Below are 144,179 nucleotides of genomic sequence, written 5' to 3' on the forward strand. Positions count from 1 at the left end.
CAATCCTCCTTAACGATCGCCAAGAATTCTCCTTTTATTTTGATAACAAATGGTGCTGTTGTTCCTATTTACAGATCCAAGTAATGTATGGATACCAGGAATAAAGGTGGATTTCACAAGTTTTCTTATAACTGACATTTACTGTTGTATAGTTAATCATTTATCTTTTTTCTCCTTGAGATGAATCTCTACCAATGTTCATCATGTAGCATGAACCATCGCCAGATTTGATATCACCATCCTAGACATCTACAGAGCCTGGTGTATAGTAAGAAAATTACTTTTATAATCTAATGAGAATGAGGTTTTGTCCTAAACAAAATGTAAGCTATTGCATAATTGCAACAAGCAACATATTACGTTAATACTTTGCATATTGTATCTCGGGTGAAGATTATTGACTTTGATTCTACTTTGTCAGGGACCTGTGAAGGCCTTTAACCTGAGGGACCTTGAAGCTCTTGGATTTTCTAAGCTGAGGATGTTTTTGCTATGAAATCAGCAACAATTTTCTCTTCCATAATATTGTATCAGGAGGTCCATCATAGCAATTAGGACATCACTGTTGGGTAGGTAGGAAGGAACAGTTCCCTTTTCGTAGAAAGGTCAATAATCAGGGAGCCCAGAATTAAGGTAAGGGGAAAGAGGTTTAGAAGGGATTTAAGGAAGAATGTTTTTCACCTAGAGGGTGTTCAGTATCTGGAACTCACTGCCTAAAGGATAATGGAGGAAGGAACCATTACAACATTCAAGTACGATTTAGATAAATGCTTGAAACACCACAAAGTAATAGGCTACAGAACAGGTGTTGGAAAATTGGATTGGAAGAGAAGGGTGATTTATGGCTGACAAAAACATTATGGGCTGAAGGGCCTCTTGTTATGCTGTAAAACTCTAATTTTTCCAACTTTATTGGCTTTTACAAATGCAAATTTCTCTTTCAATATCTTGTCATACACTAATTGATTCCACTATTTATCACAGAATGCCTCCATTATCTCCGCCTATGTTTTATTCACAAAAACATCTCCTTTAATATTGTCGGCAAATACCAAGATTATAGTCCAATTTCCTTACAATAAGATGAGCAGATAATATGGCCCTTTTATCTCTATTGATCACTCTGCAATATTCTTCAGCATTGTCAGTCCAGAATTTCTGATGTGAAAGAAAAATCTCGCTGTCATCTGTTTAGCATTTTCATGTACTTAGATCAATCCAAAGCTCTTTTTAAAACTAAGGAGGTATTTATGAAATGCAGTGACTGTTGTAATCTATAAAATGACAGTAAGCAATAATGTTCAAGGAAATGTTTGCTGATCTTTGCTAAAGACAAATATTCCACTTAAATTACCAAGAAAACTCCTCTGATTTTTTTCAGTATATTGAAATATTGCCTCAGAGACAGCAGCTGAGACCTCCAGTACAGCACTTTATCTAAGCATCAGCACTTCACACATCACATTGTGCTCTTAGTACAATACCAGAATATCAGCCTAGATTTTGTGCTTAAAGTTCTGGAATAGGACTTGAATCTGTAACCTTCTTAAGGTTGAGGTAACAGTGCTACCACTGAGCTATTGCCAAACCTCCAAACACTATATTATAGGCATGTTAGCTCAGTTTTTATTTCTCTACTTATCAATAGAACTCCATTATTTGATGCTCTTGCTCTTATTTTCTTAAATATTCGCCATCAGTTTGAATATTTCCAGTTTGGCAAACCAGTTTGCTAAAGTTTCTAACAAGTCAATTGTATTTGATCTCTTTATTTTTCAAGACAGCATACTTACCCTGGACTGAAAATGTGTTGCTGGAAAAGCGCAGCAAGGTCAGGCAGCATCCAAGGAACAGGAGAATCGACGTTTCATCGATTCTCCTGCTCCTTGGATGCTGCCTGACCTGCTGCGCTTTTCCAGCAACACATTTTCAGCTCTGATCTCCAGCATCTGCAGTCCTCACTTTCTCCTTACTTATCCTGAATCCTTCTTTGTTCAATTCTAATTATGTCATGGCTACTAATTCTCAATTACTGTCTGAATCTCACAGTTATTTGTCACAGTCCATGTCTCAGAATTAAATCAAACAATTTTTCTTTTCTATATCAATATTAGAGAGTCTTTAATACACTGGAAGTCCAATATAAATTGGATCAATATATTGCAAATTTATTACAGCATGTGGTTCTCATGGCTCCCCAAGAAAGTAAAACCCCTCTGGGTCAGTGCTCTTTCAGCATGTGCATACATGATCAATTATGAAAAGACATGCACATAGATGAGATAACTGAAGTCTCTTTTGCAACTGTAAATTTTAAAAGTTGTTAAATTCAGGTGACATTTAGCTTTGATGCGTAGTGTCGCAGTCATGTGTCGCCAACTGATGAGAGTTAAAGTTGATTTAAATACAATGATTGCCCAAGAGTTTCAGCTGGAATAGTGTCTTGCTAAATTGCAGTTTCGTTATATTGGACTCCAAAACCCACATTACATTGTGTGTCCACTGCACGTTCACAAAACAGCCTTGACAGCGCAGTTCTGTACTTTTAGTATAATATATCTTAAGATAGCTAGAATCATATTATAATACTGTACTTAAATTTTGAACCTCTCTACAAATGTTCTGGTTTAATTTGATTGTTTGTGATCTTGTTATAGCAATACATGCAAAACTTTAGTTTTTATTTCTTAAATTCACATATGAATTTTGCCAATCTAACTCTTCAAGCAGAGTTGACACCTTTTACCTCCTAATACTATGACAGAATCCTCCATGAATGCTGCACTTATTAATGTTGCTAATTTTTAGATGTTTTTTGGAGGTTTTTATATTTTATTGTTCAACTAGTCATCAAATAAAGCATGTTGAAGCAAGTTCAACATTATACAAAAACAGAAATGGCTGGAAAAGCTCAACAGGTCTGGCAGCATCTATGGATAGAAAGCAGAATCAATATTTCAGGTCTGGTGACCCTTCATCATTCACTGAACCTAAATCATTGACCTCTGTTTCACCTAACTGATGCTGCCAGACCTGCTCAGCTTCTCCAGCAATTTCTGCTTTCACTTCAGATTTCCAGCATTCACAGTTTTTGATTTTATTTAAATGTTATACATTTAGAGCAAAATGAACACATTTTTGGTAATGTTTGTTATCCTAATATCATATGAATCTAGGCATTGAGAACATGATATTTTGCATCTAACAGGTGTACTCTATAGCTGGTTATTATATAAAGTTATTTCATACACACAGACATCACTCAAAAATCTTGGCACCATCCAGGATAAAGAAGCCCATTTGATTAACACCAAATCCACAAACGTCTATGACTGGAAGGATGTTGTGAAACTTGAAAAGATTCAGAAAAGATTTACAAGTATGTTGCCAGAGTTGAAGGATTTGAGCTATCGAGAGAGGCTGAATAGGCTGGGGCTCTTTTCCCTGGATTGTTGGAGGCTGAGGGATGACCTTATAGAGGTTTATAAAATCATGAGGGGCATGGATAAATAGAAAAAGTCTTTTCCCTGGGGTGGGGGAGTCCAGAACGAGAGGGAATAGGTTTAAGGTGAGAGGAGAAAAATTCAAAAGGGACTTGAGGGGCAACTTTTTCATGCAGAGAGTGGTGCATGTATGGAATGAACTGCCAGAAGAAGTGGTGGAGAATGGTATAATTACAAATTTACCATGCATCTGGATGGGTGCATGAATAGGAAGGGATTAGGGGGACATGGGCCAAGTGCTAGCAAGTGGGATTAGATTAGTTTAGGATATCTGGTTGGTATGAATGTGTTGGACTGAATGGTCCATTTCCTTGCTATACAGCTGTATGACTCTATGATACATAGTAGCAGCTATGTGTGCCGATTATACTGTGGAAATTCACAAAGACTTTATCTGAGAGCTAACTTCAGATTTTATCTGAACTAGAAGGACACTATCCCTGGTCTCTGATGAAATGAAGAGACTAACTGCATAGCCTGAGATTGAACAAAGCCTTTGACTGAGTCTGGGCTCACTCCTTAACTGGCCACAATTCCCCTTCAATCCACCAAAGACAGTTCCCTCTTGACTGACCGATATGATAATGTGTTTGAAGCACATGAACTATGACTGCAATGTAAGTTGCTGGTGCATGGAGCAGGTGTGACATTGATGTAGCCCAGTGTCATGGAAGAACAGTAACTTCACCACCCATGAACACTTCCATTGAGAAGATCAAGGGCAGCAAACGCCACGACCTGCACGCTCACCTCCAAGCAGCACGGTGGCACAGTGGTTAGCACTGCTGCCTCACAGTGCTGGAGACCTGGGTTCAATTCCCACCTCAGGCAACTGACTGTGTGGAGTTTGCACATTCTCCCCGTGTCTGCGTGGGTTTCCTCCCACAGTCCACAAATGTGCAGGGTAGGTGAATTGGCCATACTATATTGCCCGTAGTGTTAGGTGAAGGGGTAAATGCAGGGGAATGGGTCAGGGTGGTTGGTGGGTCGGTGTGGACTTGTTGGGCCGAAGGGTCTGTTTCCACACTGATAGTAAGCTGATCGAATCTTGCCAGCCTGATTTGGACACTTATCCCCAGTTCCTTCATTGTCTCTGGGCTGAACTCCCTTCCTACTCACATTGTTGGTCTACCTGCAGCACACGGACTGCAGCCGTGCGAGAAGGCAGCTCACCATGAGGGACGGGCAACAAGTGTTAGCCAAGTTAGCAACACCCACATTCTATGAATGACTCAAAAATAACACTAGGTCATTTGAATATGGCAGCAAAGCTTACTTTCATTAACATAGTTAAATATAACATGACACCAGGTTATAGTCCAATAAATTTATTTGGAAGCACTAGCTTTAAGAGTGCTGCTCCTTCATCAGGTATTTGAGGAGATTAAGATCATGTTTACAGAATTTATAGCCAAAGGAGGCCAGTGTCATGGAGATGCGATACAGTAAACAATCTTAGATTAAAACTTTAATCTTTTACAATGGGATATGCTGGTTTCTGTTCTTTGAAATGTAAATTCCAGAGCTTCTTCTAAATTACATTCTCAAATTAGCTCAGGTTTTGAAACAATAGGTGTGAAGTCTGCCCGTGTCCCAATGCTATGTCAGACTGCCAAACCCTCTGTATAGTTTCATAGAGTTTGACATGGATTCTTGCAGTTTTTGAGCAAAATACAATGTAATTTTACAAAAACAAATTCACCCCATAAACTTATATGTGTGCACATGTAGGAGCGACAGATTGAGTGTGCATGTGAGTGTGTACGTGTGGGTGTGAGTGTACGTGCTAGAGTGTGTATGTAAAAATGTGTGTGTGTGTAAGCTTGGTTAACTGTGTGTGCGAGTGTGGTGGGGTATGTGTGAAAGGGTGCATGGGTCAATGTAAATGCAGGGTGTGTATGTGTGTGCATATGACAGAGAGGGTCTGCATGTGAGCGTATGTGTCCGTGTGTATGTTCATGTTTTGTTATCAGTTTCTGCTCAGCCACTTTACATTGTTACTTGTCCTGAAGTCTGCCTTGGAGGATGGTCACCCGAATGTCCGAGGACAAATGCCCTGGACCGCTGAAGTGTTCCCCACCTGGTGTTTGTTGTGCATGTCCATTCATCCGTTGTCATAGTGTCTGTTTGGTTTCGACAATGTACCATAAGCCTGTAGCATATGAGATTGACCACGTTTGCTGAGTCACATGAGTACTCGCTGAGCACATGGTATTACCCGTGTCAATTCTCTGACACACATGACTCCTACATACGCATGCACGCAGACCATCTCTCTTTCTCATATGCACACAAATGCACTCCCTGCACTCACACTGACACATGCACCCTCTCACACATACCTCATCACACTCACAGTTAACCAAGCTTATACACACAGATATATAAACACACACTCTATCACATGCACTCACGCCCACATGCACACACTCACATGCACACTCAATCTGTCACTTTGACATATGCACAGATATAAGATTATGGAGTGAATTTGTTTTTACAGAATTACATTGTATTTTGATCAAAAACTGCATGAATCTGTATAAAACTCTGTAAAACTATACAGAGGATTTGTCAGTCTGACATAGCATTGAGACATAGTCAAACTTCACACCTATTTAAAAACCTGAGCTACCTTGAGAATGTTAAAAATCACACAATACCAGATTATAGTCCAATAGGTTTAATTGGAAGCACACTAGTTTTCGGAGCGTTGATCCTTCATCAGGTGATAGTGGAGGGCTCAATCCTAACACACAGAATTTATAGCTAAAATTTACAGTGTGATGTAACTGAAATTATGCATTGAAAAATTGATTGTCTGTTGAGTCTTTCATCTGTTTGAATACCGTGATAGTTTCATTTGTGTAAATCACAAAACCTTTTTTTAAAAGTTGCATTCTCAGGTTAGCTGTTAACAATGGGAGATAGCTAGACAATATGTTGAAGGTGTTAGTCCCCTGTGTTCTCTGTCTATGCCAAGATGTTTAGATTGATTCTAATCTAAAAAGTGAGATAACAGAGTTTTACATAAATTCATGCAGTTTTTGAGCGAAGTACAATGTAACTCTGCAAATACAAATTCACCCCCCAAAATATATGTGTGCATGGGGGTCTTTGTCTGTCTGTGTGTGTCTGTCTGTCTGGGTTGGGGATTGTGAGTGTGAGAAAGTGTATGTGTGTGTGTAGTGAGTGTAGAGTGTCTTAAGTCTGTGAGGGGGTGCATGTGTGTTTGAGAGAGTGAGTGTGTGTGTAGGAGTGCCTGTGTGTGTATATAGTGCAATGCTGGTCACCTGTAATGTGACATGAACCCAAGGTCCCGGTTGAGGCCCTCCCTATGGGTACCGAACTTAGCTATCAGCCTCTGCTCGACCATTTTTCGCTGCTGCCTATCCCGAAATCCACCTTGGAGGACGGTCACCCGAAGTTCCGAGATCAAATGTCCTGGACCACTGAAGTGTTCCCCAAATGTGAGGGAAATCTCCTGTCTGTTGATTGTTGTGCAGTGCCCATTCTTCCGTTGTCGTAGCCTTTGCTCGGTTTCCCCAATGTACCATGCCTTAGGGCATCCTTGCCTGCAATGTATCAGATAGACAACGTTGGCTGAGTCACATGAGTACCTGCCATGTACAAGGTGGGAGGTGTTCCCACGCGTAATAGTGGTATCTATGTCCACACTCTGACACATCTTGCAACGTCCACCGTGACAGGGTTGTATGGAGTTGTCCTGAGAGCTGGGCAGCTTGCTATGAACAATGATCTGCTTGAGGTTTAGTGGTTGTTTAAAGGCAAGTAGTGGAGGTGTGGGGAAGGTCTTGGTGAGGTGCTCATCCTCATTGATAATGTGTTGTAGGTCACAAAGTACATGGCATACTTTTTCACTCCTGGGAAATACTGAACCACGAAGGGTACCCTGTCGTTTGCAGCACGTGTCTGTCTCCTGAGGAGGTCATTACGGTTCATTGTTGTGACAAGTCGGAACTGGTGGTCGATGAGTTGGGCATCATACCCTGTTCATGTGAGGGCATCCCTGAGTACTTCCAGGTGTGATGGACTGCAAAGTATAATTTCTTTCTTTCCATGACTCTTTACCAAACATATGTGTGATTGATACTCTAGCCAGCATTATAATCAAGAGTTTTGGTCCAACCTGCAAACACCTTATCCAAGATTATGGGTGTAGACAATGTAAGAAAGTTGAGAAAACATTGTAAGGATAAAAGAAAAATTCTTAACATCAAGAGAAAGATTTCAATTTTCTTTCTTTTTAAGATTTATGCAGTGAGCTCTGAATCTCACTAATGAGTAACGACAACTTTATTTCCATGCACTGGTATTTTATTAATAGTTAATCTGAGTTATTTCAAAGCAGATCCAAGATTCCTCTCACCTTCCCCCAAAAACTACATATTGTCAATTCCTAACTCTCAGTTACAGCAGTTTTATGGCACCACAGCTCACCACTTGTGTCTTCACGCCTTCATTGAGCTCCTCTGTCACCACCATCTTGCTACATGCTCTGTCGACATTGTCCTCTTCTATGCTTCATCCACGCAACTGGGTAGCACCAAGCTACCAGCCTTACCACACCACTATGCCTGCTTTTGGAACAACTCATGCAACTTCAGCCCTTCAGTAATTCACTTTGGAGTTCAGAGACTCTTTCCCTTATATTCTTCTGCCAGATTTCTTTGTGCACATGGACACACATGCATCTCTTGCATCTACACAAGATGAATTTTATGGCTTTTGGTCTGTTTTCCTAGAACTCATATGGAAGCAACTATGCTCTCTGGCTTGCACTGCTTTATTGCACGGAGGGAGAGGCAGGCAGTTTTTTTACTATTTAGAGCACTGGACAGTGAATGGGGCTGGATATATTCTTCTATGGCACTGGGCTGCACCAATGTCACACCTGCACCATGCACCAGCAGGCATACATTGCAGTCATAGTGCATGTGCTTCAACCAAACTATCATGTCTGTAAGTCAAAAGGAAACTGTCCTTGGTGGATTGAAGGGGAACTATGATCAGTTAAAGAGTGCACCCAGATTCAGTCAAAAGTTTGTTCAATCTCAGGTCATGCAGCTGGCAATAATTAGTCAGTCTCTACATCCAATCAAAGACAGGGGATCAGTGCCCTTCCAGTTCAGAGAATGGGTTGAAGTTAACTCTCAGATAAAGTGCAGTGTGGGAGTGGTAGTTAGGTCAATTTGTGTGTTAAGGAGATATTCATTCCATGTTGAGCCATGATCAGTTAGATCTATCTTTTCAAGTCAGTTTGTAATGGTCAGTCTTGGGAGATTGCGAATTAACTATTATGTAGATAGTCTGAATAGTCTTAGGATAAGTCAGGAGCTCATACTGGGGTTGGAGTTCATTGGACTGGGTCACTAAGGCAATGATTACAGTGAAAGAGAGCAATTCTACACAGAATGTTGGGAGTTCATAGAGAAAAAGGAAACAGGGAGCTGTAAGGTGGGCTTCTTAATTCACAATTGCTCTGTCCTCAGTATGAGGAGAGTGAAAAGTCAACAAGTGTATGGCAATTCACAAAACAGTGATGTTTGATGCTGTGGTAAAGTGGGAATGGAAATGGGGGAGGAAGATGAAATCTTATCAGTGATGCAGAGATGCAATAATGTAGCATAAAAAAAGGTCATGAAGGATGGTCAAAAGGCATTAGTCTCTGGTAGAGTCAGTAATAATAGGGAATGATATTCAAGCCTTGCCATTTTCATAGCAATGTAAATGTGCAATATTGGGACAATATGGCTGTCACCATATACAACTTGAATACATTAAGTTGTGACTTTTCTCTTCAGGGATGGAGTAAAACGGTTTGCATATGGGATTCTATGAGGTCAATTGTTTTTTCATGCATCCACTGATTGTGTAATTCCATCCATCTTCAATCAAATTGACTTTCAAATTAACTTTTAGCAATCAGGAATGAGAGATACTTTGCATCAATTGGCTACAAACTTAAAAGTCTCAAGTGGCTTTGCCATTTCTGCAAAACTTTTCACAACTGGCACTGGAGTACAATACTTTAGAGCTGCTACATTCTCAGATCAAAATGTAAGTATGCAATGACATGGTCTATGATGTTGTTTGGAAATGGGGTACTGAAATGGTGAATTGCCTGAATTTAACTCTCCCAATGAAGCATTACCATTTTGGATCTGCAACATACATCTGCTTAAACTTACTCAGGACCTCAATATCACAAAGGCAAAGGCTTCCTCTCAGTCTTTCAGCTCATAAATTGCTGCTTCATTAAAAACTGAGGAATAAGGAGTACAGTTGTAAAACACTACTCTATTTCTAAAATTCCCCACTGATTCTTGGCTCACACATTTGAGATGGAACGTTGGCAGATTCTTTTTGGCCTTGGTGAAAATTTGACAACAGCATCACAGAAGACATCGATTATAATGTTGTAAGGAAGCCCAGTCAGAAAACCAGCCTCCAGTGACAACCACATAGCCTCCAGCAGGGCCAACTCCACTCTCTCCAAAAGTGTGGAAGAGAGTGTACAGACTCCAACCTTGCTATCATCGTCTATCACTGTATACTACAGTGTCCATGAGCTACCAACAGCAAACTTTCATCTGCTGGATAAAGAATTGCAGTGAGAAAGACTGGGTGGCTATTCATCCCAGAGCCCATTATCATGACATTTGCCCTAAAGTTATTTGCCAGGAGCTCACTTGAAAAGAGCAACTGGAGATTTGAGACATTTTCCAAAATCTAGCTTAAAAGTACCTGATCACGACCTGCAGAGTCCGTCCACTGAAATGTTTCCACTCCATCAATGTCTGACATATCTGTGACCACCAATGTCAAATCCCAGAAGAGATATCCTGGGAGCTGCTGTGATGCAATCATCCTGGAGACCATATAGTTCCTGTGTCCTTCCAAGATGCTCTGGACAAACAAGGTGGTGATGAATTTTCCTTCTAATTGCTATTCTGACACTTTTTGAAACCTTTAGACTGATATAGAACAGACATACAAATTTGTTCAAGTTTCCTCTAAGGCCATAATAGAAAGAAATATAGACGTCCTTAGGATGTGGTTTTGATGGCTGGTCTGCCTTGTGGGGAGATAAAGCCCAGAAAAGGATTAAGCAAGAACCTCATCTCCAGCAGTCTTCTGAGTGCTAGAGAACTTGGTTGTTTCTTCCTAGGTCAACTATGGAGCAGAGTAAGTGCTCTGCTTAGCAGATTGTGTTCCTGAATCTAAACTAGATAGAGTAGCCCTGTCTGACAGTCCCACAGCACCTGCATAAGAGAGGAGAGGGAATTATAAGAACCTCTTCAGGATAAGAATTAGTGAAATGGTGGTAATGAGAAGGCAACATCGAATAATAAAACTCCCTTGATTGCTGGACACCTCACAACTGAAGTTGACAAAATGGGGTTGGTCTCAATGCAAAACAAAATGGTTGACTAATGGCAAACCTAGGGATGAAGATTACAATGAGAATTAAGATCAGAGGGGACATCCAAGAGACCCAGACAGACCTATGCACCGAATGTGAAAAGACATACAAAACCTCATTGAAATCTGTTTCCAACATAAAGGAGCTAGGTTTTAACTTCTTTTTGCTATTATTTTCTTTTGATTATAAGGTAAATAGCCCTGAGTCAGTCCAATAACAGGTTGATTTAGTTATATCTATATTCCTTCAACTTGGTTTTTATAAATAGATGTTCACTTATCCAGATGATTGGATGTGTGGTGTTTTTGGCTGTCCAACCTAAAAAGAGATGCACTTCACATGTTTTCCTTACTATTCTGGAGAAAGCAGTGGTTAGAGAGATAAAGCAGTAAAGTGGTTGACAGTAAGGTTAGCTGGCTTTTAAAGCTTCGGTCATCTTACTGTTGTATGGTCCAGTGCCTCATGAGAGGCAGCAGACTGTGGGCAATCCTGGGCCACCTTTTTCTCACCATTCTATCATCAGTTAGACTTGAATGTTTGAGAATTAATGCACACTGCTAAATTGCCCTGAAATGATTGAGCATCTTGTAGGGCAGTATTTAACCAGAGGGAGAGAGCACTTTGTACAGCTTTTTTCCAGCAAGTTACTGAGCTATGAGAGACAGGGGGAATGCAAACCTCCCATTATATACCTCCCAACATTGAACTGCAGTGTACTCCCTTGAAAAAGTGAGAGATAGATTGAAACAGTTTCTACAGAGATATGATGAATCATCACTGATACCATGCCCACACTCTCATTGCCAATGTAAGTGAGGATGATTTGTGCAGTCTTGGCCTTACCACAACTTTTACACATTGCTTGTAGCCTCACTGTTGTTGTCATTAAAATACAATGCATTTTCTATAGTTATTAACGTGACAGTTGAAGGAGCCATGATATTTTATGTTATCTGCAGTAAAGAAGTTGGTTATTTGTGATAGGTGAGTAATGCTTAGTCATTACAACTACTTTTAACTTTGAGATATCCAAAGAGGCTCTCAGTCCTCACGTGAGGTGACTTCACCAGGTTGGACAGGTACAAAGAGACAAGAGCATAATTGAAAATAATACCACACTTCTGTAAATATGTTTAAAATTATGGGTCACACTTCCACTTATGTGCCATTAGTAAGTTGGTTTCTTCAATCCCTCCCATTGTACCAATATCTAAGTGCAGCCCCAATGTCTGCAGCTGGAGTAACAGAGCTCTGAAGTTGGATCTGATGGTTGGGAAGACTTGTCTGGTCATCTCTGGTGTATTTGGGTCAAGAGGGCTCATGCTTGATGAACGTGTCAAGCATTGATTCAGGCTCGCCCTCCTGACCTGGGCATCTGCAGGCATTGGCATCACAGACAAAGGGAGAGGTCAAGAACCTCATGTGAATTATTAGAAAGTTCTGGAGGGGATCTGGTATGTGGCTTCTACTCCCAATGGATGATTATAAGCACAACATTGTCTCCCTGAAAGGTAGTGGCACTTGGAGAGAGTTCCAGGTCATTGCTCTCTTCTTGCCATTGATGCTGTTATCTCAGCAATGAAATGCAGACCTATACACATATCAGGGAAACACACTATGTCAGACATAGGTCTGCAGGCAGTTGCCAACCTGTGCATGAATGCAGCCAGATATACCAGAGCTAGAATGATACTAACTATGTTGGGAGACTGCTCCATCATGTGTACTGTTGCTGTACTCTGTATGTTTTGACAAGTTATTAATGGTCAAGATAATGGATTACCTTCTGCTGTGGACAGAGCAGACATTCAGTCTTCATTGTTCCCCATAATGCCAGAGGGCTATTGTGTTTCTTCCTCAGCTAACTACAGAGGTGAGTCAGAGACATGCTTATTAGATTGTTCTCCTGAAACTCATCTAAATGCAGAACTCAACAAGGTGGAAGACTTTGAGCTGCCAGGTGCACATGAAAGGCTTGTTTCTGCGTCTCTGAGGGTCGACAGGTTTCCTCTTCAGAGTGGATGTTGAGTATGTATGTGGTGCCGACCCCTTTCTGACAATCCCCTAGTATGTGTATAAGAGAGGAGAGGGAATTTTGAGAACATATTAAAAGCCTCTTCAGGATAAGAATGAATGAAATGGTGGTGATGATAAGGCAACAGAGAGTAACAAAACTCCCTTGATTGGTTAGCCATGAGAGTCTCATTTTCCCCAATGAATAAACACCTTCTCTCTCTTTTAATATCATCTGGTGAGATGCTTCATTTGCAGCTTCATTTTCATCAGCACCTTTGTGCTCTCAGAGACGACATGTTTGACCAGCTCCCTAGGAGGCAGCAGCTGGACTGTGGTCTGGATCTCTCAGAAGTAGTTGGTCTACTGCTTGCTGTAGAAGGTGATGTACTTGAAGCTGTCATTAATGAATGAGTTGATGATACTCATAGCGGAGGAGGAGATGTCTGTCTCTGTGTGGACTGCTCCACCACCTTGAAGATGTCAATGCTGTAGCCCTCCTCCCAGCTCTTCTTGTATTTCTTGCTGTCAATGCACTTATTGGTTGCAGTTTTCTTGGGATGCCTTTTGGACGCCATGTCCTTGGTGGCTGCTTCAGGTATATTGTAAATTAAGTTTTGGAGTATTGTATATTGTAAATATTGTAAATGGAGTTTTGTGGTTCTCTTCTCAAACCAGCGCCAACATTTTGTCCTCATCCGAGATGAGAATTTAATGTTTGCGACCCTCAATCGGTCTTGGCTGTCTGGATCCAGTTGTTAGAGATTGTTTCATTTGCAGGAGGAAAAGGAGGGATGAAATATGATGGAATGGAATGGAACAGCCATTAATGGTGTCAGAGGTCCAGGAGACATGAAAGTGTGCCCCCACTGAGTGAGTTAGAATGCTAGTGCTTTGGATCATTCATACTTTTTTGGCACTGCTGGCTGTTTCTTTCAATATAGAGGTACAATGACCAAGGCCAATATTTTCATCCAGACTGGAAATGTGATCATTTTGGCAGTCAAGTGGGAAAGCACTGCCCTGTGTTTGGCTATGTTGTCAACCAGAAATTCCTGGTTTATGTCAGTAAAGTGAGGAAAACCTGGAATTGAACCCAAGGACCTGGGTTCAATTCCAGTTTTGGGTGACTGTGTGGAGTTTACACACTCTCCCTGTATCTGTGTGGGTTTGCCTCTGGGTGCTCCTGTTTCCTCCCACTGTCCAAAGATGTGCAGGCTAAGTGGATTGGCCATGCTAACTTGTCTATAGTGTCCAGGGATGAGGAGTTATAGGGATAAGGTCAGGTATTCTTCTGAGGATCTTTGCAGACTCAATAGGTTGAATGGGCCTCTTTTCTCACTCTAAGGATTCTATGATTCAGGCTCCGTCATTCAGGATCAAAGGGCAGGACAACAGTGAAAGGGCTGTTTCTGACTGGCAGCAGCTGAATTGCCTAAGAGCTATCATTAAGTATAGTGCCATCATCATGAATGTGACAAGTGCTCCCAGCTCTCCTGCTGCACAATGGCCTGAGCGAGGTATCTTTGGGCCCAGTGGCATATTTATTGAAGGGAAGAGCAGATAATTACATGAGAAATGGACATGGGACATGCATTTCCCTGAAAATAAACTGCTTTGTCAAAAATTAGGAAGTCAGCTCAGATAAACTGCCCGAATCTATCTGAATTTTTACAACTTAAACACATTTGCTTCAATTCATATTTCCAGCGAGGAATCCATCCTTGTTGGATATCACTGAAAGTGATAATTTAGTTAAATATTTCAAAATTGTTCCATCTTCCTAATAAACTATTACTTGTGAAAAGCATTTGTCTACTGCAAACAAAACAGTGCACTTGACACTTTCTTCTGATAAAGAATATACCTTTTCTGGCCTTGTCAGCTATCTGTCCTTGTCATTCTATGCATGTTTCAAGCAATTTGTGTCTATTTCAATGCAATAACTAATTTTAAATTCACTAAGATATTTAAATTGCTTAACTTTTTGATTATTGCGTTTTAGAGAAATCAAGTTCTGTGAATCTCGACACAGTTGCTAGCAATGTCTGCCAAACAGCTTCAACACTACTTCTGCTGGTTCACTGGATTTTCTATTAAAGTGCACAGCCAGACAGAAAAGGTTCCTACTCCTGATTGTTATCCAGTGACCCCTTCGACTCCAAGCACACGCGTGGAGATATCAATAGGTACAAGATCAGGCTTTTCCATAGTACCATAAGATTTGATTGACCTAAAATCTTCCCACGATCACTGGGGGGCATTAATAAAAGGCCTGACGCTGCATAGTTGTCCTGCATCAAGTGAACTGAATGGCAAGAGGAAATAAGAAAGTGCACATTTTACAGAATATGAACAATAGTCAGTCCAAAGCAGCATGATGATTATTACTCTTACCAAATATGAGAATTCTAAAGTCATCAGTCTTTGATCACCGAGTTCAAAACAGTAATTGGTTTTGTTGAGAATGAAATATGAAGCCAGTGCTGATTTCTAAAATTCACACATTAGTACATCTCTTAGAATGTGACAATTGAACAGATTTAAGATTAGGTTTATAATTGAACAGATTTAAGCTTAGGAATAGTGAAAAGATACATTTGCAAATCCTTGTTGCATTTTGAGGATTTAAGAATGGATTTAACATCGACCCTCAAATACTTAAACCTTTTCCTTTTGGGACATCATGAACACCATCATGATTTTCACTCTCCGGAATAAGTAGCTAAGTTTCCCAATTCTATCATTGTTAACAGGTTCACAAATGTTAATTTGCAGTTATAGAGTCATAGAGTCATACAACACGGAAACAGATGTTTTGGTCCAACTGCTCCGTGTCGACCATAATCCCAAACTAAATAGTCCTGTCTGCCTGCATTTGGCCTATATCCCTCCAAACATTTCCAATTCATGTACTTATCTAAATGTCTTTTAAATGTTGTAACTGTAGCCATTTCCACCACTTCCTCTGGAAGTTCATTCCACACATGAACCATTCTCTGTGTAAAAAACTTTACCTCTCATGTCTTTTTTAATTCTTTTCCTCTCACCTGAAAGTTATGTCCCATCTTGAAATCCCCCACTTTAGGGAAAAGACACCTGCCATTCACCTTATCCATGACATTCATTATTTTATTAACTTCTGTAAGGTCACTCTCAATCTCCTACATTCCAGTGAGAAAACGCCCAGCTAATCCAGCCTCTCCTTATAATTCAAATTCTCCACTATTGGCCACATCCTGGTAAATCTCTTCTGAACCCTCTCCAGCTTAATAATATCCTTCTTATAACACTGACCAGAACTGGACAAACTACTCCAGAAGAGGCCTCACTAATGTACTGTACAACCTCAACATAACAACCCAAGTCCTATGTTCAAAGATCTGAGCAATGAAGGCAAGCATGCTACATGCTAAGTTTACCGAGTGGAGACTCAAAGCATTTCAATTGTAACAATGCAAAACTGTTGATTGGCAGAACATTGAACCTTCAATAGTTTCTTCACATCAAATAGTTATACTAACCCATTTTTAGTTGATTCCTTTCTTATCTTGTGGATCTAATACACAAGATAGGAAAGTTTGGATGACATTGACAATGATGTGGCACAGAGGAAAAGGAACAATTTCTGGTGGACAGTAATAATGGAAATATCAAAGAGAGTGATGATGTTGAGAAAGACAATGATAAATTCCTAAAATACAAGAGCAGCTAGAAAAACACATGACTCAATGTACCTTTGCTCTAAACCCTTTGTAACATCGTTGGTAACACCTATTTGCTGGACTTCACCTGGAGTAAGTAAATATTATACATAATGGCACAACATTAGATGTGGATAACAATATACCACAAGCAACCAGATGTATTTGAGGCTATGTCAAAATCTTCAATTGCTTTTATTTCTGCAGAGACCACTAACTGGACTAACTGGATTTTTCTTTCAGCTGAAAAGAAATAATTCAACAAAACTTCATATTTTAAGACATTTTCAACAATGATAACATCAAAACAACATCGACTAAGAACTGTTTGTGTTCAGGAACCCTTCCAGTGCAGCACAAGACTAGTGTTGGTGGCCAAACTGTGTCCCTTTTTACAGCAGTAATTCTAGCATTCCAGGACATAAAGGTCCAAAATGCATTTTGCTAAGACTGCTGAGAGGAGGTATATAAGTGTGGGAGTAAAGGAGCAGGTGAGTGGATGAGTATCTAGAGGGATAAGGGGTAGGGCACTTGATGGGTGAAGGGAAAGTGTGCCAGGTAAGTGGCTTAGATGATAAAGTGGATCTTAAGCCGATCAGTTGTTAACATGACGGGGACAGTGTGCGGGGGGGGGGGGGGGGGGAAGGAAGTAGATTGCAAGATGGGTGAAAGGGGTAGGATGAGAAGCATGCACCACAGAGGTTAGGATGGCAGGTGAGTAAAGGGATAAGGTCGTAACTAGATGAGGGGGTAAACATGGCACCAAAGTGAGTGGGAAAGTTGCATTAGTCAGATTCAAGAGTATGGTGCTAGAAAAGCACAACAGGTCAGGTAGCATTTGAGAAGCAGGAGAATGGACGTTTCAGGCATAAGCCCATCATCAGATGCTGCCTGACCTGCTGTGCATTTCCAGCACCACACTCTTGACTCTGATCTCCAGTATCTGCAGTCCTCACTTTCTATTAGCATTGGTCAGATGTCTGAGAGGGTTTCCAGTGTTAGAAGTGAGGGTGCGGATGTTAGAAGGGGTAATTTTCAAATATTTTCAAAGTTTGAGGGTTACAGCGCCAGCAGACAGACTGTGTATCCAAGACAGCGGGGTACGAATTAGCATGGGTCGCTTTTGTAATTTACCATGAATTAGAGCAGGTCTTAGACTTCTAATGTTCCAGGCTATATATTTAACTTAATGAGTCAGAATCTTACAGAGTCTTCAACTCTTAACTCAAATCAAGAGTAAATGCCAATCAGACGTTTAAACCTCCAAGGCAATTGCAATACACTCAAGTCTTCCAAGAGATCATGTTGTGCATTTATCAAAGTACCCCTAGTCTCCAAATATCTGGAAATCACAGAACTTGGGACAACGTATTGCACATTTCTTAAAATTCATTCATGGGATGTGGGCATTGTTGGCTGAGCCTGCCTTTATTGCCCATCAGTTTTGCAATATAGGCATTAGATAAGGATAAGAAAGCTCAATTACACTTATTATAAGGGTAATGGAAAGGGATATTTCTGCTGAACTCATTTGCAAACACATGCAATCATATGAAAAATCTAACTTAATTCTTGCGTTGCACAAACAGTTCTGTCAATGTTGCCCCAATGTATCAGCTCCAAATGAGCATCCTGCTTTTTTTTAAGATGGAATTCTGATATTTTCCCATGGTCCCAGTCTGTGTAGAATGTGCCTTTTATATTTTAACTACTCTGCTTCCTGAGTATTAAGGCAGTATCCATTACATTTTTATTGTGGAATGAATGAAGCAGACAGGGTGACTGAGAGAAAATGGAACAGTGGGATGTGCTTTTGATTGCTCTAGCAGAAAGTCAGCTTAAACACTTGGTGTTTTCTGTGCTGTTCAGATAAGTTGAGTCTTTACAAAGCACTTCATTAGCATTCAACACTTCTGCATTCCAGTTCATCTTTTATCCAATTACATCCGCAGATTGCACCAGATGTTCCCTGTTATGATGTGCTGGTACAAGTGTTTCTTTCACATGACAAGGTAAAAAACAAACATCCTCAATCCCTGGAAAGGATATAATTGTAAGAGGCATCCAGTAATGGGGATGCAAAGAAACACTTCTTCAAATTGTGTTGAATTTACCTCCATAATGGAAGCAACAAAGGGTGCCTAAAGAATTTAGTATAGAAACAAATGCACACTTTTTAAACTCTCTTTAACAGAAGGTATGGACATTATGTCGTACCGTGAACCAACAAAAGCTGTGTAATGAGCATAGGTATAGGCATACCTTAAGATATGATATCAAAGTTGCAAGATATCGTGTGCAGATTAAAGTGAACCAACAAGGGTCTGAATGCTAGTTGCATAAGATTCAGCTACTCCAACTTAGACTTCCTAGACTCAAGTGTAGTTAATTCAGACCCACTACAATTCGATAAGCCATTTCCTACTAACACCACGTGAGCCATAAATTCTAATACCAGGTGCAAATTTCAACTGGCTGTACATGTAAGATCAGTAGTACCGACAATCCAAATGTAATCTTAATTATAATGTACTGTTGTGGTTAAAGAGTATCATTAAGACTGTAAGAGTTTGTTAGTGCTGAATGGCATTGTATATTTGATCTAACATAAGGAAGGAAGAGTAAAAATTGTAAACAGAAATTCTATTCCCATTTGAAAGTTTTATCCTTGGATGAAAGAGAATCAAAATCTATACAGAATCTCTTGCAAACTCATCAATAAACTTAATGCACAAAATAAGGGAGAAGATGTATTGTCAAAAGAATCACTTATTTTGCTGAAACAGTCTTCCTCATGGTTCATTTCTGGGTCCTGGCTAATACTACCTTCTAAGCAACAGTCTAGCAACAGGAATCAGTAAATCAAAAGATCCACAACAGGAAGGTAACACAGGAGTGCATCATTAGTGACAGACCAACATTACCTGAAAATTGTTTGAAGAAAGATACTTTCAGTTCACAGCTGGACAATTGTTGTGTTCACGAGTGCAATCTCTGATCACTGAGGGTACACTTTTTTGAAGTCAGTGACTCTTTTTGATGTTAAGCTACAGGGTTTCCTGGATTTGTAAGAAGAATTACTCTAAGGGAAGTAACACCTCTGCTATGAGCACAGAAGATTGTGGTAAAATGTATTGTTTTATTTCTTAAATATGTATTCATAGATACCGATTAATTAGTGAATACCAGATCCAATCCTCCAACTCAACACCACCTTCTTGATGTTTCCTATTTTCTTCCCACCTATCCGCCCCACTCTCCCCACTGATCCATCACCCCCACGTGCATCTATCTATCACCTTCCCAGTTACCTTCACCTCAGCCCACCTCCACCTTCCTATTTATCTCTCAGCCCTCTCCCCTCCTCCCACCCACCCCACATTCCTGGTGAAGGGTTTATGCCTGAAACGTGGACTCTCCAGCTCCTTGGATGCTGCCTGACCTGCTGTACTTTTCCAGCACCATATTTTTTGATTCTGACTCTCCTGTCAGAATCTGCATCTGCAATCCTCACTTTATCTCAGATATTAATACTCATAGCTAAAAATTGGAAGAATCATTTTATGAGTGCATTTGTGATAAAATTGGGTCTTTTTTTTGGTTCCAAACTGAGACTTTTGCCCTTATATTTCTGAGAGGAAATTTATTTTTTTGACAACACGTTTGATAATTTAAACACTGCAGGACATCTCATGTTATATTGGCTCAACTCCACAGCAACTAGATCAGTCCTGTTCATCCTAACTTTATCCTATTTTATCTTCTCAGCTAAAAGGTCATTACATTGTACATCCTCTCATCACATTCAAACTTCCTTTGTAGCAAAATATATCCACTCAGTATTCCAAAGAGTGGACAATCATTTCACATTGGGCCTCAAGGCATTATAAAATTGAGTATTATTTATTTACATGTGCAGAAAATGTAAACATATAGCCATCAAATAGATACATTTGTTCAGCAAAAGGTCAATGCCAGATGGAGAACAAAACAGCTGTTTTTCTAAATCGTCTGTAAGCATGAGGAGGTGTTCAATGTCTGAGTTTGTTCTTTCAACTCTTCCAGAATGCTATTGCCAGCACATTGAGGGAAAGTTGTCTCTTATGAATACGGCTTAAATATAGAAAAGATTATTTAGTCTGTGTTTCTAATAGCTCTTTCTCTACAGCAATCTAAGCGATCCAAGGTTTTAACATCTGTTCATAGTGTATAAACAATTTTCAAATACAGTACAAATGATTTTCCAATTTCCCACATTAGTACTTGAATTGTCCAAACTCAGGCACAATCAAAAATTATTTTTAGTTTTGATCATCAAGTTTTGCAGTTATCCTTCTTACTCCTGCATGTGGCAAACTCCATCTAAGTCCTCAATGTACTTTTTGAAACAGTATTGATAGAGAAGAAGGAATTTACTGAAATCCAGTTAGGTAGCAGAAAAGTCTAAACAGGGAAAATAAAATCAGAAAACAAACAAATCCAGCATGTTTGGAGAAACCAGTGTTCTCTTAATTTTGCATGATGTAAATGTTCACTTAAATTGAAAGGAACATTTTTGGGTGGGGGTTTGCAATTTCCTTTGAAATTGTTCCAATTTTCCCTGAAAGAAACTTTAAGAATTTTTTTTGTCTTTGGGAATTCTGTGGACCTTCCATTGTAATTATGGAAAATCAGAGATCCATGTGAAAATGTTAGCACAAAATAGTCAATTTGTTGGAGAAAGGCAATGACCTACACACACCATGAATTACACATGCGCTCGTCAGTTTAATTCGGATAATATCTTGTTGTTATTAAGTTGCTAAAAGTGGAAGATAATATTGTCAAAGGAAGCAAAATCAGGTACTTGGGACCTGAAAGAAGATGATGTCTCCTTAATCAATCAGATTGATAGATTGTGAAATTAGTGGCATAGCATCTGAGAAATAAAATTAGTTAAAATGAGGATATACAATGATTTAATGGTTAGGAGAAACCAAAAGAAGAAAGGATGATTTGATAGAAGCTTTTTTTAAAACAAGAGTCAAAAAGAAAGGAAAGCAATTACATTGCAAATTTTGAATATCTCCAGGATTAAATAAGACCTGAATAAATAAGACCAAGCATTTTCAACACCAAAGTGTTTACTTGACAGAAATTAACCCTTACTGATTCAGAATATTAATGCTGATAAAAACAATTTCTAATTTTGGGGGGAAACATATTTATACTTATCATGAAAATACAGCAGGTTTATGCACCTCAATATATTTCCTTCTGAAGTAGGCAATGAAATTATGATATTTGAAAATTGATGCTGAAATTTGAGTCAGACAGCAACACTTGGATTTTTACATGTAATCACTCATCTATATTTGTCTGAAGTTGATGGAGCAATTATGCATAAATATTCAGAAACAGAACTATTTTCATCAATACATTGGAAGAAAATCATAGAGCATCTGTACATGTATTGTACAGTGTTAGTCTCCTTATTTATTGGAAGAATGTAAATGCATTTGAGTCAGTTTAGATAATGTTTACTTGACTAATATCTAGAATGGGAGTGGTTGTCTTGTGAGGACAGGTTGGATAGGCCAGGCTTGTATCCATTGACATTTAAAAGATTATGAGGCAACTTGATTGAAATATATAAGGCACGGAGAAACATCGACATGATAAATGTGAAAGAGATGTTTTCCCTGAATGGAAAGCCAAGGACTGGGGGCCACTGTTTTAAAATCAAGACTTGCCCATTTAAAAGAAAGATGAGGTGAAACTTTTTCTTCTCTCACAGGAGGTTGTAAATCTCTACACCTCACTTTCTGAAAAGATGGTGGACTTAAAGGGTTTGAATATTTTTAAGGCAGAGTTAGATAGGTTCTTGCTAAGTGAGGAAGTGAAAGATTTGGTCAGGTAGGTGGGAATATGGATCTGTATTTACATCAGATCAGCCTTGAGCTTATTAACTTTTGGAGGACGGGAAAAAGCCCCAACCTATTCAGCCTCGCTCTATAGCTCAAACCACCCAATCCCAACAATATCCTTGTCAATCTTTTCTGTGCCTTTCGAGTTTAACAAAATCTTTCCTATTGAAGGGTGATCAGAATCGAACACAATATTCGAGAAATGGCCTCACCAATGACCTGTACAACTGCAACATGACATCTTGACTCCAATATTCAATATTCTGACCAATGAAGGCAAGCAAGCCAAAGACCTTTTTCACCATCTTGTTTACCTGCGACTCTCAAGAAGTCTGAATGTCCTGCTCATGATCCACATTTGTATTCACTAATTGTTAAATGTAGATCCATATTTTGATATCTTTAGGAAACATGTTCTGAATTGTTTGCACATCCGTAGTGACAGAGAATACTAAAATGTCAACATTTAGCACTAAATTCAATGTATTACTGATAAGGAAGGGCCAGGGGATCTAGATTTGACATCTCTATGTGTTTTAGATATTTAGATTTTGCTGAAGTGGGACAGTTAGGTGTTACAATTGATCTCAATTATCTGGGCTGTTTGGGAGAATTTCTGATTTCAATGGGGAAGTGGTAGACTTTCAGCTGTAATATAATTGAACACTTGAGTAGTCTTGAGAAGAAGCTGATTAAGTTCTTACTCCCTACTCTTCTGTTTCTTATATTCCTGTAAAATTGCTACTCATTGACGTATTAGTGGAAAATGTGTATGAGGATCAGATGCAATGAGAAGAATCAGTTCTGGAATCAAACAGTCACCCAATATTAGATTTAATTAAGAAGATGGTATTTGAATAATTTGAGAAATGGGAAAAGGGGAACTTGAACCTCTGGTTCCAAAAGCTTGATCTTCTATGTAAGAATGTGATGAATTGCATTAATAAAGGACTCTCCAAAGTTTTCACAGCTAATGGTTATCACCATACAAAAACCCTCTCAGCTACTACACTCATTAATACAAAGATATTTTCTTGTATGAACTGGCAGTAAGAAACTTTATTCATTGTCATACTTACCTGAATATTATGAACGTGCATGTTGTTTTCTGAAGTGTGCAATTGAGGATTAAGTTTAATCATTTTCATTAAAAAACAAGGCTTCCATCATCTCATAAGGTTGTTGTCTCATTAGAGGGAAGTAACTAGTGGTGGCTTAATCTAAGATTTATCATGCCTCAGATAAGGGGAGCGGTTAGAAGAAGAATCCTTGATGGTAACCTCAACTGGTTCAGGAATTGAACCCACATTGGCGGTATTATTCCATATTGTACACCATCTACCGAGCCAATTGAGCTAATTAATTTCCATTGTACCCTTACAAAATATCACCTCGAGTGCATAGTTCCTTAAAAGTGGGATTGCAGGTAGACAGAGTGGTGAAGAAGACATTTGACATGCTTGCCGTCATTCAGAACATAGAGTATAGGAGTTGGGATGTCATGTCACGGTTGTGACATTGGTGAGGCCAATTCTGTGTACAATTCTGGTTGATCTTCTGTTAGAAATGACGTTGTTAAACTTGAGAGGTGTATTAAAAAAAGCGCAGGAATGTTGCCAGGACTATTTTTTTCGACAGCAGTTGAAGTGGGAGGAGCAACAGCGAGAACCAGAGGCCCAACGGGAAGGTAAATTTAAAGTATATAAATGTACCTCATGTATAGGCGGAGGGCACGCTCAGCAGGAGCGAACATGGGACTGCTGGGTAAGTGTGGCTTTATATTTGGGCGGTTGTTTTAGCTGAGACTCAACTCGAGTAGCGTCTCCACCCATCCTCCTCCCCTAGACAAGGAAAATGGTTCTGTGTGCTGGATTGATAAGTAGAGTAGTTTTTTTTTATTTTTAATAGGCTCCTTGGGAATTTAGATTAGTGGGAATGGAGGTTAAGGCAGTTGAATGTTCCTCCTGCAGAATGTGGGAGGTAAGGGTCACCACCAGTGTCCCTGCTGATTTCATCTGCGGGAAGTGCACCCAACTCCAGCTCCTCAAAACCACGTTTGGGAACTGGAGCTGTACCTGAATGGATTTTGGATCATTCAGGAGGCAGAGGAGGTTATTGAATGGAGTTACAGGGACGTTGTCACACCTCAGGTACAAGGAGAAAGTAGATGGGTTACTGTCAGGGGATGGAAAGAGAACTGGCAGGTAGTGCAGGGATTCCCTGTGGCTGTTCTCCTCAACAACAAGTATATTGTTTTAGATACTGTTGAGGGGGATGACTTACCAGGGGTAAGCAATGGGGCACAGGTTTCTGGCACAGAGCCTGGCCCTGTTGCTGAGAAGGGAAGGGTGGAGGGTTGTTTTTCAGACTGGAGGCCTGTGACCAGTGGAGTGCCACAAGGGTCGGTGCTGGGTCCTCTACTTTTTGTCATTTACATAAATGATTTGAATGCGTGCATAAGATGTAGTTAGTAAGTGTGCAGATGACACCAATTTGTAACTTCTCTCCATCCTTTGCTGTTTTCTTTCTTTCTTGAACGTGTGTGTGTATTCTCAACCATTACCCCAGATTTTGGAAACTGATTGCTGTCAGTCTTTTTCAGATTCTACTTCAAAGACAAACTTTTGGAAACTACATAATGCCTATTTTTTTTATAAAAAGGAAAATGTAAAAATAAGAAAAGAACACCAAAATTGGAGGTGTAGTGGACAGGGAAGAGGGTTACCTTAGATTACAACAGGATCTTGACCAGATGGGCCAATGGGCAGAGAAGTTGTAGATGGAGTTTAATTCAGATAAATGTGAGGTGCTGCATTTTGGGAAAGCAAATCTTAGCAGGACTTATACGCTTAATGGTCAGGTCCTAGGGAGTGTTGCTGAGCAAAGAGACCTTTGAGTGCAGGTTCATAGCTCCTTGAAAGTGGAGTCGCAGGTAGATAGGGTAGTGAAGAAGGCATTTGGTATGCTTTCCTTTATTGGTCATAGTATTGAGTAGGAGAAAGTGAGGACTGCAAATGCTGGAGATCAGAGTATTAAGTACAGGGGTTGGGAGGTCATGTTGCAGCTGTACAGGACATTGGTTAGGCCACTGTTGGAATATTGCATGCAATTCTGGTTGCCTTCTTATCAGAAAGATGTTGCGAAACTTGAAAGGGTGCAGAAAAGATTTACAAGGATGTTGCCAGGGTTGGAGGATTTGAGCTATAGGAAGAGGCTAAACAGGTTGGGATTGTTATCCCTGATGCATCGGAGGCTGAGGGGTGACATTATAGAGGCTTACAAACTTATGAGGGGAATGGATAGGATAAATAGACAATGTCTTTTCCCTGGCGTCGGGGAGTCCAGAACTAGAGAGCATAGGTTTAGTGTGAGAGGGGAAAGATATAAAAGAAACCTACAGGGCAACTTTTTCACACAGAGGGTGGTACGTGTATGGAATGAACTGCCAGAGGAAGTGGTGGAAGCTGGTACAATTGCAACATTTAAGAGGCATTTGGATGGGTATATGAATAGGAAGGGTTTGGAGGGATATGGGGCGGGTGCTAGCAGGTGGGATTAGATTAGGTTGGGATATATGGTCAGCATGGACAGGTTGGACTTAAGTGTCTGTTTCCATGCTGTACATCTCTATGACTCTATGACTCTATGGTGTACTGCAAAAATCTGTTTTGGGCCCACTGCTGTTTGTCATTTTTATAAACGACCTGGATGAGGGCATAGAAGGTTGGGTTAGTAAATTTGCAATGACACTGAGGTCAGTGGAGTTGTGAATAGTGCCGAAGAATTTTGAAGTTCACACACAGACATACATAAGCTGCAGAGTTGGGCTAAGAGGTGGCAAGGGAATTTAACGTGGAAAAGTGTGAGGTGATTCACTTTGGAAGGAGTAACAGGAATAAAGAGTACTGGGCTAATGGTAAAATTCTTGGTAGGGTAGATGAGCAGAGAGATCTTGGTGTCCATGTACATAGATCCCTGAAAGTTGACACCCAGGTTGATAGGGCTTTTAAGAATGCATACGGTTTGTTAGCTTATTTTAGTCAAGGGATTGAGTTTTGGAACCATGAGGTCATGCTGCAGCTGTACAGAACTCTGGTGAGGCTGCACTTGGAGTATTGCATACAGTTCTGGTCACCACATTATAGGAAGGATGTGGAAGCTTTGGAAAAGGTTCAGAGGAGATTTACTAGGATGTTGCCTGGTATGGAGGGAAGGTTTACAAAGAAAGGCTAAGGGACTTAGGCTGTTTTCATTAGAGAGAATGAGGTTGAGAGGTGACTTAACTGAGACATATAAGATAATCAGAGGATTAGATAGGGTGGACAGAGAGAGCTTTTTTCCTCAGATGTTGATGGCTACCATGAGGGGGCATAGCTTTAAATTGAGGGGTGAAAGATATACAACAGATATCAGAGGTAGTTTCTTTACTCAGAGAGTAGGAAGAGTGTGAAACACGCTGCCTGTAATAGTAGTAGACTCGTCAACTTTAAGGGCATTTAAATGGTCATTGGATAGACATATGGACATTAGATGGTCTTTAGATTGATTTCACAGGTCGGCGCAACACCAAGGGCCAAAGCGCCTGTACTGCACTTAATGTTCTGTGTTCTATGTTCTATGACTGAAGGGTTTGATTTATCAGGAGAAGCTGAATTAGCTGGGCATTTTGCTTTGGAATGTCGGAGGCTGAATGGTGTCTTTTAATATCATGAGGCGCGTGATAAAGGGTGAACAGTCCAGGTCTTTTTCCTGGGGTGGGGGAATCCAAAACTAGCAGGCATAGATTTAAGGTGAGAGGGAAAGATTTAGAAAGGTTCTGGTGTGTAACATTTTCATGTGTATAGTGCATAAATGGAACAAATTCCCAGAGGAAGTGGTGGAGGTGAATACATTTAAAAGGCATCTGGATGGGTATATGAATAGAAAGGGTTTAGAGGAATATGGACCAAATGGTAGCAAAAGGGACTGGGTTAAATTGTGGCATCTGGTTGATGTGAATGAGTTGGACTGAAGGGTTTATTTTTCTGAATGACTCTATGGCTCTACCTTGCATTACATGGACAGCTTTACTTTTAAAGGTTGACTGGAGGTTGAAATCTTATAGCACAATGATTGCATTCATGCCTTTGAACCTAAAGTTCCAAGTTCAAGTTCCAACTTTGAGGGGGATAGACAAGGGAGATGTCTTTACAACATGGCTAAGCAAGTTGATTATTAATTGTATATCTTTCCAGAGTACATTAAATGTGGGAGAGATTCCTGGCCTCATGTGATGGAAAGGAACTTGGTTCCTCTAATGTTGCCATCTATAACTTCAGACTGCAACATACATGTGAAAGCATATGTTTACACAGCAATGTTGACTCCCTGAGTGAACTGTAAAACACCACCAACCATATTGGAACTGCACATTAGTTATGATGGGTGAAGCATCAGAATGCAATTTGCAGATGAAATTTTTTTTTAGATTACCTACAGTGTGGAAACAGGCCCTTTGGCCCAACAAGTCCGCACCTACCTGCTGAAGCGCAACCTACCCATACCCCTTCACCTAACACTAGGGCCAATTTAGCATGGGCCAATTCACCTGACCTGCACATCTTTGGACTGTGGGAGGAAACCGGAGCACCCGGAGGAAACCCACACAGACACGGGGAGAATGTGCAAACTCCACACAGTCAGTCACCTGAGGCAGGAATTGAACCCGGGTCTCCGACGCTGTGAGGCAGCAGTGCTAACCACTGTGCCACCGTGCCACCCACTGTCTTTAGTTCAGTGGATGCAAAATTAGGTCTTACAGTCCAAACTTTCATGAACTGCTTTACTCGATAGTGCTCCTCACTTAACTTAGTAGTGAATAGGTGAAGGCCCCAGGAGATTAAATAGAAGCAATGATAGAATAGCTTGGGCAGAATCTCCAGCAGATTTGGATTGATATTCCAAATTATCTTTATTTTTAGATATTTGATTTTTTTTTCATTAAATTCTATCTTATCAAATTTCTTAGGACCGGATTAGCAGCTTCCTTATTCTGTTTACAAATCGATTTTACTGTTATCTAAATCAGAAATTGAGAAAGCTTCCTTTAAGTACTTCAAGTTAAGTCAATATGCATGGCCATAATTTAAGTGGTATTATTGGCTGAGTGGTATTATTGCTGGGCAATTAACCTAGAGACCTGTGATATTAGGTTCAAATCCTACAATGCAAGATTGTGGAGTTTAAATTCAATTATAAAAGAAAAATCTGGAATTAGTAGTCTAATGATGACCAAGCATCCATTGTCAATTATCAGGAAAAGCCCATCTTGTTTAGTCAGGAAGGAAACTACCATATTTACCTGATCTGGCCAACACGTGATAACAGACCAACAGCAATGACTGTTTATTGCCCCTTTGGGCAATTTGGGATGGGCAACAAATGCTGGCCTAGTCAGTGATGCCCACACCTTATGAATAAATGAATAAATAATGACACTTATCATTAAAAAAACTGACAACCTGCAGTGGAATATTATGCTCCTGGAGGTGATGAATTCAAAGGTGAGAAGGCCATTTTGCCATAGCAAAATCCTAACACCTTCCATCCTTTATCAGAATAATTTTCAGCATGGGAAAGTTCATGATTGAACTCCAACCTACCACTAAATGAAGCCATTGGCTTATAATTTAAGGACCAGTTAAGGGCCTCAGATCTCCATCTCTGGAATTAACCCAACTGCATGTGAATGTGCCAATGTTGTACCCAATGGGTCTACTCATGCGGGTAACTTATCAATTAGTACAGCTCATGGCAGATTGGAAGGCTACACACCAGGCAGGGGGTTGCTCTGTGAGAGCCATATCTCTGCAATTTTTCTTCCTGTGCCCCAATCTTCCAACCCCAAACCTATTCCCCCAATGCACATTGGAATCATTCTGAAAGGATTATTTTTGGATGCAAATTCAAGTCCATCTAATCTGATAATATCACACAGTCTTGAGTGGGCAGAGCAGGACTATTGTAGAGCTCCCAATGGAGACAAAAGTGACATCAGTGTATCCTGGTCATCTTAGTTGTTATGTCTAACTCATCAATGTAATGTGTATCTGTTGATATTACATAATAATCTACATTTTGAAAATCTATGTCTTCTCATTAAGGTTTATCAGTTTTACATGCTTACCTTGGTTAGCCAATTCGGCCCTTTGAAAGGAAGAGAAAGGAAATTAAGATTGTTCACAGTATTCAATCTCAACATAAGCAGGTAATGGTAGGCTCTGCATATATCCGACACAACTCATTCCTTAATCCATCATGATCCTGAGTATTCTTTCAGCAACAGCCACAATCTCTGATTGTGACATTATCTAGTATAAGGGCTGCAAGCCTCTGCTCTGGGGTCTTAATTCCAACTGAAGGTTTGCTGATGGCATTGTCAATGTGTGAGTGGCATGATAATTTTGCATACCTTATCTTAAGGCATCTGTGTGAGTCATCTCACCATCTCTCTCGCTGGTTGACAAGACCTCTACTGTCTCAACAATATGCCATTCTAAGTGAGAATTACTGAATTATGAAAGTTCATTTCAAGGAGTCATGGTCAGTTCTCCATGAAAACTTGGATTTCATTGACTGAAATTGAACTCAAATGCATTTAAACATGGATAGATTAATTCAACATTACCAGTAGAAATTGACATTGTATAACCGGTTCAATTTATTTATTTATTTATTTTAATTGACGCTAATCTAATGACCAGAAAATTAGATGAGCTTCGCAATGTGTGACAAATACTCCCCAGGAAGCTATTGGGGCAGTTCATTAGATATATGCAAGAGAAAGCTTAAGGGATCAAGGGGTATGGAGTGAAACTGAGAATGGGATACTGAGATTGCATGATCAGTCAAGATCATATTGAATGCTGGTGCAGGCTTGAAGGGCTGACTGGCCGACTCCTGCCCCTATTTCCTGTGTTTCTATGTAACATTCTTAAGCAGCCTCAGTTTCTATGTGCATAGGTAACTACAGATCGTAAACTGGACATTAACAACAAGAAAACAGTTACTTTTATTTGGATATAAGTTCTTTCAAGGTAAAATAAACTTATATAATTGCCTCATTTAAAATGAAAAGGCTAAAGTGCCCTGTTGAGCTGCAATATAAGGTCAAGGTAAAATAAACTTATATAATTTCCTCATTTAAAATGAAAAGGCTAAAGTGCCCTGTTGAGCTCAAAGTACAATATAGAAAGCTATAAAGCTGTAAAAATGCTCGATTCCTAAAAATTGATACATAGTTATGAACCTGACTGATTTGTAATACTAGACAAGTCAAACCCTAGAATGTAACACAGCTTGATAGATCATATGGTTAGATTTTGCAGTTGGTTACTGAGGTGGTTAATCATTGAAATATTTTTCCACAAGTTTGCAGATTAATGTCAGTTTAATATTTTTTCTGGAATAAATTGACGAACTTCAGATGTTGTGTAATTTGGTCGCTCACGGTCAGACTATGCAACAGTTTCTTCCCCCAAGCAATCAGGCTACTTAACACTGTATGATCGGACTCTTTTCCACCTGAAATTCTTTGCACAACTGCAAACTGCTGCTAGAATAATTTCTATTAATTATCATTCTTTTATTATACAGTAATTTGGGTGTTTTGCACTTCTTATGCACTTCATGCTGTCCTTTGTATGACGGTGTAATTTGAGGTAACAAACACCTCAAAGGGGAACTAATGGATATAATACAATGGATTTCCAAAATGCATTTTGATAAGGTATTTCCCATAAGGCTGCTTAATAAGATAAGGCCCCATGGTGTTGGGGTAGTAGATGAACATAGATAGAGGATTGACTAATGATAGAAGACAGAGTTTGGGGATAAGGGGGGCATTTTCAGGGGGAAACCTGTATCCAGAGGAGTGCCACATGGATTAGTGTTGTGACCGCAGGTATTTAAAATTTATAATAATGAATTGAATAATGAAAATGAATGAACTATCGCTAAGTTTGCAGATGACTTAAAGCAGGTGGGAAGGCAAATAGTGAGGAATACAAAAAGAGTCTACATAGGGATATAGACAGATTAAGTGAGAAGGCAAAAGCCCTGAGTTTGATTTCAAAATTAAAGTGAGCTCATGAAGAAAGCAATTCCAATACTCTATGGCTGACTCACTCTCAGTTACTTCTCCCAGCAATCATTTTGTTCTCTATTCTCTCCACTTCTGTAAACCTTCAACAAAAATGTGCATCACCTACAATTTGGCACGGCATTTTAACTGAGGCCATGCAAATCCCGGGCCTCCACCACTGCTAAATCCTAACCACCTGATGCATAGAGAAAGAATGCCTCATTTTCTGTCTTTGGACCCTCCAAGCACACAACATCAACAATGATTTCACCAGTTTCCTCCCCTCCCCTCCCCATACCTTATCCCAAATACAACCCTCTGACTCAGCTCCACCCTCTTGAACTTCTCCCACCTGTCCATCTTCCTTCCTGCCCATCTGCTCCACCCTCCGTTCCAAGCTATCACCATCATCACCCCCCCCCCCCCGCAACCTGCATTCAACTATCGCCTTCCAAACCCTTGATACTGGTACTAAATGAGTCCCAATCATGAGAGAGGAAACAATTATGCTGTTGGTTTTACATTTTTCCATAATGTTTTCACATATCTGTTCCTTTATTGGCCATAGGTAGTTGAGAGGCCTGTAGTACAATCCCATAAAAGTGATTGCCACCCTTCCTGTTTCTGAGCTCTGCCTAAATGGTCTTGCTGTATAGCTTCCAAGGTGTCATCCCTCAGTACAGACGTGATATTGCCCCTTATCAATAACACAAGTCTCCTACCTCTTTTCCATTCCTCCTTATCTCACCTGAATATCTAAATCCCAGAATGTTAAATAGTCAGACTTGTCCCTCTCTCAACCAAGTCTCTGTAATAGCTGCAACAGCATACTAAAAGTATTAATCTAAGCTCCATGTTCATCGGTCTTACATCTCGCATTTAACCAAATATGCCTTCGACCACCAGTCCAGATATGTTTTGTAACCTCTCCCGGTCTTTTCTTCCTCTAGTGTTACTGGCCTTTGTCTCTGACTCTTCCTTGGTCATTTTATTTGCTAACCTACTGCCCTGGTTCCCATCCCACTTCTATGCTAGATTAAATTGTCACAAGTGGCACTAGCAAAATTCCTTGCCAGGATATTGGTGCCCCTCCAGCGTGGGTGCAATCCATCCTTCTTGTATCGTTCTTTCCTGGATAAAGATAAGGATAGTCTTCAGGTGAAAACACTAAACTGGGGGAAAACTAACTACAATAATATTATGCAAGTGTAGAAAAACTTTCAGGCAGACAATAGTACGCTTGTTACATAAACAACAACTTTATTACTTGCAATGTAAGGAACTCAACCTTAAAGAGACATCTCAATGATCCATATAACTGAAGCCCTCGCCTCTACACCAACAATACTCTTTTCCTATTCCTAGCCTCAGTGACATGTGGCACAGGCAGTAATCACAAAATTACAACTCTAGTGTAGTCATTATTTTTTAATTAGGTACTTCAGAGCTTTCTGGACTCAGTGTCAGGCTTAACAACTTCAGACCATAAAGCTGGCCTACATTTTAATGTAGTTATTCCCATTGCCAGCAGCTTGTTTTCATTATTTCTCTTTCAGTCAAAGCTGACCTTTATTCTGCTATTTACACTTATTATGGCACTATACTTTGTTGCTTGTCAACAGCATTACTACTCCTTTTTACTTTTGTTCTACGTTATCTTTGATCTCTAAAAACATTCAACTTCTAACATTTTCCTGACATTCCATTTTGCTCTACTTATCTTCCACCACCTTTTAAACAGTATAAAACCTATCACAATCCATAACTCCTATTTTGCAAAGAAGAGTCAAAAAGGACTCAAAAAACACAAACACTGTTTTTCTCTCTCCACAGATGTCACCAGACCCGCTCAGGTTCTTCAGCACTTTATTTTCTGCAAGTTGATCGTCACCACAATCGAGCATTATAAAAAACATAGTGTGACAATATGATGATATAAGTTGAACTATCATTCCTTCCACATGTCTGTTCAATCCTGGACATTATCACAAGTCTTAATGCAATAATACGGTCATCAATTCCGGTCTATAGAGTACGGTGAAAGAGGAAGCATTTATTTCTGTTTCACAGCAAAAAAATATAGTGATGAAATATCTATATTTCTGTCACTGGATTAGTAGAGCTGACTAGTTTTATGATTTACTAGTTGGGAATGAGAAGTGAGTTGCTGATATTACTAGCCTGTATGCTTGGAATTACCCAAGAGAATCACAATCACCAGCAAAAGTGCACATCAGAAATGTTGCCACGTCTGTGCCCATCTAGTTTTAATTATACAATCAAGTTCAGTACAGCATCCAGTTTATTATAAATGCTACCAAAGGCAAGATTCCCAGCAGGAAATATTGGCAAGGAAAGTGAATCATCTGATCTCATTTTTCTTTAAAGAGTTACTTAAGGGGATGGGGTTGGAGCAGCACATTTTACACAGCAGAGTCAATATTAAAGCAACTATTTTTGCAATGACTTGATCAACACATTGGTTAATAGGTGCTATAAATTTGGCATTTCATTTTCTGTACCATCTACTTTTAATTGCTCAATTCAAATTATCTGCTAATTCAAAGTGATTCACCCAGAAATTACCACCTGCAATGTTTGATTTTAAATTGCTTAATTTCAGCTCTTGAATATTTCAATGTTCTTCAAGTTAAAAAAAGATTTAATACTGTTCTGCAAATCTTTAAGAGATCTAAAAGCACAGTATGTACCCTCATGGTACATTCCCCCAGACAGAGGATGAATATATGCTAGAATTGCCTCTTTTGTGTTACTAAAAAAAAATGATACCACAAATTCAAATTGAACAAATTGCATCAACAATCAACTTCAAGTCAGGTGGTTAGCTTTATTTCCTTGACCTTGTCACAATTTGTGATTGTGTTAACGTAAAGATATTGATGATCAAAAAGCAGGATTATTGTCAGTCTAATTACCTCAAAACCTTCTGCTCCCACCAGTGATATAGCTGAGCCATTTGAATATCTATTTTCATTTAAAAAATGTATGAAAACTGTGGTTATTGACTTGTCAGAACAAAAATGGCCTTGCTCAAAGGAAAAATGTATTAGAATAAACAGGCAGCTGTTCAAAGACAGGAATTAAAAAAAAAACAACAAAAGGGTTTGGATTATTTAATTGTGTTGAATAGAGGAAGTCTAATTATGGTCCGTACACCAAAAGCATTTTAGTTCTCATTCATATAGGATATGATGACCTGACCTGAACAGACTGCTGCCAGACTGACTCTGACTTTTGATTTTTGGCCATCACTCCTAACACATTGCTGGTTGAACTACTTACTCCATCTTATAAATACTGTAGTTTTATCTGCAGGGAGTCGACACTAAAGATTTCACAACTAAATTTGAAAGTATAAGACTTTCACTCAGACAGAGATCAAGTTTCTCAATAAAAGCTAATAACACTATGATGTTTTTGAGTCAGAAGAATGGCTGCTATTGATTTCATGTTCAGCAAATGTTGACAACACAATTTTAAATTTCAAAGATAAAAGATCAAATTCAAACAGGTGTAGAATGACAAAAGGTAAAGTGAAAATCAAAACTTAACATAGACAAAATTCCTGGAGCAGAAGCCTGCCATTCAAGGAACAGAGACTTTGTAGTAGTTTCTGGCCCCAGCTCAAAAAATTCTAGCGATTCGGATATCTATGGCCATGTGACTAAACTTTCTGCCGAAGTGAGAGTACTGGAGGGAGTTAACAGCTTTCTCTGTTCTCTATTCCTTCCGCATGGCTCAGAAGAACTCATGCCTGCTGGAAGACAGTGTGAATCCACTTGAAGTCTGCGAAAAATCCAAACATTAATTAAGGCAGCATCATTACTTTACTCAAAAAGGCCTAATTCTGAAAGCTCTGAAGAAAATGGATTTCTTTAGGGACTCTGAAGGTTTCTGAAATTGTAATGGCACAGTTTTATTCTGGCTTTTGAGATGGTGTTGAAGTACAGCCAGAGTAGATGTGAAGTGCTTATTTCAGCAATGAAGATGACCTATGGCAAGAAGTAAGATTAGCACCCAAATCAAGGGACCATTAACTCAATGACCTCAATCTTCTTTTTGAATAATTATTTATTCGTTAACAGCATGCATGATAGAGCAAATTTAGCAATTTGATGTTTATAATAAGCTTTTTCAAAGCAGTAGGATTAAGAATTTTAATTCTTATTCAACATTTTTCAGAGCAATACAGACTCGAAGTAAAATTAGGGGCTCAATAGTGAGCACTGCTGCCTCTCAGCGGCAGGGACCTGGATGCTGAGCTGTCTGCTCACAGTTAACAAAATAAACAGCTTGTGAGCTGTGTAGGTGATTCCAGCCTGACTAAGTGGGGTCAAGCTCCCACAGACCGTAGGAGTTTTACTTTTATATTTCTGCAGATTCTATGAAATTATCTGGTTGTTAACATGGGATCTGAACTTGTCTGCTATTCTGTTATTAGTACCTATTAAATAGATTTAATGCTACCTGCAATCAGAGAATAATTGTGATAAATCCAATTGATAATATCTACACAGGTTTAACATTATTGAAGTTTACCAAATGATTTTTAAAAGCACTGCTAGATTTGAACAGCACGGTGGCACAGTGGTTAGCACTGCTGCCTCATAGCACCAGTGACCAAGGTTCAATTCCCACCTCAGGTCACTGTCTGTGTGGAGTTTGCACATTCTCTCCGTGTCTGTGTGGGTTTCCTCTGGGTGCTCTGGTCTCCTCCCACAGTCCAAAGATGCACAAGTTAGGTGAATTGGCCATGTGTTAGGGGAATGGATCTGGGTGGGTTGCACTTTGGAGGGTCAGTGTGGACTTGTTGGGCTGAAGGGCCTGATTCCACACTGTAAGTCTTTTCATTATTGGGATTAGAATAGTTAGGTAGTTATTTTGACTTCAGCAGCACTGCAGGGCTTATGGGAGAAATAACTGATCTTCCTGGTTCCTATCAAGGCTTATTGCTAGATATATAACAATAGAAAAAGATAGATTTGGATAATGCACCAGGTGGCATTTAGTGCTATATATCACAGGATGAGTGACTATAGGAGGGAAGAAAAACAGCTGTAACCAAGTGTAGGCTGGACCTAACAGATCCTGCCAGAAACACAATAGTGAGAAAAAAGAACAGAGAATGGATTTGACAAAGTCACATCTTCTCCCTTTCCTCTGCTGGCTTTACCCATTAGCCATGCAGGTACAGGACAACCAAGGATGGGCAGCAAATGCTGGTTCATTCATCGATTCCAACATTCTGCAAAAGACTAAATTTTTAAAAACCTCACACTACATAGTTATGAGTGTATTTCTAAGCATAGAAGGATTACAGGACCTTCAGAAACTCTCTCCTCTCTGTACGGAGGAGTAGGTTAACTAAAATCAGTCTATCCTCCCAGGTGGATGGAAAAGATGCCATGATGTTACTCAAGAAATATGGTATCCTGTCCAAAGTTTATCTCAAATGTGACTTCCCTGACACAGATCATTACCTTTTTTTTAAGTTCATCATGGGATGTAGGGATTTCAGGCTGGGCCAGCATTTATTGCTGATCCCTAGTTGCCCACAAGAAGTTGATGTCTTCTTAAACTGCTAAAGTCCACTTGGTTTGGTAGACCCACCATGCTATTAGGGGAGAGTGACAGAACTTTGACCCAGTGGCACTGAAGAAATGGTGATATATTTTGTGATGATACTATGGCGTTAAGAGGTGTATTTTATCCTGGTTTTTCTGTGAAGAAAGGCTGAGACCAAGATGCTGAGCTGTCTGCTCACATTCAACAAAATAAACAGCTTGTGAGGCAGTGTTTTATTTTTTAAGTTGGAACAATAGAAGCCACCTGAGTAGGTAGGGTCAAGCTCCCACAGACGGTAGGATTTTTAGTTTTATGTTTCTGCAGTTGTTGAGGTCTTGATGCTGGATGTGGAAGCTCTTATTCCTCTCATTGTTAAAGCTAAAGGTAGGGTTCTCTTCCTGCTGCAAGAGTTTCATGTGAGACTATCTATATACTGAATTTGACTTTGCCATAAGTATATTTATGGGGTGCTACTAAATTAGAAAAATTAATTAGTAGTAATAATATGTCAATTATTTTGCTAAGGGTTTTGATATAATGACAGCTAAGCCAATTTTTAAAATTTCCTTTTTTATTTTAATTGTATTTTAACTGTAGTGTAAAAATAAAGTATGCTTTCATCATGTCGAGTAATTTGTCCAATTGGATTGCATCTGGAACACAATGCCTTACACTTACATCTACAATCTTTAAAAGTTAGGATCTAAACTATCTTCTTAATACATTTTGAGAGGGTTTGGTCTGGTCAATAACAATTTCCAAGTCAAGACGGTGAATGGCTTGGTAAAGAACTTGTAAATGATGATGTTTCCACATATCTATTGCCTAAGCTGCTATCCAAAGAGCCTTGGAGAATTACTGTTGTGCATCTCATAGATAGTACAAACTGCAACCATGAACTTCAGTGGTGTGGACAGTGAATAGAGAAATAGAGTCATAGAGATGTACAGCACAGAAATAGACCCTTCAGTCCAACTCATCCATGTCGACCAGAGATCCTGATGTAATCTAATCCCATTTGCAGCACTTGGCCCATATCCTTCTGAACATCTTCCTATTTATATACTCATCGAGATATATTTTAAATGTTGTAATTGTACCAGCCTCCAACACTTCCTCTGGCAGCTCATTCCACACATGCACCACCCTCTGTGTGAAAAAGTTGCCCCTGAGGACTCTTTTATATCTTTCCCCTTTCACCCTAAACCTATGCCCTCTAGTTCTGGACTCCCCGACCCCAGGGAAAAGACTCTGTCTATTTATGCTATCCATGCCCCTCATGATTTTATAAACCTCCATAAGGTCACCCCTCAGCCTCTCGCCCTCCAGGGAAAACACCCCCAGCGTATTCAGCCTCTCCTTATAGCTTAAATGCTCAACCCTGGCAACATCCTTGTAAATCTTTTCTGAACCCTTTCAAGTTTCACAACATCCTTCTGATAGGAAGGAGACCAGAATTGCATGCAATATTCCAAAAGAGGCCTAACTAGTGTTACAGCTGCAACATGACCTCCTGACTCCTATATTCAATGCTCTAACTCATAAAGGAAAGCATACCAAACACCTTCTTCATTATCCTATCTATGTGTGACTCTAATTTCAAGGAACTATGAACATCCACTGCAAGGTCTACTTGTTCAGCAACACTTCCTAGGACCTTACCATTAAGTGTATAAGTTTTGCTCAGATTTGCATTTCCAAAATTCAGGACTTCACATTTATCTAAATTAAACGCCATCTGCCACTCCACAGCCCATTGACTCATCTGATCAAGGTGATTAAGATCCTGTTGTATTCTGAGGTAATCTTCTTCATTGTCCACTATACCTACAATTTTGCTGTCATCTGCAAACTTACCAACTATACCTCCTATGTTCACATCAAAATAATTTATATGAATGGCGAAAAGTAGTGGACCCTGCACCAAATCTTGTGGCACAGCACTGGTTACAGGCCCCCAGGCTCAAAAGCAACCCTCCACCACCCTCCTTTGTCTTCTACCTTCAAACCCATTCTGTATCCAAGTGTCTAGTTCTCCCTATATTCCATGCGATCTAACCTTGCTAACCAGTCTCCCATGAGGAACCTTGTCGAACGCCTCACTGAAGTCCACATAGATCACGTCCACCGCTCTGTCCTCATCAGTCCTCTTTATTACTTTTGTTTGTGGATGTGATGCCAGCCAAGCAGGCTTTGTCCTGGATGGTGTCAAGCTTCCTCAGTGTTATTGGAGCTGCTCAATAGGAAGTATTCCAATACACTTCTGTTTGTACCCTGTAGATAACAGACAGTCCTTGAGAAGTAACAATCTAAATTAACTACTGCACAATTTTCAGCCTCTGACCTGCAGTTAAGTTCAGTTGTTCATTCAGTTAAGTTCAGTTTCTGGTCAATGGTAACTCCCAAAACAATGGCGTTGGTGGATTAATTTAAGGTAATGTTATTGAATGCCAAGTGGTGATAGTTATTGCCTGCCAAATGTGTGGCATAAATGTTCTTTGTCATTAGTCAGCTTAAACTTAGATATTGTCAAGGTCTTGCTGCATTTAGACAAGGCTTGCTTCAGTAGTTAAGAATGAAGCTAAACATTGTGCAAACATCAGTGAACAACCCCACTTCTATGTTAATTCAGATTCATAGATTCATACAGAACAGAAAGAGCTCTTCAGCCTGTCAAGTCTGCACTGATTAAGTCCCACCAAAAGTGTACTACTCCCAATTTCCTGCACTTGTTTCAAATCCTTCAATATTATGGTATTTGAAGTACCCATCCAAATATGTTTTAAATGTTGTAAGATTTCCAGGGTCCATTACAGGCTGTACATTCCAGATTCCCATCACCCGCTGAGTGAAAAAGGATTTTTGTCTCAAATAGCCTCTGAATCTCCTGCCCCTTACTCTAAAATGATGCCCTCTTGTGATTGACCCCTCAACAAAGGGGAACAGCTGTTTTCTATTCATCCTGTCCATACCCTTCATAATCTAATACAACTCAAATCATGCATCCATCATCCTATCTTCTCTGCTCTAAAATAAAAAAATCCAAGCCTATCTATTCTCTCATTATAGCTCAATTTTTTTATCCTCGGCCACATCCTGGCAAAACCCCTCTGTACCCCTCTAGAACATTGAACATAGAGCTGTAAAACACAGTACAGGTATTTTGTCCCTCAATGTTATGCCGATCTTTTACCTTATTCTAAGATCAGACTAACCTACATACCCTTCATTGTATTATCATCCATGTGTCTATCCAAGAGTCACTTAAATATCCCTAATGTATCTGACTCTACTACCACTGCTGGCAGTGCATTCCACGCACCCACCACTCTCTGTGCAAAGAGACTACCTCTGAATTTCCCCTAAACCTTCCTCCAGTTACCTTAAAATTATGTCCCCTCATGATAGCCATTTCTGCCCTAGGAAAAGGTCTCTGGCTATCCACTCTATCTATGCCTTATCATCCTGTACACCTCTATCAAGTCACGGCTCATCCTTCTTTGCTCCTGTGAGAAAAGCCCTAGCTCCCTCAACCTTTCTTCATAAAACAACCCTCAAGTCCAAGCAGCATCCTGGTAAATCTCCTCCGCACCTTCTCTGAAGCTTCCATATCCTTCCTATAATGAGGCGACCAAAACTCTTCACAATATTCCAATTGTGGTCTAACCAGGGCTCTATAGAGTTGCAGCATAACTTTGCGGCTCTTAAACTCAATCCTTTTGCTAATGAAAGCCAACATGCCATATGCCCTCTTAACAACTCTATCAACTTGGGTAGCAACTTTGAGGGATCTATGGACATCGAGCCCAAGATCCCTCTGTTCCTCCACACTGACAAGAATCCTGCCTTAACCCTGTATTCTACATTCAAATTCGACCTTCCAAAGTGAATCATTTCATACTTTTACAGGTTGAATTTCATTTGCCACTTATCAGTCTAGTTCTGTATCCTGTCAATGTCCAGTTGCAACCTACATAGGCCCTGCAACTATCTACGACTCCTAACCACGGTGGCACAGTGGTTAGCACTGCTGCCTCACAGCGCCAGAGACCCGGGTTCAGTTCCCGCCTCAGGCGACTGACTGTGTGGAATTTGCACGTTCTCCCCGTGTCTGCGTGGGTTTCCTCCAGGTGCTCCAGTTTCCTCCCACAGTCACAAAGATGTGCAGGTCAGGTGAATTGGCCATGCTAAATTGCCCGTAGTGTTAGGTAAGGGGTAAATGTAGGGGTATGGGTGGTTTGCGCTTCGGCGGGGCGGTGTGGACTTGTTGGGCTGAAGGGCCTGTTTCCACACTGTAAAGTAATCTAATCTAATCTAACCTTCATGTCATTGGCAAACTGACTAACCCACCTTTCCACTTACTCATCCAAGTTTCTTTAAAAAAAAATCACAAAGATCCTGTGGAAAACCACTGATCACCGAGCTCCAGGCTGAATACTTTCTATCTACCATCACCCTCTGTCTTCTATGGGCCAGTCAATTTGTATCCAGATAGCCAGATTTCCCGGTATCCCATGTCTCCTTACTTTCTGATTGAGCCAACCATGGGGCATCTTATCAAATGCCTTTCTAAAACCCATGTACACCACATCCACTACTCTACCTTCATCAATGTGTTTTGTCACATCCTCAAATGATTAAATAATGTTTGTGAGTTATGCCCTACCCCCCACAAAGCCACTCTGACTGTTTCTAATTATTCAATGGTTTTCCAAGTAATCATAAATCCTGTCTCTCAAAATCCTCTCCAATACTTTACCCAGCATAGACATGAGACTGACTAGTCTGTAATTCCCAGATTATCCCTATTCACTTTCTTAAACAAGTGAATAACATTTGCAATCCCCCAATCATCTGGTACTACTCCAGTGAACAGTGAGGATGCAAAGATCATCGCCAAAGGCACAGCAATCTCTTCCCTTGCTTCATGTATTAACTTTGGATATATCTCATCTGGTCAAGAGATTTATCTACCTTCAGGATTTTTAAAATTTTCAGCACATCCTCCTTCTTAATATCAACCTGTTCAAGGATATCAAGGAAACACGAAGAAATGATAAGAACATAATCATACTACCAGCAGATAAAGGCAAAGACAACACTACTATTATAGGACAAGCCAAACAGAGAACAGCCAGGGAATTCCTAGAGGCATGGCACTCATCCACAGATTCTATCAACAAACACATCGACCTGGACCCAAAATACTGCAGCGGACAGCTGGAATTGACAACCGGAAGCGGCAGAGACAAACCACTAAAAATGCCGGAGGAAACAACACAGAAGCGCTTCACAGGAGGCTCCCAAGCACTGAGGATGTCACCTAGACAGGGGACGAAACGTCTGCAACACAAATTCCCAGCTCGGCGAACAGAACAGTGGGTGGCACGGTGGCACAGTGGTTAGCACTGCTGCCTCACAGCGCCAGAGACCCGGGTTCAATTCCCGACTCAGGCGACTGACTGTGTGGAGTTTGCACGTTCTCCCCGTGCCTGCGTGGGTTTCCTCCGGGTGCTCCGGTTTCCTCCCACAGTCCAAAGATGTGCAGGGTCAGGTGAATTGGCCAGACTAAATTGCCCGTAGTGTTAGATAAGGGGTAAATGTAGGGGAATGGGTGGGTTTCGCTTCGGCGGGTCGGTGTGGACTTGTTGGGCCGAAGGGCCTGTTTCCACACTGTAATATAATCTAATCTAATCTAACCACAACAACGAGCACCTGAGCTACAAATCTTCTCACAAATTTGAACACCTACGGGCGAGAGACACTAAGACAAGCCAGGAAATGGGAATCCTGTGCCAACCGCCTAAGCGCCACATACAAACAACTCCGGTTCCTGCACGAATGCCGAAAGAATCTAATCCTTCCACCATGTGTCAGGTACAGACCACCAGTCAACAACCCACAAGCCAGAGACACAGCCAGACAGAACGGATTCAGGATGATCCAGGTAATGATTACAGACACACACAACTGACTACACAAATACAGACAAGAAATTGCGCACCAAAAATCGCTAATTTCAAAAACCACCAATCAGGAATGGACCTGGACCGTAGAACAGGCCGTCACCATAGGACAGAACAGGACCACACACCACAAAAAAAATGGCACTAAAAGAAAAAATGGCCAAACTAACACACAACAGAGAGGACACCACAACACATACCTGGGTTAGAAACCTCTCCCACAGATAGCTCACAGACACGGAAGGAACAATACTGGCCAAGGGACTCAACTATAACCACAGGGACGCAAGACAGCAGACTTTCTAGCAGCACTAGAATGCACACTCAGAAACAATGGACTGAGAGAAGAGATACAACAAACAGTGAGACAAAGTATCATACCCCTGATAACAAGGAAAAGACAAACACACAACCTCAACATCAAGGAGAGGGAAGCACAAAAAACATTAAGAAATGATAAGAACATAATCATACTACCAGCAGACAAAGGCAGAATGACGGTCATCCTGGACAAAACAGAGTACATCCAGAAAGCGCAACAACTACTTGCAGATACCAACACCCACCAAAAGAGGGAGTTTGACCCCACCCCACAGCTCACAAATAGGATAAACAGCACACTGAGGAACCTACAAAAAAATGGACAGATAACCAGGTTTGACTTACAGAGAATGAAACCTGAAAGCAACACCAACCCCAGATTCTTTGGACTACCTAAAGTGCACAAACCAGACATCCCACTCAGACCCATCGTATCGCTACCAGGGAAACCATCATACAAACTGGCTAAAGAACTACAACAGAAACGGAAACACCTGATCAGTGGATCCAGAAACTCTATACAGTCAACACAGGAATTCTTGGATATCATCAGAAATATACAAAAAGACAAGGAAGAAACAATGGTCTCATTCGATGTAGCAGCACTGTTCACCTCTATCGACAAAACCCTAGCCAGAGAAACAATAGCCAACCTGTTGGACATACAGAACAGACAACAAGACGGGGAACCTCTCAACAAAGGCTGCATACTCAAACTACTGGACCTGTGCCTCACAACACACTTCACATTCAACAACCAAATATATGAACAAATCAACGGCACACCCATGGGCTCACCCATCTCTGGACTCATAGCAAAGATTAGAACAAACAATCTTACTGCAAATTCAACCCAAACTCTGGGTCAGATATGTGGATGACACCTTTGTAATCATTAAAAACACAGAAATAGAAAACACACACTGGATCATCACGCCACACTCACAGGAATCAGATTCACTAGAGAGGAAGAAAAGGACAACCAACTCCTATTCCTAGACGTGATGGTACAGAGGACACCGAACGGAGAATTCACCACAAAGGTATACAGGAAAGCCACACACACAGACCAAGTCCTGAACTGCGAAAGTAACCACTCCAACACACACAAAAGAAGTTGCATCAAGACACTGTTCAAAAGGGCCACAATACACTGCAGCACATCTGAACTGCAAAAAGAGGAAGAAGATCACCTCTACAATGTATTCGCCAAAAACGGATAGCCCCACAATTTCATCAACAGATGCCTAAGAGAAAGACAATGGATGGCATGGTGGCACAGTGGTTAGCACTGCTGCCTCACAGCGTCTGAGACCCGGGTTCAATTCCCGCCTCAGGCGACTGACTGTGTGGAGTTTGCACGTTCTCCCTGTGTCTGCGTGGGTTTCCTCCGGGTGCTCCGGTTTCCTCCCACAGTCCAAAGATGTGCAGGTCAGGTGAATTGGCCATGCTAAATTGCCCGTAGTGTTAGGTAAGGGGTAAATGTAGGGGTATGGGTGGGTTGTACTTCGGCGGGTCGGTGTGGACTTGTTGGGCCGAAGGGCCTGTTTCCACACTGTAATGTAATCTAATCTAATGGAATGAGGACATGCCACAACCCAAAAGACTAGCCACGTTACCATGCATCAAGAACATTTCTGAACTGACAGCCAAACTACTACAACCACTAGGACTCATAACAACACACAAACCAGCAGCCACTCAGACAACAACTCACCAGGACAAAGGACCCGATACCCAGCATGAACAAAACCAACGTAGTGTACAAACTCCCATGCAAGGACTGCACAAAACACTACATAGGACAAACAGGAAGACAGCTAACGATTCGTATCCATGAACACCAACTCGCCACAAAACGACATGACCAGCTATCCTTAGTAGCCACACATGCAGATGACAAGCAACATGAGTTCGACTCGGACAACACTATTATTATAGGACAAGCCAAACAGAGAACAGCCAGGGAATTCCTAGAGACATGGCACTTATCCACAGATTCTATCAACAAACACATCGACCTGGATCCAATATACCGGCCACTGAAGCGGACAGCTGAAACGGACAACTGGAAGTGGCAGAGACAAACCACTATAAATGCCGAAGGAAACAACACAGAAACACTTCACAGGAGGCTCCCAAGCACTGAGGATGTCACCTAGACAGGGGACGAAACATCTGCAACACAAATTCCCAGATCAGGAGCAGAGCCACAACATATCAGCCTGTTTCACTCTGTCCTCACAAACATCAAGGTTCCTCTCAAGAGTGGACACTGACACAAAATATTCATTAAGGACCTCCCCTACTTCCTCCCTTTCCAGGCGCAAGTTCTCTCCACTATCCCTGATCGGCCCTACTGTCACTCTGGCCATCTTCTTATTCCCCACATAAGTGTAGAATGTCTTGGGGTTTCCCTTAATCCTACCTGCTAAAGAATCTTAATACCCACTTCTAGCTCTCCTAATTCCATTCTTCAGTTCCTTCCTGGCTACCTTGTAACCCTCTGAAGCCCTTGTTGATCATTGCCTACTCATCCTTAAGTAAGCTTCCTTATTCCTCTTGACTAGATGTTCTACATCTCTTGTCACCCAAGGTTCTTTCAACCTCCTACCTTTCCTTTCCTCAGTGGGATAAACCTGTCCAGAACTATCACCAAGGGGTCCCGAAACAACTTCCACATTTCTGTTGTGCATTTCCCTGAGAACATCTGTTCCCAATTTAAGGAACAGATGTTCTCTAATGCTATCACATCCTGCCTGTAGTGAGGTGACCAAAACTGCAAGCAGTACTCCAGCTGTGGCCTGACTGACACTCTGTACAAATCCAACATTACTACTTTGCTCTTATTCTCTAAGCCGCGAACTGATGAAAGGAAGTCTATCATATGCCTTTTTCACTATCCTAATCACGTGCTCTTCCGACTTCAGGGATCTGTGAATAATTGTCCCAAGATCTCTTTTCAGCCAAGCTACCCAGTCCTGCCATTCATGAAAGATTCCCTCATCTTATTTCTTCTTCCTAACTGCATCGCCTCACACTTATTAGAGTTGAGTACCATCTGCCACCAGTTTGCCCATCAGTCCACCCCATCTATATCTTCTTGTAACCTACATCATTTTTCACTATTAACCACTCTACCAATCTTGATGTTACCTTCAAATTTGCTTAATAATATCCCACATTTTCATTGATATCATTTATGTATACAATAAACAACAAAGGTACCAGTATTGATCATTGTGGAACACCACTGGCCTCAAGTCACTCAACAGCCTTATACTACTATCCTGTGTGTCCTATAAAAGTTTCTGAGTCATCTCACCAAGTTTCCCTCAATTCCATGTTCTCTGATCTTCTCAATTAGTTTCCCCTGAGTGACCTTGTTAAAAGTGTGGCTAAAATCCAAATAAACTACATCAATTATATTTCCCTCATTCACATATTGATCACATTTTCAAAAATATTTAACAGATTTGTTCGGCATTACCTCCCTCTGACAAAGCCATGCTGGCTATCCTGAATTAACCCAGGCCTTCTCAAGTGAGTATTAATTTGCTCTTCCAGAATTATCTCCATTAGTTTCCCTACCATTGATGTGAGACTTGTGGGTCTGTAATTTCCTGATTCATCTGTGAATCACAGTAGGTCTTTCTTGTATTATTATAAGCACATACATGTTAATGACTTTATGTTGTATAAGAAGATTTAAGACTGATATCAACAATCATTTGCTGTCAAGGCTCTGAAAAGACAGGATAGAATAAGCTGTATTAGACAGCTTTATAACAAAGATTAGTATTATATGTAATAGTGTGTAAATCGTCATTTATATAAATGATTTGGATATGAACGAAAGAGGTATAGTTTGTAAGTTTGCAGATGACACCAAAATTGGAGGTGTATTGGATAGCAAAGAAGGTTACCTCAGATTACAACAGGATCTTGATCAGATGGGCCAATGGGCTGAGGTGTGGCAGATAGAGTTTAATTTAGGTAAATGCGAGATGCTGGATTTTGGGAAAGCAAATCTTAGCAGGACTTATACACTTAATGTTAAGGTCCTAGGGAATGTTGCCAAACAAAGAGACCTTGGAGAGCAGGTTTATAGTTCCTTGAAAGTAGAGTTGCAGGAAGATAGGGTAGTGAAGAAGGTGTTTGGTATGCTTTCCTTTATTGGTCAGAGTATTGAGTAGAGGAGTTGGGAGGTCATGTTGCAGCTGTACAGGACATTAGTTAGGCCAATTTTGGAATATTGCATGCAATTCTGGTCTCCTTCCTATCAGAAGGATATTGTGAAACTTGAAAGAATTCAGAAAAGATTTACAAGGATGTTGCCAGGATTGGAGAATTTGAGTTATAGGGAGAGGTTAAATAGGCTGGGGCTTTTTTTCCTGGAGCATTGAAGGCTGAGGGGTAACCTCATACAGGTTTATAAAATCATGAAGGGCATGGATCAGGTAAATAGTCAAGGTCTTTTCCCTGGGTTGAGGGAGTCCAGAACTAGACAGCACAGGTTTAGGGTGAGAGGGGAAAGATATAAAATGGACCGAAGGGGCAACTTTTTCACACAGAAGGTGGTGCGTTTATGAAATGAGCTGTCAGAGGAAGTGGTGGAGGCTGGTACAATTGCAGCATTTAAAAGGCATCTGGATGGGTATATAATAGGAAGAGTTTAGATGGAAATGGGCCAAGTGCTGGCAAATGGAACTAGATTAGGTTGGGATATCTGATCGGCATGAACGTGTTAGAACGAAAGGTCTTTTTCCGTGCTGTACATCTCTATCACTCTTTGACTCTAAATCAACTTGTTGAAACTTCTGAGCGACACACAATAGTCACACTTAGACATGGTACAGACTGAAATGTAACAGATTCAAATTGGAAACAGTGGACACTAAGGGAGCAGGATCTCATCAGTACAGGTTAGAAAGCTGAGCCCCAAACAACATGGCGGCCATGAGAATTGATGTACTAAGAGTTCTATCAATGGAGACAGTCCAGGTAATGAGTGACCAGACCCTGACTGATCTCCATGCAGCGTCCTATTTGAGCTACTTCAAATACTCAGATTGTTTGTCCAAGAGATTCCGGAATGATTGTTGACCATTCTCTGGACTGTGGTGATATGGAAGTCCTGACCTCATCACCAAATGGCCTTTTCCTGACTGACTGTTCACAAGTTTCTGGACTGATATTGGATACTAGCCTTGATAAACTGTGGTAGGAGCCCCTGACTCATAATAGTCTCCTTTAATTGATTAAGTAACAATCCCTCTGTACTTTGAGATATAGCCTTTTGGTTGAAGCATATTCACTGTCTTTATCATCCAAGATTAGATTAGATTCTCTACAGTGTGGAAACAGGCCCTTTGGTCCAACAACTCCACACCAACCCTCCAAAGAGTAACCCACCCAGACCCATTTCCCTCTGACTAATGTACCTAGCACTGGGCAATTTAGCATGGCCAATTCACCTGACCTGCACATCTTTGGAATGTGGGAGGAAACCAGAGCACCTGGAGGAAACCCACGCAGACACGGGGAGAATGTGCAAACTCCACACAGACAGTCACCTGAGGCTAGAATTGAACTTGTGTCCCTGGTGCTGTGAGGCTGCAGTGCTAACCACTGAGCCACCCCTAAGCTGCTAACACTTGCTGTAGGTTTGATATTAATGCAGAATGGTGCTGTACAGCAATATGTTGATGCCCCTTGACTGACCATTATTGGCAACTGTGACAAGGTCATGGCTTTCTCTGCTTTAAAAGGCAAGGCAAGAGAGATGTACTGTTGGTCTGTAAGTCCTGAGTTGGCCAATGGCCAGCTGGAAAAGAAGCAAAGCAAGGCAAGGCAAAGATTATGTGAATATTGAAATAGCCACAAAATGAGTAACCATGAACAAAGTAACTGAGGAGCCCTGTATTGCATCTTGCTGTGTTGCATGAGATGGGTGCCTATCTTGAAGTGCAAAATGACCTCAGAGCAATATTTTGGACACAAGGTGTTTGTGAGTTCCAACATGCAATATTGAAGTAGTGAACTGTATTCTATATGAATTGGAGATGTACTTTGATGACGTGGTGAGGTTGGTGCATGTCCAATGCCAATGTGTGTGAATGGGTTTGTTACAGTCACTACCCATTCAATTGAGATGCTCCCTGAAATATTGGAGGCTACTGGCCAAGGTGGAGGTCTGGAGATCAAGCAGCAAGCGGGAGCTGCCACGTAGATGCTCTGAATATCATGTCAGAAATTTTCAACACAAGTTTCTTTCCCACTGTTTAAAAGAATAGAAATCTGCATATAAAAGAGGCAAGAATTGATTTAAGTAAGATGGATTTAAATCAACCTGTTACTCTCAACATGAAGATTCTCACTTCACCAATCAATTCTGGTATTGAAAATCACATTTTTTCTCTTGACATCAAAACTCTTAATTTTCCATTCTTGCAGTATTTTACCAACTGATGCATCATTGCCCATTTTGTTTGCAAATTGAAAAAAATTAATACATAGTCGAGAGTGTGGTGCTGGAAAAGCACAGCAGGTCAGGCAGCATCTCAGACCTAGGAGGCTCGATGTTTTGGGCATAAGCATTTCATCAGGATGAAGTCCTGATGAAGAGCTTGTACCCCAAATGTTGATTCTCCTGCTCATCGGATGCTGCCTGACCTGCTGTGCTTTTCCAGCACCACACTCTCAACTCTGATCTCCAGCATCTGCAGTCCTCACTTTCTCCTACTAAATTTAATACATAACCTAGATCTATAATGGTTCGTACCAAAGCAGAAGGTTTACTTGCTGGAAGTGTACTAAGTCCTGAACAGTTTTGAAAATGTTTACATGGAAAGGATGCTTCCTCTGTGGGTTAGTCCAAAACAGAAGTGCACTATTTTAAAATTAGGTGTTACCCTTTGGGAACAAATATGAAAAAAAAATTCTCGTATTGTTTTCTGTGACTTTGGAACCCTGCCTCAGATGACAGTGTTGTCAGGATTGTTGAATATTTCTAAGGCAAAGATGGATAGTTTCTTGTTGTCAAGGGTTATCTGGGTAGGCTTGAAAATGCAATTCAAAACACAAACAGATCATCATAGTCTTATTGAATGAAGAGAAAGGCTGAAATGGTTGAATGGCCTTCTTCTGTCCTATTTCGTATGTTCCCATGTTTGTATTTTGTTCTTACAAAGGAAGTAGAAACATTTTCATTGGTCACAACAAATTTTGTATCAACTTTTGAGAAGTTACAGGAAATTCAAAAGAACTCGCAGGCAAAAGAAGACACTCTGATGTTCTGCAAGGAATCTCAGTGAAAATACAATCTGTTGACAAGCACATGTTAACGGCATGGTAATGTGTAAGATGTTGTACACTGACATCATAAGCTATTAAGACTCTAAGATGAGAAAATGGAATAACCTACATTGGGAGTTGTATTCCAGGGATCAGTAACATATATAAAAGTGCATTAGGAGAAAATGAGAAAGAAATAAACTGTTTTTCTCTTTGCTGTGGAATGCCCTGATTTTACCAGACTTGCAGATTTTACAAGTTCTTATTTTCAGTGAATTATGCAAACTTTATCCATGGTTGGGAGACATCTTCCATAACTTGACAATGAAGGAGGAGGGAATATTTTGAGTTATATTTGGGTTTACCACATCCACAAGAAAGTCTGTTCAAAAGGACCATTAGTCACTATCTGCTTCTGATTTTGAGCTCTACATGCTGAAAGGATGAAAGTTCATTTCAATTTGTTTAATTGTCCATGAAGGAATGACAAGCCTGTACATCTTCCTTTGTTCATAGATGTTTCAGTTGTTGTGATGAGGTTGGGCCGTCAGAATACCTTGTTAACAGAGAGAAAACATCCAGCATCCAGATGGCTCTGAAAATACTTTCCTGCTACTTGCATGATTGATGCTGCTTACAATGCTTTGGTTAGTTTATGGAACTGAAAGTCTAATCTAAAATTGTAAAGATAAATGAGTATTTGGGGCCTGATCATTGCTTCACATATCTGTGATTAAGTGTCTCAGAATAGATACAACCATAGGTTAACTGAATGGAAATTTGTCCCAATTTCTGTCAGGAGATTTCTTTCTCCCCTTTGCAATAGATGCATGGAGTGATACAGATTACAATGAACTTTGATTTCTGTTTGTCCTGCAATGATAAATGTTTATGTATGAACAAAACAGCAACACCTTAAGACTTTCATTTGCACAGTTCTAACAACTGCTCTGTTAGTATAGATTACCTTATATAATCATATAAAGCAGCACAGCACAGTTTGATTTCTAATCTCTATTCAGGTATTTTAAATATGCTGGTGCGGCAATGACAACGATATTTCAGTCATGTATTAATTCTTGTAGCTTGCAGGCAGTTTTGTTAAGTCAGTGGGCACTTTTTTGTATGCAGTAGCAAAAGTGAAGTAACTTAAAAGAGAGTTAGATGGGAATATTTAGATTGTTGGGTGGCCGATGCAACTGAGCATACCGTTATGACAGTTCCTGTGATTTGTGCTGAAACATGCATGTGTGTAAGTCAGGCATGAATTCAACAGAAAAAATTTTTGTTGAAAAATTAGTCTGTTTATTTACCCATGATACACACAAAGAAAATCACTAATTAAGTGAAGAATTGAAGGTGACTAATATTCCTAGAATGGCAAGAGGCACCTGAATATATTTACAAACAGATCTTTAAAAATAAATGAGTAGGGGCTCTCTTTTTGCATAGTAGGCTTGCTACCTCTGGACCAGCAGGGCCAGGTTCAAGTCAAGCCTGCACCAGAGGTGTGAAATAATGTATCTGAACAGGTAGATTAGAGAAATAGTTTACATTAAAAAATAATTAAAATAAATGAGTAAGCATCCTCGTAACAAATGCAATGGAGTAGTTTATGCATTCTACTTATAAAGACGGCCAAGATAGTTCACTGAGGTTTCAAATTAATCGAATTCATCCACCGAGTTCATCCATCGAATTCAGCACCACCTTCCTAACCTGCAATCTTCTTCCCGACCTCTCCGCCCCCACCCCAGTCTGACCTATCACCCTCACCTTGACCTCTTTCCACCTATCACATTTCCGATGCCCCTCCCCCAAGTCCCTCCTCCCTACCTTTTATCTTAGCCTGCTGGACAAACTTTCCTCATTCCTGAAGAAGGGCTTGTGCCCGAAACGTCGATTCTCCTGTTCCCTGGATGCTGCCTGACCTGCTGCGCTTTTCCAGCAACACATTTCCAGCTCGTTTCAAATTAAAAGACTTGTTAACAAAAGTGAGATAGGAACGTGAAGTTTTTTTCTCTCTCTCAAATGATCTTAAGTCACTTGAATTATCTTGAAACACTGCATTCCTTTCCCCAGGCAGAAAATAATCAGACAGAAAACAGGATGGGAGACTTCCTCATCCAGAGTCTGTGCACCATCTTTTTTTGACGTAGCTCATCTGAGATAATGGAGGCATGAGTGTCCAGGTCATGATCTCTGCTGTGCTCCATGAGATGTGATGAATTTCAGAGGGGAAGGCAATGTCTTTGTGATATTACCGCTAAACAATTTAATCCAGAGACACAGATAATATTCTGGGAACCTCGATTTGAATCCTGCCATGGCAGATGGTGGAATTTGAATTCAATAATAAAAAAAAATCTGGAATTAAGAAACTACTGTTGATAATGAAATCATTGTTGATTGTCGGAAAAATCCATTTGGTTCACTAATGTTCTTTGGAGAATGAAATCTGTCATCCTGACCTGGTCTGGCCTACATGTGACTTCAGACCCAAAGCAATGTGGTTGATTCTCAATTGCCCTCTGAAGTGACCTAGCAAGGCATTTAGTTGTACCAATTGCCACAAAGTCTCAAATAAATGAAAGTGGATGTATCATCTGGCATCAACCGAGGCACCAGAAAAGACAACATCAGAAACAGCCCTGTTGACCCTATAAAGTCCTCCTCCCAGACACCACTGTCACCATCCCTGGATATGTCCTGTCCCACTGGCAGGATTGCCCCAGCAGAGCTGGCAGCACTGTGGAATACAGTCAAGACGGAGTTGCCCTGGGAGTCCTCAACATTGACTCCGGACCACATTAGGTCTCATGGCTTCAGATTTAACATGGGTAAGGAAACCTTCTGCTGATTACCACGTATTGTTCTCCCACAGCTGATGAATCAGTACTTTTCCACGCTGAAGAACATTTGGAGAAAGTGCTGAGGATGGCAAAGGCTCAAAATATACTCTGGCTGAGGGACTTTAAGACTGATTGAGCTGCCTAAGTCCTAAAGGACATAGCTACTAGACTGGGTCTGCAGCAGGTGATGAGGGAACCAACAAGAGGGAAAAACAGACTTAATTGCATCCTTAATAATCCAGCAACTGCAGATGCATCTGTCCATATTAGTATCAGTAAGAGCGATCACCACACTGTCACTGGTGGAGATGAATTTCTGCCTTCACATTGAGAACAATGTCTATCGTGTTGTATGGCCCTATTGCCATATTAAATGGGACAGTTTTCTAATTGATCAAGCAACTCAAGACTGGGCACCCATGAGGCGCTGTGGGCCATCAACACAGTAGAATTGTACTCCAACATAATCAATAACCTTACGGCTATCATATCCCCCACTCAACCACTACCATCAAGCCAGGGCATCAACCCTAGTTCAATGGAGAATACGGGAGGGCATGCCAGGGGCAGTACCAGGCATACCTGATAATGTGAAAAATTGCCCAAGTATGTCCCATACTTAAAAAGCAGAAGAAATCCAACCCAGCTAATTACTGCCCCATCAGTCTACTTTCGATCATCAGTAAAGTGATGGAAGGTGTCATCAACAGTCTATCAAGCAGCATCTGCTCAGCACTAACCTGCTCAGTGATGGCCAGTTTGGGTTCCACCAGTGTCACTCAGCTCATGGCCTCATTACAGCCTTAGTTCAAACATGGATAAAAGAGTTGAATTTCAGAGGTGATGTGAGAGTGACAGCCGTAGACACCAAGACTGCATTTAACCGAGTGTGGCATCAAGAAGCCCTGGTAAAACTGGAATCAATGGGAATCTGGAAACAAACCTTCCACTGGTTGGAGTCATGCCTGACACAAAGAAAGGTGTTTTGTTTTGGAGGAAATTTAATAAGGCAGCTCACCACCACCTTCTCAAGGGCAAGTAGGGACATGCAATAATTGATGGCCAGCCAGCAATGCCCACATCCCACAAAAATGAATAAATAAAAAAAAGTACAGAACAGATTCTCGGAGAAGGGAAGAATTGGTGTCTGGACTTTCAGCACCAAGGCTGAAAACATCCAAGAGCAGTTTGTCAGAACAGAGCAGATGAGCTACAGCCTGAAGCTGGCCCATCTGGTAGGAAAGCTCATAAAGATTGAAAGTCACCTTGCATTCTGGATCCTGACAATGACGCACAGCTGCATCCTCTACCACATATCTGCCTTAGGAGAACTGTTTGGATAAAACAACAGGGGAATTAACAATGCCCAAATCACAGCTACTATTAGCTGAGGAAAGCATTGTGGTTGAAAGAATGGGTGACAGTTGCAATTAGACATCTGCAAAAAATATGTTGGCTGCAATTCATGCAAAAACCCCATACTAGTATGCCAAGCTTTCCTTCTTGTGGAAGGAAAAAAAGTTGTGGATTGATTCAGTATTTTTTTTTTCTGGAGTACCCTTTTTGTAAAGTTATACATAGAGCCAGGAATTAAATATAATTGAAACAAACACAGAGAATTTGGAGAAAGTTTGTTTCTCTCTCCACAGATATTGCCAGTCCTGCTGAGATTTTCCAGCATTCTTTCTCTGTTTGTTTCAGATTTCCTGCATCTGTATTATTTTGCCTTTGATGTAATATATGTGCTGTTAGAAGAACAAATCATGGATCAGAACTTTCTGGATTCTTTGGCTAATAGAAATCTGATTGTCCATGCTGAATATCTTGAACCTTGACTTCTTTATTGTTGGAATGTTGTTACTCATTCTCCATCTATGCCACTTCTAGCTGCTGCAGGTCATTGATTTTTTTCAATAGGTAAGGCAAGAAGAATTTTAAAATAAACTATAAATGAAGCATTTGAGTTTCATAAATATGTAGATGAGACTGTGAAGCATGCTTCAATGTAACTCACCAAGACTCCATCAACAACACATTCCAAATTCAGAAGCACATCCATCCTATGACAGGCTAAACAGAGACACACAAGGGAATTCCTTGAGGCCTAGTATTCAACTCAGAACTCCATTGATAAAAACATCGATTTCGACCCCATTTACAGAGGAACCTCGATTATCCGAATATCAATTGATATCAATTTTCCGAATTTTGGATTATCCGAAAAAGGTCTCAAGGTCCCAATAGAAACATTACATCAAAGACGTGTTTCCAACACTAATCGCGTCTTTTGTTTACAATGATTAAAAATGATCTCGGCTTACTGAAATGCTGGTGAGAACAGTCCTGGACATTGTTGGGAACCCAGGCACCGTCTCCAAATGATCTACCACCCGTCCTCTCTTTCTCTCCTCATACTTTCCCTAGAGTTCTACACAGGGGTGTACCCTAAACCCCTCTTCCCCAGATAATCTTTCCAACATTGAACTGAATTGAATTAAATTTATTGTCATGTGTACTGAGGCACAGTGAAAGGCTTTGTCTTGTGAGCAATACAGGCAGATCGCATACTTAAGTAGCATAGATAAATAAATACTAGGTAAACAGTGGCAAAAACAAAAACACAGGTACAGGTGAATGTTCGGAATTTGTGAGTCTATTCAGTATTCTAACAACAGTAGGGTATAAACTGTTACAAAATTGGCTGGTGCATGTATTCAGACTTCTATACATTCTCCCCAATCTTAGAGACTGTAGAAAAGCATTGCCAGTGTGGGATGGATCTTTGAGAATGCTGGCGGCCTTTTCTTGACAGGAGGCCTGGTAGATGGATTCTATAGATGAGAGGTTGGCCTTTGTGATTGTCCGGGCCGAGTTCACTACTCTCTGTAACCGTCTCCGATCTTGCATAGTACAGTTGCCATACCAGGTAGTGATACATCCAGATAGAATGCTCTCGATGGCACACCTATAAATGTTGGCAAGGGTATTCGTCGTCATCCCAAATTTTCTCAGCTGCCTGAGGAAGAAGAGACGTTGTTGGGCCTTTGTAACCAGTGCGTCCACATGAAGAGTCCAAGAAAGCTTGTTGTGGATGACCACTCCCAGGAGCTTGATACTCTCCACTCGTTCCACCTCTATGCTGTTAATTTGTAGGGGAGCATGAGTAACATCATGCCGAAAGTCAATAATGAGTTCCTTGGTTTTGCTGGCATTGAGAGCTAGGTTGTTCTCTGTGCACCATTTTTCCACCTCCTGTCTTCAGTCTGTTTTGTAGCCATCTGAGATTCAACCGACTCTGGTGGTGTCATCAGCGAACCTGTAAATGGCATTAGTCTGCTATTTGGCAATGCAGTCATGGGTATACAGTGAGTACAGTAGGGGGCTGAGTATGCACCCCTGAAAGGCTCCAGTGTTGAGTGTTAGTGAAGACAAAATATTGTCCTCAATCTTCACTGATTTGGCCTGTGGGTCAGGAATCTAAGGATCCAGTTGCAGAGAATGGGACTGAGTCCGAGATCACTAAGTTTGCTAATCAGTCTCGAGGGGATAATAGTGTTGAAAGCTGAACTGTAATCAAAGTGTAGGATACTTACAGAAATGTTCTTGGTGTTGAAATATTCTAGGGAGGTGTGAAAGGCATCTGACATGGATCTGTTGGTCCGATAGGCAAATTGGAATGGGTCAAGAGTAGTGGGGAGACTGGTATTGATTAATGCCATGACAAGCCTTTCAAAACACTTCATGACCAATGACGTTCAGGCCATTAAGCGGTAGTCATTGAGACATGCTGCAATGAGCCTTCTTAGGCAGAGGGCTAATGTTGGTCCTTTTAAAACAGGCGGGGACAGTAGCCTGCTGCTGGGAGTGGTTGAAGATGTCCAAGAAGACCTCTGCCAGTTGATCTGCGCATGCTCTGAGTGCACAGCCTGGTATTCTGTCTGGTCGCATCGTTTTCCTTGAATTCACACAAAGGAAAACTGATCTGAATTCTGATGCAGTGGCTGTTAAAATAGGTTCATCAGGACTTGTTGGAATAGGTATTAGGTCTCTGCCAAAATTCTGCTCAAAGCGAGCATAGAAGGCATTGAGATGATCTGGGAGGGATATGTCATCCTCTGTGATCTTGCACTGTCTCCTTTTACAACCTGTGATGTCATTCAGTCATTGCCATAGTCGCCAGTGTCTGTGTGGGTCTCTGGTTTGGATCGGTATTGGCCCTTGGCTGTCTTAATAGCTCTGTGAAGGTCATACTTGGATTCCTTATATTTGAGTGGGTTGCCTGATCTGAAAGTCTCATGCCTGGTTTTTAGCCTTTTCTGTATGTTCTGCTTCATCCAGGGTTTCCAGTTGGGAACACTCAGATTGACTTCCTCAGTATATAGTACTCCACACATTTGCTAATAACGTCTGTGACGGTGGTGGCATACTCGTCCAACGTACCTGCGGACTGTTTGAACATGGCCCAATCAGCCGATTCCAGACAGCACCAGAGTTAATCCTCTGACCAGCATTAAACCCGAATCCATGAGGGGGTCTCCTGCTTGAGCCTTTGCCTATAAGCCGGGAGAAAAAACACGGCATTGTGGTTGGAGTTCCCGAAATGAGGGTGGGGGATGGAGCGGTAAGCATCCTTCACAGTGGTGTAGCAGTGGTCTAAAATGTTTGGGCCCTGGGTGGGGCAGGTGATGTTCTGGTGGTACATGGGCAACACCCAATCCTTAGATTGGCTTGATTGAATTTGCCAGTTACATTAAACAGGGCCTCGGGATGTTCTGTCTCCAGGGTGTTAGTAGTGGAGTATAGCACATCCTGAGCTTCCTCAATCTTTGCTTGTGGCGTATGTACACAGCAGTTAGTACAGCAACAGTAAATTCCTGTGGTAGATAAAAAGGGGGGCATTTGATGGTGAGGAATTCAAGGTTTGGGGAGCAATGGCTGTCCAGGGTTGCAATGTCTGTACACCACAAGTTGTTGATTAAAAAGCAACCCTTCCACCCTTTGTGTTACCCGAGGACACTGTATGGTCCATATGATGGATGAAAAGCCATCAGCCTGAAGTGTACAGTCGGGAATGGATGGGTTGAGCCAGGTTTCTGTGAAGCAGAGTGTGCAGCAAGTGCCCTGTACATTGTCCTATATAGGGCAAAGGTGGAACTTGTCAAAAAGTTGCAGGAAAACAGTGTGTGTGTGTGTGTGTGTGTGTGTGTGTGTGTGTGTGTGTGTGTGTGTGTGTGTGTGTGTGTGTGTGTGTGTGTGTGTGTGTGTGTGTGTGTGTGTGTGTGTGTGTGTGTGTGTGTGTGTGTGTGTGTCATGTGTCATTTTTGGGACACTCACCCCCAAAGGCAGCAGCAGTCTTACTGTTGGTCTCCACTCTGGCTGTGCGGGTTGGGGCGTGTGCAGACAGTGGGGTGTGGATGGTGTGTAGACGTACATGGGGGGGCAGAGGTGGACATGAGTAGTGGCACAGGGGGGGCTGGGTTTGGACAGGGTTAGGGGCGGACGGGGGCAGGGCACAGGCGGGGGCAGGGCATGGATGGGGGAGTGCGGACGGTCAGTGGAGGCGCATGGAGGCGTGGACGATGAGTGAGGGTGGATGGGAGCGGCGTTGGACAAGGTTAGGGGGGTGGCTGTGGTGCAGGGGCATGAATAGTGTTTAGATGGGTGCGGGGTTGGTCAGGGTTGGGGGTGTGGACGGGGGAGGCGTGGGGCCAGACGGGATGGGAGGGTGAGGATGGGGGGGTTGGGGTCAGGGGCTCACACACGATATGCTGCTGCCTAGTCTCCTGAACGGGGAGCGGACTTAGTAAGTGCTCACTGTGTCAATCCCATTGAACTGATTGGGGGGTGGTGCGGTGGGGTGGAGGCTTCAGCAATGCTGCAGGTCCTTTACACATAAGTCTTTGTCTGCTCAGAAACAAACTCTGAGACAGAGAGAGGGATGAAGGCAAGCAGAGTGGGTAAAAAGGAAACTTCAGAGAACTCTGAGCCCCAAAGGAGGGGCATTAGTTCAATTAACTGAGTAATCATGAAAGAGTGCCCACCCACCTCGTTTGGATAATCGAGGCTCCTCTGTACCAACCTCTGAGGAAAAGAACCCACCTTAACAGAAATAGAAAGTAGGGCAGAACACCAGAACTTCAATGGAGGCTCACTGATGTTGTTACCTAGCATGGTGACAAAACATCTGAGAATTAACCTACCAGCTCAGCGAGCAAACGTACAACCGCAGTCATAGAGTTATACAACATGGAAACAGACCTTTTGGTCCAACCAGTCCATGCTGACCCAAGCTAAATGAATCTCACTTGAGTGCACTAGGCCCATAGCCCTCTAAACATTTCTTATTCATGTACTTATCCAAACATCTTAAAATGTTGTAACTATCTGCATCCATCACTTCACCTGAAAGTTCATTACACACACGAACCACTCTCTGTGTAAAAATGTTACACCTCATGTCTTTTTAAAATCTTTCTCCTTAAAAATATACCTCTTTGTCTTGAAATGCCCCACCCTAGGGAAAAGACATCGACCATTCACCTTATCTATACTCATCATTATTTTATAAACCTCTATAAGGTCACTTCTCAGCATTCTACACTCCAGTGGAATGAGTCCCAGTCTATTCACTCTCTCATAACTCAAACTTTCTATTCTTGGCAACATCCTGGTAATGGAGAAAATGAGGACTGCAGATGCTGGAGATCAGAGTCAAAAAGTGTGGCACTGGAAAAGCACAACAGTCAGGCAGCATCTGTGGAGCAGGAGACCCAAAATTTCGGGCATCAGCCCTTCATCAGGAAAGTAGGGGGAGGGGCAAAGGATTGAGAGATAATTGGGAGTGGGTTGGGGCTGGGGGGAAGGTAGCTTGGGAAGATGATAGGTAGTTTAAGGTGGGGGCTGATGATGATAGCTCAGAGCAGAAGGTGGAGTGGATAGGTGGGAAGGAAGATGGATAGGTCGGACCGTTCAAGAGGGCTGTGCCAAGTTGGAGGGTTAGATCTGGGATAAGGTGAGCGGAGGGGAGATGAAGAAACTGGTGAAATCAATATTGATACCATGTGGTTGGAGAATCTCAATGCGGAATATGAGGCATTCCTCCTCCAGGGAGCTGGTGGTTTGGATTTGGCGGTGGAGAAGGCCCAGGTCTTGCACATCCTTTGCAGGGTGTGAGGGAGAACTGAAGTGATCAGGCTTGCTGGGTGTCCCGGAGATGTTCCCTGAACTGCTCTGCAAGTTTCTCCAGCATAAGGGAAGCCACATCGGGAGCAATGGACTCAGTAGATGAAATGCTTGGATGTGCAGGAAAATCACTGCCAGATGTGGAAAGATCCTTTGGGGCCTTAGGTGGAGGTCCGGGAGAGGTGTGGGTGCAGGTTTAACACCTTTTGTGGTGGCAGGAAGGGAATGTACTGGGAGTGGTGGGTGGATTGGTTGGGGAGTGGACCTGATGAGGGAATCACAGAGGGAATGGTCTCTGTGGAATGCAGATAGAGGTGGGGAGGGAAACATATCTCTGGTGATGTGGTCTGAATGTAGATGGTGGAAATGGCAGAGGATGATGTGTTGTATCCGGAGATTGGTGGGATGGAAAGTGAGGATGGGGGGGAACCAAAATAGAACCAGGATAGAGTATTTGCCTTCACCACCCTCTCAAGCAGCATATACCATTTATCTACCACCATCTGATTGATTATTGATCATTGATCACTCCACCAATGACACCTATAATTTTATACATGTCAAACATGTTCCTTGCAGTTTGCTCCACTCCAAGGAAAACAACTCCATTCCATCCAAACTCTTATTTAAACTAAAATTGTCCAGCTTACGCACCAACCTGGTAAATCTCATTTGCACACAGACCAGTGCAATCACATCTTGTGGATTCCAGAACTGTACATGATACTCTAGCAGTAGTTTAGCCAACAATTTCTATAGTTCCAGCATTACTCCTGCTCTTCGCTATATGCCTTGGCTGATAAATGTAAGTAGCCCACAGTAGTAGTCTTCTTAACTCAGAGGATCAGTGAGGATCCAATGGACTTACCTTTTTTGTTGCCACAAGAGACTGGTGGACATAGGTACCAAGGACCCTCTGATCCTCAGTACTTTCCAGGGGACTACCATTCATCATGTAGTTCCTTGCCTTGTTTATCCTGCCAAAATGCATCACAGCATACTTAGATAGATCAAATTCAATTTGCCAGTGATTAACCCTTCTGACCAGCCAGTGTATGTCCTCCTGTAATCAAGGCTATCCTCACTATTTACCACATCACCAATTTTCATATAATCCAAGAACGTACTGATCAACCTTCCTATTGTCAACTCCAAATCATTTATCTATACCAAAAATGGCAAGGACCCTAACATTGATCACTGGGTGGCACAGTAGCTCAATGGTTAGCACTGCTACTTCATGACATGAACGACCTGGATTCAATTCCACTGACGGGCAACTGCCTATGTGGAGTTTGAATATTCTTCCCATGTTTGTATGAGTTTCCGCCAGGTGCTCTGGTTTCCTCCCACAGTCGACAGTTGTGCAGGTTAAATGGATTGTCCATAGTGTGTAGGGATGTGTAGCTGAGGTGAATCAGTCAGAGGAAATGCAGGATTACAGGGAATTAAGTTAGGGCTTGGGTCCGGGTGGGATGCTCTTCAGAGGGTCGGAGAGGATCCAATGGGCCAAATGGCCTGTTCTGTACTGTAGGGACTCCAGTGAACACAAGTTTCCAGTCACAAAAGCATCCCTCAACTGTCACCCTCTGCATCCTGCCTTTCAGCCAATTCTGGATCTAAGTTGCCAAATTTCTTCAGTTCAAGGTTGCTACTTCTGCTATAAGTTTCACATGTTGGATCTTATCAAAAACCTCCAAGAATTCCAAGTAGACCACGTCAAATGCATTGTCTTAGTCTATACACATGGTCACCTCTTCTAAAAAAACACAATCAAATTGGTCAAACTTGACCTTCCCTTAACAAAACCAGGCTGATAGTTCTTTATTAATCCCTGCCTTTCCAAGTGGAGCTTAATTCCGTCAGATTGACTGACCTGTAGTATTTTTGTTTATCTTTTACTCCCTCCTTGAATAACCATCCCATCCTCCAGTCCTCTAGCACCTCTCCTCTGGCCAGAGAGAAACTGAAAATAATTGATTCTTAATTAAAATTATTGTCAGCGCACCAATTTCCTCCCTTGCCTCACTTAACAGCCTTGGATACATTTCATTCAGCCGTGGAGATTTATTTAGTGCTAAGCCTGCAAGACCAATCAGAACCTCCTCTTCATTTATATAAGTTTCTTTAAGTATCTCAAGTCCACCTTGCTATCGCAGGAGAGGTGATGACCTTGTAGTATTATCACTAGAGTATTAAACCAGAAACTTAGTTAATATTTTGGGGACGTACATTCAAATCACACCACAGCAAATGATCAAATTTGAATTTTTTTAAAAATCTAGAATTCAGGATTAAATGATGGCCAGGAAACTATTGTCAGGTAAAAAAAAAATATCTTTCTCCAAGCGATTAAGAATCGGACATCTCAGTCTGTTGATATCACATCCTTCTGAGGAGATGACTACAATAAGCCTACGTCCTACTTGTTTTCCTAGACTGTTAAGAACACAGTTGGAGACCAATAGCTTTGACTATGGAGGTAGGCTGCAGTGAGATTGGATCAATGGTGCTGGAAGAGCACAGCAGTTCAGGCAGCATCCGAGGAGCTTCAGCAAAATCGACGTTTCGGGCAAAAGCCCCCGAAACGTCGATTTTGCTGAAGCTCCTCGGATGCTGCCTGAACTGCTGTGCTCTTCCAGCACCATTGATCCAGAATCTGGTTTCCAGCATCTGCAGTCATTGTTTTTACCCTTCAGTGAGATTGGTATAAAACTAGTGTAATGGTCTAGGCCAGGCCACTCAGAATATTCTTAAGCAGGCAGCCCTGAACATAACTTTACAATTTGTTTTGGTAAGTGTACAGTGAAAATTATCCAGAGTGAGGTAGCCAGGTTGACTACCAGGTTTTAAAACAGACAAAAATGTATTCACAAGATTACAGAATGAAACACAAAAAACAGAATAAAGAACCCTTACAGAACTCAGTCTATCCAAACTAGACTTAATTATGCCGTTCTGAATATACACAACAGTCCAAAGAATCAAACACTCTTGAAACACAGTTCAAAACAGGTTGAAGTTAGAAGGGCAGAAAGAGAGAGAGCCTGTTCACACAGTCCACTGCTGTACTGCTCAGCTAGAGAGCTGACCACTCCCCTTTCATTTCACAGGTAACTTCTAAAACATGACCGCTTTGGTCTGAAGTCTCATCTGTTTCCATGTAAACAAAAAGGCCTCTCAATACCCATTAATCTCTATACTAAACCAGTCTAATTGGCACCAAGAGTGGTTTATTATCCCTCTGAAAAAAACAAGGACATGGTATCCTTGAGAAAAGGAACAGCTTGTAGAAAAAAGAAACCAGCTTTGTGACACGAGTTTCTGCACAAAAAGAAAAAAAGGGGGAATGTGTAGTATAAGGGGTTAATAGCTAATGCTTAAAGTTAAAGTGCTTCATCAGTGATGTAAGTCATATATAACTGGAATCTGAAAGAGAAAGATTTTGGGGAAGCCTTGCAATAGTTCACATTGTGATTCACATAAGTAGCCAATAAATGTTTATTAGTTTATAACAGCATGCCTGACAGCTCTCTTCTATCAAGACACATAGACCCCAGTCATGGTATTATTGCACCAAATTCTTGTAGAATCAAAGCAACAGCCAGAAGAAATCAATCAGCAAATGACCCTGCAAGTAATTGATGACCTTTCTTTAAAATAATGCTGGTGGAACTGTTCTCATTGCTTCTGAATGCATGTTCAGCCTAGCTAGGTTAATAGAGGGCATGAGCTGGAGTACTGAACATCAAAATGACAGTGCTCACATGATGTCATGATTAGTCTATTCTGCATACTTTCAGCTGGCAGTCTCTGTCTATTCTAATGCCCTCAGTAGTTTGGCATCCAGTCCTAAAAGCAGCCCAAACATGTATGTACCAGCTGCAGATACCAGATCTAAGGGCATTTTAAGTGCGGAGAAATTGATGTTAAATTCATTCAATTTTTTTCTCCCTCATAAGAAAATATATATTGCTTTAATCCATCAGCCTTTACAGCTAATTCATATGCTGTAATACATCTCAACTTTCTCACTGTAGCCACAGGATAGCTTGTTACAAAACGTTCAAGACATTTCATCAGATGTAGGAGTTGTTTGTTCTGAAGCAAAGTCTGAGCTATAGAAGAATTGTTAATGGCCTCTCTGTCAGTTCACATGAAAGAACAATTGTACATTCTAGAATGGTTGGTGAGAGGAGTTTATAGATTTTTCTGCCCCTTTTGAACACGAAAGGTGAAGTGTCAATCATTTCTGATTTTTTTTTATCTCAGAAGATGAAATGGGAAGCAATGTGGTACTTATAGAATCTTGTCAGAATTTTGAAGAAGTCTGTCTAAGTGAAGTTCCAGATACTTGAAGTGCTGAAAATGGGATTTTTTTACTAAACTTTACTGTGTACGTAATGAGAATTCAAGAACCATCAACATTGAGAAACCAAATCATATGTTCTCAGCACATGTAACCATTGTGGTGGGTGCACTGAAGATGAAATTTTATCCTTGCCAGCTTTGTAACATCGGCGAGATTTTGCCCGAATCGTTGATTTTCCTGCTCCTCAGATGCTGCCTGACCTGCTGTGCTTTTCCAGCACCACTCTAATCTTGACTCCAAGCTTTGTAACATCCTGAACAACATACAAATCTTCTCCATTTATAACAATTCATTGGAATGTCAGATTTTCCAGTAAAATAGCAACTCACAAAATCTTAAAGACATTTGAAACAATAACCAAACACAAATGTCTGAGAGAAAAGAATTTCATCACTTCTCATCTTATAATGTGTCTCCTCAATTTAGAACAGTGCTCCCAGTTCTAGAATCATCCACAAACGGAAACATCCTTTTCATATTCACCTTTTTAAAACCATTCAGGTTCTCATACACTTGATTGATTATCTTTTGATTGCTGTTATTATGGAGACAAATACAGCAAGCAGTTCCACAGGGTGTGCCAAATATTAGATGAGTTGAAGAAGCAGTTAAAAGAAGCTTTTTTTTAATATTGTTAGTTCAAAGTAAATGTTGAGCAGAGTATCTGGAGACCACACATTAATCAGCTAAGCATTTCAGACAGTGCAAAAGTTGGGTTTTCCCGAGACCCACTTAAAAATCTGGTCTTTGCCTTTAACAGTAGACTCAAGCTCTACCAGGCAGACTTGAAATACATAATGAAGTGTTGGAGGATTACAGCAATGTGAGGAACAATGTACACTGGTAAGCAGATGTTCCTTGTGCCCTGTTAGCTGGATATAACAGTTGGAAGGAAAGTGTAAATGCATTAGAAGTAATTCAGAGAATGTTTAGTGAATTGATACCAGGAATGAGCTGGTTGCCTTATGAGGGAAAGTTGGATAGCTTGAGTAGGTTCCCACTGGAGTTTAGTAGAGTGAGGGATGACTTGGTTCAAGTGTATGAGAACCTGAATGGTTTTAACAAGGTGAATATGAAAGGGATGTTTCCGTTTGTGGATGATTCTCAAACTGGGAGCACTGTTCTAAATTGAGGAGACACCTTATAAGATGAGAAGAGATGAAATTCCTTTCTCCCAGACATGTGTAAGACTTTGTAACTCTTTGTCTTGGGGGGGGGAGGGGCAAGGTCATTGAATATTTAAGGTAAAAAGATAGACTCTTGTTAGACAAGGTAACTAAAGTTTATTGGGATTGATAGAAATGTGAAATTCACATATAAGCACATCAGCTATGATTTTATTGAATGCTGGATCAGGCTGAAATGCTGAAACGGCCTACATCTGTTTCTAACTCATATGTTCACATGCTTACTTTGTCATAACGCAATTGGAAAAGGCATGCCATTTTTGGCCCCAAACCACATAAAGAATTCATAGCTATTCCATGGTCAGATCAGAAACCCCTCACATGTATACTCATGACAAAATAGATCCATGGAACTTTTAAGCAAAGCAATAATAATTAAGTTAGTTATATCAGAACAAACTTCTTTACAAATAAGATACCCCTGACAGCAGGCATCAATGTAGCCATAGCATATGCACATGCAGCTTCTAGGGGTGTATCCTAATCTAGCCTTGTACAGGTTGTTCTTCTATAATGTGATGGTTGATTTCTTCTACAACCCCTCATTTTAAAAAAATTGCACTTTTGAAACAGCACTTAATGTGTCAGTGATATAATCGCATTACAGCCAACACATGTTTTAAAAGTTCACTCTTTAGAAAGTGTCCCCAATTCAACAATTGCATTTTAGTGAATTAACAAACACGCGTTATAGCAGAAAGACCTGTAATAGCGGAAAAGAAATAATGAGAAGCTTGACACTGAAAGCTGGAAATCCTGCCATAAACAACAGGACGGTCATGCATAGATGTTAATTGGAAGTTGCATATATGTTAAACATCACAATAATAACTGCTGCCACCATATTCTGCCCCATCAGTTTCTCCTGCCATAGCTATGAATGGTGACGAATGATGAAAGACAACCAAAATGACGGCACTTAACGTTAAAGGGATTATTGGCTGCTATCAAGGGAAGCTGGGAGCAGGTTTGCACTCATTTTGCTGTATTCACTTGTGGATTTTCGGCCACTTAATACTGAATCCACTCCTGCTTTACATTGTACAAGTATTTTGATAATTTTTATAAACTGTTTATTTTTACATCAAATACTTTCATCCCAACTCTGTGATATGCAGGCTTTTCAGCTCAGCTATCCTCTTGCTTTGCCTAGTCTGAAATCAATGGTGGTGCTTTAAAATCTGATGTGCTTATACATCATAGAAAACATGAGATTGGAAGGTACTGTCAAAGCAACCTTGCTGATTTACTGCAATACACCTTGTAGATGGTACTCACTGATGCTACTGTATGTAGTGGTGAATATAGCACACGTGATAAATTATGGATTTGATGCAATCAAATGTACATCATTGTCCTGGAATTGTCAAGCATATTGAATGTTGTTGGAATTGACCTCTTCGAAGCAAGTGGAGAGTATTTCTTCAGCTCTCCATCTTGTGCTTTGTAGTTAGTGGACAGGCTTTGGGGAAACAGGAGGTGAGTTATTCGCTGCAGGTTTCTTTGCATGCTCTTAGAGCCACATTTATATGTTCAGTGTGGTTCAGTTTCTAACCAATAATAATCCCTTCGCAGTGGGATAATTCAGCAATAGCAATATAAATGAATATGGATGATTCTCTCATGATAGAGATGGTCATTGTTTGGCATATGTGGTATATATGTTCTTGGTTATTTGTGAGACCAAGCCTAGAAACTGTCCAGCTCTTATTGTATTTAGATATGAACTGCTTCATTATCTAAGGAATCACATATGGTGCTGAACATTGTGCAATCAAAAGTGAGCATTCTCACTTCTGACTTTACAATGGAAGGGAGATAATAGGATCTACAACAGTTGTGAAGAACTCCTGAGAGGTTATTGTTGAGCAAGCACTACATGGTAGCACTATCAACAATTCTTTCGATGATGGTATTAGCTATCGAGTGTAGACAGATTGAATAGTGATTAGTAAGTTTGGATTAGCCCTGCTATTTGCATAGATTTCATAGATGAGCAATTTTCCAAATTGATGGGGAGATGGCAATGTTGCATCTGTACTGGAACATCCTGGCTCAGGGCAAAGCTATTGCTGGAGCATGAGTACTATTGTTGGATTATTGTCAGAACCTGCAGTCTTTACAGGATCTAGTACATTCAACCATTTCTTGATATCAAATGGAGTGAATTGAAGAATCAAGAGGAGTGTTTATTATGCTAAAGATACATTGCAATAACTCCAGCAGCAGCTTCCAAACCCACCACCTTTACCACCTAAAAAGGATCAGGACCAGAGAAGTCAATACTTATGAACCTCACTACTTAAGTGTTAATGTCCAAACCATTCACCATCCTGTCCAGGAAAAATATTACTACTCCCTTTGGATAGCTGGAAATAAATCCTGGGAATCATTTCCATCATCATTATCACCTACGTTGTGATGACTGCAGCAGTTCAAGAAGTTAGCACTGCAGTACTTTCTCAAGGCAAGTTAGGAATGGGCAACAAATGCTGGCCTTGCCAGCAACGCCCATGACCTATGAAAGAATTGGAAAATGATATTGGGAACTGAACAACAAACAAATTAGAAGAGATTCATTTCAACAATAGTTTCTCATGTTAACTTTGCAAATAAACTCGATTTATATTGAAATGTTGTCAGCCCTTCAGACATCGGTGCACCAAATTGATTTTAACGCTATGGGGAATTTTCTGATTTTGAGTGGACTGGTGTATAATAACTCGCTGCCAAATGTTAATGTGCTAACCTTGTCTGCATTATCATTCAGCTAAATTTACAAGGTTTCACTCTAAGCAGGGCAATTTCAATGAAGAGAAAATTATGTGTAAGTAGTTATCAAAGGAAATTTAAAGCAATGTAGAAGGCTTAAACTATTCATTCTTCGGGATGCACAAGTTGGTATGTTTTAATAGTTGCTTATATTTTTAATGGAAACTTCAATCGTTGTGAAGGTTTACTTTGGGTACCACAATTGCCTTAATGAAAGCCCAATGGCTGACCCCGAGATATGTAATATGCCGTCCAAAAATAATTAATTCGCTTGAACTTTCTGTCATTTTTAAATCCTTTTAGAATGACTGACTCCCTGGACAACTAAGAAAGATCTTCCCTGTCTAATATATCAAAATCCTCTCTAATCTTTTAAAGGAATATCATGTTTTTGAACTCTTTGTTCTCTTACATAAATAACCTAATCATTAATCATAGTTAAAGAACATAATTTCTATGTGACATAATTGTGTTAAATCTTTCTAAAGTTACAGTGCTCAAAGCTGCTCTTAATAGTTTAGCTGTATCCTAACCATTAATTTGTATTGATTTTACATTAACTGTTTGTCTTCATTGTCTAATGTTCCCATTTATGAAACTAGACATCCTTGCCTATTTATTTAACAGCATAAAGATTTGCATTTTTGAATTCTCGTGGAAATTTTTTACTCTGCATTTCTTAAAGTTTTAAAAGTTAGTGAAATAATTCCACAGAGGCCAATATCCCATCACCAATTCAACCTTTATTTATACTTTTCATAGTACCTGACAGTGGTCGGTCTTCCTCAGAGCCAGTGAACAGAATCTCTGACACTCCTGTTTATGTTTATTAGCCAGGGCTCCTTGATTGGAACAGGCTAATGACCCTAAATCAGGGAACTCATATTCTGTGAGGTTCAACTTGCTGACCTTGTCATTATCAAAACTGTTCATCCAAATGTTCTTAAATGTCTGGTGGGTTCAAACCTCTAGCACACGTTTAGGTAATGATTTACAGATACCCATCAATTCCCTCTAACCCTCCTGCTCCTTACCTTAAACTATCCTTTCTGTCTATTGGGCACTCTACTAAAAAGAAAGTATAGAATTACCCTATCAACCCTATATATCCCTGAGAACTTTGCACAGATACCGCCCCCCCTCACCACCACCTCCACCACCAATATTTCCCCATCCACCACAATTTACACAATTTTATTCCATTTTGCTTTTCCTACCAAAGTGGAGAATTTCACATTCATCCACACCATGATGACTCTGCCATGCGTTTTCACACACACTTTGTTTCAATTGCCTGGAGTGGTCTTTATATCTTCCTTAGCACTCACAATCCAACCTACCTTTGTGTCATCAGCAGGCTTGGAAAAAATATGATCACAGCAGCTCTTGAACCTACAATATTCTTATACCATCACAATCCACATCAAAGTCAGATGTAGTATCCATTAAGACATGTGAACATCACATAGAACACAATTGGCAAATCGGAAAATGAGTGACACAGCTTAAGTGCATCTGGGATTTTAAATACTGTGTTCGCATTTACTATGTACCCCAAAGCAGGTATCATACTCTTAAACCAAAGGAATAATAATAAAAAAAAAACTCCATGAACACTTGTCTGAAGCTCCTCTAAGTTACAAATAACTGGTTACTGCACTTTCCCTTCAATATCAGCCCAGTATCACCAAATTGGATTTTGGAGGAAGAAAAATTTCATTTTGCTTGTTGATATTGCACAGGTAATCAACAAATGCACTCCCCCTCCCACCCCCTTCTTTTAATGCACGTTTGAAAGTAGAATTTCAGTTATACACAGTGGTGTGAATGAGTGGCCACCCATGCGTCAACTCCTCAAAGTCAGAAATTACATGGCAGCAGGCTATAGTCCAACAGGTTTATTTGAAATCACAAGCTTTCGGAGTACTGCTTCTTCATCTAACCAAAGTAACAAACAATCCAAAACTGTAAAAACTAATTAAGACAGAGAGATCATAACAAGTTATCAAGGTGATGTTGTCAAAACAGAACAGTAAGGAAGAATTTACAAATACAGAACTGGGTGGCGGGGTTACATGTTACTTTTTATAATTATTTCTTTGCCTCAATTAATCAGGTCATAGGTAATCCCTTCCCTTGCTATTCAGATGCTGACACTTTACTCACACTGTCTGACACTATTGATCACCTGCAAAGACTTGTTATTCAGCCTGTCGATACCCTACTCGCACAGTTTGTGTGATTTTTTTTATCTCTCTGCCTATAAATTCTGTTCCTGTGTGTTTCTCTTCACTTTACCTGATGAAGGAGTAGTGCTCCAAAAGCTTATGATTTCAAATAAACGTGTTGGACGATAACCTGCTGTCGTATGATTCTGATTTGGTCCACCCCAGTCCAACACTGGCACTTCCACATCAAACATCGGGCAATACATAGAATAACCAACAGATGTGATAACTCCTGTTAGCTGCAATCACCTAAGATAAATCTTTGTATCTCATAGGCTAATGATTGACCATATGTTTAGCACAATTTAAAAGTCACTGCAGATTCAAAGGAAATTCCAACAGAGAACAGTGAAACTACCTGTTTCAGTTAAAGATGACCTGATTTATTTTTGAAAATGATCTATGTTCAAAAAATGTGGGAAGTTTAAAGTTGTGATGGTTTTATATCATCACAAAATATGCATCTGAGCACTTTTAATTAAAATGTTATTAAAAGCAGACAAGAAGTCAAGCAACAAAACAGAAGTTGCTGGTAAAACTCAACAGGTCTGGCAGCATCCATGAAGAGAAATCTAAGTTAACTTTTCAGGTCAGTTCTAAGGAAGGGTTGCCAGAGCTGAAATGTTAACTTTGATTTCTCTTCACAGATGCTGGCTAAGCTGCTGAGCGTTTCCAGCAACTTCTGTTTTTGTTTCTGATTTACAGCATCTGTAGGTCTTTCGGTTTTGAAAAAGTCAAGGCATTTCATTTTGCACTCTTCAGGACGAGGATGTAAGAAACAAACTTTACGAAAGGGACACCTATGTGTTCAACATGAGAAGACGCTAGAAATGTCAGTAGCACAACCCAATGACTAGCAGACCATATCAAGTAATATGTCCAACTGACTATTCTCAATGGTCAGTGTATCAGTCATGCTATACCAGCCCATGTTTGCAAGTTTCAGTACTCTATGCCCAACATTAGATGTGATTCTGTTATCAGACAACATTTATTATACAATCTAGAAGTGCTGACAATTACACCAAAAATCAATGTAGGATTGTTAGTCATGCTTGTAGTATAATCTATTTGTTAGAAGTGACATAAAGTTAACACACACAGTCCTGTTGTATGTGTGCGGGATGAATATTTTGCCTATTTTGCATCTTTCTCATTGGGAGAGGAGGAATCATGGAGACTGTCAAACTTTGTTGCAATCCCACGTCAATACCGTGAATAATCAGAGGTTAGCTGTCTGGTCTGAGACCTAAGATTGACAGTTAACTGTTCCTGCCACATCTCCACACCAATTAGCACTCTCTTCTAAAATTGCAACATTTAGTGTCTCTTTCTCAAGTCTGTTTCTTTAAATCTCGGTCTGATGAATGCAAGACAAAAAATATTGAATTTATGTCATCTTTTAAGAATGTTTAAGTTCGATATTACTAAATAAGTGCTACCAAGTTAAATCCCAGTATTTACTTTTGATTCATCATTACAATTTCCTTTATTATGGATGCACTAAGTTCACTTCTCAATAAAACTCAAGAGCTCACATGTATCAGTGACTCAACTCCAGTTTGTATTGATTAACATAAAATCCAATCCAAATTAAGTATTGAAATATATATTTAACTGTGGGAAAAGATGTAGAAGTTCAAGTGAAAAAATGTGGAAATCCTGTTTTAACCCATCAATATTTGATTATAATAAAGGGTGACTCATTTGGTAGTCTAAAATAGTCCCAAGTGGCAGATTAATACTTAAGTGTGATGAAACAATGTGCCTGATTGATATGCATCACTTTATATTTCACAACTTTTTATATTTCCTGAGCCACGGGAAGCCTAGCAATTACAGGGATGCCAAAGTCTGTCAACTGGACACAATGTTCTGGTGTCAGGGGTCAGACCATCCCAATTAACATAGAACACATGTAATCCTGGGTCAGATCTCAAAGATACCTGGTCCACTGGTATCTGTAGCATTCCTTACTTGACTATAAGGTAAACTATTAGTGAAGTCACACTTACAATGTGAGGTTTAAATTATTCAGAGAATGTCAATTTCTACGTTTAGTGTATGGCCCCTTCAATCCCAATGGTTTTGAAAGTGAAAATTTCTCCTGAAGCTCATGGCTATTATATTATTCTTAGGCAAACCTAAGAATCTAATCTAGCAAAGGTTTCATTTCTTCAACTAATAGCAAACATCATCAGCTTTTTCAAAATAAAGTCACAAGTCTGTGATTTGGGTAAGTACTTAAACTAGAAAACTATTTTGTTGGAAGCCTTAGGATGCTAAAAAATGAGTTTTACATTGTTATAATGGCATCCTCGTGAAAAGAAACAGTTCAATGAATGGATGCAAGAAAGAACAATGTGAATGTTTCTTCTGTAACCTCTTCTGGAAAAAGTAATGCCTAGGGCCTCTAGTGCTTGACCAAGATTATAAGTCACTGCTATGAATACTGTAAATATCAAAGCCAGGGGCAGTATTTACTCATCTCTGTCTCCACATGATTTCAGGTCATTATTTGTCATCATCACTATAATGCAGACATAGAATGAACCATCTGCAGATGGTGTCACTTTCATTTCTTTTTTGTTTTGCCAAATGACCTTTTCAGTACGTTGCTGATACCTGGGAAAAAATATATTCAGTTCATTATGAAGCCAATTCCTAAGAGAACAAGAAGACATACTGCAGGAACATTGTTCAGATTTCCTAAGAGCTTATGAGCTAGAGGGCTAAACACAGGGTTAGTACAAACTGTTAACTCAATGCTTATAAATATTCTCAGAAACATGGCTGTACAGGGCTTCACCAGGTTTTTCTTCATTCTAAGATTCAAGTCCCATGTGATCAGACATAATCAAGATATAACTCCTAACAAACATGCCCAGTCACTATGATCAGAGTATTGGTATAGTTAACCTTTTTTTCAGTATTTCAAACTAAGTTTTTACTGCAATTTACTCTTTACGTAATGTCCTACAGTTAGAAAGCCAGTGAAATAAATAGCATGTGATGCCTTGCAGTTTTTTTTTAAATTGGAACAATAGAAGCAGCCTCAGTGTTTGGGGTTGAGCAGAACTAGGATTTTTACTTTTAGCATTCAGCAGTTATTGCTAAGGTCTCAGCAGTGTTGGAAGACAATGGATCTCTCCCAGCTGCTACACTCTCTCTCTAAGTTTTCTCTGAATGTTTTTCCTCCTGGGCTGCTGGAGTCACATATGGGACAATTCTGATAACTGAATTTGCCTTTTGTTAAAGGTGTGTTTATGGAATGTTCATATATTGGAACAGTTAGTGTTTAGTAATAAAATAATGTGCAGCATGGTGAGTCAGTGGTTAGCACTGTTGCCTCACAGCACCAGGGACTCAGGTTTGATTCGAGCCTTGAATTACTGTCTGTGTGGAGGTTGAACATTCTCCCTGTTTCTGCGTGGGTTTCCTTTGGGTGCTCTGGTTTCTTCCCACTGTCCAAAGATGTGTAGATCAGGTGGATTGGCCATGCTGAATTGTCCATAATGTTGGTGCCTTCGTCAGAGGGAAATGGGTTTGGGTGGGTTAATCTTTGGAGGGTCGGTGTGGACTTGCTGGGCCGAAAGACCTGTTTCCTATTTCCCACTTGACTGCAGTGGGAAAAAATATATTCAGTTCATTATGAAGCCAATTCCTCAGGGAACAAGAAAACATACTGCAGTACCATACATTTACATCTAAAATAAGAAAACGTTAGGGTCTAGGCTACCTTCTTAATTTATTTTGAGGGAGTCTGGTCTGGTCCATAACAGTGGTTCTGCTTGTTTGAAGCTCTACCTCTGTAGGTCATCAGATCTTGTCTCAGTAGTTAGTGGTTGCTTCATCATAGTTTCCTCCGGAGGATCAGGGTAATCATGCTATAAGTCTATTGACTTCTTTATGAATAACATCAAGGCAAATCTGTTTCTTTTGGTGATGTGATTTCCAGTTTTTTGTCAATGTATGTATGGGATTCACACCTCTTCACTTGCCAATTTGGTCAAGTTATGAACTTTATACCTTTGGTTGAAAGTGTGCTCTTGGCCTTCTTTTTTAACCTTCTTCTTTCTGCTATGTTTCTTCATTGTCCTGCACCATAATGTTTCATGCTAATATATGGGAAAGGAATAGAAGTTGTGTTTGTTCATGTGGAATAAAGTTGTGGAATAAAGAGATAGATCAGTTAAGCTAAATTAAATCTTCATTCTGTCAGAAGAGTTTTTTCTTTAATAGAATGTAACCTTCATTTTGTTTAACTAGTGATTTCAGAATATTTCAATGAACTTGAAAAAGGACAAATCTGTTTAAGTGAATAAGTCTGAAGGGGGTTCACATTCATAATATATTACTTTCACCCATTCTACTGTTTTCACACGAAATCTGTAGATGGAGATCAGCAAGAGTAGAACACTTTTTAAGGTATTTGTACTGGTAATTATGCTTGACCAATTATTATTGTGCTTATTGCTATCATGCAATAAGTATTCTTATCATCTTTGAACTTCCTCTATAGATTCTCTGATGTAACCTCAACCATTAATCACAAGACAGACCCAAGACAAAGCAAAGGGAAGGGATTGGTGACCTTAATGAACCTTTACCCAGTGCCAGATCGTGGGAGAAATAACAAATATCACAAAGTACCAGAAGTAGTCAACTTGGAAAAAACACATTGTTGCAACAATGCAGATCTGACTTGCAGCATAGAAAGAAGAAATTCAGAAAATCCAGAATAAAATATTTTTTAAAAATTGAAGCAAGTGATTCACCATTTGAAAGACATTATCCATGTAAGAATAGCCAGACAGAAAGCAGCTGAAATGTGATTACTGACACAGAGAAATGAAAGCCACTGTGGAACCTGCAAAAAAGCAAAGTCAGTAGTCCAAAGTTAAAAGTTCTTTCAGAACCAGTAGGATGGGCTGGAGCAGGAGAGATCCATCTTGGCTGCAGAAAGGGAGAAAAGGCAGACAGCTGCCATTTTGATTATATGAAAAAAAATGTGAAAAAGTTTAAATACAGTTTTACAATGAAACAGATCTTTTAAAAAAGGTACAAGAAGTAAATTATTACAGAAAGCCAATCATACAATTTAAAGCTTTATTGAAAAATTTGATGTCTGTTTCCTGCTTACTATAGTAAACTATTTGTAATTACAATTAAAACAGCCTTCATGAATAAAAATCTTAAACAACAGAATAATTAAATCCATATTAGAATGATCCAAATTTAAAATAAATTTACAGTTATAATATTTATTAGAACACGGAAAAGAAATTGTAAAATATATATTCCTTAAGGTTATAGAAGGTCTATAGAGAACAAGAGATCAGAATGCATTAGATATGACAGTTCTTAAGATGTAACATTGCCTCAAAGCTCAGGAGAAATGTTAGGAAGCACTTTTACTTACAAAGGGTAGTAAATATTTGAAATGTTCATCCAAAAATGTTGGTGGATGCTGAATCTGTTCTTAATTTTGAATCTGATATAGTTTTTTTTATAAAGCAAAGTTATTAATACATATGGAACAAATATATGGAGGTAGGTCACAGATTAGCTGTGATCTTATTGAATGGTAAGAATAAGCTTAAGGGGATGAATTGTCCACCACTGTTCCTATGTTCCTGAAACTAAACACTGAAGCTGAAGCTGAACAAATTAATACACTATTATATTCAAAAGTATGCAAGATTGTCAACACACAAGCATCAGAGAATGCAGACACATTTGAAGATGCCCTGAAATCTTTTAAATATTGCTTCAAATTCAAAATAAATAGAGTTCTTGAATAAGAAATATTTAACAAGATTTCAGCTTCCAGAAGCATCTGTAGAGTATTTCACTAATGGCCTATACCAATTAATGGAAAAGAGTAAATAAGGACTTTTGAGAGCAGAATTCATAAAGGATTTAATTATTGTTGAAACTTTGGACGATTTATTACTGTCTAAAGAAGATTTAACTTTGAAGTCAATTTCAGAAAGAAGCTCAACACTATCTCAAGAAGGCAACAGAATAGTAGAAATACTGTGCTTATAATTTAAAAGAGATCCACATAAGAAAGCTTCCATGTCCATTTGATAAGACACCTACATCAGACAATATATTCTCTACTTGGAGAAGATACCCAAGGTATTCCTTGATAAACTAGTTAATGCAGATGATCCAGAGAAGACAGAATCTGTCTATGACAATGGACATATATTGATTTTGTGCTTAATAGAGAAACAAGTGTTGTTATCCCATCAGACTAGTTACAATGACTGAAGAATCAGAAGATGCAACTGGCCAAGATGAAATGAAACAGTATATGAAGAATTATTCTCAGGATCATACAAATGCTACAAGTGACACAGCAAAGCAATGCACATAAGAGGGTTGAAAATACGTGTAATGTTTGCAATTGATAACCTTCACATTTGAGATGGCATAAATGTCTCAAACTGAACATCATCAAAAATGTTGGAGGACATCAACAACTTGATTTGGGCCCACTGTATTCCAGAAAGTTCTTGGTTGGGAATGCGTAGAATTCCTTAATTAATAGAGCTAAAGTCTGATGTTGTTTGGGCTCATCTCTCTGCTGTTCTGGGTCTTGGGGCTGACCTCAAACTCCTTTACCCATTCCTTACTGGTGTTACTGGGTTTGTCTTTTAGCTTTTCCTTACTGTTTATCAGAATCTTTCTGGGTATGGTTGCTGTTAGCCACTCTGTCAGGAGCTTCTAGGAGCTTGAACAAAAGAGAACTGAACACAAGACTAGTGAAAACCATGAAAGTTTCTTGCTTATCAATTATATCAAAAAGCATTTTACAGCAGAGCTTCACCAGATTCTTCTTGCATAAGGGCTCAGTCCAACGTGATCTGTCATCATTATCGCGGAACTTCTTATACACATACTCAGTAGCTGTTGTCACATTGCTTGTGTAGTTAACCCTTAACTCCATATTTGGATTACTAAAGTGACGGATTTAGTGGTCTTCAGGAAACTTGTGATTCGTAGAAAGATATTTTCCTACCCAAACCTTATCCACAATATGCCTAAATGTGTCCTCCTTTTTCAGGTCTGACAAGAAATGAAGGGATAGTGCGAAGTTAAACTAGTATGAAATTTGGGCCTTAAATATTTCAGCCAAAATTTGTTGCTACTCCAAGGACTTTTCATCACTCTCATAAACATGCAGCAACATTTGAATGTGAAAATAAATGTTAAGCAATGGAAACAATTCATTCCCTGGCTTTAGTGGCAACTCTTCCTGTGAAAAACATAGAGCCAACAGAGGCTATTTTTTTAATAAAGCTGAGCAATTTGCAAATTTCCCCTTATATGATCCATACTCAACTCAAGTGATGACAGAGACTTTAAGCATAATATCGGTAGACTGTAGCAGGTTAATTGAGTGATTGTGATTGAAGGTTTTTCCTGAGGCAGGAAAGAATACCGAGGGCACTCTTTTTTTTTTAACTTGCCTACAGTAGTGGGGAAATACTGTTTATGAACAACAATAACATGCCCTTGCTACAGCAGTGTGACATCTAACTCAGCAGATCATCCTACAGTCCTCAGGCTGAGGATTCCTCATTTCCACTCAGATTCCTCGTTGACCCTCAGTATGTAGATGGGCAATTTGGGGTTTAGTTAGTTTGGTTGATTGGTTTGTAATATGGAGTGGCTCCAGTAGGGCCAAGGTCCCCGTGAAGACTTTGCTTTCTCAAATTCTTTGGAGATAGATTAAACCCACCAGCAGTTGTCTCTCTAATGAGAGAGCTGCCTGTAGTTCCTCTGGCACACAGGAGACTTTCACTTCATCCTCCTCAGGCTGAGAATTTTTAATATGTCCTGCTCATGAAGTGTATGAGCTAAACTACATTAAGCTACAGCAGCCAGTTCTACATCAAATGTTCTCCTTCGAAACAACATGGAGATGAATGTCATCACTGGTGTTGGGGCCTCAATGTCAGGATGAAAAGTGAACACATGAAAGTGGATACATGAAAGTGGTAATTGCCAGCAGTAGATCTGGCTCAGTGACTTTACATTCGGAATTTGTTGTCCATCCCTAATTTCCCTTGAAGTGAGTGTTTTGTCAGCCATTTCAGAGGCTGATTAATAGTCAATTATATTGCTGTGGGTCTGGAATTACACATAGTCCAGACCAGGTAAGGACAACATACATCTTTTCAATGGAAGTCGAGTCAAATGAAGGAAAAAAAATGTAATATGGTAGTTATAGTTTGCTATAACAACCAATGGAATAGAGGCTGTGTTCTGAGTTACAGACAGATTGGGTATCCTACTGCATGAATAGAAAATCATAAGTAATTAGGAAAGAATGTTATTGAAACTGAAAAGAAAAATAAAGAGGTTATGTTTCAGCCAGAAATCAAAAATGCGAGAAATCACAGTGGGTCAATGGAGCATCCATGGAGGAAGAGCAAGCTAATGTTTCAAGTCTAGATGACTCTTCATCAGAGCCAACCAGCTGTAATTTCCAGCCTATTTTTGTTTCCTGTACAGATTCCAGCAACTGCAGCAATTTGCTCTTACATTATCTTTCAGTCATATAGGGGCACTAGTGAAATCACGTCTGGAATACCACACTCAGAATGAAAGAATGAAATATAAACACATTGGAAACATTTCTGAGAAGGTTTACCAGGCTAATCCCTGACAGAATTGTATGGAGATGAAAGTTGGACAAGATAAGCTTGTCACTGCTGGAGTTAAAAGTCGAAGAGAGGACCTGATTGTGAGGGATCTTGAAAAGGTTTTTGTGACAAGGATGTTTCCTCTTATGGAAGAATCTATAAGTAGGGGTTACTATTTAAAAATGAAGTGTTTTGCATTGACGATGGAAGTGACAACTTTTTCTCTTAGAAAGTCATAAGCTTTTGGAATTTTCTTTCTTGAAAGGTAATGAAAGCAGAGTCTTTGATTATTTTTCAAACAGCAGTGGATAGCTTTTTGATAAGCAAGAGAGATTCAGGTAATTGAGGATAGATGATAATATGGAATTAAGGTCGTAATCAGGCATGTCTTTACTGAATGATAAACATGCACTTCCTTATCATATGCTTGTATAACCAGCAACATCAAAGGTTGTGATGCTTACACATGACTAGGGCTATAGGACAATACCTCACAGTTGAAGATGAACATGAAGTGGGAGTGGAAGAATCTAATTGCCTGATCCATGTAGGATCAAATAGCACAAGTAGGCCTAGGAATGGTATTTAATAGAGAGTGATTGATGTATTAGGATCCAAATTAAAACTCACAGTCTCAAGGGTGATAAATTATTGATTGCTACCTGTGCTCTATATCAATTGGCATGCAGTCAAGAAGACTAGACAATTAAACATGCAACTTAAAGTGATGTAAGAAGAGGAATATTTGTTTCATGGACTGACACCAGTGCTCAGGATAGAGTTAGAAATACTTCATGGATGGATTCCACTTAAGCCAGATTAGTACCAATAAGCTGTGGATACAGCTTTAAAATAACAGTGGTGTGGTGACCATTCACATAAAGGAAGAATTAGAAATTTGAAAGAAAAAAAAGAAAGGAAATACAACATGGATTTACAAAGTGAGGATTGAGACCCTGAACATTGAGGATTGTGAACTGTAAGGCAAAATAGTCACTGTAGTCCTCTGACTAAAATATAACAGCTGTCCAACTGTGCAGCACTGATAGTTGTAACTGAATGGCCTTGGCAATTTTCAAGTCTCAGGATGCAGTCATAGAGGGAAATTATTTGGGAAGCAGTGAAATAAAGCAGATAAAGGTGAGCAAAGTGGAGCAGGAGGACACAATAGATCTAATAATAATTACTTACCTGAAAGCAAGATCCATGGAGGGAATAGTGATAAAAAGAATTAAAGTAAAGGCTTTTTGTCTTCACGTAGGCAAAAGTGAGGACTGCAGATGCTCGAGATTAGAGTCGAGAGTGTGGTGCTGGAAAAGCACTGCAGGTCAGGCAGCATCCGAAGAGCAGGAGAATCAAAGATTGGGGCAAAAACCATTGATGACTGCATCGGTGCCACCTCGTGCTCAATGAGGTTGAGCAGTTCATCAACTTCACCAACACATTCCACCCCGACCTTAAATTCACCTGGACCATCTCAGACACCTCCCTTCCCCTTCCTGGACCTCTCCATCTCCATCAACAGTGACCGACTCAACACTGGCATTTTCTACAAACCCACCAACTCCCACAGCTACCTAGATTGCACTTTCTCCCACCCTGACTCCTATAAAAATGCTATCCCTTATTCCCAATACCTCCACCTCTCTTGCATCTGCTCCCAGGGGGACCAGTACCTCTACAGAACACACCAGATGGCCTACTTCTTTGAAGACTGCAATTTCTCCTCCCATGTAGTTGATGATGCCCTCCAGTGCAGCTCATCCACTTCCTGCACCTCTGCCTTCAAACCCCACCCCTCCAACTGCAACAAGGACAGAAACCCCCTGATCCTCAACTTCCACACCACCAACCTCTGTATACAATGCATCAACCTCTGCCATTTCTGCCACCTACAAACAGACCCCGCCACCAGGGATATATTTCCCTCCACTCTGACCTATCACCATTGCCCCACCTCCATCCACCTATCACACTCTCAGATACCTTCCACCCAGCCCCACCCACTCCCATTTATCTCTCCATCCCTGAGGTTCCCAGCCGCATTCTTGATGGAGGGCTTTTGCCCAAAACATCGATTTTTTTTGCTGCTCGGATGCTGCCTGACCTGCTTTTTATCTTCATATGCCAAGCATCCACAATAAGGTTGTTGAATTAATGATGTAAATATAAATCAGTGATTTCAATCTAATTACAGTCTCAAAATACATGGCAACAAGATGACCAAGAAGGGAAAGCAAACATTTCAATGCACATAGTATTTTGACAGTACAGTCAGAATCAAAAATGAGTGCAGGTAGCACTGATAGGAAAATATGACAGAATAATATCAATAAGAAAGAAATTTGGTTCAGAAGATCAGGAAGGAGAATCAGTATGCATGAAGATCAGGAATAGCAAGAGTCAAAAAATACCGGCGAGAGTAGTTTAGAATGAGAAAAATAGAAACTAGGAGCAGGAGTAGGCCCTTCATCCCTTCACGATCACTTCTCCACTCCTACTTTCTTGCGTATCACTTGATGATTTTAAAATCTAAAACTTCATCTTTTCATCTCTCAGAGAATCTTCAATATATTTGGTGATTGACCCCCACAGTCTTCTATGATGGAGAATTCCATTAATTCACTATCCTTAAAGTGAAGAATTATTTCTCATCTCAGTCCCTGCATCTAGTCTGTCTCACCATCTTAGACGTTTAAACATTTCAGTTAGATCCCCTTTATCCTTCTAAACTCTAGTGATCACAGTCCCAGTCGAACAAAACTCATCACTCCTGCCAATATCACCAATATCAGCCTCGTGAACCTCCGTTGTGCTTATTCCATGGTAAGTATATCCTTTCTTAGATAGGGGGATGAAAACTACATATAGTGCTCCAAGTGTGGTCTTATCAAGGTCTTGTATAACTGCAGTAAGGCATTCCTATTTCTGGACTCAAATACTCTTGTAATAAAGGCTGATATACCATTTGACTTCCTCATTGGTGCATCTGTCTTTCAACTTTCAATGACTAATGTGCTAGCGCACCCAGATACCTTTGTACGTTGACATTTCACAGTATGTAACCACTTAACAAATGGTCTGCCTGGAGGACACCCATCCCCTTTCATCCAGTGTTTACTAGTTGTGTGACCACCTCACTGAATCCACTGACCATAACAATCGCAGCATCGTGGATATTCCATTGTCAGTGCACTCGCTGATCCAGTTCTGTGTTTAGCCAGTAGCTACATCTGGACCTACTTAGCACACATGTGGTCATCAGGAGTCCATCCCACAAAGCGCAGGAGGAGCATATATGGGTGAAAACTGTGCTGCCATGACATCTTTTTTAGATTCAGCTTGTTAATTGCTCCCTATGAAGATTACCAATTATGCTCAGGACTATATTTCAATCCATGGAAAGTCTTTGTCTTAAGCCTTTGGAGACTTTATTTTAAGTCTTACTCGTACTTTTCTGACATTATTTCTGTTAACTTTTAAGATTAGCCCTAACTTTCTCAGCAGAACCCAAGAATAGCTTTTTTAAAAATATGCGCTTTTCGAATTTACTGTCATTTTTAGACCATCCATCTTACCAACCAATTAATTTATTTTTTCCCTGCATTGACACCCTTTTTGTTCACTCTGTTTCAAATCAAGCATGAGCTGTTCCCTCACAGGTCCTGGTTCTCTCTGACTTCCAAGGTAAATGATGTAGGGCTTCCGCCTCAACCAAGATGTATATCTTTGACTCTATGCTGCTCACTCAGGATATTTTTTGTATTCGTTCACAAGATGTTGGTGTCGCTACCTTGGTCAACATTCATTACCCATCCCTAATTTACCAGAGAGAAATTGAGAGTTAACAATATTGCTGAATATCTGGAGTCACATATAGGCCAGACCAGGTGAGGATGCCAGATTTCCTTCCCTGAAGCACATTTGGGAGCAGATGAGTTCCATATGGGTTTCTATTAATTAGCAATGGTTTCCAGGTCATCCATAGATCCTTTGACTCCCAGGTAAGTGGTGTAGACCTCAAGCCTTAGCAAGATTTATACTTTCCCACTCCATGCTGCTCCCTCATGGCTCGATGCTTCCCCAATTCCCTGGTTTATAGGCATCCCAGCAGTACACATAATTGAGTACAGAGCATTAAACACAAACTTATTGGAGCTTGCAGCAAAGGCACCGCAATAATTGTGGGTTCCCAAATCTTCACGCAGATTGGACCAATCAAATTGGCAAGGTCATTTGGAAGATTAGTTTTAGAAAGATTTTACAACAGTCTCCAAGAGCAATACATTGTGGAATCAATTAGGGATAACATTATTTTAAATCAATTTATTGTGCAATGAGCCAGAAATAATTAGTAATCTTTTCGTAAATGATCTGCTGGAAAATTGTGATCACAATAACATTGAATTCCACATGAAGTCTGAAAGTGACCTCCTGCAATCACAAACAAGTAACTTCAGTTTAAACAGTGCCAATTATAGAGGTGCAATTTGAGAGCTGGCTGAGGTTGATTGGGTAAATCAAATCAAAGATGTGGTGATAAGTTCATAGTGTGGAACACTTGCGGAAATAATTCAAAATGTTAACAAAAATACATTCAAATGAAACACAAAAAGTCAGCAAGAATGATCCAACTGTGGTTTACTAAGGAATTTAAGGGCAGCATTAAATTAAAAGGTTTATAATAATGTAAAGGATGCAAATATATCTGATGCTTGGAAATGTTTTAGAAAGCAGCAAACTGTCACTAAAGAGTTGATTACAAAGGGGAAAATAGAATAAATGCAGTAGATGAAAAGTGGGAAAAAAAAGTATAAGATTTCAAAAGCATACTGAGATGAAGAGAATAACTGGAGGAAACATTTTTTCATGGAAACAGAGACAGGATAAATTATTATGGGGAATGAGGAAATAGAAAACATTGAACATTTATTTTGTGTCGCCAGTCCTCACAGTGAAAGACACACGTTACATCCCAGAAACAAAGGGTAGCCTAAGGTCTTAAAATGATGTAGAAACATCATCAAAACAAAAGAGATGGTAATTGAATTTAGGAGACAGAGTGGAGGCCATGCTCTGTCTGCAAGAAATGGTGCTGACGTGGAGAGCATCAAGCTCCTGGGAGTGACATGTCAACATAGCAAGAAAGCACAACAATGCCTTTACTTCTTGAGGAAGCAAACGAAATTTGGCATGTCCACAAAGACATTTTATAGATGTACCAAAGAAAGCATTTTATCTGGATGCATCACAGTGGGATATGGCAACTGCTCACCCCAAGACCACGAGAAACAATAGAGTTGTGAACATAGACCTGTCCATCATGCATAATAACCTTCCATCATTGACTCTATCTATACTCCCTGCTGCCTCAAGAAAGCAACCAACTTAAACAACCCTCTCATTCCAGTTATACGCTCTTCCACCCTCTTCTGTTAAAAGAGATGTGTGAGACAAAGGGTGGAGAGGGTTTGGAACAGGCTGCCAGAGGAGGTTGTGGAAGCAGACACAATAGCAGCATTGAAGAAGCACCTGGACAGATGCATGAATAGGAAGGGAGTAGAGGGATACAGATCCTGTAAGTGAAGACAGTCTTATTATGGAAGGGTACAATGTGTCAATGTAGTTTGGAGGGCCAAAGGGCCTGTTCCTGTGCTGTATTGTTCTTTGTTCTGTAAGGAGGGAAAGAGAAAATATAGAACTCCAGGAGAGGTAGCCTGACATCAGTCACTAGGAATATGTTGGACTTATGATTAACGGGGTCTTAACAAAGTACTTAGAAGTCATAGCATGATGAGACAAAGTCAACATCATTTTCTGAAAAGGAAATTGTGCTTGAAAAACTTATAGTTTTTTGAAGATGTAATTAGTATAGTAGAACCAGTGAATTTAATATAGCCAGATTTTTAAAAGACATTTGACAGAATTTTACTCAAAAAGTAGAAGTCAGAGCTTAACATCCTTATTTAAGAGTTAATGGCCAGGAAACAAGGGGGAGGGATAAATGGGGCATTTTTAATCTGAAAGGCTGTGATGAGTCAAGAGTCACAGGGATTGGTTTAAAGGTCTTAACTGTCTATTTATGTCATGTCCACAGGATGTGGAAAGTATTACAAATGGTTACTTGCTTTTAATTTTAAAAGCAATGACTTTGCTAGATTCTTTAAGATGACTGTCACAAATCACATGATGCGGAGGTTGGTCACAGTTTGGAAGTTTTGATCCATAGTTTGCACTGGATAATCCACCCAGTGCCACAGGATATAATCTCCTTTGAAACTCTCTGCAGATTTTTAAACACACGTTTTGGATTTCTGAACTATCTGTCTATTCATACCAGCCAAGAGAAGCACCATTGAAGTCCAGGCTGACAGACACATCCGTTTAAGGTTACAAACTTTCTCAAAACCTGTTTTTTTTTAAAGTTTAAATTTGTCTCCATTTACCCTGTCTGGACCATACCGGGGTGGGGGTGGGGGGATGGGGGGGTTGGGGGGGCTGGGGGAGGGGATTCCCCAAGACCAGTCCAGTTGCTTCAACGACTCTATCATTTGCTCCACCACGGCTCTGTTGACATGAGTGATAATGTATTTGCACTCTTTATCAGTCGGTGGGTGTAGTATGGTATCATAAGCCATGGTTGCAGCGGGTAGTCTTTGTCGTCCTTCACTAGCCTCGTAAGGCACCTCGACCTTCAAATGCTCCAGGCAAATTTGAGTGCTCCTGAATTCAGGAGTAATGGCAGCCGCAAGGGTAGTGGGCACACACCTCCAGAAAGTGGCAACAATGATGACAGATCACCTGACCATAAATGGAATGGAATCCCTTCCATTGATGAATTCTACATCATTGTGATACAGCCCTCTCAGTACTATGTGTAGGCAGTTGATGTTACCCTGTACATGTGGAAATGCAGCTATGTCCCTGAATCCTATTGCACGGGCTGCAACATTGATCTTGTCGTGGGGAAGTGAACTGAACTGCTGAATAACCAAGAGTTGGCACACAGGTCACCAGTCACTCCTTAGAAGGAATCAGTCACATAGTTCAAAGCAGCTGTCACCCCACAATGCTTGGGAGGGGATGTCCCCCAATTTCTGTAGCCCTAGTATCTCGCAGAGTTGTGTCAGTGTCCCAGGACGTTCAGAGCTTGTATCAAAACCATGTCGCTAGGAAACAAAGTTTGAATTAGATAAATGTGGTCATCTAGTGAACCCAATATATCTTGCGTGGTCCTGCATCTGTCCCTGATCAGGGTGCTCCTTATTGTCCACAGCAGCTTGCTACTGCTCCTGGACTTACCTTCAACCTGATTCTCTTACATCACTTTCACCTTCCTAGAAAGGCAACTATTGAGACCATTCAGTGTCTGGGTGCATGAGTTTTGATGCCCATGAGCCATGTTGGGAACATAAAGGATAAGACAGGGCTGCACACAGTATCATCCACACAGTGAGACATTCTAAACCCTGATAATGAAGTCAATGTCTCTACCATTGATACATCCTCAGAGTTAACTGTTGGACCAATTTAAGGGAAGCAGCACGCCAGCTGAATGACCAACACATTGCATCAAAAAGGAGAGCTTGCATTGCTCTGAGCCCTTTCCTATCCCAGACCTACATCAAATCATGAAACTTACAATTGCAATCTGTAAAGTCAATCATAATGCTTATAGAGTGATCTTCTCCACTTCCCACAGCACCCTTGGAAGCTTTGCAACTTATGGGTCACTTTTGGACAGCATTCCCCTCTTTGTAAATTACTGCTAGTAACTTCAGCATCATTGAGTTGCCAATGTTCAATTTACAATGACTAATGACATGCTTGAATTTGACCAGCATTCAAGCACTTAATATGTTCTCTCGACATTATAAATGATGATGAAATGGTTGCAAGTATAATGTAGCTGCAGTTTGCAAACCCACACTTCAGATATTTACTCCATCACATTGTTCTTTGCCTCCAGTTGTCCTCCCTGCCCTCGAACCCTGACATCGGACCCTAATGATGCCTGCTCTCTTCCTTTACACTTCCTGTGTGGAGACGATAGTGGTAATCACTGCCAATAACTCTCCCTTCTCTAGCCTACTTTTCTCTTTGATGTAGTCTGAATTATAGATTGGCATTTCTCCTATCGCCAACCTTTCTCCACCTCAACACATGCTTCTGCTTTCTCCACCCAAAGTTGTCTGCATAACCTCCTTTTAGCAATGTGTTACTTTCCATTTAATGATCAACTGTACATGCCCCAGTCCTCTGACCAACCTCAACTCGCAGGCCCTAGAGATGCTGCTCCATGACTAGTGGTAGGTAATTCCCCTGACAGGTTGCATTTGCCATACAAACTGAACCCTGGTCACTCTGGATTGTAATTGGACAAATCCCCTGACTGTGACTGGCCTGAGCTGACACTTGACGATCTTTATGAATTTTACACTCTGGCTGATGCACCAACATGATAAAATAAATGGTCAGGCAATGCTTTGCAGGAATATTACAAGCATCTAGGTAGGTGCTAAGTCAGTGAGAGTTGATAGACACAGTGAGTAGTCCGACATGCAGCCTGGTCCAAAACATGAGCTTCTTGCCTATCCTGCATGTGTTGTCCTTGCACTGCCTTACAATGTTAGTTGTCAGTATGCCCTACAATGCTGGTCTTCCTAAGCATACTGCAAATGGATGGCAGGGTGTCATGAGGATGATGTGGTATTGACAAGTACTGGATGCCAATATCCCTGAATGAGGGATGCATGCCTCAGGTACCCAAAGATTGGTGATGCTGCTTGGTGCCAAGCAACATGGCTTTTGGCAGCCAGCAGCAAGATGAAGTCATTAGGTACATGTGTTGCTTTCTATGTTGAGAATTCTTGATGTTTACTTTGCTCACACTGGATGATAGAATGGGAAGCTACATTCAAATGAAGTGCAGTTTGGCATTAATAAGGTCATTACCAAGCATCCTGAAGAAGGGCTTATGCCCGAAACGTCGATTCTCCTGTTCCCTGGATGCTGCCTGACCTGCTGCGCTTTTCCAGCAACACATTTTCAGCATTACCAAGCATCTGGCCACTCCCTCATAAGAATCTCACTTTGACACCTGGAATTTGGTTAAAAGATGCAGTGAGTTACTCCCAACTTCGAACTAAGTGTCTTAGAGTCAGAGAGTCATAGAGTAATACAACCTGGAAATGGGTTCTTCGGACCAACTCATTCATGCCAAAATGTTTGCAAACTTAAACTAGTCCCATTTGCCTGCATTTGTCTCATATCCCCCTAATCATGTACCTGTCCAAATATCTTTTCAATGTTGTAACTGTACCTGCATCTACCATTTCCTCCAGCAGTTCATTCCACATATAAACCATTTTATTTCTTGTGTACTTCTGCCACATTTCTTACCATAGCCTGCACTGGTCAGGTCCCCTAAGGTTCCTCTCTACATAATACTCCGACCTTAAGATAATGTTGACTAGATGTCACTTTAACAATTGATCTCCAGAATATAGGAATTTGGCAAATATAGATCGATCTTCAAAAAATTAGAATCCCTGTAATGAGAACATACTCCGTAGAAGCCTTCATTTATACATAGAATGTTCTTGTCTCTGGTCCAGCTCCCTCAGAGTCAGCTCACAGAGTGTCAGAATTTTATCAGTCAGCCAGGGCTCCCTGATTGAACCAGATTAACAACCCCAATCAGGGAACTCATATTTTATGATGTCCATCTGCCTGATCTCATTGCAATCATTGCATCCTTCCCCCTCTGAGCCAGAGGACATAGGCCAGTCCTTGGGGTTCTCTTATGAAACCTCCTGGGTGATTTAGTAGCGGGTCAGGTTTCTCCAACTCTGTGTCAGATACAGGTGGCATGTAGCACAAAGGCTCTTGTGTCTTGCATCCGATGCCTCAGGAAAAATTCACTCACATCTTCCAGTGGCAAAGGCATCATTGCAGCGAGATTCACAGTGACTATAATTGGCTCTGCTACAACACCTGTTTCTTCAACGTGAATCGTCTTTAACATGATGAAGAATTTAGACCATGATTTGCAGAAGACAAACATTCCTTAACTGTATTGACTATGACATGAATCTGGCTCCATTTATTTAAATGACAAGATCGCATGAGAACAGAACTCTCGCATTATATCAGAACCGACTGTATCTCACATTCAGTGGTCTCTTCAACACTTGACAGACAGGGAGAAGCTATGGGTTCCAGCAGTCTTTCTGACTGTTCCAACAAGCAAAGTACATTTTGCTCCCACACCAGTTGCAAATTTGCAGCTTTCATGTGGCCCATCTGCTTGCTCAGGACCATTGCTCCTACCTGAATTTTAGATGTCACCTTTCCTGACCTTGAGTTGACCAAACCTTTTACCCATGTAAAGCCATTTCCCTACACTCTTAAGAAAGCTGTGTCTCTTACTTGGCAGAATTTGGTGGCTAGAACTGGCATTCCTGATGCTATTTCATTTGGGCAGCCTTGCAGAATCATGGAATTGCTTCCCGGTCAACATGCAAGTTGGAGAAAGTGAGGAGAATGTCATTCCTGATGAAAGGCTGATGCCCAAAATGTCAATTTTCCTGCTTGTCAGATGCTGCCTGACCTGCTGTGCTTTTCCAGTGCCGTACTCAACATGTAAGATGACCTTTATAGTCCCGATATCTTCCTAAAAAAACTTTCAGGTAGTTAATTAGGACTTCACGAAGGAAGCCATCTTCTAATCAAAAAATGTTAAGCCTATCTAGGTGTATCTTTCAACCAATTTTTCCCACTAAGTTTAGGCCCAAGCCTTTTACTACAATCACTGGTAACTGGACCAGCTGCTTCGCCTAAGAGACTGGAACCGTAGTTGCACTCTTAATGTGTAAAAGTTCCCTGGTATAGCTTTTTGGTGTAGTCAAGGTCCTGCTGTAACTTAAGGGCTGTGGTCTAGAGCGAATTTTGTTCTGTGATCACTGATACAGCTGTGCCAGTATTGACCTTCCTTAGAACCAAGTGATCATTTGACCAGACATTTATTTTGGTTGGTTATGATTTGAATGTTGTTAAGCAATTTTAATGTTCCAAACCAGATGTAGGTAGAATTTCCAGGGTGTGCACTCTCCTGGATACCAGCCTACAAGTTCTCTTACACAATTTAGATCTAGTAGGACTCCTTTGCTGTCTTGAGTCTGCATACTGGAAGCAACTAGAATGGCTTGCCAGCTTGGATCCTGACGAAAATTTTAACCATTTGGCCAAGGCTTGGCTGCATTTCGGGGACTTGTTGTCGGCTAACCTAGAGTCAGTCTGTTCAGGATATGTCCTGAATAAGGCTATGCAATTGCCTTCACTCAAGTGGTGTTCCACAAGTTCAATCCTGACTGGCACGGGCGACTGCTTGCATCAGAATACCCTGACACTCATCTACTCGACTTGGCGCATTCTCAAATGATAAAGCCAGTTGTGATACCTTTAATGAACACTAGTTGGGCTTTAGTTAGCAAATGCTTTTGCATTATTACATCATTAATCTCACATACCAATTGATCTTTCAACATCTCATTAAGGGTTAAGGCAAAGTCACATGCCTCTACCAATCATTGTAACTTAGTCAAAAATCCTGATACAGATTCCCCTGGTCCTCAAATTGCTGAGTAAAAATGATGGTATCTCAGAATTAAAGGAGATTTGGGTTCCTAATATTCCTTAACTAAATCCATCAACTCTTGAGAAGTTTTACTATCTGGTACCTCAGGAAAAGTTAGGCTCTCAATAACTGAAAAGGTTTTGGGATCCACAAGCTGTCGGGAGAATTACTCATTGCTTTCATCTGCCCTAATGTCATTTGCCTGGAAAGAAATTATGCATTCTTTCAACATATTGAACCATCTACAATGGCAGGGTTTAATGATTCAAACTTCTCAAATAACAGCATGAAGCCAGAAACATTTATCCCAACTCAAAAGACAACCTTTGCATGCGGATTTCTTTAGATACATGCTTTTCTCTCATCACCACTGAAGTAACTGGTATCCAACCAGCAAATCACCCTTTATTTATATGTGGAAAATCTTTGACATTGACTGAATTATTAGGGTCACTTAGTTCAGTTCACTGGATGGTTGTTTTACAATGTAGGGTGAGCCAGTATTGTGGGTTCAATTCCCATACCAGTTGAGGTTATCATGAAGGATTCTCCTTCTCCACCTGTCTTCTTGTCTGGGGTGTATTGACTTTCATGATAAACCACCAACATTTATCCATCCATTAGGAGGGCAGCCTTTGACCTGGCAAGAGTTTGGTGGCTTTATCTTTGGGGGAGTTGGGTTCACTTAGTTTCAAAGCAGAGTGATTGCAACAGCATGGGTTCAATTCCTGCACTAGCTAAGGTTCCCATGAAGGACTGTTCTCAACCTCTCTTCTTGCTTGGATGGTGACCCTCAGGTTAAACCACCACCAATTGTCTCTCTCTGAAGAGAGTAACCCTATGGTTATTTTACCTTTTACTGAATTATCCTTGTCTGTTCTCTCTATTCCCTCTTCAAAGAATTTTAAGAGGTTGTTCACATTTCCATCAAATGGGGGGTAGAGGGAGGATTGCTTTATCCTCCTATTTGAAGATTTTATATCATTTTTTAATTATCTGTCTAAACACCAGAAAGATTTTTTAGTATCCTTGAGTTAAAACTTTGCAACTACAATGTTCAATTGTACATCAGTAATTGTTGACATGGTCTTAACTTCAAACTCATATTATGCAGTCTTTTAATGGCGAAAAATGGAGCAATAACCTATTCTTGCATGCTTAAAGGAGTTACACAGCTAATAGATGTTGAACACTTCAAAAATGATGTTATAGATTATTGTGCATCTGTATCAAGTGCTGTGCAGACACGTGCCCTCAGCAAGTGAAACAAAGCTGGCCATGCAGTTCTCAGTTTTCCATAACTAATCAAATAGGGGTCAGGTCAAATAAAGTGTACTTTTGATTTAATTATAGACAACATTGTACAAGATGCCTATACCTTCACTCTTTTGAGTTATTGCATTCCATTGATAGGAGTAAAGAATGTGTAGCTTCTGTGCTTTAAGAGTCAAGAGGTTCCAACTATTATTGAGAAATAAATCAAATGACTCTGGTCTGTCCTACTTAGCATGATAAAGAATCAGCAGTTTCCCATAAAGATCAGTGTTTTAACATACATTTTAATAATTTTAATATTGGCCTTTCTTGTTGGTACACTTGCTTACTCAGTACACGCCATATGTAATGTAACTTTATCACGCTGTACAATATTTTTGAAATACATGTTATCTGCATTATGACCTGTCATGAATACAAGTTATTCTCCTCTCAATCCTCAGAAGGACTGCTTTAGGACAAATTCTCGCCCCATGTATACCACACAGAGTAAATACCACCGTCCCTTGATCTTGAGTAGGAGAAGGTGGATTTAACATAAACACAACATAGATGTAATAAAAGCATATAGGATATTAGCATTCTGTGCACACTCTATACGAAAAGAAAGTGCATTATAAGATCCATATATAAAACCTCAGCTAGGTTGCATCTAGAATACTGTGTGCAGTTTCAATTCTTTCATATCATGAGTGACATCGAGACCCTGGCCGTGACTGACAAAAATGCATGCAGTTTAAAAGTGTTCATTAGGGTTAGAGAATTTGCCTCTTTCATCAAGAATGATCTACTCTTTGGGGAAGTTCAATTGAGTATTTTATGATAATGAAGGGGTCTAGTATGGTCAGGCAGAATTAGGTGATGCAAGTTAATTACGTGAGTATAGATTCAAATTTGATGTCAAGGGTGGTTAGGTGGTTCAGTGGTTAGCACTGTTGCCTCATAACGCCAGGGACTCAGGTTTGATTCCAGTCTTGAGTGGAGTTTGCATGTTCTCACCATGTCTGCATGGATTTCCTCAGGTGATCCCATTTTCTTCTACAGTCTAAAGATGTGTGGGTTAGGTGGATTGGCCATGCTAAATTGCCCCATAGTGACCAGGCTAGGTAAATATGGGGAATAAGGTTGGATTCAGAGTCAAAAAGTGTGGCACTGGAAAAACACAGCCGGTCAGGCAGCACCTGAGGAACAGGAGAGTTGACATTTAGAGCATAAGCTCTTCATCAGGAATGGATGCTGTTTGGTGTTGCAATGCAGTCTTGTTGGGCTGAATGGCTTCTTTCTCCACTGTCGGGAATCTATACAGGTTTTCCTTTTTGAAGCAAGTCAATGGTTTTGAAATAGGTTGCCAACAGATGCAGTGTGCAGCTTCATCACAACCACTGAAAATCAAGATGGACACATTTCTGTGTAGCTGCCACAAATTGTAGGGTACCACGCTATCTGCCAAATCCTCTGTTCTCCAGGTTACCATACCCCAGACATAGGTGCACATCCAGACCCTGTAGAGGTACTGTTATGAAGATCTCTATGAGCATTTCCTGGCAGCTTCAACTTCCAAGGGACAATTCCTCTATTCTTTGGAACTCTCCCTGAAGTTGAGCAAAATGGTTCGAAGTAGGGTGGCATGTTGGCTCAGTGGTTAGCACTGCAGCCTCACAGCACCAGGGATCCAGGTTCAATTCCAACCTCGGGCGACTGTCTGTGTGGAGTTTGCACATTCTCCCCGTGTCTGCGTGGGTTTCTTCTTGGTGCTGTGGTTTCCTCATACAATCCAAAGAAGTGCAGGTCAAGTGGATTGGCCTGCTAAATTGTCAATAGTGTTAGGTGCATTAGTCAGAGGGAGATGGGTTTGGGTGGGTTGCTCTTCAGAGGGTCGGTGTGGACTTGTTGGGCCGAAGGGTCTGTTTCCACACTGTAGGGATTCTAACTTCTCCAATCTTAAACTGGGGTTGAAAGCACAAATCTGGTATACTTAACCATAGGAAATGTTAGGCAGATTAAAACCTAGGAGAAAGTGAGGACTGCAGATGCTGGAGATCAGAGCTGAAAATGTGTTGCTGGAAAAGCGCAGCAGGTCAGGCAGCATCCAAGGAGCAGGAGAATCGACGTTTCGGGCATGAGCCCTTCTTCAGGAATCACATCCCCTCATGCCTCATGCCCTCATGCCTGGGCTCATGCCCGAAACGTTGATTCTCCTGCTCCTTGGATGCTGCCTGACCTGCTGCGCTTTTCCAGCAACACATTTTCAGATTAAAACCTAGTCTAGTTCCAAAGTAATTAACTTTTGGGGTCAGTCAAACCCCCTCCTGCCTAATATCTTATTCCCTAGCTTGTCTCTCAAATGATCTCTCTGCAATTCTCCTAAAACCCCACACTACAAAAACCTTCTGACCACCCAACTGTATCATGACCTGATTATCCCAGACGTCATAGCACATAATGCATAAACCCAGACACATTTATTTACCCATCTCATCTATTTATTCACTCTGTCCCATGTACTCAGCTCATCCATCTACTTCCCTTTTGCTTATTAACATATCCACCTTATCCACCTACTCATTCGTTCTAACCACTGACATAAACTTAAAACTTAAGCTTACAATAAGGCAGCTTTAAGAAATGTTATTTACCTTAATTTCCCCACTATGATTCAATAAAATTCCTTGATGTGTTCTGTTATGAAGCAGGCCAAATCCCCTCAAAACATATCAAGGAGATAACCTAGACCCAAACGTTTTCTTATTTCAAGTGCCAGATGTTACATTCTGGATCCAATTACATTGGTCAAACTATCCCAGTTGAAGCAAAAGACACTTTATTTATAATACCATTGTTATTGACCAGTCCTGACCCCTCAAAACATTTTTAAGCAGGTAGCCCAGACAGTTACTTTGCTATTTGTTTTTGATAAGTGTATAGTGGATATTCCTGGAGCGAATCAGCTAATCCGACTGCCAAGTTTTAAACAAACAAAATTTATTTGCCAAATTAGGGAATGAAACACAAAGAAGAGAAAATAAAATATCAGATAATGTACCTTATCCAAAAAAAACCTGTCAGACTATCCAAACTCAATAATGATGTTCCAAAATCACTTGCAACTGTCCTAATAAATACATCCCTTAGCACAAAGAGCAAAAATGAAACAAACTAGGGCTTACAGGCTTGAAGTTAGAGAGAGAGAGTACCCGGTTGGACATGCCCCAGCAGCCTTTCTTCACACATACTGCTGCTGAATTGAATCAAAAGCTCTAACCTAAACAAAGGCTAGCTGCACAGCTAGCTGGCCATTCCCCTTTGATTATACCATTTTTTTGTAAGACATGAAAGACTTAGGCCAGAGGCATTATCTGTTGGGGTAAACAAAAAGGGCTCCAATAAACCTTTCAAACCCAGCCTCATTGGAGCTGGCCAATTACCCCCTCTCTGAAAAAAAACTCAAGGGCAGAGCAACCTTGTAAAAGGACTAACTTTGTGACTCTATAGCTAAAACACAAACAAAAGAAATTAGGATTGGAATAACTGAACACTATTGGAAAACTTAACAGAATGATAGATTATTTTTCTTCTAAACAGCAATTGTTTCAATATAGTAACATCTCATAAATACACCTATAACAAAGGCAAATTCAGTAAATTATTTTTCTCACATGCAATTCTCCAGTTCAGGAGGAAGAAACTCTGACATGAAAAGTGAACTCAAGTTCTTTATTACAGTAGGGAGAGATGTGTTATAGCTTCCAAACTCCAAGAACTACTGAAAGCTAAACTAAAATCCTTGTTCGGTGGGAGCTTGTCCCCAACCATTCAGGCTGCTTCTATTGTTCCAACTTTTGAAAAAATACCCAAGGCCTCACAAGCTGTTTACTTTATTAATTTTGAGCAGACTATACCTTTGTCTTAACCTTCCTTCATAAAAATAAACAGGATAAAATGCAACTTTTCAAGCCATAATATTGTCACAATTCTGTGCTCCAAATCCTTGCGGTGTTGGCTCAGTTAACTTCCGCAGAAATAAAAAGCAGAGTCAGATCATGAAATATCCAGAGATGGTAACAATTCAATGATGGGCATCACTGTTCAGAGTTTGTGGCCAAGCTGTCTTCTGCTCATTGAGGACTTCCAGAACTTGATTCAGTGGCCCTTCAGAATTCATAAGAAATTCTCCAGATAATATTTCCTGAAACTAACTTTCAGTTTCTTTTTTTAGCTTGTTTTATAGCTCCCTCAGTGATTATTTGGATGATGTTGGGATTGTCACTGTTGTCCATTTCGGACATCTAAAATTGAATATTACTGATTATGTATGATTCGGAGATGCCAGTGTTGGACTGGGGTGTACAAAGTTAAAAATCACACAACACCAGGTTATAGTCCAACAGGTTTAATTGGAAGCACACTAGCTTTCGGAGCGACGCTCCTTCATCAGGTGATTGCGGAGGACTCGATCGTAACACAGAATTCTCAGATCGTAACACAGAGCCCTCCACAATCACCTGATGAAGGAGCGTCGCTCCGAAAGCTAGTGTGCTTCCAATTAAACCTGTTGGACTATAACCTGGTGTTGTGTGATTTTTAACTGATTATGTAGTTTGTCATCCAGTTTATCAAACACCAATGAATGAACGTTTTTCACTTTAAAGGCAACTGTTGGACAACAGGCTGGACATAAAATGCTATTCTTTCACTATCATGTACTAAATTTATGGGCGGTATGGTGGCTCAGTGGTTAGCACAGCTGCCTCACAGCATCAGGGTCCCAGGTTCAATTTCAGCCTCGCGTGACTGTCTGTGTGGAGTTTGCACATTCTCCCCGTGTCTGCGTGGGTTTCCTCCAGGTGCTCAGGTTTCCTCCCACAGTCAAAAGATGTGTAGGTCAAGTGAATTGGCCATGGTAATATTGCCCATAGTGTTAGGTGCATTAGTCAGAGGGAGATGGGTCTGGGTGGGTTACTCTTCGGAGGGTCAGTGTGGACTGGTTGGGCCAAAGGGCCTGTTTCCACACTGTAGGGAAAATTTGTTTCTTTTTCAAAGTATTCAAGGGACCTGCGAGGCAAGGATTGCATTCTACAAGGCATTGGTAGACAGGTAATAATGTGTTTGCTGTCATGAAATGCACTTGAACAACTTCTGATACGACAGTTTGCAACGTTTCCCTTATTTATTGCTTGAAAACTTGCATCCCTATACATTTCAGGATTATACTTCTAACTATTTTCAAAGAAAAACCTGGGATCCATTTGCTGATTTCTAATATTTTGGTGTTTTGCCTGCATTTAATGAGCTGTGAAAATTTCAGGCATAACTAACCTTGCTTCTGCCCTCATTTACTTAAGTACTCTTCCATTCCATCTGTTCCTGCTGATTTATGAATATTCAGAACAAGATTTTCTTTAATGACTATTTCATTACCGATCTGTACTCCATGATCTTGGCTATATTTCTATCCCTGGAAAGGGCATACCATGTATTTCTGCCATGAAAGCATGAAGAAATGTTGTAATAGATCCACAATTTCTTAAGTACAACAGGTCCAATTATCCTTTAATGTCCTACCTTTTCAAAGTTTTGAAAAAAAAATCTATGCATTAACTATTGATTTTTAACATTTTATCTCACCCCTTTGCTCCATAATATATTTTCAGTGTGCATATATATGCACACTAAAGGGGTTTTGCAGTATTCCAGATAGTAATATGTATTACAGAACAACGTCAATAATCCAAATGAGATGGATGGGGAGTATTTTGTTCAGATAACTGATTGTTCGGATAACTGATCTGATTGTAAACAAAGGAAGCCATACTCAACATAATTACACAGAAAAACATGTTTACAGAGTTTTTATTTCATTCAATTGATAAAATGTGTACAAACACTGGATATTGCTTAAAAATTCATGATATTTTACAAATAAAATCACTTTTTCATTGGAGTTTGAATGAAGTCTGTGAAATTTTTCTCTGACATTTTCCCCGGTTTTATCCCTATCCTTGATAGCAGCCCGTATCATTCTGTTCGATGTCGTCCTGCCGTCCAGACTAACCACATGTTGTCCCTCCCTCCTTAGTGATCACTGAGCCATTAGAGAGATAGAGAGAGGTGCAAAATACAGGAGGATCAAGAGAGAGGGGGAAGATTTTTTCACTGTCTTCAGTTTCTGTCCTTTCATTTTTTTAATAGGGGGATAATGTTTTCCTTGTGCATCCTCCCATCAAACTTCCCTCCTGTTTATTTTCACGTGTGCCAACTTATTATGATTTGCTCTCCCCATCAAAAAAATAGTTACATTAAATTTTCTTGTCAGCTGAAAGATATTGGGCTACTTTTTGTTTGGAAAAAGAAAAGTTTTCATGGGATAACAGGAGGAAAAAGCAACAGAAAAGAAAAGTGCGAACACATTTCTTGACTTAACTCTCGGAGAATGAACTGAGGAAAAACATTGTTGGGTTTGCAAAACAGAGCGAGTCAATGTTGAGAGGGAATCTTGCTGTTAGAGTGCTTGGGCTTGCACATGTGTTGTTCCTGTGTATTCATAGTCACAAACCTTTGTCCTCGGAGAGAATACGTACCAGAGAGTCTTTTTATAAGAAGTATAAGACTTAACTCTAATGTCACCTCTTGAGTATATATTTGAAATTAATTGTGTATTTAAGCATACTTGGGTCTACATTCCTGTTCGAATTTACAAAATGATGCATTAGATGGATGAGGAGTAGAATTTTCCTACTTCAATTGAATTCCATGCGCAGGGACCTTGAGATCTTAAACCAAAAGAGAAAATGCTGGAAAATCTCAGCAGGTCTGGCAGCATCTGTAAGGAGAGAAATGAGCTGATGTTTCGAGTCTAACTGACCCTTTGTCAAAGCTTCCGCCTAGGAATCCTCAAACCACAAGGAATGAATGCAGATTTCTCCAGCTTCCTCATTTCCCCTCCTCCCACCTTATCTCAGTCCCAACCCTCAGACTCAGCACCGCCTTCTTGACCTGCAATCTTCTTCCCAACCTCTCCGCCCCCACTCCCTCTCCGGCCTATCACCCTCACCTTAACCTCCTTCCACCTATCGCATTCCTAACGCCCCTCCCCCAAGTCCCTCCTCCCTACATTTTTTCTTAGCCTGCTTGGCACACCTTCCTCTTTCCTGAAGAAGGGCTTATGCTCGAAACGTCGATTTTCTTGCTCCCTGGATGCTGCCTGTCCTGCTGCGCTTTTCCAGCAACACATTTTTCAGCTCTGATCTCCAGCATCTGCAGTCCTCACTTTCTCCTGACAAGTTTCTCAATCCAATTCTCCTGCTTTCTCCCCATAACACTTGATCCCCTTTACAATCTCTGTCTTAAATATACTCAATGACTTGGCCTCCACAGCCTTCTGTGGCAGTGAAATCTGTAGATTCAGTAATCTCTGGCTGGAGAAGTTTCTCTTTATCCCCATTCTAAAAGGTCCTCCCTTTACTCTAAGGCTGTGCCCTCAGGTTCAAGTCTCTCCTACCAATGGAAACATGTTCCCAACATCCACTCTCTCCAGACCATTCAGCAATATGTAAGTTTCAATTAGATCTCACCCACCACACTCCCCTTCCCCCCCCCGCCCCCCCCCCCCCCCCCCCCCATCCTTTTAAACTCCGAGTATAGACCCAGAGTCCTCAAACATTCCTCCTGTGTTAAGCTGTTCATTCCTGGGATGATTCTCATGAATTTCCTCTAAATACACTCCAGGCCCAGTACCTCCTTCCTGGGATATGAGGCCCAAAACTGCGCACAATACTCCAAATGTGGCCTAACCAGATTCTTATAGAGCCTCAGAAGTACATCCTTGATTTTGAATATAAAAGTCTTTCAAAATAAATGCTATCATTAAATTTGCCTTCCTAACTACTTACTCAACCTGCAAGTTTACATTGAGGGAATCCTAGACTAGAACTCTCAAGTTTCTCCTGAATTTCCTCCCCATTTAGAAAATAGTCCATGCCTTAATTCTTCCTATTAAAATGCATGACCTCACACTTTCCCACATTGTACTCCATCTGCCACTTCTTTGCCCACTCTCCTAACCTGTCCACATTCTTTTGTAGCCTCTTTGCTTCCTCAATGCTTCCTGTCCTTCTTTTTATACTTATTTTTGTACTATCTGCAAACTTAGCCAGAATGCCCTAAGCTCCTTCATCTAGATAGTTAATGCATAACACAAAAAGTTGTGCTCTGATCACTGAGCCTTACAGAATACCACTTGTCACAGGCTGCTACCCTGAGAAGGACCCTTTTATCCCCATTCTCTGCTTTCTGCAATATAGCCAGGCTTCTCTCCATGCTAGTGCCGTGCCTCTAACACCATGTGCCCTTACTTTAATCTAGAGGATCTTGTGCAGCACCTTGTCAAAGGCCTTCTTGAAGTCTAGGTAGATAATGTTTATTGGTTCTCTTTGGTCTAACCTGCTCATTACTTCCTCAAAGAATTCCAGCAGATTTGTCAGGCATGACCTCCTCTTGATGAAACCATGCTGGCTCGGCCCTATTTTACCATACAATTCCAAGAATTCAGAAATCCCATCCTTCACAATGGATTCCAGGATCTTACCCACAACAGAGGTTGGCTAATTGGTCTGTAATTTTGTCTCTTTTGCCTTACTCCCTTTTTAAACAGGTGTGTCATATTAGCAATTTTCCAGTCCTCTGGGACCCTCCCTGATTCTAGCGATTCCTGAAGAATCACCACTAATGTCTCCACTATCTCTTCAGCTATCTCCCTTAGAACTCTAGGGTGTAGTCCATCAGGTCCAGGTGGTTAATCCACCTTCAGGCCATTCGATTTATCTAGCATCTTCTCCTTGGGGTGATGGCCACCATACTCAGCTCTGTCCCCTCACTCTCTTGAATTTTTGGGATATTACTCGTGTCTTCCACTGTGAACACTGATGCAAAGTAATTATTCAGTTCCTCAGCCTTTCTTTGTTCCCTATTACTATCCCTCCTGAGTTATCTTCCAGTGGCTCAATGTCCAATTCTGCCTCTTTTTTGTCCTTTACATATCTAAAGAAACTCTTATAGCCTTCCTTTATATTATTGGCTAGATTACTCTCTTACTTAATCTTCTTCCTCCTTATTTCTTTTTTGTTGCCCTTTGTGATGTTTATAATCTTTGTAATGTTATTGTTGCGTGCATGTGAGTCCTTAACATTTAAGCTCCTCAGATGGGTTTAAGTGTTATTGCTTTTGTATATTTCTCCTTATTATTCTTTCTCCCATAGACATCACCTCACATTTCTCCATGTATATTCTCAACTTATGTCATCTGTCCAAATAACTAATCTGTACATGTTCTCCAAAAATTATTACGAGTCTTCTTCAAGAAGTACATACTGAGGCAAAGGGCTACTGAGATTTGAAGTTCTCTTTGCCAGAAGGGTTGTTGTTTCTTTTCAAATTCATCCTATTAATTGCTGAGAAACAACATTATGTGAGCTGAGCTGCACTTCACATTTTGCAAACCCACTAAAAGTCTTCCAGACTGCACAAGGCTCATACCTTGAACTTCCAAATTTTCACACATTTATTTTATATGCAATTGTGTGGGTGTGTGAAAGCGAGATAATCTTCTACTGCATGTGCACTACATAACTTGTGCATCAAGAATCTGAATGAGGTCCTCCACGAAGATGCTGATAAAATATTATTTGATTGTTCTGACTGCTGCATTACCACACCACTGTTAATCTACTCTGTTTCTGATATTCTTCACATGGGTTCCTTGAGAATCATCACCAGCCTTTCTCACGGGTATTACTTCATGTTATTGCTTCCCAGTCGGAAGGATGCCAGCACAGCATCTTAGAAGATAGACTGAGTCTTGAATAAACTGAATATGATTATCATATTTTACTTAATAGCTAGTTACTAGACATTTGAGATAGATGAGAGTCTTTTGTGGGAAGTCAGGTTTGACTCAGTAAGTAATTATAACTGTGCCTCCATCAAAGCTGTTAACACAAGTCCTGAGAGGGTCATGCGAGCTTACATGGCAGTCCAACAGTTTTTGAAGATTGTGGAGGCATTGCCCGGTGGGACTGGCAGTCACATCAAGAAGCACAAATTTGACATTGACTCATGCCCTTCCCGCTAACTGCAGTAGAGTTAGATTGGGGCAGAAAGTTTAGTCAATGACATTCAGCACCAGAGAGAGATCATGCTCCATTAAAGAAACAATGTGCTCTTTCCTTCTGTTCACCCCTACTCAGGGAAAAGACAAGCCACTTTTCTCTTATGGAGTAGCTGGCCTCTGTGACACCTAGGAGAATCCAGTCAATTGGAATATATTGGAATGTCTCTCACTCTTACCTCGAACAATTCAGATGCTTTCAAACTCATTATCAATGTGATTACTTTGGTTTCTGGCTGCACAACATTTGCTGTGGTGTGAAGCTGCAGGTAAAGTTGCAGAGGATGCATCTAGTTCATTCTTTAGTTCCTTGCTGTTTCTGAGCTCGCTCGGTCATTACTCTTGCAAGTTGAGTTATTGGAAGTGACCTTAAAAAGCTACCAGTGTGTACAGGCCCCACCTCTGGCCCTCTTTGCAGAACTTCCTTGCTTTGCAGCCTTTGCTCCATTTCGTGGCCTGGGCAGAGACCCAAAACAAACAGCACAACAATCCAGGCACCTCATTCATCAAATTCTGTCTTCTCCCTGATTTTATGTAGTGGTTCCAATTTACCTAAGAAGCTGAAGAAGGCATTCAAACACACTTCAGCTGAACATAGTGCCTGATACTTTCAGTGGTTGTGGTAGCCCTATGCTCTGAACACCTGACAAGTTTAGAATGATCTGCACAGAGATTGTTTATCTACATGGACATGGTTAGCCTGCAAGTAAAGTTGAGTCAGCCATAGTGGAAGTAAGATTGGAAATAAGATTGCATCAATCTTGCTGCTTCTGGTGGATGCAAGGCACATCAAGACAAGTGCCTTGTACGTCTAGGGCAATGCCTTGCATTTGCCTGAAGTGGGTGTGTGCTTGAGTGATACCAATTTCTTGCTTAGGTCTTCCTTGGTGCACTACATCAGTGCCACTACAAAATCCAGTGGAGGAGCCCAGAGCCAGGACCCCAAAGCTGATGTTTGGCGACAGTGTCTGGACAGGAAGCAGGAATTATGAGACTAGCTTAGACGCAGCTGTTGTGGGAGGCAGGTAAGGGAACATCTGACAGAGGTGCCAGAGTCTATTTGAAAACTATCTCCATCTATGGCTTGAATTTTGTAATGTTTCCAGCCTGTGAGGGTGTGGTTTCCTCCAGAAGAAGACTGGCATTGGCCAGGAGAGCCAGATCTACCAGGCACGCAGCAAAGCTTCTTTGAAAAGGTTAAGGCAGTGGGAGCACATTGTCGGTAATGGCAGAGGTGCGCTCATAACCGAAACCTTGCAGCCCGTTAGAGCAAACAGAAGAGTAGTAGAGGGTAACAAGAAGAAGAGGGAAAGATGAACCATATTACGTTATATTCAGTGCTACAGGATAGCACCAGAGCATGGCAACGCTTTGCATTTTGCATGTACTAAAGCACTTTTCATTGTATTTTTTCTACATGTGACAATAAATCTAAATCTAATCTAATCTAATTTAAATCTAATCACTCTTAAAACAAGACTATCAGCCTGTGGCTTTGGAGAAAAAACTACTTTGGTCACCCTCCTGCAACTGTAGATATAAATTTCTATGCAAATGGAACGTTCACTGAGGAGATGTGACATTTCTCAGGCTGTAGATGTTTTGGTGCATATGGAAGGTAATATGGACCCTACCCAGAATGGCCAACAAATTTGTCAGATTTTCAACTGATGCTGTTAGATCGGCCATGAAAGCAGTTGGCTTGGTGTCATCACAGGGTTGTCATAGTATATGTTGCTATCAGAACTTGCTGGGAAACAGCCAACTGTATTTGATCAGAAGTAGCTTCATTTCCTCAGTGTTCAACAAGTCTGTGAGCATTGGAGAAAATCACACAGGTATGTGATTGCCAGTGGGGAGGTCTTCAGACTCATATTTTAATCCACTCTCAGCTGGAGCAATTTGAGCCTCCTGCCCTAGTATAATATTGAACTATGGGTTACAAAATGTATTTTCTTAGGGCGTTGCTCATGTTACTAGTTCATCATTCCCTCAAGGCCTGCAGAAATACATTACAATTTAACGCATGGATTGACCAAGGCGATCATTAAGCAGACCACTGCTTTTTGACAATGTGCTTCCACTGGTTTGGCTTTTTCAGAGGAGTTTTACAATATGTGTGAAATACCTGGCTTTCCATGTCCATTGCCAGCCTTTCCATAGAAGAAACCACATACTCACAGGTTGGAGACATTACAGAAGTCAAGCCATAGATGGAGCTAGTTTCCATATTGACTCTTGCACCTCTGCCAGATATTTTCTTACACCTGTGCAAACCCAGCAGTCTTATCTGAGACCTTTCATCAGCCTGGATGGAGCTCAGCATGAACCTGCACCCCAACAGTCCTTCCACATTTTGGGATCTTGACTGACACTACATTCCTCAGCTGCTGGGATGTCTCTATGAAGTGATCACCAGTAGGTGCCCCTGATCATCACACACATTTCTTCAGAGAAATGTGAATGGAACGGCAATGGTGAAGGATGAAAAAGAGAGAGAAAAGTGACCATGCAACCCACAGATATTTTTGATCTTTATTGTCAGAGATGGAATCATCACTCTCATGGGCCATTGCAGTTTATGATGGCACACTGTAGTGGAACAAAAACAGAACAAAATCTGAAGCAGACACTCAGTCGATCAGAAAACTGTGGTTGCAATCACATTTGTGGTGTGCCCATGACATCATGCCAGATTGAAAGATTTCCCACTGCGCTGGCTGGCTGATGTGTGACCCTTTGCATGAAAATATGTTTAAAGTTTGTTTATATGGTGCATCTCTGTAAGTACAGCAGAAAATGAATTTATCATAAAGACCAGCATTTCCAATAAGGCCATTGAATCATCTGCTCATGACAAATTTGATTTTAAACAACTGAAACAATTTTAAAAATATACAGAACATTTCATTTGTTTTATGAGTGCACATGAGATCATACCATAATAAATTAATTATATTTTCACATTTAAAAGCTTTTGAAAATTGTTAACTTGTGTCTTTGTACCTAAAATTGAAAGCTTTAATTAACAAACTTCTTTAAAGGCACAGTTAGATAGAATTTGTCAGGGTGATTCATTTAATTGGCAGAATACTGAATGCAGTGGACAATTTCCAGCACAATTTTTTAAAAAATAGTGAAAGATAGCAACATTTCAATTTACACTAAACGTCTCCAAAAATTGAGCCCAGTTGAGGAGAAATATACTTTAGGATTCTCCTGTAAGTTCACAGTCAGCTGGTAAAAAATAACACTTTGAAACCCCTAATCCAATTGGGATGAAACCCCAACTGGATGCCTCGCGGTTAGAAAATGTGTTCTGTGAGGTTGAGGTTAATGACAATGTTGAGTATGAATCTGACTATTGTTGATGCTCAAGCTGAGCTTCATTGGAAGCATTAGAGAAAACCAGGGACGGTATATCAAGGCAGGAATGGAAGAAGAGTATTTGATTCTGATCCACAATTTTCTGGGTCTGTGCGATTTTTTGGGTCTGTAGATTGTACAAGAATGGCCTTTCATAGAGTGATGTGTTGGATGCGAGAGATTAGGGAGAGTTTCCATGGTATTGATGATTAATTCTGTAGAAAGCGTATTTGGTTGCGAATCCTATTGGATCGTGTGAATAGGTTAGAGCGGCAATTAGAGGCAATGAGAAGCTAGGGTATATGATGGATGGCAGTTGCAGGGAAGGAGATAAACTGAAGAGACAGTCAGGTAGATGGGTGAGCTCTAGGAAAGGTAGAAGAGGGAAGCAAGTAGTGCAGGAGTCTCATGTGGCTATCACCATCTCAAACAAATATGCTGTTTTGGAAAATGTAGGGAAATGTAGCATTGGCAACCAGGTTCCAAGTGATCAGTGGTGGTAGGGGACTTTCTAGTCAGAGACACAGACAGACATTTCTGCGGCTGACATCATGACATCAGAATGGTGTGTTTCTTCACTGAAACCAGGGTCAGCGATATCTTGGAGAGGGTGCAGAATATTCTCAAAGGGGAGACAGAACAGCAAGAGGTTGTTGTACACATTGAAATGACATAGGAAGGGAAAAGGACAAGATTCTGAGGAGAGATTATAGGAAGTTAGGCAGGAATTTAAAAAGTAGGTTCTCAAGGGTTATAATATCTGGATTACTCCCGTTGCCTTGACACAGGTGAATGCCTGGCTAAGCAACTGGGGAGAAGAGTTCACATTTTTGTATCCTTGGAATCTCTTCTGGGGTAGAAGGGACTTGTATAAGAAGGGTGCACCAGAATTGGAAGGGTTCTAATATATTGGAGGGAGATTTACTCGAGCTGCTCAGGAAGATTTAAACTAGTAAGATGGGGGTGGGAGTAGTGGGGGGAAGGGTGGGACCCACAGAGATAGTGAGGAAAGAGGTCAATCTGAGACTGGTACAGTTGGGAAAAGGAGCGAGTGAAACAGTCAGGGCAGACAGGGACAAAGCAGAAAACAAAGTCGGACTGATAAATTAAACTGCATTTATTTCAATGCAAGAGGCCTAACAAGTAAGGTAGATGAACTCAGGGCATGGTTAGGAACATGGGATTGGCTTATCATAGCAATTACAGAGATGTGGCTCAGGGATGGACAGGACTAGCAACTTAATTTTCCATGGTATAGATACTGTTGGAAGGATACAAAGGAGGGCAAGAGAGGAGGAGGAGTATTATTTTTGATTAGGGATAACATTATGGCAGTACATAGGGAGGATATTCCAGGGAATAAAGCCAGGGAAGTTATTTGGGCACAACTGAGAAATAAAAAAGGGATGACCACATTGTTGACATTGTACTATAAACTCCTCAATAATCAGGGAAAATTGAGAAACAACTTTGTAAGGAGTACTCAGTTATCTGTAAGAATAATAGGATGGTAATGATCAGGAATTTTAACTTTTCAAACATAGACTGGGACTGCCATAGCATTAAGGGCTTGGATGGAGAGGAATTTGTTCAATGTGTACAAGAAGATTTTCTGATTCAGTATGGGGATGTACCAACTAGAGAAGGTGCAAAACGTGATCTACTCTTTGGAAATAATGCAGGGCAGGTGAGTAAGGTATCAAAGGGGGAGCACTTTGGGGCCAGTGACCATTATTCTATTAATTTTACAATAATGATGGAGAAGGATACGCTAGATCTAAAAGTTAAAGTTCTAAGTTATTGTGTGCAGTTTTGGTCTCCTTTTCTGAGGATGGATGCTCTTGCTCGCGAGGGAGTGCGGCGAAGCTTTACCAGGCTGATTCTGAGGATGGCGAGACTGATGAATGAGGAGAAATTGACCAGGTTAAGATTGTTTTTGCTGGAGTTCAGATGAGTGAGGGGATTCTCATAGAGACTTATAAAATTCTAACAAGACTCGACAGGGTAGATACAGGCAGGATATTTAAGATGGTGGGTGCATCCAGAACCAGAGATCACAGTCTGAGGATTCAGGGTGGACCATTTAGGACAAAGATAAGGATACAGTTCTTCACCCAAAGAGTGATTGGCCCGTGGAATTCATTGCCACAGGAAGTAGTCGATGCCAAAATATTACTGTTTTCAAGGGGCGGCTGGATGTAGGGGAGAATGGGACCAAAGGTTATGTGGAGAAAGCAGGATTAGGTTGAGCTCAGCTATGATCATGATGAATGGTGAAGCAGACTTGAAGGACTGAATGGCCTCCTGCTGCTCCTATCTTCTATGTTTCTATATTTCTGTGTAAATTGAAGGGAGGCCAATTTGGATGGTATTTCAAAAGTTTATTGGGGTCAGATGTTGCAGGTAAAGGGACAGCTGGAAAATGGGAATCCTTCAAAATGAGATAACAAGAGTCGAGAGACAGTATGTTCCTGTTGGAGTGAAAGGCAAGACTGGTAGATGGAAGAAATGCTGGATGATGACACAAATGGAGATTTTGGTTAAGAATAAGAAGGAAGCATATGTCAAGTATACACAGCAGAGGTTGAATGAATCCCTAGAGGAGAAAAAGACAGTAGGCATATACCTAAGAAGGAAATCAGGAGGGCAAACAGGGGACATGAGATAACTTTGACAACTAGGGTTCAGGAGAAGCCAAAGGGATTCTAAAAACACATTGACACAAAAGGATAATGAGGGAGAGTATCAGGTGGAATCTCAGGAAATGGGGGAGATACTAAATGAGTATTTTGCATCAGTGTTTACTGTGGAGAACGATGTGGAAGATAAAGAACAGGGGAAATAGATGGTGACATCTTGAAAAATGCCCATATTGCAGAGGAGGAGGTGCTAAACATTTTAAAACACCTAAAGGTGGATAAATTCCCAGTACCTGATCAGGTGTACCCTAGAACTCTGTAGGAAGCTAGGGAAGTGATTGCTGGGCCCCTTGCTGAGACATTTGTATCATCGATATTCACAGATGAGGTGCTGAAAGACTAGAGGTTGGCTAACATTGTGCCACTATTGAAGAAAAGTGGTAAGGAAAAGCCAAGGAACTATACATCGGTGAGCCTGACGTCCATGGAGGGCACGTTGTTGGAGCGAATCCTGAGGGACAGGATTTACATATATTTGGAAAGGCAAGGACCAATTAGGGATAGTCAACACAGCTTTGTGTGTGGGAAATCGTGTCTCACTAACTTGATTGAGTTTTTTGAAGAAATAACGAAGAGGATTAATGAGGACAAAGCAGTGGACGTGAATTCTATGGACTTTAGATTAGATTATATTAGATTACCTATGGTGGAAACAGGCCCTTCGGCCCAACAAGTCCACACCGACCCGCCGAAGCGCAACCCACCCAGACCCCTGCATTTACCCCTTACCTAACACTACGGGCAATTTAGCGTGGCCAATTTACCTGAAGCTTCTTTATGGAGACTGGTTAGCAATGCTAGATCACACAGAATACAACTGGCTATTGGGATATAGAACTGGCTCAAAGTTAAAAGACAGAAGGTGGAGGGTTGGTTTTCAGACTGGAGTCCTGTGATCAGTGGTGTGCTACAGGGATCGGTGCTGGGTTCACCCTTTTATGTCATTTATATAAATGATTTGGATTTGAACATAAGAGGTATGGTTGGTAAGTTTACAGAAGACACCAAAATTAGAGGTGTACTGGTCAGCAAAGAATATTGCCTCAGACAACAGGATCGTGATCACATGGGCCAATAGGCCAAGGAGCAGCAGATGAAGTTTAATTTAGGTAAGTGTGAGGTGCTGCATTTTCAAAAGGCAAATCAGGGCAGGATTTATCCACTTAATGGAAAGTGTTAGGGAGTATTGCTGAACAAAGAGACCTTAGCATTCAAATTCATAGTTCCTTGAAGATGGAGTCATAGGTGGACAGGATAATGAAGAAGGCATTTGGTATGCTTGCCTTTGTTGGTCAGTGCATTGAATAAAGGAGTCTTGAGGTCATATGGAGGCTGTACAGGACTTTGCTTTGGTTACTATTGGTATACTGCACGAAATTCTGGTCTCCCTGCTCTAGGAGGGATGTTGTGAAACTTGAAAGGTTTCAGAAAAGATTTACAAGGATGTTGGCAGGGTTGGAGGATTTGAGCTATAGGGAGAGGCTGAATAGGCTGGAACAATTATCTTGAAGCATTGGAAGCTAAATGGTGACCTTCTTGAAGTTTATAAAATCACGAGGGGCATGGATAGATTAAATAGACAAGGTCTTTTCCACAGAGTTGGGGAGTCCAAAACCAGAAGGCATAGGTTTAAGGTGAGAAGGGAAAGAATTAAAAAGCAACGTAAGGTACAACTTCTTCATGCAGAGGATGATGCACGTATGGAATAAGCTGCCAGAGGAAGTGTGTCAGCTGGTACAATCACAACATTTAATATGCATATGGATGGGCATATGAACAGGAAGGGCTTAGAGGGATATGGGCCAAATTATGGCAAATGGGGCAGATTTTTTAGATTATCTGTTCTGCATGGATGAGTTGGACCGAAGGATCTGTTTCCATGTTGCTTGTCCCTATGCCTTTATGACTCTATGACTTACTATCATGAAGCAGAGGAGACCATTTATCCTACTGTCATACTGCATCTCTATATTTGTGCCAGCATTCCACAGCATCTCACTTACCCTATATAATGTATGGCAGACAGTCAGGTTCTTATTGAATCAGATCCCTAGAAATTTATTAACAGCAAATACCACACACTAATATGATGTCTCAAACTTACATAGACTGTCTGGGTCAGATGCTTGCATGGAGTAATATAACATTACAGACATAATTGACTGGTTGACGAGCAGACTGACTGTTCAGCTGACTGCTGACTGAATGTGAGGAGAGTACGACTGGAGCTTCTAGCTGTCTAATAAATATATTGCCTTTCTGAGATCTGTACAATAATGAAAAATGCAGTATCCTTCCAGACCACTTTGCTGAAGAAGAGGGGTCTTTGATTTCTTTTCCTGGGAAGAGAAACTGCCAACATTTCCAGATACCCTGCAGGGAGGAATTGCTGAACCATGAGACTGACTTTTGTCTACATGCAGACATGACTGAATATGCAGGAGTCATGTCAGTCTATAAAGTGATGAGAGAGAGGAGTGTTGGGAAAAACATCTGGGAAGTTATCAATGAGGATCTCAGATTTTCAACCACACAAAAAAAAAATTTTGCATGGCACTGCTAGTGGAGGATCTTGCTGAAAATTTGCTCCATTCCTGGAGGGTTTGCAAAGGCAGGCTTCTTATATCTTGCTTGGCAAAAGTGAGGACTGCAGATGCTGGAATACAGAGTTTAGATCAGAGTGGTGCTAGAAAAGCACAGCAGGTCAGGCAGCATCTGAGGAACAGGAAAATCGACGTTTTGGGTTTTTGGCCGAAACGTTAATTTTCCTGCTCCTCAGATGCTACCTGACCTGCTGTGCTTTTCCAGCACCACTCTGATCTAAATTCTTATATCCTGCTCCCAGCTAGAATTGAATCAGCTGAAATTGAATCATCGGATTGTGAGAATGGGCACTTCCTGCCTGCTGACTTATAATTGTATCAAGACATGTACCTGCTTTATGCACTTCTAACTTGTATCATAATTATATACTTTGTAGATCTCAATATGTAAGCAATAATGGATCCCATTTTCCAATCCACAATCAGGAGTTATGATCTTCATATTGAATTATGTCCTATTGCACCATTTTCTCAATCAGTCAAATTGCTCTCACCATATGTAACCCAGTATCTGTTTTACCTCCCAGTCCATTAAAGGCTAGTCTCATAGGGAGAATGGTGTGGTCAGGAAAATGCAGGACACATCGACTAATGTTTAATGTTTTATTTGAATACAACAATTGTTTCAATTTTATTATTTCCTTACCGTACTCTCCCTATCAACTCGCTTTGTTTTGTGGGAAGATAAAGATAAAGGATGTTTCTCTTTCTGATAGGCTCAATTAGATTCACAAACATGAGTGTTGAATATTAAAAGAAATTCTAATGTTTTTCCTATGTATCTGTCAGGGATAAATCAGTTTTGTTTTTAAATATTAAGGAGGCAATTTTCTCCAGATACATTTGGCACTAAAGAGCTTACAAGGTGGCCAAGATGAGGTCTTAGTTCATGTGAAATTCTAGTTCAGCCCTATTTAGCACAATATGTCACCTCATTAAGAGAACTGAACCTTGCACTAGAAGCAGCTTCCCAACGGATAGATAAGGAGCTGATTTCCACTAAGTTGACAGTTATCACCCTCTTCTAACAGCAACTAACTACCTGTGAGTAAGCAGGTTATCGCAGAGAGTTTCAAGTGTTATTTAACAGACTATTGACATTTACTGTTCATTTGTTGCTTGAGATTTGCAACACATTGAGAGGCTTTCTGTGACACTTTGACAAGATTTAACCAACATTGTATCAATCTTATTCTAGGATTATATGAGACCTTCACTTAAAATGAGTATGTTATGAACGAGATGTCACGAGGAGGAAAGGAGTGCTCAGTACATTTATTTTGGGAAACTTCCTTTGGGTTTGAACTGTCATGACTGATGCAACCATTAGTTATCAGTCCTCATATGTGCCAGACTGCTATGAGATTCTATCCTACGTTGCTAAGACACAGCTTCTTTAAACAATACCATTCCTGCTCAGAGTCTGAGCCATTTCGGTCTCTACTGTACTCAAGAATGAATATTGACTTACTCTTGGGAGTTCCAACTAACTCTTATACTTCCATACAATGGTACAAGTCCTATGCATAATACTTATATCTCTGAATTCTCGTCTCTGGTATGTTTTTCACCCACTGTGTCAGAGTCCAGGTTGCACTTGACAGCTAATATCAGTTTTACATTAACTTACACATCGACATGTCATTAACACACACGTTTGCAGCATTATAGAATATTATTGCATGGTAATGAATTCCAGATGCCTTTCTAACCTCCTGCCTCTTCCCTTAAATATATGCCTGCTAACAAATGCTAAGGGGAAATATTCCTTCCTATGCAACACAATTATGCCCCTCAATTTTGCAGACCTAAATCAGATCCTCCCTCAGCCTACTGTGCTTCAAGGAAAACAACCCCAGTCTCTTCAGAACTGAAACACTGTAGACTGCAGAGCAACATTCTGGTGAATTTCCTCTACACCCTCTCTGGCAATCACATCCTTTCTGTTGTGTGGTGACGAGAACTCATAAACCCTACAGTGTAGAAAAAGGTCATTTTGCCCAACAAGTTCATACTGACCCTCCGAAGAATAACCCACCCGAACCCATTCCCCTACCCTAGTCCTCTACATTTACCCTTGACTAATGTACTTAACCTACACATCCCTGAGCACTATGGGCAATTTAGCATGGCCAATTCACCTAACCTGCACATCTTTGGACTGTGGGAGGAAACCGGAGCAACCGGATGAAACCCACACAGACACAGGGAGAATGTGCAAATTCCACACAGACAGTTGTCCAAGGCTGGAATTGAAGCCAGGTCCCCGGCAGTGTGAGGCAGCAGTGCTAACCACTGTTCACTGTACTCCAGTTGTGATCTATCTAACATCTTAGACAGCACCATCATAACCTTCCTGCTCTTGTAATAAAGACAACTGTCCCTCATACCTTCTTAACCATTCTAACCAACTATCCTTCAAGATTCATCTGCTCCTCTGTACGACCCAAAGTCCTGCTATTCATCGTGCACTCTCTTGCCTTTTGTCAGTCCTCCCAAAATGCATCACCTCACGGTTTTCAGGATTAAATTTGATCTGCCCTTCTATTCCTCTGACACGTATTCTTGTTATACTGTGTGCTTGGTTGGCAGGAGAAATGGGAGAAGCTCTGAGCCATTGGGCAGAGCTGCACTAAGTGCTGCAGGAGTAACAGAAGTCTGTGGTGAACTCTATCACACCTTGAATGTAGAATGATTCACCTCTTTTGGACTTTCTTCTCCAAAGCCGCTCATGTCATGCCTGAGATGCTATATGCATCCCGTTTCCTTTGAGTCATGAACCACCCTGAAATACATCACTGTGTTTCAGCTAGCAAAGTCCACAATCTCGATAGAGGTGGTTGCATCGAGTTCAGTTATGCCAATTCACGAGAATTCTTTCTAATCAATGCTTGAATGCTCAACATGCAGCTGTTTTTTTTTGATTGACAGTTTCTTTAATCATGATCATCATCAATTAGCCCTAAAATGATGTCTAAAGAATACATTTAGCACCTACCTAGAGCCTTTCAATACATTCAACACCATTTTATATTTTGTGAATAGCTGAAGTTAAGAAATGACCAAACATTCAAGAATAGCTATTATACATAAGAAACTAATAAAACCAACCACTCATCTTTTAACAGAACAATGTTTGTGAATACTAAATAATATACGATGACTTGAAAAATACCTAAAGCCAATGTTTTAGTGTTTTTATCTCAGCAGTTTTACATCAATAATTTTTCAACTGATATCCAGTTTAAGGTCTCCCTGGAGTGCTGAAGCTGAAATACCAAAAGCGTAAGCACAAATTTGCCAGGCATACAAATTCCAGATGCGGCCGATCAACTCAGCTCCAGTATCCCAATAGAGCTCCTAGAAGTATTGGACAATTAATATTAAACTGCTGAGCATGTTATGGGTACTATGGCAACAGCAGACCATCAGAGGTCATAATATCATCTGGTAAGTATAAATTGACTCAGGTGCACAGATTTGTAAACATGCTTCATTTAGTTTTATAATGCTCTTTGTTGACTTGGTATTATGGGGAAAGGGATAAACAGTGCAGTGTTTTAGAGTATGAAATATCATAAAACACAATTACATTTGAAATAACATCATACTCTAATGTGTTCAATTCAATATGCAAAAACTTTTTTTAAAATAAGGTTTGTATTAAAATCTTACATGGCTTTGTTGTTTGCTCCAGTGTAGTTTGTATTGAAGGCATAAATGGACATGAAATATTAATAAGAGTAAGCTATTCAGCCTCTCAAGTCTTCTCTACCATCGAATGTGACCATGGCTAATGTTATTGTGGCTTGAAATCTACTCTTCTTCCTGCCACTGCATTCCTCCCACCCACACCACTAACCTCTGCCCCCATGCTACCTCCCCCCACCCCAAACGGACATGCAAAAATTCTTGATTCCCTTTGCGATCAAAAACATGATTAACTCTGATAATTCAAACTTAGTCTCTGCTGTACTGTTTGGAAAATAATTCTGAAGACTAATCACACTCAAAGATAAGGTGTTTCTACTGAAGGTACACATCGGTTCATTGAAAAATCTGGGATAGTCTTCTGTATATACTAACCAAGGATTTTAGCATAATCCTGGTAGGTTTCCCTCTGTATAACCTGCAGAACAGAGTTCGGAACTGCAAGAGGAATAAGCAGCAGATCAATTCTAAGGAGAAGGAAAACAAGAAGGAGATAAAGGCAATGAAGTGTCAGCTGTTCAGCCTGTGGAATTCTGCATGTATCAATTTTAATATAAGGCTAATTTAACTACACAGTGCACAGGCACTAGCACAGGTTCAAAATAGCCTAGCAACCAACCACCACCATGAATACACACTTTTACATATTTTCAATTCATGTCTTTCCAAGACAACGTTTGACTTAGCAACTAAGAACGGGCAAGATGGAAAGTGATGCAAACTAATAAAATTTAAGAGGATTTTGGAATGAATGGAAATTTCACATGATGACTTCTTTTTATTCTTACACTGTGCAAATGCAAATATTCACATTTCTTTGTTCCTACCATTGTAGTGCAGCTCCTATGGCTTCAGTTAGTGAGCCCAGGTGTCTCAAAGCTCTGGTTGAGGATTGGAATACTGTTCATAGATACCTCTTAGCTTTGGGGCCAATTATCTATTTTGAAAACTATGGGGTAGTCCCACCAAGGGCTGCTCTGCTTGCACCTTACCAAGAGAAAGCTCAGTGCAAAGGACCCAAAGCAGCATGTTGCCCCTTTAAATGTTCCAGTTGAGCGTGTTCGAGCAGAATATCTCAGCAGTCAAAATGGTTATCTGATTAATCAAACTCTACATGTTCTGATGAAATAGGAGTCGCACCACACAAGGTATGAAGGAAAAGTTATCATACCTGCTGCCATGGAATCAATACCAAAGCATACATAAAATAACGAAGAGCTGACTTTATCGGGGAAAAAAACCAGCAAAAGAACCACTAAAACTGGGATCTGAGTGTTTGGGCATAATAGGGCTCCATTTTGATGTATAGGAAGAGTCAGACCAGTACATGTCACTCCCAAGTTTGACTGGTTTATTCTTCATTAGGAGATTCGCTGAGCTTAATTCCAGGTTTTTTGTGCATCTGGTTCATAGTTAGATTAGATTAGATTAGATTACTTACAGTATGGAAACAGGCCCTTCGGCCAACAAGTCCACACCAACCCGCCGAAGCACAACCCACCGAGACCCCTTCCCCTACATTTACCCCTTCACCTAATACTATGGGCAATTTAGCATGGCCAATTCACCTAACCTGCTCATTTTTGGATTGTGGGAGGAAACTGGAGCACCCAGAAGAAACCCATGCAGACACAGGGAGAATGTGAAAACTCCACACAGACTGGCAGCTGTGCTAACCACTGTGCCACCATGCCGCCCCCATGGGGCTGATGTTCCCATTTCCAAAACATCTCTGTTCAGTTTTAAAGTGTACAAATCCCTTACACACACACACACCTTGTGTATCAAAAGCATGGTGGCTAATCAACAGTCCATTTAAAGTCTTATTCACTGTTTTCATGAGCACGGTGCTGATTCCGGTCACCAACAGTTTATGATGGGTTAATCAAATTGCTTGCGACATGCATGAATAATATCCAAATATATTAACCTTGGTGATTTAATGCTCACCTCAGTACCTCAAGGAAGTTCATTAAAATCTCAATCCTTTCATCAGCAATTGAAATGGAATTTAGGATTGAAATTGAAATCTCAACTCACATTATCAGCATGAATAAAAATCATTATCACTTTGACTTGAATACCCACTCTGAATAGTAAGTTGTGTGGATGGAAGTTGAAAGTTACAAAGGGATGTAGACATGTCAACCTGGAGCTATTATTAGGTTGCATTATTTCTTTCAGTGCAACCCAACTGAAACAACCAAAACCAGCATGAGAGATCAAGAAATCTCTATCAAATTATTTCTAGTGTCAATAGAGTTATAGCAACATTACTCAGTTGTAGTGATTCAACACTGGTCAGAAAATCAGTAACAAGCATAAAACGTCATAAAGGTTTAGTAGACAAAATTAGCAAAACAAAGCACTTCTGAGAAGATTGAAGTTCTGTCCATTAATGACAGGCAGGATTATAGTGCTATATTCCTAAAATGATGTAAAGGGGTGCATTCTGAGGACAGCTTACATAATCTCCCACCACCTCCCAAGCCCACATTAGCCCCATTCCCTCCACCCATGCATCACCTTTATAGAAACATCCATTGACACCTCACTGATTTTAAAATCTGACTGCCTCACAGTGATATGTTGGGGGTATCTCTGCTGACCTAAAAGTAGGGCTTCTGCCCATCAGGCAGACCCATTTCCGTGAGCTGCTGGCTAATCTAAGTGAGCAGTAACTCTGTAGTCTCAGTAAGTCTATAACACAATCATGGCCTCTGTTTACCTCATGGGGCAGGTAAGTTGTCAGGCAAGTGTATGTTTTGTGAGAGAGCAGTGGATGGCTACCTAATTGATTTTACATCTCCACTTCCATCTTCAAATCCACCTGCTCAAATATTCAGCCCCATAATACACTTGATGATTACCTTAGAACTTAATAACAGTACCCAGGAAACAAAACATGCTTCTTAATAGATAGTTTAAAAATGACAGCTGCAGAAAAGCAAACAATTACGTACCTTGAATTTCTTAATCAATATTTGCTGTCTCTTGATAGTTTTGCTGAACAGGTTTCTGAAATAGTCACTACTCGTTCCAATTTTATCTGTCACTTTTTTATGAAAAGCTCAGGTATCAGTGGTTGAATTAGATAAAATTGGAACAGTAAGAGGAATTAGAAGCAAAGAACAAATACTGAAAATAACAGAAATCTAAAATTAAAACTGAATGCTGTAGACACTTCTCAATATCTTTGCAGAAATGAGAAGATGAGGTTGATATTTCAGATCATTACCATTTCATTTGGACCAAATCATTAAAAACTGTGGTTCATGGTTCATTCATTCTCAGGATGGGGCAACAGTTGGCAAGATCATTATCTGTTGATGATTTATTGCCTGGAAAAGATGGTGATGGATCAACTGAATCATCTATCCATTTATTAGAGAGATCGGGTGAAAATTGGTTTGTGAGACAGGATTCTCAAATAGTCGAGAATGAAGCTGGTGCTGGAAAAGCACAGGCAGTCAGGCAGCTCCTGATGAAGGGCTTTTGCCAGAAATGTTGACTCTCCTGTTCCTTTGATGCTGCCTGACCTGCTGTACTTTTCCAGCACCATACTCTTGACTCTAATCTCCAGCATCTGCAGTCTTCACTTTCGGCCAGATTCTCATATAGGCCAGATTCGGTAAGAACAGCAATTTCCTTCTCTGAGGCAGAAACTATGAAGCATTTTATATTTGAGCACAACTTTTAAGGTCCATTTCAATTGTGCCATTTTTTTAATTTTCAGGTTTTGTTTTAAATTAAGTTCAAATTCTCAAATGGTGTTGCAATTCAAATGTACTTTCTCTGAAATATTTATAGACCCCTCTGGATTTGTGGACCAGTAGCAGAACCATTTTATGTAATTCCCTTCTTAAATACGGATGAGTGTAAATATTGCTGATATTAGAAAAATGAATAATTCATAACTAAGCATATGATTGAAAGAATTTAAAGAAGCTGGGAGCCATGGAATTTAGCAAAGTCATTCATTGTGGAGAAAGACTCAATCAAAAAATTACAGAGTAGTACTCTATATAAATAACAGGGTCCCATTTGAGACTGTATTCGACAGATAGGGACTTTTTTTTTTCACCCAGCGACAGGTGAGCCTGTAGAATTCTCTCAGACACAAAGCAGTTGAGGCAAAAATATTGAATATTTTCAAGAAGGAGGTAGACATGGTTCTTAGGGCTGCAGGAATCAAAAGGTTGATAGAGAAAGTGGGAACAGGATACTCAGCTTTGATCATATTGAATGGTGGAGATGGCTCAAACAACTAGTGGTCTACTCCTGCTTCTTTTTTCAAAGTTTCTATGTACAATGGACTGGTCAGGCACTTACAGCCATTTGTCCAGTTTTTGTCATTAGAACATTTAAGCTATGGAGATGGTGTCTAATTGGAAGAAAAATCAGATTATTTCTTCTATTCAAATATGGTATCCTTCACGTCTGACTCTAACTTCATTTTTCCATTAGGAGAAAGTGAGGACTGCAGATGCTGGTGATCAGAGTCAAGAGTGGGATGCTGGAAAAGCATAGCAGGTCAGGCAGCATGAGAAGGAGAATTGATGTTTGGGGCAAGATTCCTGAAGGGCTCGTGCCCAAAATGTCGATTCTCTTGCTTCGCGGATGCTGCCTGACCTGCTTTGCTTTTCCAGCACCGGACTCTCGACCCCACCCCCCATCTTTCCACATCTTGTTACCTAAACAATTCATTTCTGTCTCATTGTCGAAATCCTTGTCTCATTGCTTCATAAATATTTAAGTGATGAAGCAAGTTACTCCTGACATTGAGAGGGGCTTCACCAAATTCGCACGATTCTTCCACAACTCCTACCTAGCTCATGTTGCTCATATCATTATAAAGTTAAAAATCACACAACACCAGGCTATAGTCCAACAGGTTTAATTGGAAGCACATTAGCTTTCGGAGCAACGCTCCTTCATCAGGTGATTGTGAAGGGCTTGATCGTAACACAGAATTTATGTTACGATCGAGCCCTCCACAATCACCTGAAGGAGCATCGCTCCGAAAGCTAGTGTGCTTCCAATTAAACCTATTGGACTATAACCTGGTGTTGTATGATTTTTAACTTTGTACACCCCAGTCCAACACCAGCATCTCCGAATCATATCATTATAAGATTCTATCCTTTATGTTTCTAGTTAATCTACATCCTACATTTCACAAACTTTTCTTAACAGCAGTTTTGATGTGAAAATAACAATTTAAACAAGCACTTTCCACATTACAATCATGTCTCCACTAAAACACGGTCAACCATGGAAGGCCAATTAGTGTTGGCTCAATCGGTGACACCTACATCTCGTGAATAATTTATGAAAGAGAAACAAAAATAAAATTGATGTTCCTACAAAGTGGATATAGATGCATGATCAGGAATGATGTATGACTATTGGAGACCAAAAAACAGGAAATGGAGAGATTTTGACAAAATTAATACAGGAAAAGTATTTCTACCTAGTCAGTATTTGGCAAACATAACCTTATAATCATCAAAATAAATGAAAGAATAGCTTAGGAACAGATTGTTCAAGCACATGACTGCTAGATTTTCAAATTGTTAGTACCCTTCCACATAAAATGGTATAAGTATAATTTACAATACTGTTTGAAACAGAATTAGGCAAATGGTTGATAGAGAAATAAAATAATCATAGGAACATTTATCCCCTCAAGCCTGTTCTTCCATTTAATTAGTTTGTGGCTGATCTTTGAACTAACTCAATTTGCTCATATTCCATAATACCTTTGAATAATAAAAAAAACTATCAATTTCAGATTCAGAGTAAGCAGTTTATTTGGCATCAATTGCTATTTGTAAAATGAAGCTCAAAAATTCTACCATCCTTTTTATGTAGCAGTATTTCCTAATTTAATCCTGTGAAATCTGCCTCTAACTTTTAGACTGTACCCTTTAATCCTTGTCAGTCTAATCAGTGAAAATTACTTGCTTCAATCTACCTTATCTGTTCTTTTTAATTACTTGAAAACTTCAACCTCACTATCCCTAACTCTTCTAAATTTCAGAGAAAACTGCTGTAATTGTAGAACAAATGTTTAACTATATCTTTGCTGTAATGATAGCTATGTATGTGTCAAGGTTTATGTCCTGATAATATTAGATTACGTGGAACAGGGTTTCAAGTTACTCATTTGACAATGGACTGTTTTCTGTCAATAATTTGGACATAATCTTATTACACAAATTTGTTTAGTATGTCCTCATGACAAACCTTAGAATTAAAGTATTATAATGGCATTTCTATAGCATACCATGGCAGCCATGAGCACTATCCAGTAGATGCACTGCAGCAACTTGCCAAGTGTCCTTTAACCGTACCTTCCAAATTCACAACCTCTACCTCCTAGATTAAAAGGACAGCAGCCTTTTGGAATTTCACTACCTGCAAAATCCCCTCCCAGACAACCAACAGCTTAACTTTGTAATATATTGACCGTTCCTCACTGTTCCTGGATCAAAAACCAGGAACTGCCTTCCTTCAGTGTCACCTATCTTTGTGCCATCAGCAAACTTGCTTACCTAATAATTTTCCTGTAGTTCCTAAGCTTCAAATTTAGCTGATAGACTCCATCAAATGCCCTCATGAAGTCCATATATTTAGTATCCATAAAAGTAACATAAATATAGTGGAATGGGAACAGCATTCAGAGCTACCTCAGGTATGATAGCATGTTTCCAGGCTATCAAATTCTACAAGTCTAAAAACTCTGGAGTCATCAAATTGGCTAATATGATAAAGCAACTCACATTTTATTTTGCTGTATTGCTGAACTAGATCTAACTGGAATCATCACCTTTACTTAGCTTTTGTCCTTCCCCAAGCACCTCACAGTGTGTGTTGAAATGATAATGAAAAAGATATCATACAAATATCCTTTTACACGTTGCTCAATGGGATAAAATAGATGACATGCATCATATCTATGCAACATCACAATGGATCATTCATGATTTTAATTTATTTCTAAACAGCCATTTCTCTGCTAAAGAGATTGATAAAATTGATGCCTACATATGTAGCCAATTGGGCCATTGGTGAGCGTTAACTTCTGCGAATCCCGGAAAACGAGATTGCCTTAACATTGATCACAGAAGGTGAATACTGCCTGGCTTTATGTATTAACCCAGTACCAGATGTTACAACAATCAAAAGAGCTAAGCTCATTGTTTTGGCATGCTTAAACACTATCCTTAGGATTATGTACCTTGGATTTATTCACAGTTCCCATGATAATTTGAGGGCATCTGCTTCTCTATAAGATTTGAAAATTGATGAATAAACTCTGAAAAGTATTGAAAAATTATTGTGGAAGTAACAATAAGACATAACAGCCCCAGCAGTGTATTGTGTATAGCTTAGATAAAACTAATTTCTACCATTTATTGTGCACTGTTGATATTGGACTGTCCCTGATTGAATAATTTTTGAGGAAGTAACTTGAATGTTTAGTGAAAACAGATTATCAATTCCCAGTCTTTAACTGAGCAACCATGATAACATTCAACAAGATTAAACTGATGTGTGTGTTCTGTAGATACTTCACTTTTTTCTTGAGAAATACCTCACAACAAACTTTTGTGTAGAAAACACAGGGTTAATGAGTGCTAATTTATGCAGTAAGTATACAATAATCCTGCAATCCCTGACATGCAGTAGGATCACCAGGATTGTCCATTCCAGTACCTGAGTATGGAGTAATCTCATCTTCACGAACATAACTTGAATAATTCCCATGCTCGTTCTATTATTTTCTTTCAAGAGATGGGCAGAAGCTCCAATCCTTAAATGGCTGACTGTGTACTCTTCGTGTAGATATGGACTTGGCATGCCTGGTGTATTCCCAGTGCTGACATATTCCCATGCTATTTTTCTAGGGCCAGATCAGGGATCTACTGGAGTGGGAAGATAAATTGACCCTCACCTTTTTTTGTTACCTTGAATTAAATTGATGACAACTTCAAATGTGTGCACATCTGTTCCTATTGTTTCATACACAATTCATGATTTGGTCATGAGTACACAAGTAACTTACTTTGAGGCACGTTATTAGCCAATTGTCCTTGAATTCCTGAGGCATTTTAGCATTTAGAATTCTATTTCACACTGTTCCTAAATTCCTTTGTATATTTCTTATTGTATTTTTGGACCGTGTTTTCTTTGAATTTATTCCAACAATACTTGAGGATAACATTGAAAAACATTTTTTTTTGTCTTTCAAGAACCTTAACTTAAAAGGTCATATTAAAGAAACAGATATCTGATAATACAAAAACAGAATTGTTATGAAAATAGAATGCCACATCAAATCTAATGTATTAATATTCAATATTGAGTGAATGCAAAGTGATATGGAGTATTGTGAGAGTAATACATTTTATATTTAACACTATTCAATTCACGAAGGCTAAAATTTCATAATTTTTATGTTGGTTTTTAAGGTTACTTGGCCAGTGGCATTGGCAGGAAAGATTTGAGAAAGGCAATAGGAGAGGCAATATAAATAAAACAGTTAGCAGGTTTTGAGAAGATTTATAGCTCAGGTTGAGATTCTGGATGTAGGTTTGCTTACGGAGCTGGAAGGTTTGTTTTCAGACATTTTGTCACCATAGTAGGTAACATCTTCAGTGAGTATTCATACTGTATTCAAAAAGAATGCGTACCCAATGAACACAGTCCACTGATTTCTGAGCAACAAACCCAAACAAGCAGACAAAACACGTCCAAAAACCCTAGCCACTCTCCTCTACATCAAAGACATCTCAGAAATGGCTGCCAGACTACTCAGAGCCCTTGACATCATGGTATCCCACAAATATACCAAACACACTAAAACAGCAGCTAATGAACTTGAAAGACACTATACAGACAACAAGCAAAACTAATGTCATCTACAAAATACGTTGCAAGGACTGTAACAAACACTACCTTGGACAAACAGGCAGAAAACTCGCCACCATGATACATGAACATCAACAAGCCACAAAGCAACATAACCTTCCCTCACTAGTATCCTTACATACGCTTGAGGAATGACACCACTTCGAATGGGACAACACATCCATCCTAGAACAAGCCAAACAGAGACACACACGAGAATTCCTAGAAGCATGGCATTCTAACCGGAACTCGATTAACAAGCACATTGACTTGGATCCTATTTACCACACCCTGAGAAAATGAACAGGAAATGACATCACCATAGGAAATGAGTTAACCACAGGAAATGACATCACCAATTCAAGGGAACTCAAACATATAAATAGAAAATGGGCTATACCACCAGTGCTTTATTCGGAGGCTCACTGAAGATGTTACCGAGTATGGTGATGAAACATCTGAAAATGAACCTTCCAACTCAGCGAGCAAATCTATATCCATAACTTAAAAAGTACTATTTAAGTAGGACAGACAATACAAAGACCCGAGGGTGTGTGTGTATAAAACGTTGTAGGTTGAGAAGACTTTGAAAATTTATAGATAGAAATGGAGTTTAAAATGGATAGCTCATTTAGCTGAATGACTGGTTTGTGATGCAGAGTAACACTAGCAGCCTGGGTTCAATCCCTGAACTGGCTGAGGTTACCATGAAGGATTTGCCTTCTCAGTCTCTCCTCTTGCCTTAGATGCGATGATCCTCAGGTTAAACCACCACCAGTTGTTTCTGTCTACTGAGGGGATAGTACAATTGCAACTTTACCTTTATCAGGGATACAGGCCATCAATTGCAGGGACAGATTAGATAAATGAGTGCTGTCCTCTTTAGAACATAGATATTAAGGGGAGATTTAACAAAAATGTTCAACATCACAAACATATTATCGCCAGATTAAATGAGAAACATCTGTGACCATGATAGAAAGGTTAGCAACTTGAGAACATTGAATTAATATATTTGAATGAAGTAGCAGAGGTAAGTTGAGGATTTTCATTTTTACTGGATGCATGGTTATGATCAGGAATGTGTTGTCTGAAACAATGGTGGAAGCAAGATCAATTGTAACGTTGGGAGAGGCTTAAATAATTGCTGAAAATGACAATGTTTGTTGGTATATGGTGAAAGAGAAGTGAGATGGAACAGCTAGACACCTTTGCAAACTCTTTGGAGAATCTGCTCTAAAATTGCTGAGTGAAAGCTTATCAGGCATAAATTGGACTCTGAGATCAGACATTGTATTTTCTGTTCTCAACACTGATATTCTCAACATAATTGTACAGCGTTAGGTGGCAATGTAAAGAAAGTGATCGCCTTGCTGAACTGCCTCATGTCAAACAGATCAGCCCATCTCAGAATTTGTGCAACCAATCTTGCATCTGAATGCATTCAAGCTACAGAAGTAATTAATTGAAAGGAACACTTTCACTAGAATATGAAATATGTGAATAATTATAAAATGAAGCAAATCAACAACAAAAAAAACTTACCTAAGCTATCCAGTTGTGTTCCTGTATTTCAATATTCATTGCTTACTGATTATAGGTTTACAATTGAGATGAACATCTGAGGTTAAGATACATTGGAGAAATTAGTTTAGGATTGAACTCCTTCGATAGCTAACAAATTAACAGGATTAGATAATCAACGTATTGAAACAGGCTGAAATTTAGCTATGTATCTTCAATTTTATATTCCTTACAAAACATTAGCCTCCCTGCTGATAATTGTATCAGGATTAGCTGGGTTCAAATTACTTCATAAATTTTCTGATGTAAAATGGGGAAAATACAATTTTATGGGGTTAAGTTTCGGGTAAAAGTTCAGGCATCTCCGGCAGTCACTAGAAAGTGACAATCGATCATTTGCATTTGTGGCTGAAGAATCTGTTCTGAAGTTGTTTAAAAAACTGCTGGAACTGATAGTGCGTCAAAATCCAGTAGGTTCTCTAGCTCCACAGTGACTTAACCAACCATCCTTAATAGGATCACAGGAGTCTGCTAAAGGTAAGGTTCACAAGTTTTGAGAATCCAAAAAATGAGAGTGGGATTTGCAATGCGTGATTAACCAATGCCAATTGCTACTGTGCAGGCAGAAAGCCAACTAAATTATGCTGGCTCATTACCAAGATCCCAGTGTGCAACCAATGTTAACTATACTGTTGCAAACATCAGTAGAGGGTCAAAAGTGTGAGACACCATAAAAAGTTAGTTTACAATATGGATGTACGCTAAGGCTGGAGGAAGTGCTCAAAGTTTACCTACGACTGATTTTAACCACAGAAAAATAGGAGAATTGTTATAATATCATGGTGGTACAGTGGTTAGCACTGCTACCTCACAGTGCCAGAGACCCGGGTTCAATTCCCGCCTCAGGCGACTGACTATCTGTGTGGAGTTTGCATGTTCTCCCCATGTCTGTGGGGTTTCCTCTGGGTGCTCTGGTTTCCTCCCACAGTCCAAAGATGTGTACGTCAGGTGAATTGATCATGCTAAATTGCCCATAATATTAGGTGAAGGGGTAAATGTAGGTGTATGGGTGGGTTGCGCTTCGGTGGGTTGGTGTGGACTTGTTGGGCCGAACGGCCTGTTTCCACACTGTAAGTAATCTAATCTAATCATGGTATGACTGAGTTGCAATCACTGGTGCTTGTGTTTGGGTTAGAGTTGCCATCAATCCTCCTTTCTCTGCTTGTGTGTGGTGGTCTACAGTAGACTGTGGTGGAGGAATGGACAACAGATAGAAGCCTTCATCTTAGATAACAGGATGCAGTTTATTACATTACATTCAGACTACTTTGTATCTAAGGCACATTAATTATTCCTAACTCCAGTCTCTATCAAGGAGACTGTACCCAGCTATTGTCTGCTGGAACTGCCAATGATTCAAGCTTCAGCCAGACTCCAATTAACCCTTTCATATCCATTACTTTATCCCAAAAGAATGACACACTTTGCTTTGCCTTGGTTGCACTGAAAATCTTGATTGTGGAGTTGCAGGAGAGGAGAGACATGACTTGTACAGACGGGACCAAGAGATCATTCAAGCAAACTCTGGGACAGCAATGTGACCCAAATAACTTTTGTAGTCAATGTCAAAAGTCAAGCTTTGATGATCATTAGAAACCTCTACAAAATGTTCAAAGTTAAAAATCACACATCACGTGATGAAGGAGCAGCATTCCGAAAGCTAATGCTTTTAATTAAACCTGTTGGACTTTAACCTGGTGTTGTATGATTTTTAACTTTGTACACCCCAGTCCAACACCAGCATTTCCAAATCATGACTACAAAATGCTCAATCGCCTTTCACAAGTGGCAACATGGCTTGGTCATAATGGTATTGTGAGGGACATGCCAGGCCACGAGATTGCAGACTGTGTCTGAGCACAATTCTTGGGCTGATAGTTGTGTTAGCACCTCACTTAGGTTTAGCCCATTTAGCAGTGTGATAATATGGCAAACGGGAGGGAGGCTACCTTCGGTGCGGGGGTTTTGCGATTTCACCTCAACAACAAATCTGTTATTAATGCTGTAATGGACAGATGCAGCTGTGACAGCCATATTAGTGAGGATGAAGTTGAGTAGATTTTCCCTTTAATTGTTGTGTTCACACTTGGTGCAGGCCTTTACTGGCAATTATGTACTTCACATCTTACCCAGCCCAGTCAATTCTGGTGCTATCGAACCACTTTTAGTGATGGGCTTTGAAGTCTCCCACCCAGAGTACATTTTTTCAAATTCTTACCCTTGGTGCTTCTTCTAATTGGTTTCAACATGATGGAGTTCTTGTTCATCAACTCATGGAGGGAGGTAAGTGGTAGTCTATAGGATGTTTCTTTGCTCACACTTGACCTGATGGCAAGAAACATCATGGGATATTGAATCAATGTTAAGGATAGCCAGGGTCACGGATAGGTCTGCCCTGCCAGTGGGAGAGGACATATCCAGGGATGGTAATAGCAGTGTCTGGGACATTGGTTGATTCTTTGAGGATGACTATATTTGGGACTGTTCTTTCAGCTTTGGTAGAAGTTCTGATAGTAAGGAGGACTTTGCAGGGCAAACTGAGTTGGAAGTATCTTTCTAGCAGTCGATGCCTAGGTCAAATCTGGGTGTTCCATCTAATTTTATTGCTTTATGATTAAGGGCATATGACTTAAACATGCATGGATTGAGCGCTAGAACCTTGGGTATCAGTGTGGGGAGTGCCTGCTTGATTTTTTGGGTGATGCTATTGAGGAAACAATTGGATGGCTGCCTGCTTTATTCAGAGGGGTATTCAACAATGTTGCTGTGCAAGAGCGTTGCAGAGAAACCTCCCGATGATAGTTGTTGGTGCTAGTGGAGCTAATTGTCTTCCCTCTCCTAACATTTACAGATTGCAGTTGTCTAATTTGCTCCAATGCCATCATTGAAGAGTGCTAACAAGAATATTGAGTTGCAAATGAGTAGAAATATAAACTACAGAAAGAGCCAATTCATTGTGGAGTAAGTGATTTCTGCCTAATGGTTGAAATCCAGTAAGCAGTCATCTTTCTTTGTGGTTCGCAACAAGCTAGCTGATTTCAACACTTCAAGACTTCCCACCAGGTCAGTTTCAATTAACAATTATGCCTCTTGCTATCGTCTTGTTACTTGTGGGTGCACTACCTAATGAGATGTAGACAGTTCATGGAACCACTGTACTGACTGCAAAAGCCAGAATTCTGCGTTAAGTAGAAATTTTTTGCCTTTCTTGCCTTTTGACAAGAGAGAGGAAGGTAAAAGACATGAAAGAGTTGCATTACTAATCAGAGAGAATGTTACACCTGTACTCAGAGAGGACATACTGGAGGGCTCATCCACTGAGGCAATGTTTGTAGAGCTCAAAAATAATACAGATGCAATCATACTGATTGGATTATGCTACCGACCCTCGAATGCCATAGAGACATTAAGGAACAAAAATATTGATGGATTATGCAAAGATGCAATAAAAACAGAGTCATAGTGGATGACTTTAATTTCCCCAATATTGACTGGGCCTCCCTTCGAGCAAAAGGCTTAAATGAGGCAGAATTTGTTAAGTGCATCCAGGAGAGTGTCTTGAAACAGTATGTGGATAGTCCAACTAGAGGAGGGGCCATACTGGACCTTGTACTGGCTAAGGAACTTGGCCATGCAATTGAACTTTCAGTGGGACAGCATTTTGGAAACAGTGATGACAACTCCTTAAGTTTTAAATAGCTATGAATAAGGATAAGTCAGGAACTTGTAGCAAGGTTCTAAATTTGGGAAGGGCAAATTACATCAGTATAAGATAGGAGCTAGGGAGTATTAATTGGGAGGAGCTGTTATCAGGCAAGTATACATTTGACATATGGAAATTGTTTGAAGACCTGCTGATGAGACTTCCGGACCAGCATGTTTCAGTAAGGAGGAAGGACAACGAGTGTAAGGTAGGGGACCCTTGGATAGTGAAGGAGGTTATCAATTTGGTCAAAGAGAAAAAGAAGAAGCACATGTAAGGTTTAGGAAGCTAAAATTGGACAGGCCCCATGAGGAATATAAAGAAAGCAGAAAAGTACTCAAGCAGGGAGAGGCCATGAAATGACTTTGGTAAGTAAGATTAAAGAGAATTCCAAGACATTCTATATATACATTATGACCATGATGATTGGAAAATCACTGTTGTAACCTCCTTGTACAAGAAAGGATCAAGACAAAAGATGGGAAATTAGGCTAAATTTGCTGAATCTCAGTTGTTGGTAAAATTCTAATATCCATCGTTAAAGATGAGATTTCTAAATTCTTGGAAATGCAGGGTCAGGTTAGAACAAATCAGTATGGATTTAGAAAGAGGAGGTCGTACCTGACAAACTTGCTAGAATTCGTTGAAGAGATAACAAGTAGATTAGACAAGGGAAACCCAGTGGACGTTATCTACCTAGACTTCCAAAAGGCCTTTGATAAGGTGCCTCACGGAAGGCTGTGAGTAAGGTGAGGGCTAACGGTTTTCTAGATGAGCTACTGGCATGGATTGAGGATTGGTTGTCTGACAGAAGGCAGAGAGTTGGGATAAAAGGTTCTTTTTTGGAATGGCAGCTGGTGACAAGTGGTGTCCCACAGGGTCCAGTGTTGGGGCTGCAGCTGTTCACTTCATATATTAATGATCTGGATGAAGGGACTGGGGGCATTCTGGTAAAGTTTGCCAATGATACAAAGTTAGGGGAACAGGCAGGTAGTACTGAGGTGGTGGGGAGGCTGCAGAAGGCTTTAGACAGTTAAGGAGAGTAGTCCAGGAAATGACTGATGAAATTCAACATGAGCAAATGCGAGGCCTTGCATTTTGGAAAGAATACAGGCATGGGCTATTTTTAAAACAGTGAAAAAATTAATGAAACCAAAGTACAAATGAATCTGGGAGTGCTAGCCCAGGATTCTCTAATGGTTGACTTGCAGGTTGAGTCTGTGATTAAGAAAGCGAATGTAATGTTATCATTTACCTCAAGAGAGTTGGAATATAAAAACAACAATGTGCTTCTGAGACTTTATAAAGCTCTAGTTAGGCCCCATTTAGAATACTGTGACCAGTTTTGGACCCCACACCTCAGAAAGAACATACTGGCAGTGCAGCGTGTCTAGTGGAGATTCATACTGATGATCCCTGCAATGGTATGCCTAATGTATGATGAATGGCTGAGGATCCTAGGACTGTATTCATTAGAATTTAGAAGGTTGATGGGAGATGTAATAGAAACATAAGATAATGCATGGCTTAGTAAGGGTGGACGCTGGGAAGTTGTTTCCATTAGGTGGGGAGACTAAGACCCATGGGCACAGCCTTAGAATTGGGAGTCGGGGGGGAAGGGGGGGGGTAATTTTGTAATGGAAACGAGGAGACATTTCTTCAGGTAGAGACTGATGGGCCTGTGGAATTCATTGGCATGGAACGCAATGGAGGCCAGGACCTTAAATGCCTACAAGACGGAGATTGATAAATTTTTGATCTCACAAGGAATTAAGGGCTATGGGGAGAGTGCGGGTAAGTGGAATTGAAATGCCCATCAGCCATGATTAAATAGCGGAATAGACCCGATGGGCCGAATAGCCTTACTTCCACTCCCATGCCTTATGACCTTATGATCTGAAGAGGGCAACTAGGGAGAAGATAGGACCACTCAAGGATAAAGGAGGGAACTAGTGCTTGGAGGCAGAGGATGTGGGTGAGATCCTAAATGAGTGTCTTGTGTCAGTATTCATGCAGTAGAAGGATGTAGAAGATAGTGAGATTTGTTTGGAACATGCTAATATGCTAGGGCATTTTGAGATGAAGAAAGAAGTGATGTTGGGTTTCTTGAAGAGCTTTAAGGTGGATAAGTCCCTAAGGCCAGATAGAACCCTCCAACCACAAGGGATGAACTCAGATTTCTCCAGTTTCCTCATTTCCCCTCTCCCCACCTTGTCTCAGTCCCAACCCTCGAACTCAGCACCACCTTCCTAACCTGCAATCTTCTTCCTGACCTCTCCGCCCCCACCCCCACTCTGGCCTATCACCCTCACCTTAACACCCTCACCTTAACTTCCTTCCACCTATCACATTTCCAACGCCCCTCCCCCAAGTCCCTCCTCCCTACCTTTTATCTTAGCCTGCTGGACACACTTTCCTCATTCCTGAAGAAGGGCTTATGCCCGAAACGTTGATTCTCCTGTTCCTTGGATGCTGCCTGACCTGCTGCGCTTTTCCAGCAACACATTTTCAACTCTGATCTCCAGCATCTGCAGTCCTCACTTTCTCCCAGATAGTATCCACCCCAGGTTATTGAGAAAGGCAAGAAAAGAGATTGCTGATACCTTGACCAAGATTTTTGTATCCTCATTAGCCACTGGAGAGGTCCTGGTGGACTGCCCAGTAGCTAATGTTGTTCCTCTGTTCAAGAAGGGAAATAGCAATAATCCAGGAAAATGTAGACCAGTGAGTCTCATGTTGGTGATTGGAAAGCTATTACAGAGAATTCTTTAGAGATAGGATTTATGTGCATTTGGAAAAGCATGGCCTAATTAGTGACAGTCAGCATGGCTTTGTGCAGGGCAGGTCATGTCTTACTAACTGGATTTAATTTTTTGAGGAGGTAACAAAGTTAATCAATGAGGGTAGAGCAATTCATATTGTCTACATGGATTTTAGTAATGCTTTTGACAAGGTCCCTCATGGTAGGCTCACCCAGAAGATTAAGATGCATGGGATGCATGTGAGTTGGTCATGCAGATTCAGAATTGACTTGGTCATAGATGACAGGGGGCAGTGGTACAAGAGTATTTTGCAGGCTGGAGGTCCATGATTTAATGGTATTCCGCAGGGATCCAAACACTGACCTTAGTTGTTTGTCAGATGTATAAATGACTTAGATGAAAATGTAGATAGGTGAGTTAGTAAGTTTGCAGATGATACAAAAATTGGTGGTGTTGTGGATAATGTAGAAGGTTGTCAAAGGAAACAACAGGTTTATAGATTAGTTTCAGATATAGGCGGAGAAATGGCAGATGGAGTTTAATTCGTGTAAGTGAGAGGTGCTGCACTTAAGGAAAAGTATACGGTTAATAACTGGACCCTGAACAGTATTGATATACAGTGGGATCTTTGAGTTCAAGTCCATAGCTCCATGAAAGTAGCCATTCAAGCAGATAGGGTGGTGAAGATGATGTATTATTGCTTAGGGAATTGAGTACAAGAGTCAGGATGTCAGGTTGCAACTTTATAAGACTTTTGTTGGGCTACACTTAGTGTAGTGTATTCAATTCTGGTCACCACATTACAGGAAGGATGTGGAGGCTTTGCAAAGGGTGTGGATGAGGTTTACCAGCACACTGCCTGGATTAGAGGGTATAAGGAGAGGCAAGAAAAACCCAAGTTGTTTTCTCTGGGGTGGTGGAGATTGAGGGGAGACTTGATAGAAGTCTATACAATTATGAGATGCATAGATAGGATTGGTGGTTAGAATCTTTTGTCCAGAGTTGAAATGCGTAAAACTAGGGGACATGTATTTAAGGTGAGAGGGGAAATGTTCAAAGGAGATGTGAGAGACATGGTTTTTTACACAGAGTGGTAGGAGTGTTGAATATGCTGCCAGGGTGGTAGAGGAGGTTACACGAGGAGCCTTTAAGAGATTTTTAGATTAGCACATGCAAGTATGCAAAGATTGGAGGAATATGGGCCAAGGGCAGGCAGAAAGGATCAGTTTAATTTGGTGTCACGCTTGGCACAACATGGGCTGAAGGGCCCGTTCTTGCGCTGTACAGTTCGATGTTTATTGTTCTAACCTCTTATGCAAAGGGTTCCTCATTCCAAATCAGCACCACCTTCTACCCAGTTCAGGCCCTGCCCAGTGAATGTAGCAATCTAGAACATTCTAACAGGAGTAGACATGGTAAACACAGGAAGGACATTCCTGATTACCAGGGAATCCAGAACCAGGATCACAGACTAAGTGTATGGTAGCTCATTTATAGATGAGAAATTTCTTCACTCAAAGTGGTGAGCCTTTGGAATTCTCTGTAACAGAAAACAGTCGAGGCTGACTGTATTCAAGAATTCAAATATATTCAAGAATGAGTTAGATATAGTTCTTAGGGCTAATGAGATCAAAAGTTATGGGATAAAGCAGGAACACAGTATTTGAGCCATGATCATACTGAATTGCAAAACAGGCTGGAAGGACTGAAGGGTGTATTCCTGTCCCTATGTTCTATGCTTCCATCTCATTTGATGAGTGATCTAACTGGGATGCAGCTATCTCTCAGTACAACACTAATGCATCAGATGGATCATGCACTTAAGTCTATAATCCGCATGGGACTTGAACCTTTAACCATCTGATGCAAGACCGACAGTGTCAGTACTGAACTGGTCCACAGATAGGGGTTTGTGCCCCCCACTGAGTGCAATAATGAGAGTACAAGAATTACTGCATTGTTTGAGGCTTCATGGACCTGTGACCACAGGTTGTTACAGATTGTGTCTTGGGAAACTTTATGGAGGAAGCACTGGCCTGAGTAAATTTAGATCTGGTGAAAGCTTGTACCAAATATTCTGAAGAATGTGAAGAGGTTTTTGTCTTGCTTGAAGTTGCTTATTTTAAAGTGAAAATGTTAAGGTTGAAGATTTTGGACTTACATGAGGCAAATGTACCTGAGGCTCTTTAAGAGTTATGGTTAAAAGCAGATTAATTTTCATGAATAATACTTAAAGATTCATAAATATCTGCACTTAAATATAAGAACACTTGTCAGCAGCCTTCACCATCTAATGCACACTTTCAGTAGCTAAATGATTCATGTTAATTTTTTGAGCAACTATAGAGAAATATGCAAGGTTGAAGAGATATCTGACATGAAAAGTTCAATGTTCATAATTACGGTTATAACAAATTTCAGATTCTGCTATTCAAATTATTTTTCTCTTTCACATATTTCATTCTGAATAAGTTCAATTCAAAGTAGATTTGCTTGTTTTGCGCAAGTATATCTCCAATTGCCATTTTATAAATGTAACACTAGCATCAAATGATAACTTAAAATTGTTGCAATAAATTTGTATGTGATTGTCCTGACGTGTATTAGGGAATACACGAGTACAAATAAAGTGTCTTTTTCTGCATGTGGCTCATCTTTCATTGTTATCAGTACAGCAGTCTTCTACTATAATTAATTTTGTGGAAAGAGAAAGGCTTTGGGCAATTAATAAAAAATGGATAGCTCCTGAAAATGCCGAAGTGTGTTTGCCAGGGACTACTGCCACTTGACATCACAAATTGCGAAAGATCCATTTCTTTAGAACTCTCCGCCATAATTCTTGTAATAACAAAATGCCAAGTAGTGCAGAAATGTATCAATGCAGTAATTTAATTGCAAGAAACTTGAAATTGTGCTGAAAATTGGCATTTACATACTGGATTAAAGTGTGCAACCAAATGAGAAAGACAAAAATAACAAAAAAGGATACAAGGAAAGGTTTTTCACGCAGAGGATGGTACACGTACAAAACGAGCTGCTGCAGGAAGTGGTGGAGACTGGTACAAATACAACATTTGAAAGGTATCTGCAAGGATACATAAATAGAAAGGGTTTAGAGGGATACGGGCCAAATATTTGTGAATAGGACTATATGTTGGGATGTCTGGTTAGTATGGGCAAGATGGACTGAAGGTTCTATTTCCAATGTTGTACATCTGTTTGACATGATGGCAACATTTTTTACTCAGCACGTGGTTTGCAGTTGAAATGAATTTCCTGAGGAAATGGTGGATGCGGACGCAGTTACAATGTTTAAAAGATACTTGGATAAGTACATGAGGAGGAAAGGTTTGGAGAGATATGGGCTATTAGCAGGCAAGTGGGACTATTTCAATTTGATATTATGTTCAGCATGAACTGGTTAGAACAAACGGTTGTTTCTGTGCTGTATGACTCTGCTATATTAACAATCAGTTTCATAATTGTCTATGTTATGCCTTTTAAATTTTCTTCATTCTTCAATCAATAATTCTTTTGTAAGAAATGGCAGTCCAAAGATATGCCGGTTTTGTGGATTGGTCATGCTAAATTGCCCATAATGTCCAGAGATATGTAGGTTAGGTGGACTAGGCATGGGAAATGCAGGCTTACAGGAATAGGCTAGGGGAGTGGATCTGGGTGGCATACTCTTTGGAGGGTCAGTATGGACTCGATGGGCCAAAGGACCTGCTTTCACACTGACTCCAGAAGTGATAAGAAGGAGTTACCCAGAAAAAAAAGTGAAAAAAGCATAGTGCAGAAAGATATTTGTGTATATATCAAAAGAAAGGAGAAGGACTAAAAGTATTGTGGGTCCATTATAGCCAGATACTTGTGATATTCTAATGCAGAATTTCTAACTTGTTACCTTGTATCAGTTTTCACAGCAAAGGAAACAGATAAAAGAGAGGGATGTACAGTATTTAATATGATCAACTAAAGAGTCCTAAAGAAAACATGGGACTGAATACTGACAAATTTCCAGGACTTAATGGATTATAGAATCCCTACAGTGTGGAAACAGGCCCTTCAGCCCTTTAAGTCCACACCAACCCTCCGAAGAGTAACCCACCCACACCCATTCCTCTACTATCCTTTATTTATCCCAGGCTAATGCACCTAACCTAAACATCCCTAAACACTATGGGCAATTTAGCATGTTCAATTCACCTATCGTGCACATTTTTGGAAGGTGGGAGGAAATCAGAGCACCCAGAGGAAACTCACGTAGACACAGGGAGAATGTGTAAACTCCACATAGACAGTCACCCAAGGCTGGAATCAAACCCAGGTTCCTGGCGTATGAGGCAGCACCGCTAACCACCAAGCCACCGTGCCACCTGGGGAACATAAGAACATAAGAACTAGGTGCAGGAAAATGCCACCTGGCCCTTTGAGCACACTCCACCATTCAATGGCTGATTTTTTTGTGGCCTCAGGTTCATACATCCACCCTCATCATAACCCTTAATTCCCTTACTGTTCAAAAAATTATCTATCTTAGCTTTAAAAACATTCAATGAGGAAGACTCAACTACTTCACTGGGCAGGGAATCCCATAGATTCACAACCCTCTGGGAGAAAATGTTCCTTCTGAATTCAGTCCTAAATCTGTTCCCCTTAATTTTGAGGTTATGCCCGCTCATCTTAATTTCAACTGCCAGTGGAATCGTCCTCTTTATTTCTATCTTAGCTATTCCCCTACTAATTTTATATGTTTGTATAAGATTCCCCCTCGTCCTTCTAAATTCCAATTAATATAATCCCAGATGAAAGTGGGTACTGCAGATGCTGGAGATTAGAGTCAAGATTAGAGTAGTGCTGGAAAATCACAGCAGGTCAGGCAGCATCCGAGGAGCAGAAAAATCAATGTTTCAGGCAAAAGCCCTTCATTCTTGTCTTTAATATAATCCCAGTCTACTCCTTCTCTACTCATAAACCAGCCCCCTCAGTTCCTCCTCTACACCCTTTCTAGTGCCAATACATCCTTTCTCAAGTAGGGAGACAAATATTACATGCAGTTAAACTGCACAGGAATTAATATACATAAGTGGAAAACTTGTAAAATAATCACCTTCAAATAATTTTTTGAACAGGAATTGTCCCCTTAGATTGGAAAATTGTCAATCTAACTCCATTATTACACAAGAATAATTATACATCTATTAATGCACCATCTTATGTAGCCAAGATCATGAATCTACTATTACAGATGTTGTAACTGAACAGTAGATAAATATGAGCTGATCAGAGGGAGCTAGCATAGAAGTATCCCATGCTGTTACTTTGCAATAAATGAATGAGTAGTTTCATCCACCATGAAGTCAAAATGATGTTGTCGACTACATTAATGATTTAAATAATATCTGAGTTTATGTGCTAATGTGATGCCAGGTATAGACCTTAAATCCAGTGATTGATGGACAATGTCAAATAATATGTCCTACTTACCATGCAAGGAGCATGCTGATGATGATCAATTACTCTGTGCACAAGCCTCTGAACACCATGTTAGTTGTGATTCTGCTACTGGATTACATTTATTACATAATCCAGACAGTACTGAAAATTACATCAGAACCATTTGAAGATCATTAATCACACTTGCAGCATTGTATGTTTGCACATGCTAGAAGCTACATGTATTAATACACAGGACACTGTTTCGTGTAAACAAGAGGAATTCATACAGACATTTTTTTTCTTTCTCTTGTGAACACAAAGCATTTTCCTTTTTTGCACTGGTTGTGGACAACCAGCTCAGAGTCAGATCTCTGAATGGAGGAGATTCTAAATCCCCTGTTTATGCATACCTTTTGTTACCCGCACACTACCGCTTTACAGCAGTCATGCTATTTTCTCCAACAGTGCCCATGTTTTGATGCTTCAGTGCAGGAATGCCATTGTGCAGACAACATTGTGCAAATAACTTTATTCAATACTTCCACCACAGGAAAGACACCCATATGGCCAGAGAATCAATAACAAGCAAGACCCGATAGGGGCAATGCTTATGTGAAAAAAGTGAAGGGGAAGGGCAGGGATTATATCAAAATCGGGTTGGAGGGGGAATAAAGCACTCCACCTCTCGCGGTGATCACCTCTCCCTAAAGGCACTGGTGGACACCGTAGGCTCCCACTCCAAGGACACTCATGCTCAAACATAACTGAGGATGGGGCCTGACAGTTGGTTAACATAATGCCCTTTACGGCCCTTTGCCTGGACCGGTTGAACACAAGGTATTATACAGATTGCTAAACTCTACTGCCTTCCCATGGAAGCACCTTGACCATACAGAGTCTATCTGCCCGGTTTGAGTTCTAAGATTGACAATTAGGTACTCCTATTGAATCTCAATGGTAATGATTGGTCCAACCAATCAGCAATTTCTTGTCTTGCTGTGTGAGTTAGTTCTCCCTGTTTTGAAGTCTGTTTTTTTCATCCTAGTCCTGATGAATACTAGTCAAAACGTTCTGAATTCTTGACTCCTTTTTATATTATTGACATCCTATTTTTCTATGATTATTGGCTCTACACCAATTGGCAGAATATGACTATATTGACACATCTGTACTGGGCCTCAGTTTTTTTCATAACATGTTTTACTTAATTAGACAAGCAAATAAAGAGCTGCATACCTATTTATGCTGATGACACTGGGTTTAGTGACACAATAATTCTGTTGCAGCATTATAAAATAAGAAAGAAATACTGACAGATAAAGTGAGACCGTAACAGATGGTGTTTAGTGTGAGGAAGTGGGTTCAACCATTTTGGACCCAAAGGAAAACACACAATATTTTTTGAATGATGATAAGGTCAAAACTATTGAGGAACAAACAGAATCAAGACACTATGTACAGAAATCACATCAGCCAATGTACTGTTGCAAAAAGCATCAAAATGACTGATGGAATATTTCCCTTTACTGCAAGAGTTCTACAATACACAAAAAGGAAGGTATGGTGTGATTGTATAATGTGGCAGTTAATCACTATCTGCATTCAATTTTGAACACTACATCTTAAGAAGAGTGTTTGAAAGCTCAAAGGAGTAGATCCAGATCCAACACAAAGGTTCCAATCAGTGCTGAAAAGGTAAAGCTATGAAGACAGGTTAAATAAATAAGAATAAAAGCTAAATACTATGGATGCTGAAAATCTTAAATAAAAACAGCTAGTGTTCAAAATTCTCAGCAGGACTAATAGCACTTGTAGAGTGTTATGAATGTGCTTTCACTATTAATGTTTTTTTTTCTGAGGACTTATGTTTAAAATGTTGTAAAAATGGGTTTATTTGAAAGGTTGCATAGATGCCTAGACTTGTTATTTTTCAAAAAGGTCACAGGAAGAATGCTTTGAACATTTTAAGAACAATTACTGTTTAAGTTAAATTACTTTAAAATTACTTTTTAAGAACAATTACAATTGCAATGTAATTCTGAAGAATCAAATAGCATTTATTTCAATGCAATGGGTCTTATAGGTGGTGAACTCATGGCATGTTTGGGATTGGGACATCATAGCTGTTAAAGAAATATGGACAAGAGATGGACAGGACTGGCGGCTCAATGTTCCAGGTTTCATATGCTGTGGAAGGATAGAAGTGGTGCAAAAGAGAAGGAAGAGTGGTGCTTTTGATTAAGGAAAACATTACTACTAGTAAATTAGAGAACATGTTTCTGAAAAATTATCCAGTGAAATTATACTGTTTGAAATTAGAAATAAGAAAGGAGTGATCAGCTTGATGGGATTGTATCACAAACCCCCAAGAGTCAGAGGGAAATTGAGGAACAAGTATGTAGATAGATTTGTGATGTATGTAAGAGTAATAAGGTTGTAATATTAAGTTATTTTAATTTTCCAAAACTTGTCTGGAACTACCATTGTGTTGAAGGTTTAGATGGTGAAGAACTTGTTAAAATTGTTTAAGAAAATTTTCTTTATCAATATGTTTATGTCCCTACTATAGACGGAGCAAAACATGATATTTTCTTGGGGAATAAGACAGGGCAAGTGACTGAAGTGATGGTTGAGGAATACTTTGATAATTATTCTATTTGTTTTAAAATGGTTTTGGAAAAAGATAACTCTTCCATTCAAGTTAAAATTTGATTTTGAGTAAATCAAGGTCAATGATATGAGACATGAACTTTCAAAATTTGATTCGAGTAGACTGTTCACAGATAAAGAGACACTCATTAAGTGGGAGGCTTTCAAAAATATGATAATGAGAGTTTAGAGTCATTATGTTTCTGAACAGTGGAAGGTAAAACTGGTAAGATTAGCGAATATTGGATATTGGATGACCAAAAACAAGGATTCTATTCATGAATAAAAAAGTATCATAGATTAGATATAGATAGAGTCATAGAGATGCACAGCATGGAAACAGACCCTTCGGTCCAACCCGTCCATGCCAACCAGATATCCCAACCCAATCTAGTCCAACCTGCCAGCACCTGGCCCATATCCCTCCAAACCCTTCCTATTCATATATCCATCCAAATACCTGTTAAATGTTGCAATTGTACCAGCCTCCACCACATCCTCTGGCAGCTCATTCCATACACGTACCACCGCCCCACGTGAAAAAGTTGCCCCTTATGTCTCTTTTATATCTTTCCCCTCTCACCCTAAACCTATGCCCTCCAGTTCTGGACTCCCCGATCCCAAGGAAAAGACCTTGTCCCTCATAATTTCGTAAACCTCTATAAGGTCAACCCTCCACTTCCGACGCTCCAGGAAAAACAGCCCCAGCCTGTTCAGCCTCTCCCTATAGCTCAAATCCTCCAATCCCGGCAACATCCTTGTAAATCCTTTCTGAACCCTTTCAAGTTTCACAATATCTTTCTGATAGGAAGGAGACCAGAATTGCACGCAATATTCCAACAATGGCCTAACCAATATCTTGTACAGCTGCAACATGACCTCCCAACTCCTGTACTCAATACTCTGACCAAGAGAGGAAAGCATACCAAACGCCTTCTTCACTATCCTATCTACCTGCAACTCCACTTTCAAGGAGCTATGAACCTGCACTCCAAGGTCTCTTTGTTCAGCAACACACCCTAGGACCTTACCATTAAGTTTATAAGTCCTGCTAAGATTTGCTTTCCTAAAATGCAGCACCTCGCATTTATCTGAATTAAACTCCATCTGCCACTTCTCAGCCCATTGGCCCATTTGGTCCAGATCCTGTTGTAATCTGAGGTAACCCTCTTTGCTGTCCACTACACCTCCAATTTTGGTGTCATCTGCAAACTTACTACCTGTACCACTTATGCTCGCATCCAAATCATTTATGTAAATGACAAAAAGTAGAGGGCCCAGCACCAATCCTTGTGGCACTCCACTGGTCACAGGCTTCCAGTCTGAAAAACAACCCTCCACCACCACCCTCTGTCTTCTACCTTTGAGCCAGTTCTGTATCCAAATGGCTAGTTCTCCCTGTATTCCATGAGATCTAACCTTGCTAATCGGTCTCCCATGGGGAACCTTGTCGAACGCCTTACTGAAGTCCATATAGATCACATCTACCGCTCTGTCCTTATCAATCTTCTTTGTTACTTCTTCAAAACACTCAATCAAGTTTGTGAGACGTGATTTCCCACGAACAAAGCCATGTTGACTATCCCAAATCGGTCCTTGCCTTTCCAAATACATCTTGTCCCTCAGAATTCCCTCCAACAGCTTGCCCACTACTGACGTCAGGCTCACTGGTCTATAGTTCCCTGACTTGTCTTTACCACCCTTCTTAAACAGTGGCACCACGTTTCCCAACCTCCAGTCTTCCGACACCTCACCTGTGACTATCGATGATACAAATATCTCAGCAAGAGGCTCAGCAATCACTTCTCTAGCTTCCCACAGTGTTCTTGGGTACACCTGATCAGGTCCTGGGGATTTATCCACCTTTAACCGTTTCAAGACTTCCAGCACTTGCTCCTCTATAATCTGGATATTTTTCAAGATGTCACCATCTAATTCCTACAGTCTATATATTCTATATCCTTTTCCACAGTAAATGATGCAAAATATTCATTTAGTATCTCCCCCATTTTCTGTGGCTTCACACAAAGGCTGCCTTGCTGATCCCTAGTTACCTTTTTGTCCTTAATATATTTGTAAAACCCCTTTGGATTCTCCTTAATTCTATTTGCCAAAGCTATCTCATGCCCCCGTTTTGCCCTCCTGATTTCCCTCTTAAGAATACTCCTACTTTCTTTATACTCTTCGAAGAATTCACTCGATCTATCCTGTCTATACCTAACATATACTTCCTTCTTTTTCTTAACCAAACCCTCAATTTCTTTAGTCATCCAGCATTCCCTATACCTAACACCCTCCCTTTCACCCTGACAGGAGTATACTTTCTCTGGATTCTTGTTATCTCATTTCTGAAGGCTTCCCATTTTCCAGCCGTCCCTTTTCCTGCGAACATCTGCCTCCAATCAGCTTTCGAAATTTCTTGCCTAATACCAACAAAATTGGCCTTTATCCAATTTAGAAATTCACCTTTTAGATCTGGTATATCCTTTTCCATCTTTATTTTAAAATGAAAAGAATTATGGTCGCTGGCCCCAAAGTGCTCCCCCACTGACACCTCAGTCACCTGCCCTGCCTTATTTCCCAAGAGTAGGTTACGTTTTGCACCTTCTCCAGTAGGTACATCCATGTACTAAATCAGAAAATTATCATGTACACATTTAAGAAATTCATCTCCATCTAAACATTTAACACTATGGCAGTCCCAGTCGATGTTTGGAAAGTTAAAATCCCCTACCATAACGATTCTATTATTCTTACAGATAGCTGAGATCTCCTTACAAGTTTGTTTCTCAATTTCCCTCTGACTATTGGGGGGTCTATAATACAATCCCAATAAGGTGATCATCCCTTTCTTATTTCTCAGTTCCACCCAAATAACTTCCCTTGATGTATTTCCAGGAATATCCTCCCTCAGCACAGCTGTAATGCTATCCTTTATCAAAAATGCCACCCCCCTCCTCTCTTGCCTCCCTTTCTACCCTTCCTGTAGCATATGTAACCTGGAACATTAAGCTGCCAGTCCTGCCCATCCCTGAGCCATGTTTCCGTAATTGCTATGATATCCCAGTCCCATGTTCCTAACCATGCCCTGACTTCATCTGCCTTCCCTGTTAGGCCCCTTTCATTGAAATAAATGCAGTTTAATTTATTAGTCCTACCTTGTCCCTGCCTGTTCTGACTGTTTGACTCACTTCTGATCTTAGCTGTACCCGTCTCAGATCAATCTCTTTCCCCATTATCTCCCTGGGTCCCACCCACCCACCCCCACCACCTTACTAGTTTAAATCCTCCCAAGCAGTTCTAGCAAATTTCCCTGCCAGTGTGTTAGTCCCCTTTCAATTTAGGTGCAATCCGTCCTTCTTGTACAGGTCACTTCTACCCAAAAGAGATTCCAATGATCCAAAAATGTGAATCCTTCTCCCATACACCAGCTCCTTAGTCATGCATTCATCTTCTCTATCCTCCTACTCCTGCCCTCACTAGCTCGTAACACTGGGGGTAATCCAGATATAACTACCCTTGAGGACCTCCTTTTTAAATTTCTGCCCAACTC

This window comes from Chiloscyllium plagiosum, unplaced genomic scaffold (assembly GCF_037043375.1).
Source record: "Chiloscyllium plagiosum isolate Xiang-an unplaced genomic scaffold, Cpla_swu_hap1 HiC_scaffold_6, whole genome shotgun sequence".
NCBI classification, from domain to species: domain Eukaryota; kingdom Metazoa; phylum Chordata; class Chondrichthyes; order Orectolobiformes; family Hemiscylliidae; genus Chiloscyllium; species Chiloscyllium plagiosum.